General features: G+C 40.9%; 3 protein-coding genes across 3 annotated transcripts; all 3 read right to left on the bottom strand.

Annotated features, from left to right (window-relative positions):
* Positions 1 to 13,049: 13,049 nt before the first annotated feature.
* On the bottom strand, positions 13,050 to 79,049 carry mysm1 (Myb-like, SWIRM and MPN domains 1). The gene is made up of 20 exons (XM_055641863.1): positions 77,826 to 79,049; positions 74,646 to 74,724; positions 72,556 to 72,626; positions 70,009 to 70,086; positions 67,005 to 67,034; positions 61,946 to 62,021; positions 55,354 to 55,452; positions 53,531 to 54,366; positions 52,810 to 52,940; positions 45,834 to 45,940; positions 44,358 to 44,435; positions 41,059 to 41,147; positions 39,209 to 39,263; positions 39,053 to 39,103; positions 37,900 to 37,974; positions 34,540 to 34,728; positions 32,928 to 33,060; positions 32,122 to 32,227; positions 19,478 to 19,535; positions 13,050 to 17,161 (listed from the first exon to the last, which is right to left on the bottom strand). Exons 1-20 carry the CDS (start codon positions 77,924 to 77,926, stop codon positions 16,997 to 16,999), a joined length of 2,607 nt encoding a protein of 868 aa, XP_055497838.1. The 5' UTR covers positions 77,927 to 79,049; the 3' UTR covers positions 13,050 to 16,996.
* Positions 79,050 to 83,208: 4,159 nt separating this feature from the next.
* si:dkey-86e18.1 (uncharacterized protein LOC557342 homolog) lies at positions 83,209 to 99,446 on the bottom strand. The gene is made up of 9 exons (XM_055641861.1): positions 99,253 to 99,446; positions 96,170 to 96,210; positions 93,879 to 93,953; positions 93,118 to 93,301; positions 85,536 to 85,717; positions 85,228 to 85,428; positions 84,937 to 85,122; positions 84,740 to 84,823; positions 83,209 to 84,619 (listed from the first exon to the last, which is right to left on the bottom strand). The coding sequence occupies exons 1-9, from the start codon at positions 99,317 to 99,319 to the stop codon at positions 84,332 to 84,334; spliced, it is 1,308 nt and encodes a 435-aa protein (XP_055497836.1). The 5' UTR covers positions 99,320 to 99,446; the 3' UTR covers positions 83,209 to 84,331.
* Positions 99,447 to 109,845: 10,399 nt separating this feature from the next.
* caiap (CARD- and ANK-containing Inflammasome Adaptor Protein) lies at positions 109,846 to 118,026 on the bottom strand. The gene has a single exon (XM_055641860.1). The coding sequence runs from the start codon at positions 116,277 to 116,279 to the stop codon at positions 114,030 to 114,032; it is 2,250 nt and encodes a 749-aa protein (XP_055497835.1). The 5' UTR covers positions 116,280 to 118,026; the 3' UTR covers positions 109,846 to 114,029.
* Positions 118,027 to 121,319: the final 3,293 nt, after the last annotated feature.

The raw sequence follows: 121,319 nt of genomic DNA, 5'->3' as shown, positions 1-121,319 counted from the left end.
CCTGCATTTATACCCAACAGTTGAACCTTCTTAACCAACCTTCCATGTCAAAGGCCTTACTAAAGTCCATATAGACAACATCCACTGCTTTACCCTCGTCAATTTCCCTGGTAACCTCTTCAAAAAATTCAAGAAGATTAGTCAAACATGACCTTCCAGGCACAAATCCATGTTGACTGTTCCTAATCAGACCCTGTTTATCCAGATGCTTATATATATTATCTCTAAGTATCTTTTCCATTAATTTGCCCACCACTGAAGTCAAACTAACAGGTCTATAATTACTAGGTTTACTCTTAGAACCCTTTTTAAACAATGGAACAACATGCGCAGTACGCCAATCCTCGGGGACTATTCCCGTTTCTAATGACATTTGAAATATTTCTGTCATGGCCCCGGCTATTTCTACACTAACTTTCCTCAATGTCCTAGGGAATATCCTGTCAGGACCTGGAGACTTATCCACTTTTATATTTTTCAAAAGTGTCAGTACTTCTTTTACTTTGAAACTCATAGTATCCATAGCTACTCTACTAGTTTCCCTTACCTCACATAATTCAATATCCTTCTCCTTGGTGAATACCGAAGAAAATAAATTGTTCAATATCTCCCCCATCTCTTTTGGCTCTGCAGATAGCTGTCCACTCTGTCTCTCCAATGGACCAATTTTATCCCTCGTTATCCTTTTGCTATTAATATAGCTGTAGAAACCCTTTGGATTTACTTGCACCTTACTTGCCAAAGCAACCTCATGTCTTCTTTTAGCTTTTCTAATTTCTTTCTTAAGATTCTTTTTACATTCCTTATACTCCTCAAGCACCTCATTTACTTCATGCTGCCTATAATTATTGTAGTTCTCCCTCTTTTTCCGAACAAGATGTCCAATTTCCCTTGAAAACCAGGGCTCTTTCCAAATTTTACTGTTTCTTTTCAACCGAACAGGAACATAAAGATTCTGTACTCTTAAAATTTCCCCTTTAAATGTCCTCCATTTCTCTTCTACATCCTTCCCATAAAACAAAATGTCCCAGTTCACTCCTTTTAAATCATTTCGCATCTCATCAAAGTTAGCCTTTCGCCAATCAAAAATCTCAACCCTAGGTCCAGTTCTGACCCTCTAAATAATTATATTGAAACTAATGGTATTGTGATCACTGGACCCGAAGTGCTCCCCAACGCATACCTCCGCCACCTGTCCCGTCTCATTTCCTAACAGGAGGTCCAGCACTACCCCTCCTCTAGTAGGTACCTCTATGTATTGCTGCATAAAACTATCCTGCACACATTTTACAAACTCCAAACCATCCAGCCCATTTACAGAATGTGTTTCCCAGTCTATGTGTGGAAAGTTGAAATCTCCCACAATCACTACCTTGTGCTTACTACTAATATCTGCTATCTCCTTACACATTTGCTCTTCCAATTCTCGCTCCCCATTTGGCGGTCTATAATACACCCCTATAAGTGTTGCTACACCTTTCCCACTTCTCATTCCACCCAAATATCCTCCCTAGATGAGCCCTCCAATCTATCCTGCCAAAGCACTGCTGTAATATCTTCCCTGACAAGCAATGCAACACCTCCACCTCTTGCCCCTCCAATTCTATCACACCTGCAGCAACGAAATCCTGGAATATTTAGTTTCCAATCACAGCCCTCCTGCAACCATGTTTCACTGATCGCCACAACATCATACTTCCAGGTGTCTATCCAGACTCTAAGCTCACCCACCTTTCTTACAATGCTCCTAGCATTAAAATATGCACATTTAAGAAACCCCCCGCCTCTTATTGTTCTAGTTTAGTTTTCTCTGTTTATTTCCTTTTTTTTTCTTTCTCCTCTTGTGCCCGAGTGCTTCCCTTTTCTGCTTCCTGCCTCCCATTCTGTCTACTATTTGAGTCCCTCGCCCCAACCATTCTAGTTTAAAGTCTCCCCAGTGGCCTTTGCAAATTTCCCCGCCAGGATATTGGTCCCCCTCGGGTTCAAATGCAACCCATCCTTTCTGTACAGGTCCCACCTTCCCCAAAAGAAGTCCCAATGATCCAGAAACTTGAATCCCTGCCCTCTGCACCAGTCTTTCAGCCACACATTTATCCTCCACCTCGTTCCATTCCTACTCTCACTGTCGCGTGGCACAGACAGTAATCCTGAGATTGTTACCTTTTTGGTCCTTTTCCTTACCTCTCCTCCCAACTCCCTAAATCCTCCCTTCAGGACCTCTTCCCTTTTTTTACCTATGTCATTGGTACCTATATGTACCACGACCTCAGGCTCCTCTCCCTCCGATTTCAGGATATCTTGGACGCGTTGAGACACGTCCGAGACCTTGGCACCTGGGAGGCAGACCACCATCCTGGTCTCCCGACTGCGTCCACAGAATCGCCTATCCGACACCCTAACAATAGAGTCCCCAATTACTATTGCCCTCTTCTTTTTGTCCCTACCTTTCGGAGTAACAGGGCCGGTAAGGCTGTTTTTTGGACCCTTGCAGATATACATACAATCATTATGATGTCCCATGACTTCAATGTCCATTTTAAACAATTCATAGAGTAGTTGCACTAAAAACAACCCGCATGTTCGCCAACACCAACTCTGACGAAGAGATTCAACCTGAAACGTCACCCATTCCTTCTCTCCAGAGATGCTGCCTGTCCCGCTGAGTTATTCCAGCTTTTTGTGTCTATCTTCGGTTTAAACTAGCATCTGCAGTTCCTTCCTGCACTAAATCCTGATGCGGGACAAGCTGTACCTCACCTCAGACAAATATAAATCCAGTAACATCACAGACCCCTTCAGGTCATCTCCTAAATCTTCATCTGAAGTTCTATGCTATATATTATCAGATATCCGAAGATAATTTTAGACCTTTTAGCCCCACAGTCCTTTTTGTATGGAGCACCAGTCCTATGGTGCAAAGGGTCAAGAACTTCAAATTCCTGGGCATGCATATTTACGAAGATCTTTCCTGGTCCCAGAACACTGATGCAATCATGAAGAAACCACATCAGCGCCTCTACTTCCTGAGAAGATTATGGAGAGTCGGTATGTCAAGGAGGACTCTCTCGAACTTCTACAGGTGCACAGTAGAGAGCATGCTGACTGGTTGCATCGTGGTTTGGTACAGCAAACTGAGCATCCAGGAGCAGAAAATGCTGCAAAAAGTCGTAACCACTGCCCAGTCCATCATCGGTTCTGACCTCCCTACCATCAAGGGGATCCATCGCAGTCGCTGCCTCAAAAAGACTGCCAGCATCATCAAGGACCCACACTATCCTGGCCATACATTCATCTATTGGGTAGAAGGTACAGGAGCCTGAAATTTGCAACATCCAGATTCAGGAACTGCTTCTTCCCCACAGCCATAAGACTGTTAAACACAACTTCAAACAAACTATGAACTTGTTATGCTGCAGCAATGCAAGAATATAATTGTCCTATCTGGGGCACATGACAATAAACTCTCTTGACTCTTGAAGAATTCCCCAAGTATCTTGGAATCACCCAGGATCGCACCCTCACGTATCGTGAACATCTGAAGAGGGTGGCTGATAAACTGAAAGCAAGGGTCAACATCATCAGGAAACTTGTAGGCAACAACTGGGGATCCAATGCACACACCCTCCGTACCACAAGCTTAGCCCTAGTCTACTTAACAGCTGAGTTTTTCTCAACAGCTTGGGTTAATAGCTGCCACACCAAACGAGTTCACACTGTCCTTTACTCTGCAATGCGGGTCATCACAGGGATGCTTCAGTCAACACCTTTGCAGTGGCTCCCTGTCCTCTCTCATATTGGCCCTGCCAGCATACACAGAAGGGAGAGGATGTTGAAAGATTGGTGCACCATCGAGGCTAACCCTACCCTTCCCACCCATGTTGACTTGAACAATCTGCCCAACATGCGCCTGAAGTCCCACAAACCCTTCTGGTCTTCTGTTAAATCCCTGGAAGACTTTGACTTCAAGACTGAGTGGCGCAGAGCCTGGAAAGATGCCAACACCAACCACGGAGAGGTCATCACAGGCCCCAAAGTGAAACCACTGGGATTTGACCTCCATCGCAAGCAATGGCTAACCCTGAACAGAATCCGCACCCTCCATGCAAGAACAGCTCATCACCTACATAAGTGGGGAATAATAGACAGCCCTGCTTGCAACTGCATACATCCAGACCAGACTATCCCAAACATCGTGAATGACTGCTCACTGAGGCTTTTCCCTGGGGGCATCAAAGCCATCCGCCCAATAACTGATGCTGTCCTGGCCTGGATGTCTATCCTTGGTCTACAACTTCAGGCTGTGCACACCATATGCAGGAAGGTGACCTTTTAGACAGTCAAGACACAGCAAGACACTTCAAACGCTTTCTGAACAGGGGAAAGAATAGAAAAGAAAATAGCAGCCTAACTTTTACCTCATGATTATTCAGTGATTGCTTCAGGAAAATGATAGTTGATAACTGAACATGGACAAATTCGAATTTTACATGATGTTCCTCACCGTCATGCCTAACAACACTGGCTTTCGCGCTTGGATTCTGTCATCTGGAACAAACAACAAACTGCTGGAGGAACTCAGCGGGTCAGGCAGCATGTGTGGATGTAAAAGGAGAGTCAATGTTCTGGTTGAGACCCTTCATCTGGACTGGCTGTCAATGTCCACTTAACTCACACTGAGAAAACAGTGCACATTGAACAATCTCTGCAGATGTTACCCACAAATGTACAAGGATGGTCAAACAGTTGTTTGAAGAACGCAAGTGTATGAAACTACAGATCTTCTTGGACTTGGAGCTTTCAATGTGCTAGAGTCATTGAGCCATGCAGCATGAAAACAGACCCTTCAGCCCAACTTGCACATGTTGGCCATTATTCTATGTTCGCTCTTCTGGGGAGATGCTAACTGCATTTTGTTGTCTATGTACTGTACACTGCACAATGACAATAAAGATTGAATCTGAATCTGAAGATGTCCCATCTACACTAGTCTCATCTGCACATGCTTGTTCCATATCCCTCTAACCTTTCCTATCCATTTACCTGTCCAAATGTTTTTAAATGTTGTTCTAGTACCTGCCTCAACTATCTCCTCAGGCAGCTCATTCCATATACCCACCACTCTCTGTGTGAAAAAAAATGCCCCTCAGTTTCCTATTAAATCTTTTCCCTCTCACCTTAAATCTATGACATCTGGTTCTTGATTTCCCTAGTCTGGGTGAAAGACTGTGCATTCACCCTATATATTTCCCTCATGATCTTTTGAACCTCTATAATATCATTCCTCAGCCTACTATGTTCCAAGGACTAAAGTCTTAGCCTGCCCAACTACTCCCTATAGCTCAGGCCCTCAATTCCTGGCAACATCCTCGTAACTCTTCTCTACACTCTTTCCATCTTAACAATATCCTTCCTATAGCAGGGGGATCAAAATTGAAGAAATACTACAAATGTGGCCACCCCAACGTCTTGTACAACTGTAATATAACATCCCAACAACTATACTCAATACCCTGTACTGAAAGCCTTCTTGACCACCTGACCTACCTTACACAGAACTATGTACCTACATTCCTAGATCTCCCTGCTCTACAGCACTCACTTGCCATTCACTGTGAAGGTCTTGCCCTAGTTTGACTTTCCAAAATACAACACCTCCAACTTATCTGCATTAAACTCCTTTAACTATTCCTCAGCATACTTACCCAATTAATCAAGTTCCTGCTGTCATTTTTGATAACCATCTTCGCTATCTATGGTTACTGCCACTTTAATCATCTGCAAACTTAATATCTTATGCCTCATCCAATTTGTTGATATAAATCACAAACAGTAATGGGCTCAGCACCGATCCTTGAGGCACACCACTAGTCACAAGCCGCCAGTTTGAAAAGCAACCCTCCACCATCACCCTCTGCTTCCTTCCATGAAACCTATTCTCTATGCAGTTGGCTAGGCCCCCCTGGATCCCACGCAATCCAACCTCCCAGAACATCCCATCCTGCGGAACCTAATCAAACACCTTCATGAAGTCGAATTTGACAATGTCTACACCTTTGTCCTCATCAATCTTTTTGATTACTTCTTCAAAAAAATCTTCAAAAAAACTAAGAACCAGATGACATAGGTTTAAGGTGAGGGAAAAGATTTGTAAAATAGTATTCCCATGTTAAAAACATGCTTTCTATCTCTATCAGGCTGTCTATCCAAATGTCTCTCCAGTACTTACCTACCACAGATGTTAGGCTCACTTGTCTATAGTTCGACACCCTCTTTCCCTTAATGACATAAAATCTGTTTGGATTTCCCTTAATATTATCTACCAGAGCAATCTCCTGCTCCTTTTGTGTCCTCTGGATTTCCGTCTTAAGTATGCTCCTTAAAACTCCTCCAGGGGTACACTTGATCCCAGTTAACCTGCCCAGGCCTCCTTCTTTTTCCTAGCCAGAGCCTCAATTTCTCTCGTCATCCAAGCTTCCTTACTCAACCTTCTCTCTAACAAGAACATGCACACCCTAAACTGTCATTTTACACTTTGAAAATAATCCAACTTTTCAGATGTTCCTTTTCCCGCAAACAACCTACTGCTATCATTCCTGTGGACTACCCATCACTAGTTGACCCGTGTATGCAAATGGTCATCTGTAATGACGCAAAGAGAACATTTTGATGAATATCTCACCTGACCTCCGACTATAACTTTGATAGTCCTATCATTGAATATTTTTAAAGCGTTGCTAATCAACGACAGTACCTTATCTTCCTCCCCAATATCTTCATAAGCACCATCAGAGCAGAACATTTAACTTTTGATCCTCTGACCACCCGCATACCCCAACCTATCCACCACCATTAATAGAAACAGGAATGCCATTGTCGAACAGATCACTATTTTTAAGAGCTGGTTGAGCTTAATCCTTGTATAGGAAGGAACTGTGGATGTTGGTTTATATCAAAGATTGTCACAAAGTGCTGGAGAAACTCAGCAGGTCAGGCAGCATCACTGGAGAAAAGGAATAGGTGACGTTCATGGTTTCCACCCAAAAAGTCACCTATTCCTGGTGTCCAGAGAAGCTGTCTGTCCCACTGGGTTACTCCAGCATTATATGTCAATCTTCAGAGTTTAACCCTTGTATTGAATTGAATTGAATACTTCATTGCCACATGTGACAAGTCACAGTGAACTTCTTTGCTTGCCACCCAAGGTATGCAATAGTCGCCATATAAAGAGCGCTGACAACGTTGCAAAATAAATGGGGCAGATAAGGGATTTTGTGTCCTCTCCTTGGCTCCATGATAAAACTCCAATAATCTGGTATCTTGGGACCGGTCTTGCTGAACTGGAGTCTCTTTTCATCTCTTGCCTTTGTCCACCCATCAGCTTTCTCCCCCCACCACAATCAGTTTGAAGAAGGGTGCCGACCCAAAACGTCAGCTATTCATGTCCTCCAGAGATTCTGCCTGACCTGCTGAATTACTCCAGCACGTTGTGTCTGCTGTCGGAGTGTCAGATATTGTTCTTATCAAAACACCAAAATATGCTTTCAATTGATCTTTTTTAATGTTACAAAGTATGATAAATTTACAAGTGAACCAGATAAGTTTAAAGGGAGAATGGGAATGTGCGAAAAACTCAAACAGATTCATAATATAGTATATCCCACATTAAAACCATGCTTTCTGTCCAAAATTTAAAGGGAGCACAAGGATCATAATCCAGTGAACCTGACGCCAAGCCATCGGGACATCCAAACACTAAAATAGATGATCTGCGTGACAATAGGGTGATTTCACGAAAGGTCATTGGGTCATAGGTCTTCACGCACGGAGCCGCAAAATCCAACTGGGGTACATACGTCACTTCCGGTACATGTTATTGATGCTAGAAACGCGTACTTTCAAACCTGTTAAAAACCGCGAAAACGGTTCGTTTTTGCTTTGTAAATAACTGTGCAAGTCGAGGTGACCGTGAGACACAGCTATCCTGCTTTAGAGTTCCAAAGATTAAGAAAAATGATGGTAAAGAGAAGAGGGAGCTGAAGGGAAAATAACAGCGGAAGTTGTTGTTGACCGTGCAGATATAAAGATAGAAAATATCGGGAATTATTGCGTTTGCTCACTGAATTTCATCAAAACTAAGGCATTATTGATGTTTTAATGAAATGCAGTGAGCAAATGCGATAATTCCCGATATTTTCGATCTTTATATCTGCACGGCCAACAACTTCCGCTCTAGATGTCAGCTGATTTACATTGGGGAGACTAAGCGAAGGTTGGGCGATCGTTTCGCCGAACACCTCCGCTCAGTCCGCAATAACCTACCTGAACTCCCGGTGGCTCAGCACTTCAACTCCCCCTCCCATTCCCAATCCGACCTCTCTGTCCTGGGTCTCCTCCATTGCCAGAGTAAGCAACACCGGAAATTGGAAGAACAGCACCTCATATTCCGCCTGGGTTGCTTGCGTCCGGATGGCATGAACGTTGAATTCTCCCAGTTTTGCTAGCCCTTGCTGTCTCCTCCCCTTCCTTAACCCTCGAGCTGTCACCCCCCATCAGTCTGAAGAAGGGTTTCGGCCCGAAACGTCGCCTATTTCCTTCGCTCCATAGATGCTGCTGCACCCGCTGAGTTTCTCCAGCATTTTTGTGTACCTTCGATCTTCCAGCATCTGCAGTTCCTTCTTGGACCCTTTACACAGTATCCTTGCGAACCCCCAATGTCCTCCATCCCGTGTATTCTCGTACGTTAATTTCCCACTTTGCTAATAAGCATTTGTCAGCAACTACCGCATCCACTATTGATTTATTTTTATTGTGTGTGTTCAGCAGGCTTTAGGAGCTTTCTAACTTTTATTTCTGAAGAACAACTACCCTATTTCAAAAGCACTTTTAGATGTGAAGCGCTCTGATGCATCCCACGGCCCTGCCAAACTGCACCAAAGTTACTATAGCGGAACACAAGAATCAGCTCGTTCTCGGGCGAGGGGAAATGCTGCTGAAAGGTTAACACGTCCTTCATCTTCCGAAATACGTCGTGCATGAGACTTCCTGTAGCTAGCTGTGAGCTTTTTGTTTTACAGCCTAGGGTCCCATTTCTGTTCACAAAATCAATAACAACTACGGTTGCCTGACTGTGTGAGGAATCAAATGATTAATGCAATGAAACAGCAGCAGGAAGCAGCTGCTGGGCCCACGCAATGCATTTTACCTTGGTCAGTACCCGGGTTCTCCGACAGCTGAGCGGTGAATATCAGAGTAGGGCCGCCGCATGAGTGACAGCCGGAGACTCAGCCCCCGGGCCACGGCGGCTCCTCTCCTCTCCTCCCCCGGGTCCACACGCCGGCCGCGCTCACGTTAACTCGCCTGTCGACCAGGAAATGATCGCCCCGCAATTCAGTGTCTCGCCAAAAACCGGCCCCGGATGCCCTCGTTTCCTGAACATATACTGAACATCACTCCAAGACAGCATCTGCATTAGACAGAGCAACAAGCAACTTCTTAATTGCTGCTGACTAATTTATTGCTTCGCATTGTTTCCCCCAGATCCCTAAATTGCAATTTCTGGATCATCGAGGAAGGGGCAGGGATTAATTAAATCGTTCTTTTAAAGAGACAGAATGGTCTTTAGTTGACCATTTAACGAGGAATTACTTTACGTCAATGTACGATGAGTTTGCAATTTGAAGCACAATAATGATCAGCTGTAAAGTCATGCCATGTATATCTACGGAGTTGTTTGTGAGCAGCACTCATAATAACACGTCTGAAACCGAAATGAATGCGTGCCACCCCTAATGAACGCTATTAGCAGATATTCTACCATTGTTAGAATTGTCCCTGTAATGTTCACAATCTTGTTTATCGCTTTTTAAAGCAAGACAAATATTTTTCAAAATGACATTGCAAAAATCTTATTTTAACTATGTAAAGACATAATTCCTGCAGGAATAAGGTTTAATTGTTTTAATATCAGTGTGGTTGTATTATTTTTGAAATTACTGCAGCATGTCCACGTAGCGGTTGGAAACAAAGATTATCAAGATAGGGAACCTTGGTTAACAAAGGAAAATAAAGGTTTGATCATGAAAAAGAAGTGTAATTTATGAGGCAAATTGAGGCAAGGATGATGTTTACTTCCTCAGGGGACAGGGAATATGGCATACTGCAGGTGACACATACATACTTCTACAGATAATCCTGAAAACCACAGGAAGGTTGAAAGAGCGACACAATGGTAAGTTAAGCAGCATCTTCCAATCCACCTTGTTGCATCACGCACTTTTAAAATCCAAATTTTATTTGTGGCCGTAACAGGCTTATGAACAGTCCTTCCATAAACTAGGGTACTCTACTGTTTGGTTCATTTCTATCCCATTGAGGACATTGGACTTTGCTTTAGGAACTGATGTGCCACACTGCTGAGAACTCTATTCTGCACTCTGTAACTTCGACTTTGCTCTATCTATTGCATACGAGTTTGAATGGGTTGGTTCTATTTATGGTATGCTGATCTGTTTGGATAGCAGGCAAAACAAAATTTGGAGCATGTGACAATTATAAAACCAATCGAGTTTGATTGCCTTCATAGGCATGGACATTGAGTGAGCTGGGTGATCCGAGCATGTTGCAGCAGTACAAGACATTGGTTAGGCAAGACATGGAATATTGTGTGCAATTCTGTCACTACACTTTAGAAGGATGTAGTGGTGCTAGAAGCTGTACAGAAGAGATTCACCGGGAAGATACCTGTAGACCATAGTTACAAGCAGGGATTAGATAGACTGGGAATGAACACAGGAGGATGATCTTATAGACATTTATAATTAGGCACATTGATAGAGTAGATAGCCACAGTCTTTTTCTGGGTAGTGTTTAAGGCGAGAGGAAAATCTGTGAAGCAAGATTTTCTGCGAGGCAAGGTCTGAAGAATGGTCTCGACCCAAAACGTCACCCAATACTTCTCTCCAGAGATGCTGTGTGCCCCGCTGAGTTACTCCAGCATTTTGTGTCTACCTTTGATTTAAACCAGCAGTTCTTTCCTACGCAGGCAAGATTTTCACATAGTTGTACATTGGTGGCAGCGGGTGAGGCAGCATCTATGGAGCGAAGGAATAGGTGACGTTTTGGGTTGAGACCCTTCTTCAGACTGATGTCGGGGGGGATGGCTGGAAAAAGAAAGAAAGAGGCAGAGACAGTAGGTTGTGGGAGAGCTAGGGAGGGAAAGGAGAAAACAAGGACTACCTGAAATTGGAGAAGTCAATGTTCATACCGCTGGGGTGTAAACTATCCCAGTAAAATATGAGGTGCTGTTCCTCCAATTTGCGGTGGGCCTCACTGGCAATGGGGGAGGCCCAGAACAGAATGGTCGGATTTGGAATGGGAGGGGGAGTTGAAGTGCTGAGCCACCGGGAGATCAGGTTGGTTAATGCGAACTGAGTGGAGGTATTAGGCGAAGCAATCGCAAAGCCTGTGCTTGGTATCACCAATGTAGAGCAGTTGACACCTGGAACAGCGGATGCAGTAGATAACGTTGGAGGAGGTGCCGGTGAACTTCTGCCGCACCTGGAAAGACTAATTGGGTCCTTGGATGGAGTCGAGGGGGGAGGTAAAGCGACAAGTGTAGCATTTCCTGCGGTTGCAAGGGAAAGTACCGGGGAAGGGGGTGGTTTGGGTGGGAAGGAGCAAATTGACCAGGGAGTTACGGAGGGAACGGTCTCTGCGGAAAGCAGAAAGGGGAGATGAGAAGATGTGGCCAGGGGTGGGGTCCCATTGGAGGTGGCGAAAATGTCGGAGGATTATATGTTGTAAGCGATGGCTGGTCGGGTGGAAGGTGAGGACGGGGGACTCTGTCCTTGCTACGAGTAGGGGGATAGGGAGTGAGAGCGGAGCTGCAGGATATAGAGACCCAGGTGAGAGCCTCATCTATAGTAGAAGATGGAAACCTGCGTTCCCTAAAGAATGAGGACATCTCCGATGCCCTGGTTTGGAACACCTCATCCTGGGTGTGGTGTAGACAGAAGAATTGGGAGTAGGGCACAGAGTCCTTACAGGAAGCAGGTTGGGAAGAAGTGTAGTCCAGATATTCATGGGAGTCAGTGGGTTTGTAGTAGATGTTGGTCAGTAGTCTGTTACCTGCAATTGAGATGGTGAAGTCTAGAAACGGTAGGGAGATGTCGGAACTTAAACACCTCTTATCAACAGGATCAGTTTCTTATATAACCATAAAGCTTCTTTGGGAGTTATAAACATAAGCAGGAGTGTAAATTTCAGGAATGTCCTTCTGGATGGAGGCAGTTTGCACAAAATATAAATTTACCAGAAACCCATTTCAGGCTCATAACTTTTAAGAATCTGCATATTCCCATTTCTTTCCTCTAATTTTTCTGTAGCTTTGATATGGTCCAATATGTTTCATTACTTAAATATATGAAAGTGAAAGAATTGAATACTCGTCTGAGTTAGTTGAAAAATTCATTGCGCCTGACTGACACACACAATTATTAACAACCCCGTGAGCATCTTGTCACAAAGGTGCTCTATGTCCTGCTGCTCCATTCTTGGCTCATGGAGACCACATCCCGCATTTAAATATTCCTGTGTTTTGTCTAATTTTTGGAATTGCACATTAACCGCCTATCAAATTAATCATAGAAGAGTGTTCGGTAATTAATAAATAAGTACTGTCCCATTTATAACAATTGTCAATAACTGCCAATTAATCTCATCTGGCCATAATTCAAGTATGGAGTCATGTTTTCTTTCAGACATTGAAAAGTTGGTTGTTACTTATTCTTCCATACCTGATTTAACGTGGAATTCATCCACTCTAATTCATCCTCTGACCAGCCCATGCTATTTCTCAATTTCGATCTCTTACCAGCTACAGACTGTCCATTACGCATTAGTGTTCCGGTTATCATTATGAGCTTATGTTTCTCCAAATTTGCACCTCAAAAAGTGTCTAGGCTAAGAATTGAATGACACTCCAATGCCGTGAGATGTCCTCCTGCAGGAAATTTCCAGCCCATTATGGGAATTAATTACCTTAACAAAAGTTAGCTTAAACAGTTTAATAATGATCAAACATTTAAAAAGAATCCCACGTCTTATTTTTATAGACACAATTATTCATAGCACAGAGAAGACAATATATACAGACAATAAACATTGCTTATTGGTAGTAAATGTAGCTTCATACAAAATATTAACTAAACAGGTAGAATACAATAATACTGTACAAAACTGATTTATTAATCCTGTATTTTAAATTGTAACTCATTAAATTGTCATTTTTACTTACACCATAAAACTGCAACAAGCTATATTAAAGAACCTTTTCTAAATTAGAGCTGTGCACATGTATGATCACATATCCTGCATATACTTTTGACTTCAACCTCACAAATGGTCAAATATATTTTAACTATGAAAATTATGGACATGCTCTGGAAAAGTGTTTATAGTATGTTACCATGCATTAACATTGTCAATATAATTCTTTCTACTTTGATTTTAACTAAAAACAATGCATAGCAACTTGAGCAATAAGTGAAAAAATTATATGAAACAAATGTATGCAGAATATCCATGAACCATATATCATAATTTGAAAACAGAACATTAGATGGTAGCTCAGCTCCAACTTGATTTGCTACCATCTATTTCCCCGATTCATAAGAACTCTTGTAAATTGCTGCCTTGGATCAAAAATGAAAATCAATTCAATATTCCCCACTGCTTTGTGATCGTTGGATTTGCTTTGGCTCAAGCTGTGACTAAATACTTCGGCAAGTAGCTCACTTAATGTTATCTGCATAGATTTTCGAAATACTAATTTCTTGTGTCTTGTTTGTTTTTAGAATCTCTACACTTTTCCTTTGTGAGCTTTGGTATATCTTGTGAGTTTCCTCTTGGAGACTAGTCATATATATTTCCAATAAAGGAGACTAGAACCTGTGATAGTGTCTGAGTGACTGAGTGATTTGTTAAACAGCAGTAGCCACTTGTTGAATTAACCCATTGTTGTTGAATTAACCCATGACACTGTTCTCGGTCAACTTGGTGTGTCCACATTTTGAAACTGCGGCATTTATCAAAAGAGAAATATGGACTGTCAAATACTATAAAAAGAGATCTAGAAAAAAAACGGAGGTATTTTAAGAATTTAACACAAACAAATATAAAAAGTCAAACCACAAGAGCAAATTTTAAATTGCTTACATGGCTTTTGAACTATGAGATTATGCAAAACAATATTATGCAAAACAATGCACCAAGATATGAAAGCTTTTTGTACTGATTGTTTCATCGAGTGGAATAAATTTAGTCTGTCATTATTTTACTTCCAAGTCATTGTGAATCAAAGGAAGTATAACTACTTCTTTGAAGTCTGCAGAAGCCATTCTGATTTTTTTTTAAACATTTTGCAAATTGCATTTTACATGAAGTAATTCAATTTTGTATTTTCCATGCTGTTTTGATTAGGACTATCTGGATTGTGTAATGAATAGGAAGATAAACAAGATATTTAAATTGGTAAAAGTTTTTCCATTTACATACCATAACAAATTATGCTAAACCTCATGAGCATAAAGTTAAATGGCCATTCTTTGATTTCTTTGAACAGTCCTAATCCATTAACTAACATTAAAGCAGATATATTGGAGATGCACTGAACCTTCTGGCACAAACACAGAAAAACTGTGATAAAAAAAGTACTATAAATGTTGGTTGCTACATATATATTGGAGTAACTATAATTCTTATAAAAATATATAGCTTGTTTCCTGTTACAATTAAGGTAGTGAAGTACAGGTGGACCCAAATTGAGGGAAATGCAAGAATGGGATAACATAAAACTAGTGTGACTGGGTAATCAATGGTTGGCATGGACTCGGTGGACCGAAGGGCTTGTTTTCATGCTAAATCTTTTAATCAATTTAGCAATTTTGAACTCTCAGGTTAGCACATTTTTAAAGGCCAGTAAACTCATTGTGAAAAGGTAAAAATACATTTGGAGTTATGTTATGTTCATAACAGAACATTTATCAGTGGTTATCTTTCTGCATCTAAAAACTACTGCCAACTACCAGCAATTAAAACTATTTAGCAGCAAGAATCCAAAGGGATTTCATAATAAAGCAGTATTAAATTCCAGAACCCCCCACACTGCAGACTCTAAGTCAATTGCTTTTAAGTTACATTATCTTTAATTTTCAGTGAGTTTTTTTTGCGAAGGCAGCAGATGTCTATGTTAACAACTGGCATGCATAACAACCGCTGCCGTTGGGTAGCTTGATTAATAACTGTGACAGAATTACTGTGGTTATACCAAGAAATTACGCAGCTAGTTTATGTGGTATCTATTGATGATTAATTTCCCTGCCTCGTAAAGCAATAATTTCCACCAGGACTTTTAAAGAGGTATCCATCTGTGCAACCATGGGACAGCAGTTCAGAATCCAAAATTATTTCAAAGATATCAAGGAAAGCTCATTCAGTCACAGCAAATACTAATACAATGTAATTCATGATGTTGAATATTTTACATGGTGACAGTTGTTTTGATTATTTTGCAATAAATGGTATATTTCTTTTAGCTGGGATCATTTGGGATCATATTGTCAGTCAGCACATCTGACATTGGTATTGTCAGTATGCAACCTGTCATCTTTATTATTTTACCTTTTGCATCTATCTTAATTCTGAAATGAAATCTGATTAGCACAGTTGTCAGAGGTTATGGAGAGAAGGCAGGAAAATGAGGTTAGGAGGGAGAGATAGATCAGCCATGATTGAATGGTGGAGTAGACTTGATGGGCTGAATGGCCTAATGCTACTAATTCCTATGAACTCATATAACTAAGAATTATCTGTAACATTATTGTAAATTGTATTACCTATTCTTTCTGATGCATAGAAAAAGGATAAAGTAACATCTTGACTATTATTCGGAGAAGCAGATATGACAGACGGTCAATTCTGGATAAGCATACAACTGCCATGTCAGATTGCAGTACAAACAACAAATTAAAACGTATTCTTCTGCGAACAGGCCAGATTTCAGTAGCAAGATTCCACATGCCATTGTATGAGCTGAAGCCAGAGGCTCATCGTTCCAAATGTTATACACTTTGTCTCAAAACCCTATCTTGTTTTTGAAAGAGAAATGATGCCATTTCAAGACACTAGAGAAACTCTCGGTGCAACATTACGGCACTAAACATCTGTGGAAATCCTCCTTAAATTATTTGTTCCTTTAAAAAGAATTGCAGTCATTTAAAATATTTTTTAACTGGATAAAACTGACTTGTGCCATTGAGATCTTTGTAGAAAGCCTTGCTAGCTTTGATATTCCAGTTAAAATGACAGAAATGTCTCAGAGGGACACGTTCAAATTCAAAATATGACAGTTGGCCACATTTGGATGTAGATTTTCAAATAACTTGGATTTAGATTTTCTTGTCTAGATCGCAGGGTCCAGCTATTTCCCAGAACCCAGTTTGTTGTTCCCAAATAAGCCACTCTATAAACGGCCCAGTAGATAGATTTCTTGAATAGTACAGGTGTCAGAGGTTATGGGGAGAAGGCAGGAGAATGGGGTTAGGAGGGAAAGATTGATCAGCCGTGATTGAATGGTGGAGTAGACTTGATGGGCCAAATGGCCTAATTCTGATTCTATTCCTTATGATCTTATGAGTGATCACACTCTATTTCATAGGGAAAATTGCATGCCTTTAAATTTTTTTATAGTAAAATCCAAGTAAAGATCAATCTATTAATCTTTTTTAAAATGTAGATTGAGTCCCAGGGAAATATGATGGACTTTCCCTGATATCTAATTTCCTTCAACAAACAAACCAAATTGTACTGAAAATTCTTCTGCTCTTTCACAGGTATTTCTAATTACCTTTCTTAAAATGCTGCTAGATTTTTCAATGTTGTTTCTTTTTTGAAAGTGAAGCGTCAGGTACTGATACCTGACAAATACACGCAGAATTAATTAATTAGTTGATTCCACTGGACGCTCCATAATAGTTTCAAATTTATTGTTCTTGTCTTCGACAGTAAAACCTGACAGGAACAAATCCTCAATCTGGGCCAGAAACTCTTCTGTGACTGCAGTATTCCACTGATTTTCCAATGTTTTCCTCATGGATTCAAGCAGCTACAGTGCAAGAGGATAAAAGTATTTTTATACTTTTTCATGTAATAATTTCATACTTTACAATATAATTAATCCAATATTTTAGTGCATGTTCAATATTACGATAACAACTTTTAGCTTTACATCATCTTTAACAGTCATGAGCATCTCAAGACATAATTAAATAATATCCAACATTAATCCACTTAGTTGGATGTTGGGGAAGATGATCAAAACCTGGTGAAAGAAATTTTGAAGGAGCATGGTAGAGAACAAAACACAGGCAAAGAAGTTAAGGGAGAGAACTTGGTGCTTAAGTTAAAGTATGAAGCAGTTGAAGGCACAGTCATCACTACAGGAATGATTAAATTCAAGAGGGCTATAGGAGGACAAAAGGTAGCTCTGAAATAATGGATCTTGAGGAAATTACAGAGACTGGGAAAGCTGATGTCAAGGATGAATTTAAAAATAGAATTTCTAACATCAAACATAGCTTCAGGAAAGATGGGCAGGTTTGGAGAATAAAGGTATGTTGAAGATGGGGCTGTTGTTAGCAAAGATGGAAGGGTCAAGGGATATGTTTTTGGGGAGAGATGTGACAACAACGTGAAGTGTGGGAAAAGTGAGTGAAGAAAAATAATCGTTTACATGAGTGGGGCTGAAAGGGAATGCATATTCAGCAATTTTGATGAATAGATTCAAATGAGATAGAAGTGGGTTTTCCAAATGAATTCAGCCAAGATACACCATGAGAGAAAAATACAAATTTGGGAAAAGGATTTGGGAGGAGGGATGAACATAGGAAGAAACCAATTCTGATTAGGTACTAGGAGGCACATGGGGACCATGATGGTCCAGGCAGGGAAAGAAAAGGGAGGCAGAACCTAGTGGCAATGCTTAGGGGTAACATTATCATCCATTGACCAGGTTTCTAGTAAAGCCGTGCTGTCAATGAATATCATACACATATGAATGACAAAGTAACAAATAATGCTGAATATAGATGGGAGGGTGGTATGAATGTGGGAGGGGTAGTTGATAGTTGAATCGCCAGCAGAAAATAAAGTCTCCTGGCAGACTCATTTCCTCAGAACCCCAACTGAACAATTGATTATTGGATGTCTTCACATTTTCCACAACTGCATGGCAGTTGATCCAATTTCTCATGGGCGTGAAGTTAGTATAGTTTTATGTCTGTATTCATCATGGGGAACCTCTCCAGCCTTCTGGAATTAGCTAATACTCCATTCATCTCTTCTCATCATGTCAGCTAAACAGGCAGATACACATCTGTAGAGAGCAATTGTCGATTCTTTGGCCTTTATCATGAAATAAAATTGTGCAAAACTGCTCAATCTACTCGTTTTACTACTTTCAGGGAGCTATGGACTTGAAACTCCAAGATCCTTCTGTACATTAATACTGTTAAAGAACCTACCATTAACTGTATACTTGACCCTTTCATTTGACCTCCCAAAGTGCCACAACTCACACTTGTATGGAATAAGCTCTATCTGCCATTTCTCCACCCATATCAGTAACTGATCATTATCCTGCTACAGCCTTTGACAGCCTTGTGCTTATAAAGGAGATGCTGGTCAAGCTTGGATTGTTCTCTCTGGAGTATTGGAGACAGAGTGGAGACCTGCCAGAAGTACCTATATAAAATTATGAAGCATAAATAGGATAGACAGAATCTTTCTCCTAGGGTGGAATTGTCAATTACTAAGTGGCATAGCTTTAAGGTGAGATGGAAAAATTTAAAGGAGATATGCAGGGCAAGTAAATTGGATAGTTAAATGGACGGGAAAGGAATGGAGGGTTATGGTCTGAGCGCAGGTATATGGGACTAGGGGAGAATACGTGTTCGGCACGGACTAGAAGGGTCGAGATGGCCTGTTTCCGTGCTGTAATTGTTATATGGTTATAAGTATTTTTGCATAGAAAATGGAGAGTGCCTGCAACACATTGCTAATGGTAGTGTTGGATCAGATGTGATAGTGAAGGGGCTTTTAGATAGGCAGGGAATGGAGGGATATGAATGTCAGGGCAGAAGCGATTAGTTTAATTTTGCATCCTGTTCGGCATTGACATCATGGGGTGAACATGCCTGTGCTGTACTGTTCTATGTTTCATAGTAAATGTTTCTGACTATAGCAATGGTTAGTAAAGGAACATGTAAAACAGTTAAATTAAAATAGAATGAAATTTTTTAAAATGCCTTATTAAAGACATGCAGCACAAGGTTGGTATACTTAAATTTCAGACCGTTTTATCCCCATTTACACGATGGTATTATACATAAAAGGTTTTTATCATGTTTTTTTATTAATATACCTTTTGCAGACATGTCAAATTGGAATCTCTGTGAAACATTCTGAGCATTGGAACACTGCTGTTAAAAAGAGAAAAGTAAATATTCAGTCATAGATCATACTTAATCATTTCTAAAATGTTTTATTGCTTATTTGGTATACACTGATGTTAACATTGGGGAATTTCAAAAAATAATTGAAATGATTAAACAGATATTTCTGAAAGAGTAGCCAAAACATTATTGTTACTTTCATTTTTCACATTAATCAAGCAGCGGTGCATTTCCTGCACTGCCCCTCCCTGAGTAAAATGGCGTTGTACAGTCATCAACTTGTATAGCACAGAAACATACTCTTCAGCCCACCATGCCCATGCCACACATTGTACCTACACAATTCCCATTTACCTGATGTAGATCCATAGCCTTCGGAGCTTGACCATTCGAGTATTAGAGCAAGTGCTTTTTAAATGTTGCAGGACCATGTATCTGCACCATTTCTTCAGGCCACATCTTCCTGACTCCAACCACCCTCTGGGTGGATAAAATACTTTCAGATTCCCTCTAAATCTCCAATTTTTTACTTTAAACCTTTGCCCTCATCTTAGACATCACCAGCTTGAGAAAACAGATTTTTACTAACTACCTTATCACCTCAATGGTCTATACCTCAATCCTTAGCCTCCACCACTGCAGGGAAAATAAATCCAAATTCTTTATATAACTGAAATGTTCCTTCTCTACTGAAATGTTAATCTTCTCTACACCCTTTCCTAGGCAGTTAGTACATCAACAATTTAGCTTTATGATGATACCTCTCTCACCAATGTTCATCCACCTTCCTACGTATCATCTTCATGCTTAAATACAGATCTATAATTGCCCACATCCAAAATGTTGTGCTATCTGTGATCATTGGCCAAAGGTGTTAACGTACCCTGCTGTTTAGTCAACTAGATATCAATCAGGAGAGGGTCCATGGATGATTACACTCCATGTATGAGGAATATGAAGTCTGATTGTTAGAAAAAACATAGAGACTTTTTTTCTGATGAAGTATATACTAAGTATATCACTAAATATATACACTATGTATAGCATTTTGTTTTACTATCAGTGGTAGTTTTTTGGGGTAGCTTTGCTGAAAAGAAATGGAAGATAAAAGGTCAAGATTAATGGCTGCCACAAGGACCCAAACCAAATGTTATACTTCCTCGGTGAGGCAAGCTGTCAGTATGATACATAATCTCAACAGGCAGCTTGTTAGTTATGAGGTTCTTTCAGCAGCTTAAAGGGAAGGTTCATTGTGCTACGGAAGCAAAAGAGTGGAGCTGCAGAAACATGTCTGCAGGAATGTGTTTTGGCAGACCTTTACACATTTTGTTTATAGATTCTCAAGACAATACACGCACTCTTCCTGCAAGAGAAGCTAACCGATAACAGATACAACCAACATTTGTGACATTAAGACTTCCTCTTTGCAAAAAAGTCATTTTTTGATGGTGACTCTCAGTGTTGTTCTTGTAGCACAGCAATGTACAATATAGAACAATTAAAGAAGGTCTCGACAAGAAACGTCACCCATTCCTTCTCCCCAGCAATGCCACCTGTCCCACTAGACATAGGCATTTTGTGTCTATCTTCGGTTTAAACCAGCTTCTGCAGTTCCTTCCTACACATAAAATATATAGGACATGCTTTTTGGTCTTTACTGCAAGCAATCAGCTATTCCCAGGTAATTGAAACACGATTTAAGGACTCCAATCGTGTACTACTACAAGGTATCTAGTTGAGCCAATAATACCGCAACAGTAGAGCCTGCATTCTTGAATAAAAACAAATAATAAAATTATTAAGGGATTGGACACGCTAGAGGCAGGAAACACGTTCCCGATGTTGGGGTTGTCCAGAACCAGGGCCCACAGTTTAAGAATAAGGGGTAGGCCATTTAGAAAGGAGATGAGGAAAAACGTTTTCACCCTGAGAGTTGTGAATCTGTGGAATTCTCTGCCTTGGAGGCCAATTATCTGGATGCTTTCAAGAGAGAGTTAGATAGAGTTCTTAAAGATAGTGGAGACAAGGGATATGGGGAGAAGGCAGGAACGGGGTACTGATCGTGGTGATCAGCCATGATCACAGTGAATGGTGGTGCTGGCTTGAAGGGACGAATGGCCAACTCCTGCACCTATTGTCTAATAGTCCATGGGTAAGGTGAATCATTCTGGTTCGCAGCGAATTAAATATTTAATAAGTAGGAGTTAACTTATTAAAATATTTAATTCACTGCAAACCATTATGGAGCATTTTGTGGTACAAAGGTAAGGTATTTTGTAAAGCACTACAAATCTGTTTGGTTCCAAATTATATTAACATATTTCCCATCACCAGGCTCATCACTTTGCAGCTGTTTTCAACCTTGTGGAAAACATATGGCACACAACTTACAATATCTCAGTCACTCAGATTGTAAAATGTCCAGGTTCATTACTGTGCCTCAGGTTTACCCAACAACTACTATTACTTTAATAAGGTACTGAGCACAGTAGATAACCATGTTCATTATGAACGTGATCATCATTATTGTGGGTGAGATGCTAAACATATATTTTCTATCTATCTTCACTGTAAAATATATAATAAATGAAACAGAATGGAGGGGATGTAAAGTTCTAATGATGTTGTACAATCTGGTAATGACAAGGGGGACTAAAACCAAAAAACTCCAAATGTTGGGAATTTACTAACTCAATTTTCACTTCCACAGATGCTGTCTGACTTGCTGAGTACCTCCAGCATTTTCCGTTTCTTATCCATGGATCTGTAATCTGCATCTCAAAGTTGCAAGAGAGGTTGATGCAGATAATAGATACATAGAAACATAGAAATTAGGTGCAGGAGTAGGCCATTCGGCCCTTCGAGCCTACACCGCCATTCAATATGATCATGGCTGATCATCCAACTCAGTATTCCGTACCTGCCTTCTCTCCATACCCTCTGATCCTCTTAGCCACAAGGGCCACATCTAACTCCCTCTTAAATATAGCCAATGAACTGGCCTCGACTACCCTCTGTGGCAGAGAGTTCCAGAGATTCACCACTCTCTGTGTGAAAAAAGTTCTTCTCATCTCAGTTTTAAAGGATTTCCCCCTTATCCTTAAGCTGTGACCCCTTGTCCTGCACTTCCCCAACATCGGGAGCAATCTTCCTGCATCTAGCCTGTCCAACCCCTTAAGAATTTTGTAAGTTTCTATAAGATCCCCTCTCACTCCTAAATTCTAGAGAGTATAAACCAAGTCTATCCAGTCTTTCTTCGTAAGACAGTCCTGACATCCCAGGAATCAGTCTGGTGAATCTTCTCTGCACTCCCTCTATGGCAAGAATGTCCTTCCTCAGATTTGGAGACCAAAACTGTACGCAATACTCCAGGTGTGGTCTCACCAAGACCCTGTACAACTGCAGTAGAACCTCCCTGCTCCTATACTCAAATCCTAGACATTACTAGACATTATCTCCCAACATTTTCTAGATTCTGGAATAGTCACAACAAACTGGAATGTAGCAATTAACATCACCATTTAAAAGAGGAAGAATATAAATATTCTCTATTTTCAAAATTCATTTTCTGAGGTACGTCATACAAGGAATAAAAGGCATGGATTATCAAGGTTGGACATAATGTAATAAAACGGATTGAAGAACAGAAAACAACAAACAAATCTATTCGCAGGTCAGCAGAAAGTTGCTGGTCTGTGCCTCACTCATCAGTACTGGGACCTGAACTAATCATAACTCAAGTTAGATGAAATGACACAGTGCAACGTATCCATATTTGCTGGTGATACAAAGTTTGGTATGATATTGAGCTGTTCAGGAAGTGGAAAATGATACACAGATTTAAGATAATGGGTATGTAGGAAGGAACTGCAGATGCTGGATTAAATTGAAGATAGACACAAAATGCTGGAGTAACTCAGCGGGTCTCAAGTCGCCTAACTGGGACAGGCCCATTAGGGAATCACTAAAAAAGGGGAACCAATCAAAATAGCTTGAGGTACTGGATTAGCCATGGTCTTCATGAATAGAAGAATGAGTTCAAGGAGATTGAACTCTTGGTATTCAACATGAATATTATCCATGCTGCTGTTCACTGGCATAGTAACCCTGTACAGATCATTCATTTAGTGAACTGGTTTGCTGATGTAATCATTTTGTACACTGCTCTCTCCAGAGAAAATTACTCAGCTGTTATTGGTGGCAAGATTTACATTACATTAAGTGGCTTTCAGTCCAACCGAGGTTGAGTGGTGCCATCTGCATTTTGCAGTTTTGCTCAAGGGTTAGCTGGGCGGATGAGCAATCCTCTCCCAGCAAGAAATAAAGAACACAATACACAACAGAAATTAAACATAAAACATCCACCACAGTGGTACCAGCACTTCCCTCTATGATGGAAGGCACAAAAATTCAGTCGGTCTTCCTCATTTTGTGGACACATGGTCGGGGCACTGAACCCTCTGCAGCCGCCGCTATGGATGGCAAAATGTACAGGCCCTCTCGTCGGGATGATGGAAACCCCAAAGTCAGGAAGGATCGGAACACCCCGTGGACTTGGAATTCCCGAATCGGCCGCTTCCTACAGTCGACCGAGGCTTCATGATGCCAAGTCCACAGGCTCAACAGTCGGGACACCTCTTCAGGCGATCCTCGGCGAAGGTCGCACGTTGGTAAAGTCATGCCGCGCCCACGGCTAGAAGCTCCACAGACCGAGCTCCATGATGTTAGAGCAGTCCAACATTGGAGCTCCGCGGTGTTGAAGTCCACGCTGTGCCTGCTGCTGAAGCTCTGGTCTCCGGTCGGAAAGGCCGCACCAATCCCATTGATAGGCCACGAGGGGAGTGAAAATGCGACACGGAGAAAAGTCGCATCTCCGCCGAGGTAGGTGACTGGTAACGGCTTCCCCCATTCCCCCGCCAGCACCTCTGGCATAAGACACACCGAGAGACACTAATACATACGTTAGGACACAATAAAAATAACAAAAAGTGGAAAGAAACACTCGAGCTGCTGGCAGGGCTGCTGCGCGTGGCGCCATCTTGAAAGGACAAGATTTAACCTTAGGAAAATGTTGCTTTATGTCATTGCTTGTCTATGACAGATGAGAACAAAAATTAGCTCTCTAATTTTATCTCTCAGATGCTGTCTTTAGTTACAAACTTTGCACTTTGTAATCTATGACAGCAAACCTCATGATGGCTCCAGCAATGCTTCAAATAAACCATATGAAGCCTACTGCTCTTTCCAAATATGTTTTCCTTTACTGTTACCCGAGGAGAGTATTGGATCAATGCACAGTTAGTTTTAAAAACAGATTTGTAATGCATAAAGCATGCATAGTTTGTGATTTGCATGACCACAATCAAATAAACAATAATCTGACAATTAAATGTTTTAGATTTTGTTGATAATAAATCTATATTGTTAAAAGTCTGGTCTTGACCATATCCTGTTCTGTATATTGAATGTTTTTTAAAACGCTGCCACTTACTACTGTGATTTTTTGCCATCTTACTCAGATTGCGCAGGACAAGAGGATTTTTCCCATTGATGAAAAATAAGAGTTATTAATGTTTAAAAAATGTTGAGATTTTCTCTCCTGAAGGCCACGCCCCTTCCGGAGGGACTATAAAACTCGGAAGTGTTGAGTGCCTCAGTCAGTCTCTGCAAGATGGGGGAAGCGAGAGGGTCACGTCTCTCAGTCTGAGCTGTGAATACCACTGAACACATGTCTACTAAACTGTGAGTGATTTTACTGACTTGTCAGTGCCCTTAATGTGATTTGAAAATATAGTTTGGAAATGCTAAAGCTGTGTTGCCTTTGGTTTGGAAATACTAAAGCAATGTTGCCTTTGGTTTGGAAATGCTAAAGCTGTGTTGTCTTTGGTTTGGAAATGCTAAAGCTGTGTTGCCTAATTAAAGTTGCCTTGCATAATTAAAGTTGCCTTGTCTTCTATATAATTAAAGGTTTAATCTTGACCACTTCCTGTTTGCGCTTTATATTGATTTTAGAAAGAAACGCTACCATGTACGGCTGTGATTTTTGGCCATCTTACTCAGAGTCCCCCTCCGCTCATCAGGTGCCGAGGATTTTTCCCCATCGATGAAAAATAAAAAAGTTATTAGTGTTTAAAAAATGTTGAGATTCTCTCTCCTGTCAATCATGCCATGAAGGCCACACCCCTTCTGATGGGAGGGGGAGGGACTATAAAACCCAGAAGTGTGGGCGTGGCTCAGTCTCTGCAAGATGGAGTACGGAGAAGTCACGACTCACTGTCTTTAGTGGCTTTGCACCCTGCTTGAAGTGGTAAGAAACTGCACTTGAATTTGGTGGCCTTGCATCCTGGTTGAAATGGAATTTCAAGGAATAGCCGTGAGTCAACTGCCAGCCCACCAGCCGTGAGTGAGTGGGCTGCCAGCACAACAGGCTTGTGACTGAGCCGTCAGCCCAAGAATCCATTCGGCCCACAATGTCCATACTAGCCCTCTGGAAACCAGTATTGGAATTGGTGGAGAGGTGGAATATTGCATTGGAGGACCAGCCCTCCCGTGTGATGATGGGACTAAACTTAGTCTAGTTCATTATAAAATATCTGAGAAATGTTTTCTGTCAAACTGTAACTTTGGATCCGAGCTGCATCCGTGAAAGAGGAAAGTGGAAACTGCTTAATTCCAGGATGGGACTGCCAACAAGTTTCTGTTGCTGGTCAGTTTTGAATATTACGTGGGAAAAACTGATTAAATATCCTAAGAGTGTAATCTCAGAATTTATGTACAACAATGGGCTTTGTGCCAACCATTTTTATAACCTTGAAGGTAGCTGCATTTATGTTGGCAGATAGCTCGATGGCAGAGATAATTTCAATCAGAGCATCTATCTGATTAAAATGATAGATGCATTCCAAAGATTTCCTTAAACATGCTTTTAACCGAGAAGTTTATTGTTGTAAGAAAGCAGCGGAAATGTAATTTGCCACAAGTTATCAAATATCTAAAATTAATGATAAGACGCAATTTTGTTTACATTTTGGAGTCTCTTGATTAATTCCTAAGCATGCACTGATTTAAGTTTCATGGTGTAATTAGAAACTGAAATGTTTTCACTGCTGTTACGTTTATTGCTATAGTCTAATCAATCCAAGAAAACATTAAGCAACTTGCAATTTGGACGATTAAATGGCAAATAAACTTTAGCATAGATAAATATAAAGTGATGCATGAAGATAAAAGTTGTTTGTGGAAATAAGAAATAGTAACTAAATATGCAATTTAAAAAAGGCATTGTACGTCTGAAAAGCAATTAAAATGATGAAAATAATCAGTGAATTTTATTCCTACGGGTACAGAATCAATGATAACATGCAGATGATACTAGTCAGTCTGCATTTAGACTACTGTGTAATATTCTGGCTTCCACAGTATTACAGAATCAATTAATTGGAGCCAAAAAAAGATGTTTTTTTAAATACACTCCCAGAATTGAGAGACCATAGCTATTAGGAAACATTGAACAAGATGGAGTTGCTACAAGTGAATATGTAGAATGTTTATATGTGAATCTGTAGTCTGTCGAACATTTAACTTTTTAAATACACTATATGGGCGGCTGATCAATTGCTTAAATCGATCGTTGCCACAGCATCTACCTGCCTACGTGACTTGTAAATTCGATGGGATCATTTATTTAAAAGTGCTCCCGACGTTAAAACAAACTACTCAGTAGACTGCGTGTGATCTATAAATACTGCATTCTCAGTAGGGAATTATGAAACATAGATTTTGATATAGTGTGAACTAACAATTTATGACTGGCAGAATCTACGGGCGAGTTATTGAGATTTTCTTCTCAATTCTAAATGATAGTATTCCCAATTGCAAAACTTCTTTCAATCTTCATTACAAGGGTGAGAACATTCCTACTGCAATACAGCACTTATTTATCCAGCTGATATTCATCACTCAGAATTTTAATTTAAAAAGTACATTCATTCATGGTCTACAATCCAGCTAAGGTTTATTGTACATTCCTTAATGCCCCAAGAAGATGATCGGCCACTCTCTGGGACCAGTACATCTTGCTCTGTTATTTCTGATGACAGCTACTCGTGCACTTTGACAACACTGCATCCATTGTCAGAGGATTTTGGTAAATGGGAGATTTCTGTACACTGGGGGGGAACAGGAGCTCTTCGGCTTAGTGAGCTAATTTAATAAAGTTTGACATGGCAGAGTACTACAGCCCAGTGAATGCAGATCATGTGTCCTCTGAGAACACCAGGACAATCAAAGATGCAGGAAATGTCACCAACTAGAAGAGCTCAAGTTCTGGGGATTAGAGCGTGGACATGAGCTGATGGCCTGGAAATCCATCTATGCGGCTGAATGTTTGATAGGGAGCACTTTCTATCTGATGATCACCCCACATTTAAAAAGAGTGCAGGCAAAGAGGACAAAGAAGGCTGCTATGGAGCCAAAAAGGATTAGGTAGACTTGAAATCACGTTGGTCTCTAATATAACCATTTTCTGAAGAGTGGTGGAAAGCTAACTGCAGCACCTGTCGTGGAGCTGCCTGCGACCTTCGCAGCACCTGTCCAGGGATGGTGGAGAAAGATCCGGAAATAAATAGTTAGTAGACTAAGTGGGACCCATTGGGTCCCTGTCACACGGGAGCTGGTACGCCGGTTTGCTCCCACAATCGAAAGGCGTACATGTTTGTAGGTTAATTGGCTTCGGTAAGTTGGAAAATTGTCACTAGTATGTCGGATAATACAAGTGTACGGGGGTGATTGCTGGTCGGCGTAGAATCAGTATACTGAAGGGCCTGTTTCTGTGCTGTATCGCTAAAATCTAAAAGAGTATAAATGCATAGATATAGAAGTGGCGCTGGAGGGAATGTTTTGGAATCCGACCATATTGGGATCAGGCCTGGAGGAAGCAAGACCTGTATTAGCCAGACCAGATGTTCGGCAACACGGTCAGGTTCAACATCCATTTGGGCAGGTTTGTTAGTGCTGTAGAGTAAATAGAAGTGCAGACCTGGAGACAGAAATGCAGAAGTGGAAACAGAAGGTGGAAAATTATGAGAGAATGAAAGAAAATTATGAAAGGCAGATAGAATGGTTAGAGAATAGGCAGACAAAAAAAGCCTTGCCATACTTAATGGCATATGACTAAACGCAATGTGTGTGTACTGAATGAGGCTGATGAGTTGGGGGCAGTGGAAGCATTGTAGCTATCACAAAAAGGTGGCAGTGGGCAAATGTGAGTTCCAACCACAGTTCTATTAGTTTTCAAATAATTATTAAAAAGAACAGGGCTGCTCCCCGAGTTGAAGTTCTAAATTGGGCAAGGCCAACTTGATTGGTATTAGACAAGAAATTGCAAAAGTGGGAGGCTTTTAAAAGTGTTTAGTGAGAGTTCAAGGTATCAATGTTTATGTTAGAGTGAAGACTACGCACGCAAGAATAAGGAACATTGGATGATGAGAGAAATTGAGGCTGGTGGATAAAGTATACAAGAGGAATATAGGAGGTTGAGCAGCACAATTAATAAGGAAATCAAAAGGGGAAAAAATGAGTTAGTTCTGGCAGATAAGACCAAGAAGAATCCAAAATGATTTAGAAGCATATTTAGAGAAAAGTGGTAACTGGAGAGAAAAGAACCCCTCAGAAACAAAAGTGGTCACCTATGTGTGGAGCCGCAGGAGATGGACCAAAAGGCGTGTTTCTGTGCTGTTTGACTATAAGTAAGGTACCTGAAAATACCTATGTGAAGGTAAATTAATCCTGAAGCCATGGGATTCATTCAAAAATTATTAAGGGATTCAATGCATTCCCAGAAAGAGAAAGGATGAAACTGTTAAATCCAGATTCCCATGGAATGCAAAGTGCATAGACAGTAGGATAAGACAAAAATAGGAAACCTATGGGTGGCATAGTGGAATTGCTATAGAGCAGACTTTACCTTGCACTAAACGTTATTTCCTTTATCCTGTATCTGTACACTGCGGACGGGCTGATTGTAATCATGTCTAGTCTTTCAGCTAACTGGATATCACGCAGCAAAAAGCCAATCACGGTACCTCGGTACATGAGACAATAAACTAAATTAAACTAATGACACCCTGGAATTAGTAGATACATTTTTGAAATAACGCTGTACAATCAAGTTAAATACATTCTTCAAACCACTTATTCAGATCAAGTGAATTATCAAAGTAAAAAATAAGTGGAAAGGATCTATGGGTAAGGGGCCACTGAAAAGACTAAAAGTAAAGATTGAAACTTGTTAAAATAGAAATGAGATGAACAAGGACAAACATATGAATAAACTAAAGCAGTGGACTATAATAATCCACATTATTTTTGTACACAAAGAGGGTACTCAAAGAAAATATGACAACCTTAAAAATTGTGACTTGGCTTCCAACTAAGGACTCTTTCAAAACGGTAAATGTTCCGAGTAGTTGTTTATTCCAAGTAATCACAAAAGAAGGCATAAGTAACATTCTTATCACAATGAAGTTAACAGAAGTAAACGGACAGATTTCAATATTAATTAATAAAAAATCCTTCTGAGCTAAAGGTGCTCACAAAAAATCTGTATTCAGAGAATATTGATTAGAGGAGACAAAGAAAAAAATTGTGCATTGGTCAAATTGGCACAAGTTTCCATATTTATCCAATGACAAAATTAAAGACAAATTCAGGAGTTTAGGAGTGCCAGTTGTTACATAGGTCTTGGAGTGTAATTCTACCCCTCCCTGAAAGTGGCAGTATAGGTGGATAACGCTGTAAAAACAATATCTGATATGCTTGCATTCATTTGCCATAGTATTGAGATGTGATATCACGTTGCAAAACATTGATTACATTGCAATTGCAATATTGCATACAGTTCTGCCCACCACCCCAAATGAAGGATGTGGTCGCAATAGCGAAAGCACATTAGAGATTTACCAAGATGTTACCAGGAAATGACAGTTATAGATGCAAGAAGAGATTGGACAGGCTGGGTTTACTCCGACAGGAATGCAAGAGGCTGCCACGTGATCTAATAGAGGTTTATATAGAGGTACAGATAGGACGAAAAGTCAGAATATTTTACCCAGTGCAGGGGAGTCTAGAACTAGAAGGTACATTTTGTAGGCTAGGGAGAATATAAATCAAGGGAGATCTTAGGGGTACATTTTCACAAAAGGGATAAGTTTAATGTAGATAGGCATTACGGTCGGCATGGATAAGGTTGGGCGAAACAGACTGTTTCTGTGCTGTACGATTCTATGATTCAAAAGTAACATTAAAACTCCAGTCCTTGTGCAAAGACAACCTCTGTGACCAAATGGCTCAGCAGTGAAGAAAACCTTCCACTTTATGACCTGGAAAGGCCAAGTCCAGCAGAAGTGTCTGCCAAAATACATTAAAGATAATGAAAAATTAACATTGACCATGGGAATATATGCATTATATCCAAGTACATTCATAAATAATCACGATCATCATGTAAAAGATTTGAATTTAAGAATCTACTAGACCAAGCCGGCTGATCGTGGCTTCCGCGAGAGTAAGCCCACCCACCAGCGTGAGACAATCGGGTGGGGGTGATGGAGAAGTCATCCCCTATGACGGGCGCCACTGCCACTTTTTCACTGTGCTTGTCCACGGCTTCAATCCAGAACACAGGGGGTGGGGGAGGGCGGCTGGGTCACATAACTCGCAACGCTTGTCGCGAGGAGCAGAGGCATTGTGACGTCATCCAGCTCGCTTCAGCATGTTAGATTTTTAAAAATATGTCAGATTGGTGGACAATTTTAGTAAAAATCTCAGGAAACAATAAATTAAATTTTCAGATGAGGGGATTTTTCTAATCATGAAGTACATCTCTAATAAGTAAAAATGTCACCGTTACCGCGTCAGGTTTTCGACGAGAGGTGAATCAAAGAAAAAGTTCAAGCAAGCAACCCCACAACTAAACATCCAAGATCAGCGTTTTATATATCTGTATAACTAAAAGTCTCATCTTGACCACTTCCTGTCTGCGTTGTATATTGATTTTAGAAAAACCGCTATCATATATCGCTATGATTTTTGGCCATCTTACTCACAGTCCTCTGCTGAGGCAGCCACGAGCATTTTTCCGATCGATGAAAAATAAAAAAGTTACGAGTGTTTAAAAAATCTTGAGATCAGCTAATTGGTCCTCTCGCCTATTGCGTTGGGGGACCAGCCCTCCCATGTGAACATGGGAATACTTAGTCTAGTAATAGATAGATGTGTCATCAGCATCAATTTGAAGCATTGAACAGATAAACCAGTGGTGTGAACCACAAACAATTAATTGTCTGTAGATAAATGTAAATGAATGAGAACTGACGTTCAGAATTATAGAGATAGTTTATATTGAGCATGGTGCTGAAATTGTGTGACACAGTAAAAGGTGATGGAAGACCCCAGTTTTAGATAATTCTGAAGCACTATGTATGTGTGCATTTGTTCATTAGGTTACCAACAATGAGCACCCAAACTGGAATCAAGACCCAAAGGAAAGAATGCACAGCAATATAAATAGATTTGATTCCTTCCACCAATCAACAATCTGTATCTTATTACTTGCCTGAGGGATAGTTTGTACTTCTCCATTATCCATCGTGCTTTATCTATCAACTGCACCCAGAGAGGTTCTTCATTCAACTGATTCAACTCGCACTTATATGGAAGGCCTACGTTAAAAAAAACATAGGTTCAAAAGCTTCCCTACATTCTTGCACATAACCAAACTTTTTTGGATACAGGCAGTCCCCATGTTAGGACAGGCAGTCCTCATACTATGACATTTGCTGAGAAATGGTTGTAACTTGAATTGGTCCCAAGTCGAAAATAAACAAATCTAGTATATGGGAGAGGATTACAGACACAGCTGTGATGGGAGTGTGAGCAAGTATGGGAAGAATGGCCACCAGGTGGCCTCAATAACTCTCTGTGAGTGAATGAATCTGCTCTCCCAGCTGTGTTCAACTCGACCAAGCCCCCGATCAGCCTTGCAGCAGATGGCAATGCCTCCTTCATGTATTCCACTCCCAAACACTTGCTTGTGTACAGGGTCTCCACAAGTTTGGCATACCTTTACACTTAGTAAAGAATCTTGCTTTAATTAAACTGGTGAGAATGCAAGTCTTTATTGCTAGAGTAACTGAAATATAGATTTTGTGCCCCGATCTGAGAAATGTATGCGTCAATTATATAGTAATTACTAAGTAAATGTCAGACTTTAGATTTGTCAAAATAGATGTTCATGAAACACTGCAATTGCCATCCACAAGTGTGAAGATGCAGTAGGAGAGGTAGATAGCAGAGGAGTTGGAAAGTATTGCCTTGCCCCTGAAAAATGTCATGAAATGTTTTTCAACTGTCCATACTTACGGAAACTGCCATCTGCACTGAGTTCTTCACTAACTATAAGGCATGTGACTTGGGAATAAGGCAAAGAATTGCTACTATTATATGGACTGATTATCATTCCAACGAATTGAGCTCCTCCACGGGAAAAATAATTCTGAAATAAATGGGAACCAGGAATTAGACTCGGGATATTAAGAAAATGGAAAAATACTTCATACATTCCATGATACACCACATAGGACATCGGGAAAAAGCTCTTTGCAAAACAATTTTGAATGAAACCTTCACTACAAAGTGTTTTGTCTAGGACATGGCACAATGTAGCATGAAGAAAAACCATGGGTTTGATTCTTAGCCTTGCCATGCATTTACATCTCAACCCATCTCAAATTCACAAATAATTTAACACAGACGGACCAGGAATACCATAAGGAATTAGACAATTTGCCGGACTGTTTGTTATGTTGACAGGGTACAATTGGACATGTCCCAAATGCCAGGATCCTCCCCAGATTGTGTCAAGTTTCTGAAGCCTGAATTATTTTTGGAGCCATTATGTCCTGTGCCTGCGGATGTACTTGAAGTGCAGAAAATAGCCACGATGACCTTCAGGGTCTTCTGCCTCATTAAGAATTAAAACATTTGAGACAAACTGACAACTCTTCTGACAGTGCTATTTATCACCCAATGACCATTACAGACTATAAAATTTTAATAGGTCTGGCTGCCCAAAGCGATACTGGACACTAAAGATGAATTGGCATGTGGAATTAGCCAGAAAATACTATAATTGTCAAGACTGATGATCATTTCAACAAAGTGAGCTCCTTCAAGTGAAAAATAATTCTGATTAACTTTTTGGCTCCATTAACTGGAGCACAGCCCTAAGCAAACTGTGTGCATATCTAACGCTTCCATTACTGTACTTAGCTGATAGTGGGTATTCTAAGTACATATGTAATGGCTTTTAACCAACCCGTCATATTTGAGAGTATGCTGCCATCAATGCTGCTTCTCTGGTCCAGTGCTGCCAAAGTGCAGGACTATCAAGTACTTCATCTTTTGCATAAAATAATGTATCTGTCAAAATCTGGAAACAAATGCCAAACAGTGGAGTGATAACTGGAACTGAGCTATCTCCTCAAGCTTCATTTCAGCTGAAAATCTCACTCAATTTGTCTGTGCAGTGAAACAGGAAAAGGATAATGCAGCAGTACTTCCAATCTTGGAATATTGCAGAACATAGCTTTGTAATATTGGTGGATGCCATATTTTCTTGTAACATAATTCCAAGAAAGTGTAACCAGTAGTTCGTAACTATACTATATCATTAAATTATAGAATGGAAACATTTGTGCTCAGTGTTTTCTGAAACATGCTAAATATTCAATACATCCTAAATATTCAATAAATCCTAATTATTGCTTCTCCTCAGTTTTCAATACAGATTGTAGTTACTGAATTGCTAAATGCCTTGAATATAGGTTCATATTATGATGTAATTATAGATAAATGAGAACTCCACTTATAATTACACTTTCAAAACTCTTAATTGGAAAATATATTAATCTCTCCCATTAAATCTTAAACCGTGAGAAGTGTTTTTCATTCTGAACCTTGGTTGATTTTGTACCTGATACTTAGCTTGGGTGTCAATATCCCTTAAAGATGGATTAGGATCAAATGCAGGATGTGAATGGTACCATCCAACAATGCTGTATCCTCTTCCAGCTAGAGCCTCTGATGCTTGAGTTTGTGATACCGGATCCATTTCACACTGAAGTCCTGTGCTCAGGCTGTTGCATGGCTCTGCCACACAGATCTGTTAAGAAATAATCTATTACTTTATATTGATCTTTTTCACAAGGTGGGTGGCCAAAATAATTTTCCATAGTGCTTTCTTATAACTATTATTCTCTTAAATGAGCAATTTTGTTTCCATTAATAATGCTTTCAGCATCACGTAATATTTGGCATCCCCTTTCTTGTGCTAATTTTAATGATCTTTTGCAAGACTGTTAATACTGCTGCTGCAAGATGATGCACTAAATTTAAACAGACCATAAGAATGTGCAGACACAAACAACTGCGAGTACTGGAATCTTGTGTAAACACTGTGCTGAAGTAATTCAACAGATCAGACAGCATCTCTGGAGGACATGGATAGGTGACATTTCTGGTCGGGACCCTTCTTCACACTCAGAATATGCATGAAACATTCCTGCCATAAAATACCATAGGTTGGTGGACAACGAAAATCTTCTTAGTTTGAACACTGTAGAACATGTAGATGTTTATAGCAACACTCAGATCAACAATACTTTGGGAATATTCAGAAGGCTGCAATCAAACTAATATATTTATACACAATGCATGGAAATGAAATTATTGACACAAGAATTTGTAGTTGAAATAAATTTTATCTGATCGGTTTGATGGGGATTAGACAATAGACAATAAACAATAGGTGCAGGAGTACACCATTCGGCCCCACGAGCCAGCACCACCATTCAATGTGATCATGGCTGATCATCCCCAATCTGTACCCCATTCCTGCCTTCTCCCCATATCCCCTGACTCCACTATCTTTAAGAGCCCTACCTAGCTCTCTCTTGAAAGTATCCAGAGAACCTGCCTCCACCGCCCTCTGAGACAGAGAATTCCACAGACTCACCAGTCTCTGTGAGAAATAGTGTTTCCTCGACTCCGTTATAAATGGCTTCCTCCTTATTCTTAAACTGTGGCCCCTGGTTCTGGACTCCCCCAACATCAGGAACATGTTTCCTGAGTCTAGCGTGTTCAAGCCCTTAACAATCTTATATTTTTCAATGAGATGCCCTCTCATCCTTCTAAACTCCAGAGCGTACAAGCCCAGCTGCTCCATTCTCTCAGCATATGACAATCCCGCCATCCCGGGAATTAACCTTGTAAACCTATGCTGCACTCCCTCAATAGTAAAAATGTCCTTCCTCAAATTAGGGGACCAAAACTGCACACAAAACTCCAGGTGTGGTCTCACTAGGGCTCTGTACAACTGCAGAAGGACCTCTTTGCTCCTATATTCGATTCCTCTTGTTATAAAGGCCAACATGCCATTCGCTTTCTTCACTGCCTGCTGTACCTGCATGCTTACTTTCATAGACTGATGTACGAGGACCCCCAGATCCCGTTGTACTTCCCCTTTTCCAAACTTGACGCCATTTAGATAGTAATCTGCCTTCCTGTTTTTGCTACCAAAGTGGATAACCTCACATTTATCCGCATTAAACTTAATCTGCCATGCATCTGCCCACTCCCCCAACCTGTCCAAGTCACCCTGCACTCTCATAGCATCCTCCTCACAGTTCACACTGCCACCCAGCTTTGTGTCATCTGTAAATTTGCTAATGTTATTTTGAATCCCTTCATCCAAATCATTGATGTATATTGTAAATAGCTGCAGTCTCAGCACCAAGCCTTGCGATACCCCACTAGTCACTACCTGCCATCCTGAAATGAACCCGTTAATCCCTATTCTTTGTTTCCTGTCTGCCAACCACTTCTCTATCCATGTCAGCACTCTACCCCCAATACCATGTGCCCTAATTTTGCCCACTAATCTCCTAAGTGGGACCTTATCAAATGCTTTCTGAAAGTCCAGGTACACTACATCCACTGGCTCTACCTTGTCCATTTTCCTAGTTACATCTTCAAAAAATTCCAGAAGATTAGTCAAGCATGATTTCCCCTTCATAAATCCATGCTGACTCGGACCAATCCTGTTATTGCTATCCAAATGAGTGGCTATTTCATCTTTTATAATTGACTCCAGCATCTTCCCCACCACCGATGTCAGGCTAATTGGTCTATAACAGGCTAATTGAACTATTCTCTTCAATATTACTAAAATCATCAATAGAAATGTTATTTTTGCAAAACAGTATTAAAAAAATGGAGGTGCTCAAGAAGGATCTAAACTGGCTGCAGCATAATTTCTCAACCTCAGGATAGAGAACAATCAATACTGACTGGAACCTAAATTCTCTCTTTCAGGCTTCATGGGTAAGACAGGACCATTGCCCAGAATCTGCCAGAATACATTTGAAGAAATGTTCCCAATAGACATTGTTTGCATGCTCATGCTCTACCCAGCACTTGATGGATAACTTAATAACAATTGTAACAACAAGCAGTGTAGAAAGCGAATGGCATGTTGGCCTTCATAACGAGGATTTGATTATAAGAGCAAAGAGGTTCTTCTGCAATTGTACAGGGCCCTAGTGAGACCACACCTGGAGTATTGTGTGCAGTTTTGGTCTCCAAATTTGAGGAAGGACATTCTTGCTATTGAGGGAGTGCAGCGTAGGTTCACACGGTTAATTCTCGGGATGGCGGGACTGTCTTATGCTGAGAGAATGGAGCGGCTGGGCTTGGAATTTAGGATGAGAGGGGATCTTATTGAAATATATAAGATTATTAAGGATTTGGATACGCTAGAGGAAGAAAACACGTTCCCAATGTTGGGGGAGTCCAGAACCAGGGGCCACAGTTTAAGAATAAGTGTTAAGCCATTTAGAACGGAGATGAGGAAACACTTTTTCACACAGAGAGTTGCAAGTCTGTAGAATTCTCTGCCTCAGAGGCTGGTTCTCTGGATAATTTAAAGAGTGCATGATAGGGCTCTTGAAGATAGCGGAGTCAGGAGATATGGGAGAAGGCAGGAACGGGATACTGATTGTGCATGATCAGCCATGATCACATTGAATGGTGGTGCTGGCTTGAAGGGCCGAATGGCCTACTCCTGCACATATTGTCTATTGTTCAGGGATGCAATCATTATTTTATTGTAAGTGTGTATTAGCATACTAAGGATTAAAAAAAAAAAAAAATTACCAATAAAGGACCCAGTCCTATCGGTGGCACTCACATAAAACCTTACATCCTGACTTGGTCTTGGCACTGGGAGAGGGTGATGGAAAATAGAGAATTACAAACTAATGAAAATACATCTTACCTCTAATACTCCCTTCCCTGAAGAATATCGGCCACCTAATAGGCCGATTACTTCTGCCATGGACACATGGGCATGCTATATTGGAGTAAATAACATAATTTCTATCAGACAAAAAATTGCAGCTCAACAAATAAACATGCACCCAGACTATTTGGACTGTGGAACACTGCAGAAATATTTTGCCATGAATGTAACATGAAGTGTAACAGAAACACTTACATACTAATGCAAGTAGATTTTTTTTTAATTATTATTTACTATGCACTCTCATTTCCAGGATTACCAAATTATTTTTTAACAAACCTATGGATAATTCAGTAAAAAAAAACCAATGCACAATGCATATTTGAAGGTTGGTATAATACATTTTGCACAGACTAGTCAATCTGGATTGGATTTTGATTTATGCTTTCAGTGAGGTTGGCTGTTTGTATCATTTTCTGCATAACTTTGACAATGCTTGTGTTCTTTCTCGAAGACATCAAACTAAAAAGCCCACCACAAAGAAAATGGCCATTCAGCAATACAACAACAAGCACATTTCAACATTCACCTGTAAAATGATAAAATATCCTAAAAATCCATTTCAGGAATTTTGTCAAATAATGTGTGACACCTTGACGCTCAAGAAGCTATAAGGTCAGATGCAGACATCTTAAAGAAGAGTTGACAGGCAGAGTGTTCTCGGAAAGAAATTAGGTATCATGGCATTGAAGGAGATAATTAGCACTACAGCAATACAGTAAGTCCCATTCCTAGCAAGCTCCAGGTTTTTACTACGGGTCAAAACCCTTCTTCAGACTGATTACAGGGGCAGGACGGCAGGGGAGGAGGGGTGGAGTGGAGATGGGAGTATAGCCGAAATTAGGTGAGCAGAGACATGGGGATTTATTGATGGGTAAATTGCTGGACAATGGCCCAAGATGAAACAACAGATGTGAGCCCAAAGGTGAGAGTTGCTAATTGTGAAACAAGGATAGAAATATTGCAAATTGTGAGGCCGGTGGAAGGGATGCAGGGATGTTGTATGTATTAGGCAAAAATAATATTATGTCTGTTATTATATAAAAAAACACTTATATAATATTACTTAATTTACAAATTAGTAGCAACATAAACTGCCCATTTAAAAATAGATGTCCTTTTTGCTTACCATATCCATCACGAGCAATGCCTCCGCAGCTACCTTCACCTGAAATGGCTCCTGGAAAAGAAAGTTTATATGCCAACAAATATACCAGAATTATATAAATAAAATGTAATCAATTATTTGTCATTGTTAGCTGACAAAAACAGTTCAAACTCATACCAGTTTGTCTTCACTGAAGCAGAGACATGGAATCAGCTGGAAAGGATCTAAAGAGCTAAGGAGAAAATGAGACAAACATTTGAAGACTTGCATTGCACCAGGATGGAAAACCATAATTGAATATAAATCAGGATTTAAATAGAACTTTGTATCTGCATATTTATAAAGGGTTCTGGCTTTCTCCAGATGACTCAATGCGAAAACTTAACAAATGGTAGTGATTTTACTAACAAAGTGATCAAATCGTGAAATGGGTCATCAGTGGAAGTTTGCTTAACATACGTGGAGACTGGCTCAACAATTGTCATCCCATTGTAGTTTGCTAACTTTTGGCTGCAAATAGGATAGTCTATGGAGAGGAGTTATCATCATGGGAGGAGAGGAAGCCTTGGGTAATAGCCCATATTATTCTCCTGAATCTAGAGAAGCAGTCATACTTCTCCAGAACCACGAGTAAAGTAAACTCTCAGGTTTTCAAATGTTCAGTGCACTATGAAGGTTGAGTTAATTGGGCTTTGTGGATACTCTTTCCTTTTTGTGGAAGGTTTTATAGGTAAGTCATTGATGCACAGCATTTGGTAGTGATATATTGGAATTCTGCATTAAGGTCTGTGATCAGTGGTGTTCAGTGCTGGGACCTCTGTTGCTTGTGGTACATAATGCCCTCCATAATGTTTGAAACAAAGACCCATCATTTATTTATTTGCCTCTGAACAACACAATTTGAGATATGTAATAGCAAAAATAAAGTGCACATTGTCAGATTTTAATAAAGGCCATTTATATACATTTTGGTTTCACCATGTAGAAATTACAGCAGTGTTTATACATAGTCCCTCCATTTCAGGGCACCATAATGTTTGGGACACAGCAATGAAAATGAAGTAGTCATGTTTTGTATTTTGTTGCATATCCTTTGCATGCAATGACTGCTTTAAGTCTGCGATTCATAGACATCACCAGTTGCTGGTGTCTCCTCTGGTGTTGCTCTGCCAGGCCTGTCTTGCAGCCATCTTTAGCTTATATTTGCTTTGGGCGCTAGTCCCCTTCAGTTTTCTCTTGGCATATAAAAGGCATACTCAATTGGTTTCAGATCGGGTGATTGACTTGGCCACTCATGAATTGATTATTTTTCAGCTTTGAAAAACTCCTTTGTTGCTTTAGAAGTATGTTTGGGATCATTGTCTTGCTGTAGAATTAACTGCCGGCCAATGAGTTTTGAGGCATTTGTTTGAACTTGAGCAGATAGGATGTGTCTATACACTTCAGAGTTCATTATGCTACTACCATCAGCAGTTGTATCATCAATGAAGATAAGTGAGCCAGTTCCTACAGCAGCCATACATGCCCAGGCCATTACACCCCACCACCGTGTTTCCAAACAGTTGATTTTGGTAAGCCTAAGGTTTGGCTGATGTCTTGAACAGTTTTATTCTTGTTTCTCACTCATAACGGCTTCTTTGGCTTTCATTGGCACAACTTTGGTCCTCATATTGATAAACAGCAATAACGGTTCCGAAAGGTGATGGAAAAACTGAAGGAAAGACTAGGTGCTGAGAGCTCTCTTATACCTGCATTAAGGAGGCAATTAAACACACCTGAGCAATTACAAACACCTGTGAAGACGTGTCCCAAACATTATGGTGCCTTGAAATGGGGAGACTATGTATTAACACAGCTGTAATTTCTTCATGGTGAAACAAAATTGTATAAAAGTACCTTTAAAAAAATCTGACAATGTGCATTTTAACCACACACAATTGTTTCTGTAACAAATCTCAAATTGGGGAGAACAGAGGCATAGCTTTGAGAGGGGCAGTCTAAAGAAGATGTGTAGGGCAGGCTTGTACCTCCTCAATTGACGTGGTCCTCTTGGTGGTTTGGGAGATTTGTTCAACTCTTCTTTATGCCTTTTGGCCAGTTCTTCTGCCGTGAGATGCTAAAAACAACAGAACAAATATTCAATGTTATCCATCGATCTGCTGAAATTCTAAGTTAACAGTCTGACAGTAATAACTCTAAGTATTATTGGGTAATACATGGGTTATTGAGTTGCGACTTTGGTTTGTTTCCAGTAAAAATGGTGAGTAGTTTACTGGGCATTCTTCCAAGGGAAAAAAAGTTCAATCGCCAGGGACATTCAGGTGCTTTAAAGGTTACAAGGTGCGTTACCGATACTCAGCAGGCATTCTTTGACATACACCATCATCTAAGTCACATTCCACCCGGACTTGGAAATAAATTGGTCTTTCTTCAACAAAACACAATTATTCAACTCATTCAAACTCTCTGTCCAACAGCATGATGGGAGTAGCTTTGTCATGGGGACTGCCGCAGTACAGGCAGCTATTGAATACTGCCTATCTGGATGGAGTTTATATGTTTTCCTGTGACTGCATGTGTTTTCAACGGTTACTTCGGTTTCCTCCCACACTCCAAAGAGATACAGTTTTGTAGGTTAATTAGCTTCAGTAAGTTGTAAAATTGCCCCTAGTGCGGATGTTAGTGCAAGCAGTGATCACTGGTTGCCATGAACATCATGGGCCAAAGGGTCGGTTTCTGTGCTATATCACTAAAGTAATCAATGGAATTGCAAATTGAGCTCAGTTATTTCAAGTTTTGATTTGCAAACTTTGATTTGATTTGCAAATTCCATTGATTTGTAACATTTGGAATGTTCCTTGGGAATTATCATCTTTGAAGCCAACTTTTCTAGTGCTATCTTTTTGACAAATATTTATTTCCTTTAATTCCTCTTTCTTATTAAGCCCTTGATTCTCTATATCTGCCATATTTTGTATTTCTCCCAGGAAGACAGAAGCAAAGGGTTCATTTTTCTGCCTTTTCCTTATTTTCCATTGGAAATGTTCCTGTTCCAATTTGTGATGAGCGTACATATACTTTAACATATTTTCTTTTTCACGTACCATACATTTACAATCCATTTCTATGCTTCTTGCAGAGATATTCTAAGTTAATTTTCTTTTCAATTTCTTAAGTCTTCCTTTTTCTGTGTTCTACAATGCTCCCATTCCTCAAACAAGGCTGCCATTTCTGGCAACTTTATATGCCTTTTCTTTTGATATAATACTATGTTTAATTTCTCTTGTCAGCCATGGAAGATTTTTCTTTTTGAGATTTTATCTCATAACTGATTTTGTCTTTTCAACTTATGTACATTTTTCTTTGATTACTAATTGCTGTGTTCCAATATCATACCTTTCAATGTATTCAAGTAACCACAGCCAGGTCTCCTCACATAGCTTCACAAGTTGTTTTTTTCAATTTAAGATCCTTGGTTCATACTGAACGACAACACTTTCAAACTCAATACAAAATTCAATTATTTTCCCGGTTGAGTTAAATTCAACTCTTTTTTAAAAAGATATATCTAATTTTCCAAAATGTCAAGTATCAACTAATTTCATAACTGAGGTAGCTCCTTAAGTATTGACAATTATGTCATGTGTACTGAGATACAATGAAAACCTTTGTTTCCTTTGTATTGTAAAGTCGTAAAGTAAATTTTATTTATATAGCACATTTAAATCAACTCTCGTTGAAACCAAAGTGCTTTACATAAAATAAATAATTACGTTTCCGTACATCCATAGAAAAATTAAAAAAAAGAAAAATGACACAACACATTATAGAATTCAACATCAACGTCCCCACAACAAAATCAAAATTTTCCACTGTGGGGAAAGGCCTCAAAAAGTTAAGTCCTCTTCCTCTGTGATCACCCGAGGTCGGGGCCTATTTGTGGCCTCCGCAGCCAGTCCGATGTTTTCAGGCCCTCTTGCTGGGAAGCTGGAACTCCGGCGTCGGGTGAACACTCCTCAGCGGCTTGGAAATGTCTGGAGCGGCCGCACCCTCCCCGGAGACCGCTGCACCCGAAGTCCTCAGGCCGCGCTGGTTGGAGCTCAGACTCTGGCGATCTCGGATCCTAGGCTCCGCGGTGCTTTAAATCCAGCGCCTCCCGCGGCTGGACGCCCGCAAGCCACAGCTCCTGGGATGTTGGAGTCGGCGGTCACAGCAGTCCGGAGCTCACTGCACGGCGACCAGGTAAGGCCCAGCGCTGTGCTGCCACCACCAAAGCTGTAGTCTCGGCCGGTCCCGACAGGAAAAGCCGCTCCAGCCTCGATGGTAGGCCGCGAGGAAGTGGCGAAGAAGCATCTCAGAGGGAAGCCGCCTCTTCGACCAGTTAGGGACTAGGAAATAAAGTTTCCCCCTTCCCCTCCCCCACCCACCACACAAAAGACCTCCAACTGACACTTGTTTTTTAACAGGACTAAAATTTTTTTAAAAAGAGTGAAAGGGAGGACTGCAGGCAGAGCAGCCATACACAACGGCGCCCCACTCCTGAAGTCCGCCATCTATATTCTAGTGTATGGTTTGGTTGCATTCATGTGTGGATGATTTTTCTTGGATAGCATGCAAAACGGAATACAGAATGGCAAATTATAATCAAAACCTAAGTAATTAAGATGTGACATTTTCACTTTTGGTTTTATTACTGCATAATACTAAATTGCACAGATTGATCTAAGTGAATATGATACAATTGCTTTCGCTATCCTCAGACTTTGCGATTCAAATCAAGCCTATCATTACCAAGTGTTTGCTTGGTCTAGAGCGACACAAATATTTGGTCTAATTGTAAGCGACTATTTTGTTTCCTTTCTCCAGAATAAACTATAAGCAGGATACGTGTTTTTCAAAATCTGCATTGAAACAAGAGCATCTCCTAGTCACTGCCTACTTTAACAACCATTTTCTATTTTCAATGCAGTGCTCTCCACAATGTTTGGGACAAAGATGTATAAAAATGGCCTTTATTAAAACCTGACGATGTGCACTTTAACCACATGTGATTTTTTTCTATTACAAATCTCAATTTGTGGAGTACAAATTAATGAGTCTTAGTTCCAAACATTATGGAGGGCACTGTACATGATTTATAAATTTGGAAACTTACTCTGAACTATGATGTATTTCTTACAAATTGAGGCAAATACATTATTTCAATTATCTGTAGTTAGTATAGTACACAGCGAATACCCAGCAAATATAAACATGCACACCCAACACCCAAGATGTTTTAATAAAACAGGAGGTCCGATCATTCATTGCAAGCCCCTTTAAGTACCTCAAAGGTTTGTCCCTCCAAATCCTTTGCTTCACGCCAATTCCCCCAAGGGTCTCGCACACGTCGTCTTCTGGTACGCTGCAATAAATAAGGAATGACAACATGTAAAATGATATCCAATGCATTTATAAAAATCTGTAAAGTCAAGTGCATACTTCCCTTCAAGCAATATATTAATCTCCACAGCAGCCTGCCCTTTTTGCTGAGACAACAAGTCAGTCTAAATAACACGCCATCAAAACAATTACCAAAAGTATGGTGTTCTCAGCCAATCAGATATATTGTGCACAACTTGGAATTCAGAAAAAATAATAATTTAGAGGAAGTATATCCTGAAGGATCTAGGCTAACAGTGTAAGTGAATAGACATTAATCATTAGTCTGAAGAAGGGTTTCAGCCCGAAACTTTGCCTATTTCCTTCGCTCCATAGATGCTGCTGCACCCGCTGAGTTTCTTCAGCATTTTTGTGTACCTTTAATCATTATAATATAGGGTGAAAGAACCATAAAACAAGAGGTTATAGTTTTAATCAATTGAGGCACAAAGTATGAAAGAAATGGGTTATGTCTAATTCATAAGTTTATGTTCTTAAGTTATGAGAAGATTTAGGTCATTCGGCCCATCATGTCCACTCTGCCAAACAATCACAGCTGATCTACCTTTCTCTCTAAATTCCATTCTCCTGCCATCTCCCCATATTTCCCCGACACCTGTATTAATCAAGAATTTGAAATTTGAATTTGAACAAGACATTTGCCAGCAGTTGTAATAGAATAGAGGGGGAAAAAAAGTTTTGTTTATTTATAATGATTTCTTTTCAGTGGAATAAAAGTAATGAATTCTCAAATTTATGAATAGTTTTGAAACAGTAGTGAACTTTTATTCCCCCACCAGTTGACAAATATGTGACAGATCAGTGCTGTACATGCAGTAGAAAGGGAAATGATAAAAAGAGGTACGTTTCGAGAAGAAACACTTCAGAATACAAAGCTTATTTTTGAAGTGATTACTTAATTTTAAAATTACCGAAAGAGAAGAAAATAAATAAAATATAAATTATATATATATATGTATTATGGGAAATAAGGAGAGCATACTGTTGAGAGTAGAGACCTTAAAAAGCATTTGCCATTTTTCAACATCAACTTCTGCAATTCAAAACTTTATACGGGCTAAGCCAGTAAAGTTACAGACAGGATACAACGGAGCACAAGTTCAGACTAATAAAGCATCACTCATTCATAGCCAGTCTAACCAATGATGAATTACATTTAATACTTTTCCTAAGTTAATTGGTTGGTGATTCTGGTTTAACATGAATTATGAAATATTATGAGGGAATGCGGGCAATGACATGAATGGCTGTAAAATTCTATGATTCATCAAGATATGTTAAAACTAATTTTATTTGAATAGTTTTGGTATAAAAGGCTGCTGCAGTGTGGTGCTTCAATTACCATCTACATTCAACTCACCATTGACTGCAATCTCTGAGCAAGCATGTAGGTCTGTACACTGTCCTTCCCTTCTTCTCTATTGCGGGTTCGATCTGCAGGCCGTGGTCGATTATATACTGCTTGTTCTGTTGAAATGAACAGGACTAAGTAATTTCACTAAAAACAACATTAAAACCTGTATTTTGTGCCTCTAAAATGTATTCAGATTTAGATTTCTATGGAATTTCAATGAGAGCTTCAACAAAAAGTAAAAATCAATTTGTAAAGCTATCACTGTGTATCAGTGGTAATTTTTTTAATGAATTTTCCATCACTACTAAAATTAGAACAACTTATAACGCTGCATTTATGCTGTCAAGAAATAAGATCACAATAATACTCTCACATCGCAATGTTGAGCACATACATGCACACAAACACAGGCATTTGAAGGAGAGCAATTGTAAATCCTGACCAGATTCTTATACCCGATTACTACCACTTACTGTTGGAAACATAATTCTGGTTATTAAAAAATATTATCCAAATGGCATATCTATTGAGGTCATGGCAACACACATTAATCAATATCATAAATAGATAAGTTATTTGGCATCATATTAATATATCATGGTACAAGTATTTCTGCAATAACACAATAGACGCATGCCTAAGAATCGTTATGTCATAGAAAAATGTGTAATAAAAAACAATTATGTCATTGTGAAAAGGGGGTTAGGAAGCTAGAGTGTTTCAGACTTGCAATTTACAAAAGTAAAGGTCTTCTTAATACAATATGTCTATTTTTGTTATTACTAGCTAAAAATACTAAAACTTTAATAGGAGCGATTGCTTATGAGGTTCAATGATCATCCGAGGTGAAACCGACAATGTTCTTAAGAGACAATGGCATCTAGTTACCAAAGGGAAATGACACCAACAATTTTTTTTTCTCTCAACTGATCTTTCCCTGGCAGCTTTATTCTTACTTGTCAATTTCCTAATTCACCTTTAAGTGATTCTCAAGTTCCCAATCAAAATTAGGTTGTATCCAATTCGGACCACATAAGTATTGTTCCCTGATTCATTAATCATGCTTTATTACAGCCAACATTGTGAAAACACACATTGTGGCAGAATTATCTGGACCGTGCTTTCAGATGGGAAGAGTGAGGAGAAAAATTGATTTGTAAAAATCATCGTCAATAGTTTTAAAGAGGTAATTACTATGCTCTGTAGTAAATTTCCAACTTGATGGCGCAAAATGGCAGATTTTCAGAACTAATGCATGTTATTCCAAATAATATCCCAAATGCAAATGGGGTCTCCGTGAATTTAAACGGAATGTGAGAATGAAGCCCAGGTGAATTTATAATTAGTGTGGAAGCAGATTCCGGTGAGAATATAAGGGATGCAAGGTGGCGCAGCAGTGCAGCTCGCTTGCCAGAGACCTTGGTTTGATCCTGACTACGGGTGCTGTTTGTGCAGAGTCTGTACGTTCTCTGTCTGACCACTTAGGTTTTCTCCAGGTGATCCGTTTTCCTCCCACATTCAAAAGGTGTGCAGGTATGTAGGTTAATTGGCTTCTGCAAATTGGCCCTAATGTGTAAGATGCAAAAATGGGATAACATGGACATTGTGTGTGGGTGATTAATAATCGGCATGGACTTGGGTGGGGTGAAGCGCCTGTTTCCACGCTGTATCTCTAAACTCTAAAAGCACTGGAAAAAGGGCCACAGTTTAAAGTGAGACCAGGATGTTTCCCTTTAAATTTAGACACAAAGTGTCGGGGTACCTCAGCAGGTCAGGCAGCATCTCTGAAGAACATTTACAGGTGGCAGTTTGGGTCGGGACCCATCTTCAGACTGATTGTAGTCTGAAGAGAAATGTGTTTTTTTTGTGAGAGTTTGAAATAAGTGCTTGAAACGGGACCCAGGTGACTTCATAAAGAGCACTGGAAACAATCTCCAGTAAGTTTAGAGGGAGCACAGGAATAAGGTCCTCATGGGTTCAAAGACAGCATGGTAAACATCACCTGGTCAGTCCCGTGCCCAATCATCAGGTATCGGAAAAACTCAATAGTGGATGATCTGAGTTTTACTGAATGTGGGTGGGGCATTACTCAGCCACCAAGAGTCGCATTTCTGGTGAATCTTCTGTAATTTAGGATTTAGTGATTATATTGTACAGATTCTTGATTTAGCACATAGAACAGTGTAGCACAAGATCAGGCCCTTCGACTCACAATGTTTGTTCCGAACATGATGCCAAGACCATCACTTGTCTACCTGCACATAACCCACTCCTCTCTGTTCCCTGCATATCCATATTAAGTATTTTACATGCCACTAATGTATCTGCTTCAACCACTACTGCCAGTAGCACATTCAAGACACTCTGTGCAAAGAAAATTGCCCCACACATCTCATTTAAGCTGTATTAATAATTTAAAAGTTAATGTATTCTAATAAAATAATGCTTCAACATATATCAGTGGAAACAACAGCTGTTAGAATGTCAGATGCAAGTTTCAAACCTAATATTTTGGTGCGGAATAAAAGTAGTAACATTTATGGAACACTTAGAAGATTTGAATTAAAAATGACTATAGAGATACAGCACGGAAACGGTCCCTTCAGCCCACTGAGTCCGCACCAACCAGCGATCCCCGCACATTAACACTATCCTACCTACACTAGGGGCAACTTTACATTTTTCCCAAGCCAATTACCCTACAAGCCTTTACGTCTTTGGAGTGTGGGAGAAAACTGAAGATTCCTGAAAAAACCCAGGCGGTCACGGAGCGAACGTACAAATTCCGTACAGACTGCACCCATAATAGGGACCGAACCCGTGTATCTAGCACTGTAAGCGCAGTAAGGCAGCAACTCTACCGCTGTGCCACCCGGTAAACTTCCAGTTTTAAATATCTCCTCTATCCACAGAATAACAATTTGATTAAATAAATGTTCAGAAACATTTTTAATGCCAAATAATATGTTTTAAATCAGTTTAATTGATATTAAAATAGTTGCAGGATTTGGGGTTATGAGAATCATGCTGATGGAAGTGTTTAAACAGCATGAAGAACAGCGTGATTCCAGAGCTGATAGAATAAAAAAAGAGACAGCTGGTAATCACTGATAATACAGCAAGAAGAGATATTAGAAGACTCACAACGATTTTAATTTATACTAGAAATTCCTGATTAATACAACAAACAAAATTAATTGGGCACCTTATGGGCCTGTCCCACTTAGGTGATTTTTTGGCTGTCATGTTGCCGGCAGTCGCTTGAAAAAGCAGCAACTGGAACAGCAACAGTCAGAGTGGGAAAAACACACACACACACACACACACACACACACACACACACACACACACACACACACACACACACACACACACACAAACACACACACACACACACACACACACACAGTCACTTGACACACACACACACACACACACACACACACACACACACACACACACACACACACACACACACACACACACACACACACACACACACACACACACACACACACACACACACACACACACACGGGCAGGCGGGGGACAGGGCAAGCGGGGGGGATGGTGATACAGACACACACCGCGATGAACAGGAAGGGGGGAGGGGGGAGGAGAAGGAGTGGAGACAACTTTTAAGAAGCCAAAGATACACGGCTCTGAAGTTCGACGGACATTTAACATCGGTTATGCTTGGTTCTGAAAATTATTGCTTACGTTTTTATCCCCCAATGAGCCAATGAAATTCACCGGCCAGCACTGGCTACAACCTATGAGAACCTACGAGAACCTTCACCTTCCTGGCAACCCACTAGGACCTCCTGAAAACCCACCTACGGCACGAGAATTCTCGCTACTCTCCATGGCAGCTTCATTCTAGTCACTAATTTTTCAACATGTTGAAAAATTTGCGGCGATTCCCAGAATGCGGGAACTCCTCACGACCATGAAGGCGACTCCCCGACAACCACCCACGAACAAGTGGCGACTGCATAGACTCCTGCAGTTGCCTAAAAAGTCGCCTAAGTGGGACAGGCCCATTAGTTTCTCCTTAAAATGGAATGCGGAGAGTACTCCCAAATCCCAAGTCAGATTTGTTACAACACAGGGCTTTGTAATTCTGTGAAAAAACAATTCCCTTGGCTGGGTGCTGCTAACATTGGCTTTGTGTTTGCCAACTCAAGCATAGACAGTGGGCAGACTGAGGGCAACAAAGACAAAGAGCTGACAAATCGCACAGCTACATCATTTCATCGTGTAAAATCTGAACAACATATTTTACATTTATTTCACACAGAGGGTGCTGTGTAAATGGAATGAGGAAAGGGTAAAGGTTCTTGCCATTCCAACATTTAAAAGGCATTTGAACAGCCACATAGATAGACGGATATGGACGAGGCACAAGCAACTTGGTCGGCATGGATGAGTTAGGCTGAAGGGCCTGCTTTCACACTGTATAGCTCTAACTCTGTGAGACTTAATACACGTTAGGTATTATTCCCCAGCATCAAGAAATAAAGGCGGAGGGTTTGGAAGTCCATATCTTAGCCCACAGATATTTCTAATATTTTCTATTTTCATCTGCCATTTCTAATTTTCATCAGCCCACTTTTTAATCTCTAATATACCCCAATTTCAGGGTATATTACGTGCCATGCAGAACTGCAGCACACTTCAACCCTCTGCAGGAACATGCCAAAAATGGAGTCACAGCACCACCCAAAGGAAATATCAGACGCAGTTGCAATGCCACCGAGTCTAAAGGATTTTCTGGGATTAATTTTATCTTGCTAATGTATTGGGACAGAGGGCTAAGGGAAGAGAACGAGGGACTCCAATACATTTCTAGAAACTCACATGTTTGTGCAGTTTAGCTGGACCGGCTTGTAAGTGTTATTTCCGGCAACCATGTTGTCTGGGTTGAACAATAACTTGAACGTATCAATTTAATTCTAACATTTAAATTGACAGCAGAACATGGGGAAAAAGAGATTACAGAGTGTCGTTGAACAAATGATCTTTTCTTGCTCGGTTTATGCTTTTGGATGCCATAATGCAGATACTTGGAATTGCAGAGATAATTGTATTTGTTGAGTAGAGGAAGAGGATTCAAGAGGGTATGGCTGGGGAATGTCACAGAAGTGAATGGCAAGGAAATGGGTACCACTTTCCCAGATTCTGGACTGAACACAATTGCCTGTTTAAGAAAGGGGCGCACATTGGAATATTTATCTCTAGTCCATTCATACATTCAATGGGAGTGACATTATAAGTAACTGAAACATCAGACAAATGACCACTGGGTCATTCAAGAAAAGAAAATAGAAAATAGGTGCAGGAATAGGTCATTCAGCCCTTCGAGCCAGCACTGCCATTCAATATGATTAGGGCTGATTATCCCAAATCAGTATCCCATTCCTGCTTTCTCCCCATATCCCTCGATTCCATTAGCCCTAAGAGCTATATCTAACTCTTTCCCTTGAGGAACATGATGGTAAGCATAAACATGTTGTGCTGCTGCTGCGCTTTATGACTGTATGGTTTAAATTAGTTGCTGCAAGATCACTTCAGCTACCAAGCTTATTTAATGATGTATATTACAATGTCAAAGCGCACTTGCACATATCCGTGGATACTTGAGCCATGTATATGAAGGCATTTCCTTGTTTCCAAGTAGTCAGCTAAGAGGTAGAAAGAGATCAGGTATGATGGACTGCCAGAGGACATGGCATGCCTGAGAATCTTTTGCAGACCTACATGAAATTCTTTGTGTGGTTTACAGCAGCTGCCTGTGGATATACATTAACTGTCACCTGCAAGCAGCTAATTACATACAGCATCTGTGAAAAGACCAGTGCAACAAAACCATTAAATCATTCTGACTGGTCCCAATGCAGTCAAAGATGTTATAATTACCAATCCCAGTAAACACACTTTAGTTACCCATCTTATTTATTTGTGTGCTGCCTATTATAGGAAGTGCAAATATTTCCACCAGAGACTTGGAATGCTCCTGAGGACAGGTAGTCGGGGCGAGTGGTGACTTTGTCAACTATGGTGAAGTATTGTTTCAAGATCTAATTGGAAGCAGGTCTTATTCCAGTGGCTGGAAATGGCTGCATCATCACTTGAGATAATGGTGTTGACATGCTGAGGTATGTGCTCTACCAACTGCATTTCTCAGTGGATCCCTCCCCTTGTGGAGATGGAGGTCTGTGGTGGAGGCAATTGCTGCTCCTGCTGCTCTCATCATGATCCTCATCTGAAGGACGTCAGCATAGCTGGTGCTATGTTGATGTGTCCAGTCAGAGCTTTGAAGTACAGAACACACGGTAATTTCAAATTTATAAATACCAAAGGTATACTAAGTCAGCCTTCACAGGTTCTGTGAACAAAATCACTCTCCGGTAATAGAAGTAATTGTGAGCTTGCAGGAATTTCTAAATGGACGCACTTCAGTGAGCTCCAATGTTGTTATGTTATCATCCGGCATACACTAATGAGTCCCATAAATTCAAAAAAACCCAGGCACATTGATAAATGTACAAACTAAGATAAATATTGCTGCCATTGTGTATCAACTTGTTTGCATACAGGTTGATACACTTGAGATAGGAGGAATCTAGCTGGATGGTAAGGCTTTGCGGTACGCTTTCAATGTCAGTACACTTTACCCTCACCTGTTTCCAAACCCACATGATCATACATTTAAAAAAATACTGAAAAGAAACAAAAATAAAAAAATATAAAAAAGAATAGGGAAACAAACCATTTTTCAGAAAATAGATATTTTTTGAAATGGGGTCAAACGTTAATACCATAAAAAGAGTATGGAAACTATTTCCCACAAAGTTTGTTTTAAGTGGGATTCTTCTCCTCAGCTTCATACCAACAGCTTTAGGAAAGTAGACTGTTAAATATATTCAAATTGAGTATTTACAACTAAATTTCTCCAAAATGAAATGTGGAACAAGCTTACCACAGCCAAAATTTATAGCTCCAATTAGCTCCAGGTACGTGTGTATCCGTCCAATACAATTCACATCTCCACAGTTTTTCAGCCCAGGACGCACTGATGTTTTATTCAGGTATTTGGGTTTACATTTGTCCCTGAAAGTCCAAAACACATCATCATCCATCTAAACATTCTGACTGTAGTGCAGCATTCCATGACTACTTGTGCTACTTGCCAAGTTGTTCCAGTACTTGTTAGCAGTGATGGAGAAGGTGAATATATCTGTCACTAATCCAAATGATTCAGAACAGGACTGGTAAATGTTTGCATTGCATTACTTGTTAGGGCATGACAAAGGATATCCCAAATGAGACAGAAATAAGAGGATTCAAGGGAAAATTCTCTGATGTACTTACTGCTCTGCACAGTAAAATTCACATTGATAACTTCCTGATATAATTGTGGAAGCCTTAAGAAATACTATCCTTCATTTCAATCTTTAAATTGATATGAAGCATGACGAATTCTAATCAAAAAGTTATACCATTAAAAAAAATTCTAAATATGCAAATAAATGTTTTTCTGACCAAGTTATAAAGTAATATTATTTATACAAATTCATAAAATCACCTTTTTTTGGTTTGATTTCAGGGTTTTTCCAAAAGTAACAAAACAATCACATTAAAATGTTACTACATTTTATTGTCAATATTTTGAAAATGGGTTTAAACCCAATTTCTCTTACCACTGATCCAGGATGTAGTTGCGTATTTTCAGAAAGCGTTCTGGTGTTTTTGATGATCGGCCTTCAAAAAACTCAGGAATAGCCTGTTTCTCATATTTTGTAATCAAATTTTTGTCCAATATTACTTCTTGTGCAGGGGGTTTCAATATCTCCCCTTCTTCACTATCACAGATCTCTTCATCCACTTCCATTTCACAAACCGATTCTGCCACATTATATTCACAATTATCATTTTGAAATTCCTTTTCTTCGAATTGCTTAAATTCTAGAAATTCTGGTACTTGCTTTACTAATTCTTCACTCATCGTATCCAGAGCATGGTCACAATTGGTGCAGCCCAAAAAGTCTTCCTTGGCTGCTATTAGTGTTGTTTCATTTTCTTTACTGTCATCAATCGTAGACAGTATATTGTCAGTGTTACTACTATATGTCTTAATATCATTGGATATTTCCTGTTCATCTAAAATCTGAAGACACGATTGCAAGGTCACAGCAGGAGTGGAGGAAATAAGCAAAGATTCATCTGGTCCAGAAACACTGTAACCTTGACTATTCCCCTCGGGTTCATTCATCTTTGAATCAAATTGAGTTTTTGCTTCTTTGTGCTCCGGAAGGCCTTCACAGTCACTATCTGTTTCATCCAAGACATCCACATCTTCATCATCAGACATATGCTCAATTTTAACAGCATTGATAGTGGGAAAAACCTGACCTTGTAATGCCGTAGAGCCACCGTACTCTGGTCCTATCTTCAAATGTCTGGCTTCATTATCAGAAGCAAACATTGTTTTAGGAGTCCAGATAGTTGCCTCTGTCACAGATGTTTCAGTTTTTGCCTACAAAATTTAAAACAAAACAAATGTCATAGGAAAGATTTAAAGTTCCAATCTTTTATCTAATACTACTCATTCATGTTTACTCTTCAATATAGTTTCCCAATTTTAGAGCTCCACCTTCCTTCGTCGTTTGTTGCTGGCCTTGTTTTGTTTTGCCCTTTTCTTACCTCAGGTTCCCTCCACACTACTTTCAGTCTGAAGAAGGGACCCCCACCCCCCACCCCCCAAACCTCAGCCATCCTTTTTTCCCCAGATTTGCTGCCTGACCTACTCTAGCACTCTGTGTCTATCTTCGGCATAAACCAGCATCTGCAGTTCCTTTCTACACAATTTCCCTATTTTACAGACCAGTTGTCCTAGAGTCCAGCCCAAATTGTTTCAAGCTGCAATGATTTTCTATAGGCTACAATTGACTACAGTGGATCCAAGCTAGGGCACAGAAGTTAAATGAGATTCTTTCAGAAATTCCTATATGCCATCATTAGATGAGTAAGCTGCCACCTTAAATCCTTTGGAATATTCAGAGATACAGCGCGGAAATAGCGCGCCCACCAAGTCTGCACCGACCAGCAATCCCTGCACACTATTGCTATCCTACACACACTAGGTCCAATTTACAATTATACCAAGCCAATTAACCTGCAAACCTGTATGACTTGAGTGTGAGAGAAAATCCAGACATCCCGCAGAAAACCCACGCTGCTGACGTGGAAAATGTACAAACTATGTACAGACAGCACCCGTAGTCAGAATCGATCCTGTGTCCTGGCCGTGTAAGGCAGCAAATCTACCCCTGCGCCACCATGCCACCCAATTACTTTTCTATAATTCTCATCATAAACAGAGCCAACACTTGGACCATAGTCCTGTGGGCAAAGTACCTGATGATTGAACTTCTTCCATGATATCCAAGCAAAATTCAGCATCTTTTTAAGAGGACACCAAAAACAAGGTTAATTCATAAAAATTATCTTTGGCCAAGCTTACCTTACTCCTAAAATACTGCCGGGCATAACTTTTCACCTGCAGAACTGTCCGTGATTCAATCAGCTTTGCAATTTTTGTCCAACGTCGACCAAACTGGGCCTGAAATGAAAACAAATTATGTTCATAACTCATACTTAATGTACCAGTGAAAAAAACATCTATCAAAGTAATGCAAGACAGAGGTTAAGTTGCTGTAAGATAGTTCATCATTTTCAATGAGAGCACATTGTCTTCTTGTTCTACATTATCATTTGCATGCAGGACTAATCAAGACAAAATTTTGAGCAAAACACAAAGTGCTGGAGTAACTCAGCAGGTCAGGCAGCATCTCCATCATAGTTGCTACCTGACCTGCTGAGCTACTCCAGCACTTTGTGTTTTGCTCAAGACTCGAGTTCCTGTATCTCCAAAAATAAAGCTTTTATTTTTGTCTAAATCACAAAGTGCTGAAGTTATTCAATGTGTTAGGCAGCATCTGTGCAGGAGGATATGGATAGGTGATGTTTCAGGTCGGACCCTCGTCAGACTGCTTTGTCTGAAAAACAGTCCGGATAATTTTTGCCATCTGAAAATATTTCTGAAAATCATCTGAAAACAGTTATTCTGGCCATGCTGAAGTGAATTCTCTGTACAAAGGTGCCTATAAATTTGAAATGACTAGGGCAACTTGACAACCTAATTTACTGCCAGTCATGTCAAATTATATGAAAGGCAGACACTTAGGAAATGGAGGAAAAACATACACAAAACAGCTGTCAAAGGAGACTAGGGATAGGGTTAAACTATTGTCATAATAGGCTTGACGCTGCTCTGGAAAATGATTTGGTGTTGAGCAGTCTAAACGATTCAGACTGCTAAGAATCCACGTCCCTTCAGAACAGGTTAGTCTCCATTTCATGTGGGGTGACCTCCAGCAAATCACCAGGACTCGGCACGTTGTGTTCTTAAAGCTTGTAATTCAATTCATATTAGCAGAGTATGCGGCAGATAAATACCATTCCAAATTGCATTTATGAAAAGCATTCTCCCAAATTTAAGTGGTTTCTTCACTGTGTCCAGTAAAAAGGAGATAAATGAAATGACGGGGTGCTGATTTATATAAAAAGGCAAAGTGCTGGAATAACTCAGTGGATCATGTTGCCTGAACCTTACTCCAGCACTTTGTCTTTTCATTTTCTGGAGAAGATGGATAGGTGAATTTTCTGGTTGTGACCTTTCTTCAGACAGATTGTGGTCTGGGAGAAGAAAGCTGGAAAAGAGGAGGAGCGGAACAAAGCTAGGTATGTGGGTGGGGAGTTGAAATGCAGATGTTTTGGACAACATCCAGAGATGAAAAGGATAAGGGGCGAGAAAGTCAGAAGAGGTGTGAATTGTGAAGCATGTGGAAGGGATATCGGTGGAGGTGGAGAAGGATGGGATGAAATGGGTATGAGTCTAAGTGCGCCACTAGCACGAGGGGAGGAGGGGTAGGGAGGGAATTTTTTTTTTTTGGTTAGTTACCTATAATTGGAGAATTCAATGTTTATACCGTTTGGTTGTAAGCTACCCAAGCAGAATATGAGGTGTTATTCCTCCAGTTTGTGTATGGCCTGAAAGGTCGCTGTGGAAATGGGAAGAGGAGTTAAAATGGCAGCTTAGAAATTGAAAGTTGTTGCAAGGCATGCAAGGTGTCTTGGATGTAGCTCTGAAAAGGCAGGACAAGGGGGGGGGGGGGTGGGGGGGGGGGGAGGGGAGATAGGATGGAACTAACGTATTGAGATGAGAAACAATGGGTCTGCCAGGGCAGTCTTGTTTGTGGATTCTGTACATTTCCAGTGATGTGGATAATTGAAAGACAACTGATTTCCTGAATAATACAGGAGCAACAGTACATGTCTGTCTAAATAGATTTTTGAAGAGAAATATGCTTTTACTCATCTTGAGTGATTCATTATAAATGCAGTAATGCAAACCAGTCTCCATTTCATGTTACATGAAATGGAACAATTTAATGAAGACCAAAATTATGTCCTATTTCTAATTTATCAATAATAAGTCTCATCCAGTGTTCCCAAGCAAACGCTATTAGGAAGGTATATCAAATTATAGTCAGCTAGACATGACACCACCCAAAAAATTATTAATGCAATAGTCTCACAATAGCTCTCCATTATAAGTAAATTGACAATTTCCCTGGTGTATTTGATTCTATTGTCCTTTCATTACTTTGACTTTGAATGCTCCAAAATAACATTAGGAACCTTTTCCAGAACCATCATTGCTTATTATTTTCATTGAATATTATGTATATTAACATTATTGACATAATTAGCCCACATTAACACTTGAATGATAAAGGCCACAATTAATCAGAATATTTTGTTTTTACAAAAAGTTGGTTGTTAATACAAGAACGAAGTCTTGAACTTGAATCTCCAGTTGATTTAGGTACCTACAATTAATGTGTCAACGTGAACATCTCAGTAATGTACAGACTATTCTGATGATCTATTATATTGTGCAGTCATCCCATTATATTTACAAAACCACAATAGAGTGTTAAATTGATATTTTGGATGACAACACAAAACTGACAATTAAAATAGTTTCTGATGTTATTTTTAAATGGATGCAGCTGTACTGAAATAGAGTGAGTCAACAGTACAAGTGCCTCGGGCGGGTAAAATGATGCACCTAAAATGATTTGCATCAAAATATCTATCTATCTCAACCTCAATTCCAAAAATATAATTAAAATGATATGCAAACTTCTATGTTGTGCCTTTGACGTTATAAAGCAAGTAGCGATACAAGAATAGATTACTAAAAGTTATAATTTGCCATACGACAAAGTCACCAAGAGCTAAGTAAAAGTGGCAATAAAGTACCTTGAATTCAATAAATTAATTTTTGGCATTGCTTTTGAAAGCCACGGTCATGTCAAAACAAGTGATTCCTCTGACCTCAGAGACCTCTGCACAAAGGACTAGCGACCTCAGTGAGGACAATTTCCTCTTTTCCAATACTTGCAGCTGACAGGCATTTTTTGTTTAAAGGGTTATTAGCTCCAAGGAGAGGTTCGACAAATCTGGATTATTTTCTCTAGAATGCCAGAGGTTGAGGGGAGACCCGATAGCAGTATCTAAAATTGTGAGTCAAATAGGATAGACATTCAGAACCTTTTTCTCCACAACGGAAATATGAAAGACTTTCATAGCTTTCAGGTAAGAGGGGCAATAGCTTTCAGGTAAGAGGGGCAAATTTTAAAGAGACCATTTTTTCCCAGAATTGTTTTTTCAAATTGTGCAGAGACCATTTTGTTGTCAGGGGTGGTGTGCAGGCAGATGAGGTTAGTTTATCTTGGCATCATATTCGGCACAGCCATTGTGGGCTGAAGGGCCTGATCCTGTGCTATATTTATGTTCCAGGCATCCAACAGCTATGATGTGATCAATCAGGCTGAGCACTTCATTACATCAAAGACTTCCCATAACGGGAACCAATTTGCAATTAATGTTTTAAGCATTTGTGCTAAACAATTATTTAAACATATATGATTAACTTATACAATGTATTTTTATTTTTTAATGCATGGAAATTAAAACAGATTTCAAATGATGTTTTTTTAAAGAGCCAAAAGATTTTCTAAGCAACACTTCTGGCTTGGAATGCTGTACACAATTGTCCAATCTTCATATAACTAGGCTTAATATATTTAGAGAACTTTATAGCAGGCCTGACTCATAAATACCTGGAATTTGATTGTTTAAATTACTGCCCTGAACTGGAGAACAGGAGATGGGCATTTAGCCCATCTGGTCCATGTCTGCATTCAGGGAAGCAATCCCATTCCCCTCTCCTTATTTCCATGTACCCCTGCAAATTATTCTCTCTCACACATGCCCAATAATTCCACTCTGATTTTGTTCTCATTAACCTATATTAAGAGATGTCACAGTGGTAAACTAACTAATTGTATATCTTTGGTATGTGGAAAGAAATCAGAGTATCTGAATGAAACCCACAAAGCCACTGAAGAAGTTCCCCTCCTCTCTCCAAAGAGAGTTCTGTGCCTCTTCCTTTATTCTTCCCGCCCCCACCACCTCCACATCAGTCTGAAGAAAGGTCTTGACGCAAAGCGTCGCCTATTCCTTCGCTCCTTAGATGATGCCTCACCCGCTGTGTTTCTCAAGCATTTTTTGCTACCTTCGATTTATCCAGCATCTGCAGTTCCTTCTTAAACATTTTGTCTACTGCACTGCGAAATCTCAAGGTATGCCAACCATGAAGAAGTTCTCCTCACTCTGAAGGCAGTTTACCGCCTCTTCCTCCCGTCCCCACCATCCCCACATCAGTCTGAAGAAGGGTCTCAACCCGAAACGTCACCTATTCCTTCGCTCCATACATGCTGCCTCACCCGATGAGTTTCTCCAGCATTTTTATCTACCTAGTCACTGAGGATGCTCAGATATTGAAGGTAGACAAAAATGCTGGTGGAACTCAGCGGGTGAGGCAGCATCTATGGAGCGAAGGAATAGGTGACGTTTCGGGTCAAGACCCTTCTTGATGTGGGGGGGGGGGGGGGGGGGGGGGCGGGAAGAAGAAAGGAAGAGGCGGAGACAGTGGGCTGTGGGGGAGCTGGGAAGGGGAGGGGAAGGAGGGAGAAAGCAAGGACTACCTGAAATTGGAGAAGTCAATGTTCATACCGCTGGGGTGTAAACTACCCAAGCAAAATATGATATGCTGCTGCTCCAATTGCACTTGGTGGGACTCACTCTAGCCATGGAGGATGCCCAGGACAGAAGGGTCGGATTCGGAATGGGCGGGGAAGTTGAAGGGCTGAGCCACCGGGAGATCAGGTTGGTTAATGCGAAATGAGCGGAGGTTTTGGGCGAAGCGATCGCCAAGCCTGCGCTTGGTCTCACCGATGTAGAGCAGTTGACACCTAGAACAGCGGTTGCAATAGATGAGGTTGGAGGAGGTGCAGGTGAACCTCTGCCTCACCTAGAAAGACTGCTTGGGTCCTTGGATGGAGTCGAGGTGGGATACTGTGCATGTTGAGAACCAAACCCAGCAACCTGGAGCTGTGATTCATCATCATTAATTGTTGCAACCCCTTGCTGCCATGCTCCATCACATTGCCACCAAAGGCTAAGTGGGCAGCAGCATTTAAGCTATCTTTAATACAGGACAATGGTATTGCCATTATTTTTACAGATTTCAACTCAAGGTCATAATTATCACAATAAATCAAGGCATAATTTACATGCAGACACTCTCTGACTTGCATAATAGGCGACACGTAAATTTGCACTTAACGTGAACAATTCTGTACTCAAGCCGTAGTGCGATCAAATAGTTTGTAATTACAAGTTTTCATTGGAAACAGGCCAGCAATGTTTAACCAGTAGGTCACGCATGGCAAAAATGCCCTAAAGGCGAGAAGGGACACAAGTCGGCAAAGGCAGCAGTGCCTACCGAAAAGGCTGCATGTCACAGAAAGTGCCCTGGACACAGCCGAGGCAGTTAATACTCTCAGTGAGTCATTTTGGGCAGGGAAATGGTGATTCCGATTTGCGTAAAATTAGACTAGTGTCACCAAGTTCACAGAACGTGACCTTTATGTAGGTTAGAGAGTACCTATACTTCTGTGTAATGATAAACATCATGTTGCTTTGGGATTACAATAGGCTAGAATTTTCTGGAGAACGTCAAATATATATATAAACAAATAATTACTATTATTTTTTGTTTCAAATCAGTGGACTGATCCAAATTAACACAAGATCTGCTAGTTCAATTTTGAATGACAATGAAAAAACTCAGTCCTCTCGGTTCTTTTGATTTATTTAAAATTTTTGAAGTTTATCTTTGGAAACGTGTACTTATTCTCACTAAACAAAAATTTAAAAAAACTTAAATTTATAATCACCTTTCTTGCCTCATTTTCATTGTAGTTAATTTCTCTATCTCTGCCTTTGACGTTTTATGTAGTCAGAAATTATGATTACAACTTTATTTTATTTCAAAGTTCAAGATCATAATATGGGATTATGAATGCCTAAATTAAACAGAACATTAGTTAAATGGACATCACTCTAATCCATAGCATAACATCACTCTCCAACACATATCCTACTGCACCTTTTCCCAAACAACCCATAAGTCTGTAGCACTGTCAATTTGAGAATGGTTTTGGCTCCTGTACTCGGAACCTGTTTGGACTGTCTCACCCAAGTTTCACAGAGCAATTTGGAATTTAATGAAGAGGGGATTTTTTATTCCATCAAGCTTGGTGAATTGAACTCTGTTGACACAATGTTTCAAAGATGTATTCCTGTATCCCAACTACTCCAACAAAGAAGAGAACCAAGCTTCATTAAATGTATGTATTGGAAGAAACTACAGATGCTGGTTTAAACCGAAGTTGTCACAAAAAGCTGGAGTAACTCAACAGGTCAGATATCATCTCTGGAGAAAAGGAATAGGTGACGTTTCGAGACCCTTCTTCAGACTATTCCTTTTCTCCAGAGATGGACCGGCTAAGTTATTCTGGCTTTTTGTGTCTATCTTCATTAAATGTATCATGGATGGATTATTCCATTAATCTTACCAGCCCTTGTTCAAAAAGATCTTTTTCCTTTGGTGTCCATCGGGTCGGCCAGGAATAGCTTGCTGTTGCAGGACTCCTAGGGCAAAAATACAAGTTAAGGCATGGACCAAATTCACATTATGTATTGCGGCATTTTAATGCTAATATTAAAGAAAGTGTAATATTGTACAAAGAGTAAAAATAAGTTATTTTCATTTTAAATTTGAATTGCAGCAATCTGAAAAAATAATTTAACATTTAATTCCTTAAGAAGCTTTAAATTTATAAAATTTACAATTTTTTTGAGGGAACATAGAAATAAAAGGCAAACCTTGCTTTGTAGCAAAATTAATTGAAAACATTTCAATCTACTACTCTTACATATTATTATCTGTTCCACAATTCTATTCACAATTATGTTCCATGATGTAGGTCAAAATGTACAAGTTGGATCAAATACCTGTGCCATCAAGTCTACGCCAATCCGACCGTTATTGTTGCACGATTTCATTCTTATTTACATAAATATTTCCTGTGCATTGTTTGAATCTTTTTCTCCCTCATTATTGGTTTTGAAGCCTTCCAAGAAACTATCCTTGGTCACTCCTTCTTTTGATCTAAAATCTTGGCCTTGCAGGCAATATCTACAACATTGCTTTTGATTACACTTTTCCCAACCATTCCGAACTCGTGACTCCTTCATTCTGACTGACTGTCCACAACGTTCGCATATTGGAAATGCAATTGTGAACTGTGTGCCCATACAGGAGAAGATGCCCAAAGCAGCCAGTAAATCTATACCATCAGTCTCTCATATGCTCGTTCATATATGCAGGCTGTACATAAATCAGCAATTTGTAAGCTGGGGTGAACCTGTATTAGATTTTGATACAATTGTGCAAGAGATCAGGGGAATTATTTTATATTCACCAATAACACTAAAAATCTTTGTGTATATATATATAAAACAGTTTCTGCTGAAACAAGAAGTTGGAGTTTGGGGAACATATGAACTATTTTCAATTGTATTCCTGGACTTCCTCACTTTTATGGGAATAATGTATTTCTGACAACAGCCTTTCCTGCTCTGTCTTTCTATTTAGAATTCTATCCAGAATTAAATAAATCAGATTAAATAGATTTATCCCTCTTTCCTTCAAATGACCGTTAGCTAGTTAAGCCCATTTAACACTAGTAGGCAGATTAAGCATGCTGAATCCTCTGATTTGGCCTTCTTTATGCCACTTAATGTATGCACTGCACTGTGTTGCTGCTTCCGACCCAAGCTGGTTGGCACCCAATATTACAGACTTATTGCTTCTGTTTCTGTATTTATGATATTTCATCATTCTGAAATCATTACCATTTACAGTGCACTCAGAAAATATTCAGACCCCTTCACTTTTTCCACATTTTGTTACATTACAGCCTTATAGGCCTGTCCCACTTAGGCGATTTGTTCGACGACTACTGGCAACTGTCATAGTTGTAGCAGGTCATCGAAAAACCGGCGAATGGACCCCACCTACGACAATGTCTACAACAACCTACCACCTAGTCGATGTCAAGCTGCGGCAAGCTGCCGACAACCGGTGGCCCATTAGGACATCCACCTACGACCACACCTATGCAACCTACGTCCACCCTGTCGGCGACAACTTAAGACAATTCAGTCGCCGGTACCTGTCGCCAGTTGATGTAGGTAGTCGCCAATGGAATTCACCAAAATCAGCACCAACGACAACCTACGTCAACCTGGCGACAACCTACGACAGCACCTACGTCCAGAGAAGTCGAGCTACGCTCATTGGCGTCAAGCCAACTGTCGGCGAAAAGTTTAGAACATTTCAAAATCCAGCGGCGACCAGAAAAACCCTTCGATTCTTTGGGCGACTGAGGTGAGAAAGTTTACAGATTTTAAGTTACAAAATGGATTCAGCTGGAGTTTTAGAAGCAAAAGAAAAAGAAAGGCGTTCACCTTTCTTCTATTACATAGGAAGGCTAACAAAGATGTGTTCGCCATTCTTCCATAACACTAGCGAGATAACAGCTAATGTTTCCAAATATGATATTAACATCAGGAAAATGTTCAGACACTTAGCGTACTCTATAAGATTATAATGTGCCTCAACTAGTAAAAAAAACAATTGCTTGATCTGCAGAAACATAGCCTCTTCAGCATTACCATATATGGACTAACCTTTCCTCTCTCGGAAGAATCTGTCAATCTTAACAAGCAAGAGGCTGTACAATGCTCAGTAAGATAAAGTATTGCTGAATTGCTGATTATTGGGGTATAAATATATCTGATTGAACATTAGCCCTTTGTGTGGGGATAGAGTGACTCTGTATAGTCTGTATTTACATACTGTAAGAGTGACAGCCACACCCGCCTGGGCGAAATAAAGATTTTACTACTTGATTACTAATTTTATTGCGTTTTGTCTGTTTGAAGTGAAACTATTAACGATTCTGTCGCCGGTACCTGTCGCTGGTTGACGTAGGTAGATGCCAATGGAATTCACCAAAGTCACCCACGCCAAGCTACGACAAGGTACGACCCTGTCAGCGACAACTGAAGACAACTTAAGACAATTCAGTCGCCGGTACCCGTCGCCAGTTGACGTAGGTAGTCTCCAATGGAATTCACCGGTCGACACCGGCGACAACCTATGTCAGCACCTACGTCAGGAGAAGTCAAGCTACGCTCATTGGCGTCAAGCCAACTGTCGGCAAAAAGTTTTGAACATTTCAAAATTCAGCGGTGACCAGAAAAACCCTTCAATTCGTAGGGCGACTGACGAGGCGACACACGACGATACAGGCGACAACCCGGCGACCATGTGGCCACAGCCCAGTCGCCAAAATAAATCGCCTAAGTGGGACAGGGGCATTATTTTAAAATGGATTACATTTTTTTTTAAATCATTAATCTTCACACAAAACCTCAGAATGAGGAAGCGAAAACAGGTGTTTAGAAATTTTTGCAAAGTAATTAAAAAGAAATAACTGAAATATCACATTTACATAAGTATTCAGACCCTTTTCCTTGACATTCAAAATTGAGCGTAGGTTCATCCCGTTTCCATTGATTATTCATTGAGATTTTTCTACAACTTGATTGGTGTCCACCAGTGGTAAATTAAATTGATTGGACATGATTTGGGAAGGCACACACCTGTCTATATAAGGTCCCACAGTTCACAGTGCATGTCAGAGCAAAGGCGAATGAATGAATACGTTTAATGGCCAAGTATTCATATACAAATAATTTGCCTTGGTGCTCCGCCTGCACGTGACAACATGACATACAGTGACAACCAAAAAACTAAGCCATGAAGATGAAGGAATTGTCCGCAGATCTCCAAGACAGGATTGTGTCGAGACACAGATCTGGGGAACGGTATAAAACAATTTCTGCAGCATTGGCCGCCCGGCCAAACTGAGCAATCGGGGGAGAAGGGCCTTAGTTGGGGATGTGACCAAGAACCCGATGGTCACTCTGATAGAGCTCCAGAGTTCCTCTGTGGAGATGGGAGAACCTTATAGAAGGACAACTATATCTGCAGCACTCCACCAATCAGGCCTTATGGTAGAGTGGTCAGAAGGAAGCCACTCCTCAGTAGAAGGCACATGACAGCCTGCTTGGCGTTTGCCAAAAGGTTTGGGAAATAAAATTTGCTGATCTGATGAAACCAAGATTGAACTCTTTGGCCTGAATGCGATGCATCATGTCTAGTGGAAACCAGACACCGCTCATCATCTGGCCAATACCGTACCTATGGCGAAGCATGGTGGTGGCATGCTGTGGGGATGTTTTTCAGGGGAAAGAAGTGGGAGTCTAGTCAGGATCATGGGAAAGATGGACGGAGCAAAGTACAGAGAGATCCTTGATGAAAACCTGCTCCAGAGCTTTCTTGGGCTCAGACTGGGGCGGAGGTTCACCTTCCAACAGGCCAACGACCCTAAGCACTCAGCCAAGACAACGTGACTAGTCTGTGAATGTCCTTGAGTGGCCCAGTGGCTTTGTGACAAGTCTGTGCATGTCCTTGTGGCCTAGCCAGAGCCCGGACTTGAACCCAATCGAACATCTCTGGAAGGACTTGAAAATAGCTGTGCATCGACACTCCCCATCCAACCTGTCAGAGCTTGAGAGGATCTGGAGAGAAGAATGGGAGAAATTACCCAAATACAGGTGTGCCAAGCTTGTAGCTTTATACCCACGAAGACTTGACGCTGTAATCCTGCCAAAGGTGCTTCAACAAAGTACTGAGTAAAGGATCTGAATACTTATGTAAAATTTCAGTTATTTATTTTTAATTACTTTGCAAAAAATTATAAATACCTGTTTTCGCTTTTTTATTATGTATTGTGTGTAGATTGATGATAAAAACAATGAAATGTGGAAAAATTGAAGGGGTCCGAGTACTTTCTGAATGCACTGTATTTATGTTTCTGCGCCAGACCTGCAGACCATATGAACATCTTTGATTTCTATTAAAATTATGATATCCTTCTATAACGAAGGATATGCTTATAATCCAGGTAATTGAGAAAAAAACAGAATCACACTCTTTGGCCCAACTAGTCCATGCGACCAAGATGTCCATCTCAGCTCGTCCCATTTTCCTGTATTTGGCCAATATCCCTCTGAACCTTTCCTGTCCATGTACCTCCCCAAATGTCAGTAAACATTGTTATTATACCCCACAACTACTGTACTTCTTCAGGCAGTTTGCTCACCAGGTAGATTTCTGGTATAGAGGCTTACCTCATGAGGAAGATCTGAACAGGTTAGGGCCAACACTAGTGGAGATTTGAAAAATGAGAGGTGATCTTATCGAAACACATCTGAGTGGCCTTGACTTGCAGGTACTGAGAAGAAAGTGGAGCCAAGTATAATAAAAGCCACAATTGTTTTGATTGGCAGATGATGAACTCAGAATTGGACAAAATAAAAGAATACATCCAACTTGAAAGAATACGTAACTAACATATATTTGCAAGGAAGTAGAAGCTGAAAAGATTGTTAATGTATTGTTTTTGTATACAGTACATTAAATAGGAAAACTATACATACCGGTTTTTCACAGTTTTTCTTTGACGAATGCTATGGTTAAAAACATAAAGAATAAAAGTGTTCAGCAAGAAAAAACAATAAATAAGCTTCACATTTAAGTACTGCTAACACTCTGATTGCATTTTCCTGATTAAAAAGATAAAATGTTTTAAAATCAGAGTTCATAATTTAACCGCTTTAACTTATTCGTTCTTCCTGTGAAGCCAGACATCATCCGCTGGGTAAGATTAGCTTTAGCTGGTTCACACCCATTCAGCAAAATGTTTCACAGCTATGAGCCGTGAGAGTATCAATACCACCCCTCTTAACAAAAATGCAGATGAGTCGTTGTGCTACCAAGATAAATGCTTCTCCTCATATGTAACTTCACTCCACAAGCATAGTTCATACAATAGCAATTATGCCATCCTTTATAATTTAGCTCTTTCTGAATCTTACAATTACTGTAATAATCTATAATGAATAAATTCTTAGTAAAGCTATTTTGTATATTTGAGTCTATTGGTCCAATATAGAATGAGCCAAATATTCTGCATTTTCACATATATAGCAGAACAATTTTAACTTAGAAAATGTGCAATTACCGAGAAATAGATGGTACTAATTAAATGATTTATCATTATAGAAGAAAACCTAATCCTTTCTGCATCTGCACTAGAAATGTGTTCTTAGCAATTGATAACAAAGTCAACATAATTTTTGTTTGAAACCTTACACATTAGGAATTTATTTTCTTCCATTCAATATAAAAATTTCAGCAAAGGAAATTATTTTGATTAGATATTTAATGCAATAAATTACCAGCCATTTCATAAAGATTGAAACAGATTGTGTTGTGGAAAGCAGTCTCAGATTCAGTAGAATACCTTCTATGCAACAAACACATTCAAACCTACAAAATATATGTGGATGAACAAAATTTGTCTATCCTTGTTGATGTATTGACCTTAAATTTGTGCAGCCAATGGGTCAAAGTTGGGGAAAAAGTTGCATGGCTTTAGAAAACTAAAAATGATTCAACGAACTTGAATCATAAAACTAACCTATATCAGAATGGGGATATGTATAATTAAATGTATCTCCACAGTGTGTTGTCATGTCATAATGCACTTGAGAATATATGCAGAGTAATGTAACATGTACTTTTAGTTACTTTACATTAAAGATAGAGCATGGAAAAAGGTAATTCAGCCGAACAAGTCCACACTGACTAGTGATCACCTCGTACACTGGCACTGTCCAGCGAAGGCAGCGCCGGAGACCCGGGTTCGATCCTGACTACGGCTGCTGTCTGGACGGAGTTTTTACGTTCTCCCCGTGATCTACGTGGGTTTTCTCCGAGATCTTTGGTTTCCTCCCACAATTCAAAGACGTACAGGTTTGTAGGTTAATTGACTTGGTAAATGTAAAATTTGTCCCTAGTGGGTGTAGGATAGTGTTAATGCGAGGGGATCGCTGGTCAAACTAAACAAGGGACAATTTACAGAATCAATTAATCTACAAACCTGTACGTCTTTGGAGTGTGGGAGGAACCCAAAGAAAACCCACTCAATCACAGGGATTGCGTACAAACCCTGTACAGACAGCAGCCATAGTCAGGATCGAACCTAGGTCTCTGGCACTGTAAGGCAGCAACTCTACTGCAATGCCACTCTGCCGCCCTGTGTATTCATGTTCACAATTTCTGTCCAGATATATTTCTAATGATAGTTATTTATTTGTCAGAAAATATTGGTGGACAATTGCAGATAGGGATTTGTTACTTTAGGGCAGCTAATTCACAGCGGACAATAGCAACAAAGTAAAAGTTTATTTTTAAATGAATCTTTCCATAAAGTTTAGGGCAGCAAAACAATATAGCTAGTAAAACTACTGCCTCAAAGCTGCAGCAATCCAGGTTTACAATCTGTGACTATGGATTTCTTCGCTGTGCACTGGTTTCTTCCCACTGCCAAAATGAACAGGTTGGTAAGTTAAATCAGCACAGAAATTTGCGTAAACGAGTAGTAGAATCCAGGGGGAGCCGATAGGAATGTAGGGAGAGTAAAATTGGTTAGGATTGGATTTGCGTACAAATGGTGCTTGGTGGTCAGCCTGGACTCGGTGGGCCTGTTTATTGTACCAATATTAGCAACCTGATGCAAAACAACATTGGTGAAAACTGAATGTTCCATGAGAAAAATAATGTAAATTATGGCAATTTGTATTATGGCAAAGTATTTTAACACAAAAATGTGCATCCATTAATATGCAAATAAACCAAATATGCAGGTGTATTGTTGTATTAGTAGTGTTTATTTGGTTAGTCCATATGAATCTTTGGTCAACAATACTAGGATAATGATTGGGGTGGGTGATGATGATGGTGCCATTAAACATCAAAGGGAAGTGGTCATAGTCTCTCTTGTTGTAGATAGTCATTGCCTGCTACTTCTATGAGGCAGATGTTACTTACCATTTATCAGCCTATGCCTGAACATTCAGTAGTTATTGCTACATGTCAGCATGGGATATCTCATGGGCTGAGAGTAATGGATGGAATTGAACATCATGCAATCATCAGCAAACATTCAGACTCTAACCTTAATGATGGAAATGAGGTAATTGGTGAAGCAGTTGAAAATGGTTGGGCCGAGGACACTGTGCTGAGGAACTCCTGCAGTGATAATAGAGGATGGGTAGGACGACGGATCATTTTCTTCTGTATGAGGCACGAGTTCATTGATTGTAGTGTTTCTACCTTGATACCCACTGACTTCATTTTTACCAAGGATCCTTGTTGCTTCACTCAGACAAATGCTGCCTGAATGTCAAGATCAATCACTCATTCCTCACATCTGTAATTCAGCTCCTTAGACCACGATGGTAATAAGAATCTGGAACTGAAATACCCTCACAAAACCATGAGTATCAGTGAGCTGGTTATTAGTAAGTGGAACTTCCATCATAACCAATATTAAAAATGTTTTTGTTTTTTTTTAACTTTATGCATATGTCAATTCACCTTTTGACAGATATTTTCTCTTTCTCTGGGTGATCAGACCAGTTGCTTAGTGGATGTTTTTTCCCAGTTAGGTAATACCTATTCTATAGTTAAGGAATATACATTGGAAAAAGTAACAAGTTACATTTGTAGATAAATCTAGCTGTGTTCCCTTATAAATTCAAGTGTTCCCTTATAATCCGAGTGCTGGCGCCATCGAGTGTGGCAGCCTCGCCTGCAGCTGTTTGAATTTCAATCCTTTTTTTATTTTTAGTCCGTCAAAAAGTTTTGTTGTGGAGGTCTTTTAGTCTTTTTATGTGGGGGGAGGGGGGGGGGACTGTTTTTCACAGTAGCTATCTGGGTCGAGGATGCGTCTTTCCTCCGAGCCGCATCTTCGTCCCCTCCTCGCAACCTACCATCTGGATTGGCGCAGCCTTTCCTGCCAGAGACCGGCCAGAGCTTCAACGGCGGCGCAGCACTGAGATACCATCGCAGAGCAGCCGATGCCTTACTAGGGTCGCCGTGTTGGAAGCTCCAGTGCTAGGACTGCCGACTTTGACACCGTGGAGCTGTGGTCTGCGGAGCCTCCAGCCACGGGCGCCGCTGACTTTAACATCGCGGAGGCCTGGGATCTTTCGCCGAGGTCGCCAGTGTTGGAGCTCCGCCCAGCTCGGCCTGTGGACTTCAGGAGCCGCGGTCTCCAGTAGGAAGCGGCCGATTTGGAACCTCCAAGCCGCTGAGAGTGTTCTTTCAACGCCGGAGTACCATCAGCCGGCGAGAGGGCCTGAAACATCGGGCCGTCCGTAGCGGCGACTGCGGAGGCCTCAAATAGGCCCCGACCACGGGTGAACAAGAGGAAGAGGACTGAACTTTTATTGCCTTCCCTCACAGTGGGAAACATTGATTCCGCTGTGGGACATGTTTTATGTTAAATTCTATAATGTTGTGTTTATCTTATTTGTGGGCTGCATGGTAACTCAAATTTCACTGCACCAATGTATGTGACAATAAATGTCCTTTGTCCTTTAATGCAACCTTCTTCTTCTTGCGAATGGCGTGCACAACTTAAAGTTGTCGGGCAACTTGTTCTATTTGATCTTATTTGAATGTGCACGCCAGGTTGATTGCATTAGTCGAAACAGGGTGGGCCATGTGAAGAATGCAATCTCCCACCCCAATTGCAACCTAAACAAACATGAACAGTACTGGAAAGAAAATCTTGCATTTATGCACTTCTAGCACACATTTGGTATTGGAGTTTCAAGACTTCAACTAAACAAACTTGAAGGACCAACAATATATTTCAAACTCAGGATGAACAAGGATACCGTGTAGTGGTGTGTTCCCATGCATGTGGCACCTTTGACTTTAGTGGTAGAGGTCACAATTTTTAGAAATGCTCTGGGAGGCAGCCTAGATAATCAATAGCAGTGTATTTTGCAGGTGGTACATAATGCACCCATTGTGTGCTGGAGAGCAGGGAATGAATGTTTATAGTGATTAATAAGAGTTCCAATCAAGGTGTTTTGTCCTTTTTGAGAGTTGTTGATGAACTCATCTAGATCAATGGACAGTATTCCATCATACTCACAAATGTGCCTTTCAGATAATAGAAAAACCTCGGCGTTTCAGATGAATTACACAGTGAAGAATACCACCGTTGTCCTGCTCTTGTAGCCGTAGATGGTTCAGTTGAGTTTCTGGCCACTGGCAACCCCAACAAGATACAAGAGATTCACCAGGATGTTGCCTGGATTGGAGGGCTGGAGTTACAAGAAGTGATTGTTTCGGCTGGGCAACTTCTCACTGGTTCATGATAGGTTTATAAAACTTGGAGGGGCATAGATAGGATTGTTAGAATCTTTTAGCCCCAGGGTGGTAGAGTCTAGAACTAGAGGGCACAGGTTTTAGGTGAGGGGCGAAAAAAATATATCTAAGGGGCAAATCAGTTCCCAAGATTTTGACATACGGAACAAAATTTACTCACAGAATTTAGGTGAAGAAATGTAAATAAATAAACGTTTTTTTCAACTCCTGTTTGTGCACACTCAGATGACGTGATTTTGGTTTTACATCATGAAAGATTGTAATACAAACTGATGTCGAACAAGGCAACCCACTGCCCCCACCCCCCCCTCTCCTCCCCTCCAGCAACACAAGGGAAACTTACAAAATTCTTAAGGGGTTGGACAGGCTAGATGCAGGAAGATTGTTCCCGATGTTGGGGAAGTCCAGGACAAGAGGTCACAGCTTAAGGATAAGGGGGAAATCCTTTAAAACCGAGATGAGAAGAACTTTTTTCACACAGAGAGTGGTGAATCTCTGGAACTCTCTGCCCCAGAGGGTAGTTGAGGCCAGTTCATTGGCTATATTTAAGAGGGAGTTAGATGTGGCCCTTGTGGCTAAGGGGATCAGAGGGTATGGAGAGAAGGCAGGTACAGGATACTGAGTTAGATGATCAGCCATGATCATATTGAATGGCGGTGCAGGCTCGAAGGGCCGAATGGCCTACACCTGCACCTAATTTCTATGTTTCTATGTCATACGTATCATCAATGATAAGGATACTCTTCTTCTTGTAACATCTTCTCAATAGTTGCTCTATTCTCTTCACTAAGAGAACTATCCAAAGTCCAGGACTGCAAAAAGAAAACAAAAGGACAAATTACTATAAATTCACATTTATTCTTCAAACAATGGCAAGCAATCCAGATAGTCCTTTCACTGCTGTTTGTAACATAGTGTGCACCTCATAACCTGGTGCCAAGACAACAGGCTCTCCCTCAACGTCAGCAAGCCAAAGGAGATTGTGATGACTTCTGGTAGCGAAGCAGTACACCCATGCATTGATGTTGCCGAAGTAGAGATGGTCTAAAGCTTCAAGTTCATAGGAATAAATATCATCAGCAATTTATCCTGGACTAGCTATATCGAAGTTATGGCCAAGTAAGCACACCAATGCCTCTTACTTCCTCAGAAGTCTTAGCAAGTTGCCATGTTCCCCAAAACACTCACCAATTTCAACAAATGCGCCATAGAAACCATTTTGTCGGGATGTATCATAGCATAGTTTGGGAACAGCTCCAACCGAGAACATTAGAAATTGCGGGGTTGTGAATGTAGTCCAGGCTATCACACAAACCAAACTCCTTTCCATTGACCATCTACACCACGCTGCATTAGCAAAGCCACCAGTATAAACAAGGACCAGTCTCACCCTAGTCACTCCATCTTCTCCCCTCTCCCATCAGACAAGAGGTACAGAAGTTTGAAAACATTTATCTTCAGATTCAGGAACAGTTTCTTCACAACTGTTATCAGGCAACTGAAACATCCGCTCACCAGCTATGTGATCTGGATCTCCCAACTACCTCATTGGAAACCTTTGAACTATCTGTAATCAGACTTTATCTGGCACTAAATGCTGTGCCCTTTATCCTTTATCTGAAATCTGTGGACAGCTTAATTGTAATCATGTAGTTTTTTCTTTGACTGGATAGTAAGCAACAAAAATTGTTTCACTGTACCTCAGTACATGTGATGATATTACATGTAATTAAACTAAACCCCTACAATGACTATTCTTCAAAACTTCCTAATTGGGTATAAAACAATTAGATCATGCAATGTACTAATGTAAATGCAAGTTATTTTTTATTCTTCATTGTTCAAACGTCTAATTCACTACTTTTTAAGTTCCTAAAAAGGTAAACGACAAGTCATGTTGCATGAACTTTTGAAATACCCGACATGTAAGGCAAAAGGATCTTCTTCTCTTCTTGCATATGGCGTGCACAGCCTAAAGCTGTAGGACAACTTGTTCCATTTGATCTCACTTGATTGTGCACGCCAGGTTGATTGCATTCATCAAAACAGGGCGGACCACGGACCCCAAGGAGAAAGGATAATTCAGCTGAAGTATTTAAAATTGGCTGGATATCAACTCACTGCTCACCAAGTTGTACAGTATGTGCTTCCAGTGGTTGTGTTCACTGATCACTTCCCCTTTAAGATGTTTAGGAATGACGTGAATTAACGAAAAGCCGTTTCAGCAGGAGTACACGACTCACAAAATTGCACGTGTGAATGCACTCTAATGGGGAACAGTATAATCGACATCTCCATTGTGCACTTTTTGGTGCATGAAGTACATATATCAAAAACTAAAGACACAAAAACAAACCAGCGTACATTCACTTCAGTAATAACCTTTCAGCAGAATTTTAATGGTCTATTTCTGGTCTCTACCTTTTGCTGTTTTATCTGAGTGGAATTACCTTTTAAATTATTTTTCGAAATCTTTTGACATTTTTCCCCATCGTGTTTTAATTAATTTCATTAGGCCGAGAGAGCAATACGAGTTAGATGTTCATGTACACATTAGAAAATGGGCATCTGTAGTCCTTTCTCACAAAAGTAAAACCCTTTACACTGCCACTAAAACAATTGGTGCCTGAAAGGGTATCTATAGCAAATAATTATAATGACCTAAGCCCTAGGAGCTCTTAGTTTATTGACCAGCACATGCACACAGTTCGTTATTGTGAGTTAATTGCAGCAATTAACAAATAAAAAGGTAAAAATTCATTAGAAATGTATTTTTGCCTTTCCAAAAAAAATCTAAATCACATACCACAACACTGAAGTTTTATTCTTACCAGAATGCCATTGTTGCTTCTCCAGGAGGAATCCAAATAATGGTCCTGCAGGAACCCAGGTACTGCACCACTGTCCGTACTTGAAACACAAACATTTTTTTTGTTTTTTAAATTGGTTTCACTGCTATGACAACATTTAAACTGAATCCCACAGATGATCAGAATTATAACTTAACCTCCTACAGAGCTTTAACCGGCAGAACTCTGTCTGATTGAGACTTAACTCTCCCTTTTCAGGTGGGGAATTCTGTTGCAGTAGCTGACGAAAAAATGTTGGTAGTTGGCTTGGAAATGATGGGCCAACAAGGCTGCGTTTGAAGGAGAAAATAGAGACACAGGTGATAATTGGAGAACTGGAATCATGGCAGAAGCATTGATGCTGGAAGCAATCAGATCCCCCGCCCGACATCAGTCTGAAGAAGGGGCTTGACCCGAAATGTCGCCTACTCCTTTTCTCCATAGATGCTGCATCACCAGCTGAGTTTCTCCAGCATCTTCTACTTCAGAAGATTTCCTTGATAGTTGGGACCCATCGTAGTCATCATGAGGATAGACACAAAATGCTGGAGTAACTCAGCGGGATAGGCAGCATCTCTGGAGAGAAGGAATGGGTGATCTTTTGGGTCGAGACCCTTCTTCAGACCGAGTAATCACCACAAATACAGGCAGTGATCACTGTCACATCTGAGTGGTCAGTAATTATAGCATTGGTCTGTCGGTGTGTGGCCTTAATCACTGATTGTGTCCTGGAGTCATACAGCAGACACATCCTTGTTGGCCCACCACGTTGACACCAACTATCAAGTATCCATCTGTACGAATGTATTTACCCACAATACGATTCATAGTTTTTCATGCCTCTGGGATTCAAATGGTCATCTGGATACCTAGATATTGTGAGAATACCACCTCAACCACTCCCTCAGCGAATGCACTCAAAACTCCAACCAATGTGGGTGAAAATGTTTGTCCTCAAATCCCCTCTAAACCCAAGCCTCCCCATTAATTTTAGATACCTCTTCAATCTATCCTATTAATGTTCTTCCATATTTTGTACACCTCCATCAGGTTCCCTCTCACTCCACTCAAACAAAAACACGCCCAGTCCCAAAACTTCCCAAAACTGAAATCCTCATTCCCAGGCAATTACATCTTTTCTACAGTGTGGTGACAGGAACTGTACATTTAAAGGCCCGATTATTGTTAAATAACCATAACTTCACTGCTCATAATATATCCCAGGTAATGACAGGAAATACCTCAGTTGCCTTCACCACCTTATCTGTGCTGTCAGTTTAGAAATCCTTGTATATTGACGTCCCCCAGTTTCATGGTTTCTGATCACAGGGGAAAGTCAGTGATCGAAGATTAGTAGGTCACTAATGGAATAGACTTGTTGATCACATGAAAGTAGTTAATAATAATGTTGGATCTTACAATGACAACAAATGCGAAGCTGCATAGTGATTTTTTTCCTGCTCAGCTCTATTGAACTATTTGGATTTCTTGGTGTTTAGAAATTCAAATGAGCTAACGCCAAGGCTAGAAAATTGATAAAATGTGAAGCTTAACTGCAAGCTGAAGTTTGCAGATAGTTTGCAGTGGGTGCCAGATACATTGGGTTTTTTTACTTTTAATTTTGCCAACCCTAAACTTCTAATTTTACTTAAATGGGTTTTTTTATTTAATTGCCATTGTACAATCAATTGCCACAGGTAGTTAAAGCTATGATACACCTTCCAAATTGTTTCAATTAAATCTGAAGTATGATTCACTTATGGAGTCAAGTGTGATTTTACAATTAACAGCTTGAAAAATAAACATGCAGTAATTTACTTATAAGAATTTAAGAATACTTATTTACATTTTACCACTGGGTTTTAATAATAACACACATTGGAACCATCCTGCCTTCCTTTGGATAATTTACATTGTTTATTGGGTTATATGTTTTGTTAACATTTTTGCAATTTTGAGGATATCAGCTGGGAAAGGACCAGATCACAAAAACACACAATTCTACTTGTAATCGCCTTTAATTTTTTGGGAAGAGATAAAAATTGTCTTATTTAAAATTGAATCCAAATATATGAACTGCTGGTTCTTATTTTTGGTGGGAAATCCCAGGCAACAGCCTGGAATTGTAGACAAATATAATTAATGCTTCAAGTTAATAATTTATGTTCTCAATCTTCATATGTTGAAACATCATGGGTGAAGTGTTCAACTCTCACTCTCTTTTCAAAAATGCCGTCTGACCCACTGAGTTTACCCAGCACTTTGTTTTACATTAGATGTCCAACATCAATATTTTTGTTTTGCTTTTGGAACCCATATGGTAATTTATCCGATTATAGAATACAACTGAATTCTGAAAGAAACAACCCTTGGCACTTCCAGCAATGCAAACTCAGCAAATGAACTAGCCAAGACTCAACAAATAATCTGCTGGAGGAATTCAACAGGCCAATAAGTATCTGTCGGAAGGGGGAAGTGTAGGGGGGAAGACGAGAGATTGTCAACCCACTAAATTATTCTAGCAGATTATGCGTTGTTCCAGATTTCAGCATTGTAGTTTCTCGCGTGGCCAAGAGTCAAAGTTTACTTCAGTTACGTATTCAATGATATGCACAGAACGTACATAACACCATTCTTTATTTTGTTTGAAAAAAATTCCGCCGCATTTAATTTACCCACAGATGGGCAAGTGTGAGCAACCAGGAATTTAGTAACCACAAGCTATCACTCTAGCCCAGTGTGGCGTTATCCCTTTCATGTGCAAACAGGTAAATTAACGCACAGTACCGTTTGAAAAAGAAGGGTACAATTCATAGGAGCACATTATCCCTCACTGACATCAGTCGTTCCAACCATGTTTTGGGAAACTCGCAGTGTGCAAAGTGGCCGGTGTGTTTCGGCTACGACAGTTAAATATTTAGGGAAATATCTAACTCCAAACCTCTGCCTCACGGGGCTTGGCTGCTGAGAGCATTAAGTCCACATTTAATAGTTAATGCACGGTTTTGCAGCCACCGGGACCGCAGCCTCGCCGGTTCCTGCACCAGCACTGGGAGTGACAGCAGCACAGGGGTGGCGAACCCCGCTACACCTCACTGTTGCACTTCCTCGGCCTGCCAGACCTGTGGGTGCCACCTGTCCCTTCCCCGTACCCCCTCTTACCCGAGACCGAGCTCAGCTCCGTCTCCTTCAATATCCACATCCACCTCCTCCGCCATGTTGCCCAGCGGAACCGCCACTTCCGCTCTCCTCGTCACTTCCATGCGACGGTTGTGCAGAGTTCACCCTTTGCTTCTGGCCAAAGATACTGCTATCATCTTTGCTTCTGTCAGTGATTATACGGTTCGTATTCCAGACACCGCCCAAACATTCCCACAACCTGCATCTTTACACTATTTTAATTAGTACAGCACCGGAATGCAAAACCACGCATCAGATTTAAGCACTCAGCAGCTCAAAGAACTGAACGAGAGTTGCTCGGCATCATTTTTTTACATCTCTCTTTATATTTTATATCTGCACCAAGCAAGAAACAAATATAACAACCACAATTTAGTAAGCTCAATTATGAGCTGTCACCGATACAGATGAAGAGAAACAGTGGAAATTACTCAAAACTGTACTTTATCTCTGGGTTTGACTGCCAATTACATAACATCGTGCATCATTAGATATTTATAAAATATTAATTCATACAGAAGGAATCAGTATAATCTTTAACATTGTCTTTAACAATGGGGAGCGAGAATTGGAAGAGCAAATGTGTAAGGAGATTGCCGATATTAGTAAGCACAAGGTAGTGATTGTGGGAGATTTCAATTTTCCACACATAGACTGGGAAGCACATTCTGTAAATGGGCTGGATGGGTTGGAGTTTGCAAAATGTGTGCAGGATAGTTTTTTGCAGCAATACATAGAAGTACCTACTAGAGAAGGGGTGGTGCTGGACCTCCTGTTAGGAAATGAGACGGGTCAGGTGGCAGAGGTATGCGTTGGGGAACAGTTCGGGACCAGTGATCACAATACCATTAGTTTCAATATAATTATGGAGAGGGTCAGAACTGGGCCTAGGGTTGAGATTTTTGATTGGAGAAAGGCTAACTTTGAGGAGATGCGAAAGGATTTAAAAGGAGTAAATTGGGACAGTTTGTTTTATGGGAAAGATGTGGAAGAGAAATGGAGGACATTTAAAGGTGAAATTTTAAGAGTACAGAATCTTTGTGTCCCTGTTCGGTTGAAAGGAAATAGTAAAAATTGGAAAGAGCCATGGTTTTCAAGGGAAATTGGACACTTGGTTTGGAAAAAGAGAGAGATCTACAATAATTATAGGCAGCATGGAGTAAATGAGGTGCTTGAGGAATATAAAGAATGTAAAAATAATCTTAAGAAAGAAATTAGAAAAGCTAAAAAAGATATGAGGTTGCTTTGGCAAGTAAGGTGAAAGAAAATCCAAAGGGTTTCTACAGCTATATTAATAGCAAAAGGATAATGAGGGATAAAATTGGTCCATTAGAGAGTCAGAGTGGACAGCTATCTGCAGAGCCAAAAGAGATGGGGGAGATATTGAACAATTTCTTTTCTTCGGTATTCACCAAGGAGAAGGATATTGAATTATGTGAGGTAAGGGAAACAAGTAGGGTAGCTATGGAAACTATGAGATTCAAAGAAGAGGAAGTACTGACACTTTTGAGAAATATAAAAGTGGTTAAGTCTCCAGGTCCGGACAGGATATTCCCCAGGACATTGAGGGAAGTTAGTGTAGAAATAGCAGGGGCTATGACAGAAATATTTCAAATGTCATTATAAACGGGAATAGTACCGGAGGATTGGCGTACTGCGCATGTTATTCCATTGTTTAAAAAGGGGTCTAAGAGTAAACCTAGCAATTATAGACCTGTTAGTTTGACGTCAGTGGTGGGCAAATCAATGGAAAGGATACTTAGAGATAATATATATAAACATCTGGATAAACAGGGTCTGATTAGGAACAGTCAACATGGATTTGTGCCTGGAAGGTCATGTTTGACTAATTTTCTTGAATTTTTTGAAGAGGTTACTCGGGAAATTGATGAAGGTAAAGCAGTGGATGTTGTATATATGGACTTCAGTAAGGTCTTTGACAAGGTTCCTCACGGAAGGTTGGTTAAGAAGGTTCAATGGTTGGGTATTAATGGTGGAGTAGCAAGATGGATTCAACAGTGGCTGAATGGGAGATGCCAGAGAGTAATGGTGGATGGTTGTTTGTCAGGTTGGAGGCCAGTAACTAGTGGGGTGCCACAGGGATCGGTGTTGGGTCCACTGTTGTTTGTCATGTACATCAATGATCTGGATGATGGGTGTGGTAAATTGGATTAGTAAGTATGCAGATGATACTAAGATAGGTGGGGTTGTGGATAATGAAGTAGATTTTCAAAGTCTACAGAGAGATTTATGCCAGTTGGAAGAGTGGGCTGAAAGATGGCGGATGGAGTTTAATGCTGATAAGTGTGAGGTGCTGCATCTTGGCAGGACAAATCAAAATAGGACGTACATGGTAAACGGTAGGGAATTGAAGAATGCAGTTGAACAGAGGGATCTGGGAATAACTGTGCACAGTTCCCTGAAAGTGGAATCTCATGTAGATAGGGTGGTAAAGATAGCTTTTGGTGTGCTGGCCTTTATAAATCAGAGCATTGAGTATAGAAGTTGGGATGTAATGTTAAAATTGTACAAGGCATTGGTGAGGCCAATTCTGGAGTATGGTGTACAATTTTGGTCGCCTAATTATAGGAAGGATGTCAACAAAATAGAGAGAGTACAGAGGAGGTTTATTAGAATGCTGCCTGGGTTTCAGCAACTAAGTTACAGAGAAAGGTTGAACCAGTTAGGGCTTTATTCTTTGGAGCGCAGAAGGTTAAGGGGGGGACTTGATAGAGGTCTTTAAAATGATGAGAGGGATAGACAGAGTTGACGTGGATTTTCCCACTGAGAGTAGGGAAGATTCAAACAAGGGGACATGACTTGAGAATTAAGGGACGGAAGTTTAGGGGTAACATGGGGGGGGGGAGAAACTTCTTTACTCAGAGAGTGGTGGCTGTGTGGAATGAGCTTCCAGTGAAGATGGTGGAGGCAGGTTCATTTTTATCATTTAAAAATAAATTAGATAGTTATATGGACGGGAAAGGAATGGAGGGTTATGGTCTGAGCGCAGGTATATGGGACTAGGGGAGAATACGTGTTCGGCACGGACAGAAGAAGGGTCGAGATGGCCTGTTTCCGTGTTGTAATTGTTATATGGTTATTGTCAATCAGAATGAAAGTGCAAGATAATCAGAATAATGTACAATAACTCTGTATTCACAAAGCAGATACATTTTGCAGATAAATTATTCATATACATACATCCAACAACGATAGTACTTTATGCCAAGGTACACAAAAATGCTGGAGAAACTCAGCGGGTGCAGCAGCATCTATGGAGCGAAGGAAATAGGCAACGTTTCGGGCCGAAACACTTCTTCAGACTGATGGGGGGTGGGGGGTACCTTCGATTTTCCAGCATCTGCAGTTCCTTCTTAAACATCTTAAGTACTTTATGCAAAAATACTTAAAGGGCACTTAGGCAATTTTTTAGGCGACTGTCATAGTCGTTGCAGGTCGCAGAAAAACCGGTGACTGGACACCCCTACGACAATGTCTTCTACAAGTTACAACAACCTCCCACCTAGTCGATGTCAATCTACAGCGAGCTATCGACAACCGGCGACCCAATCGTCGCGATTTAGGACGTCCACCTACCACATCCATCTACGACCACATCTACGACAACTGGACATCTACGTCCAACCACGACAACCCTGTCGGCGACAACTGAAGACAATTCACGTCATTTTGGCTTCCAAAACAATGGAATCGCACGGTTTTCCTATAAAAGAAGTTGTAGGGTGCGGTTTCCAATCATTCTGCATTATGACTACCATGGAGCAACATCAGAGGGCATTACTCTCACAAGAAGAAGCCCCGCTGCTTGCAGCAGCCCTCATGCTTAAAGATCAGCAAGACAGAAGAATAAGAAGAATGGGGAAGAAGAAGCCCAGGTCTGTGTGGTTGAAGTCATTGTCCCTGAACAGACGCAGGTTGGGCCAGTATGACAACCCGATGACAGCTCCAGCAAGAAGATGGGGCTGCCTTCAGAAACTCCCCCCCGAGCTGTTTCAAAGAGCTGAAGACACGGGTGGGCCCTCTCCTGGAGAAAAGAGAGACCTTCATGATGAAGCCACAGAGGAAAATACTCAAAACTGTACTTTATCTCTGGGGTTGGCTGCCAATGACATAAAATCGAGCATTATAATTAAATATTTATAATCTAGCCATCACCCTCCGCTACCAGGCATCAGGAGACCCTCCTACAGCTGTCTTGTGGCCCACAACACAATCAGCAAGGTTATCCGAGAGACCAGTGAGGCCATCATCAATGTAGGTATGTTACAAAACTTACCTTCAGCGGCAGCTGTTCTGCCACTGGCCGTGTGCGCGACTTTGGCGCCTTTGAGGGGGAAGTTAATATGCGTTTTTCTCCTGCCTGCCGGAGTTTTATTTTCTCAGGCTGCTAGCTAATGCTGAAGAATTGTTCCGATTGCCGTTCTGTGAGGTTTTTTTTTAAAAAAAAACGCGGGACAATTTCAGTGCTGGAGTAAAATAAAAATCCGCTTCTAATGCCTTCAACGCCGACAACGGGACGGATTTCCTATACGGGATAGCTAAAGGTAAGCCATTTATTTTACATATAAACGTGCTTCTTAGGATGACCATAATCCAAATTTTACGTCGCGAAAATGTGATTTAGGCCCCATACGAACAGGCAGTGTTTTTCCTGCCGATATGGGGTTTAAATTCACCGCAACGACAATGTTCCAATCGATTGCGTTCCACAAAATCCCACTCGCAAGATGATTAAAATGGCCATTAATTTACGGGAATTAAACACTAAATTCCTTCCATTTGGCCTATAAATTCATGACAATGAGATTTGAAAATCATGTTATATTCAGTCTGAAGAAGGGTTTCGGCCCAAAACGTTGCCTATTTACTTCGCTCCATAGATGCTGCTGCACCCGCTGAGTTTCTCCAGCATTTTGACTGGCGGCTCAGTCTCTGCAAGATGGAGGAGGGAGACGTCACGACTCACTGTCTTTAGTGGCCTTGCACCCTGCTTGAAATGGAATTTCAAGGAATAGGCGCGAGTCAATTGCCAGCCCACCAGCCATGAGTGAGCTGCCAGCACAACAGGTTTGAGTGACTGAGCTGCCAGCCCAAGAATCCATTCGACCCACAATGTCCATACTAGCCCTCTGAAAGCCAGTCCCTTCAGCCCACAACACCCATACTAGCACTCCAGAAACACCCCCCACTGGCCACCAATATTGGAATTGGTGGAGAGGTGGAATATTGCATTGGGGGACCAGCCCTCCCGTGTGATGCTGGGACCCAATGGGTCCCACTTAGTCTAGTAATCATATAAAATTTGAAATTATCTATTATAAATCTATAAAGAATCATCACTTTAACAATGAAAAAGTTTGATTTATTATTAGATTGTAAAGAACATACAACAGTGCTTAAAAATATTATTATCACATAACATTTAAAATTATCTATAATAAATCTATAAAGAATCATCACTTTAACAACAAAAAAAGTTTGATTATTAAGACTAGAGCAACTGGGCCTGTCACATGGGAGGTCTGGCCCCCAGCGCAACCCGTTCCCCAACGTAAGATTCCACCACTCCCCTGCCTCCCCCAGCACTGGACCAAAAATAAAAATCCAATAGGACTTTCCCTGCCTGCCGCAGGACTTCCAATTGTAATACCAATTCACCCTCACCCTCCTGTTGAAGCACTTGCTGCCAGGAGCTGGAGTGTTGTATGATGGCAACATGGTTGCAAATCTCGGGTGCAGAACTGTGATGGTGGAAGCAGTGTTCCTGTATGCAACTTTGTATCAAAGTTTGTTGGAAGCTGGCAGGAAGGATCTTGACCATAAAAATCTTGTTAAAGTTAGCTTTTTCAAACCTTGAAATATCAATAACGTGATATACAACATCAAATCTGAAGGAAACTTATTAGATGGACGACGGGAAAAAGCAGAGTAAGATTCTGCAAATTATCCGTAAGAATCATCAGTCTGATCAATAGCATCAATCCATAAAAAAGGGAATAAATATCAAATAATGGCACATGTGTAATTGTATTTACATTAATTCAGTTCCCTGTATTTCTCTCCATAAAACTTGCAACTTCAACAGGTCTGGCAGGCATGTTACAGATACCTTTAACTAATATTTTACAAAAAGACTGCTTATAGAAAACTCAAACATTACATTGCAGGGATGTGATACAAATAAAAATACAAACATTCAAAACAAGAATACACTTCAATAGTCAGGTTATCTGTTAACGAGATATTGTATGACTTTTGTATATATGTATTGTTTTTCAATTATATATGTACTCTCATACCCCAAGGAGGGTCGTTGAGTTTCAATAATCTTCAAAGATAATACAAGACTTAACATCATTTATGGACACATTACACTGATGGGTGATCTGTGTCGATTAATCCTGGAAAAGTCAAACTCAAGTCCCCACTAGCAGCCTGGGTCTCTGTTCTGGGGGTACCCCCTGGTGTCACTGGTGCAGGTCTGGATGTGTCAAGGCTGGGGTAGTTAGTGAATGCAGCTGAGAGTGCAGAGAAGCTACTAGATCTTGCAGGCTGCAAGGCAGTGTATGTGGCTGCTGTGATGGTGTTGATGAAGGCTGCGGTGATGGTGTTGATGGAGGCTGCCGCTGCTGTTTCTGTGAGTACTGCTGCTGCTGTCCTGTGGAACTGGGTGACCTTCCCATGGGTGAGGTGGCCATTGGTGAGCATGGCATTACTGGTGGTGGCATCTGTGATGGTGCCATCAGTGATGGTGGCTGCAACACAGAAACATGTCTATATTAAGCAGAAGGCAAATACGCTAAAACTTTTCACAAGCTGTGTGTGACAAAGAATTTCAAGTCCAATTCACAAAAACGTATTATAAAATTAGATACCTGGTGAGCCTGCTGATGTGGTGGTCCCATCAGTGGCATCTGTTGTGGTGGTCCCATCTGTGGCCTTCCCATCTGTTGCTGAGTCTGTAACACACATGAAATCATTGTGAATATTTCATACAAAAACATACATTTAAGGTCAAATATTAAAGTCAAATGTTCCCAAAATTCCACAAAAATTACTTTAAAATATTTACCGACTGGGAGAATTTATGGGCCATCGTCATGGCAGACACAGAATAGTTGAACCACAGGTTCTCTGGTATCTTGAGCAGCTCAGTCTTTAAGAACCCCAGGAAGGTGTCAACAGCCTTCTCGTGTGGTGTCTGGGGCTGTGTCATGGCCTGTCTGGCCTCTCTGGCCTCTGTTGCCTGTTGCATGAGCTGCAACATAAATTAGTATGAAACAGGTAAGTAAATTTGGAAAAAAAAAGATGGATGGATGGATGCGAAGAGAAATCTGCCAAAAATTTCCCCAAAAGTGCTTACCGTCTTGATCAGCTCCTGCTGACTTCCCTCTTCCTCCTCTACCTCAGTTGCTGTTGGGGTGGAGCCTACAGTGGAGCTGGCAGTGGTCTTGCTCCTCTTGCTGTGCTGCTGACTGTTGGAGGGGGTGGATCCAGAGCTTCCCTCAAGTGGGTCAAACTCCTCTTCACTGGACAGACAGGGCAGTGGCTTCTTCTTGTCAAACTGGAAGAAAATACATTTGTTACACAAACATTCGAGACCACCAGGACATGGCAAGCAAGATGACAATCAAATTATCAATTTCACAATAACTATGTTATAATAATTACCTTCTTGGTGCTCTGTCTCCTCTCCTCTAGTATTATATGCGAATTGATAAAGCCCCATTTGTCAATGATCCACTGTTGCGTCGGGGTAAAGTTTTTGCTACCAGACCCTGACTTGTTCCCACTCGGAGACAGCTTCCCACATTCTGATCCCTGGCTTTTGAACCACAGACAGAGTGGGGCATCTGTAAAAAAACAAAAAAACAAAAATAAAGACCAGTGTGAATTGCCTGCCTACAAGAGAATGGAAGACCTAATGCTAGAAACTTGCAAGTTTTACCACACTGAACATGTTACCACATATGAAATAAAAAATACACAGAACAAAAAATAACTCCAAAATATACAAAATGCAACGGGGAGGCAAAATGTACAGGCAAACTTGCTGGTGGCTTATGGCATTATTATCTGTCCACAATTTCATGTCATGGCAAGCAAGATGACAAACACATTTTTATTTTCATTATATTTATTCTGGTTCATGAGACAGCAGCAGCAGTAATAGTATTAGTAGTTTTCATTTTATTTTTATGACTGCTACACAACATGAAGTTGCAAATTTCAGGAACAAAAATACAGACAAACAACCCAGTCATGGGCCTGACCCACAGGCAATTTTTTTAGGCAACTGTCACAGTCGTAGTAGGTCGCCGAAAAATCGGCAACTAGACCCCACCTACGACAATGTCTACGACAAGCCACAATAACCTACCACCTAGTCAACATCAAGCTACGGCAAGCTACCGACAACCGGCGACCCAATTGTCGCGACTTAGGATGTCCACCTACAACCACACCTGCGACAACACAGACAACGTACGCTAACCGAAGTTAACCTACGTCCACCCGCAACAAGCTATGACAAGCGAACACCCTGTCGGTGACATCGGAGGACAAGTGACGTCATTTTGGCCTCTAAAACAAAGGAATCGCAGTTTTCCTATAAAAGAGGTTGTTTCCAATCATTCTGCATCATGACTGCCATGCAGCAACATCAGAAGGGTGTTGCTCTTATTACAAGAAGATGCCCTTCTGCTTGCAGCAGCTCTCATGCTTAAAGATCAGCAAGACAGAAGAACAAGAAGAATGGGGAAGAAGAAGTCTGTGTGGTTGAAGTCCTTGTCCCTGAACAGACGCAAGTTGGGCCAGTATGACAACCTGATGAATGAGCTAGTGCAAGATGAGGCTGCCTTCAGAAACTTCACTAGGCTCCCCCCCTGAGCCGTTTCCGAAGCTGAAGACACGGGTGGGCCCTCTCCTGGGGAAAAAGGAGACCTTCATGGGGAAGCCACTGGAACCAGGCCTGCTCCGCTACCTGGCATCAGGAGACTCCTACGAGAGCCCCCCCTACAGCTCTCCTGTGGCCCACAACACCATCAGCAAGGTTGTCCAAGAGACCTGCAAGGCCATTATCAATGCTTATGAAGATGAAGTCATGGACTGCCCTAATACGCCAGATGAGTGGAAGAGAGTGGCTCAGGGCTTTGATACCCGATGGAACTTCCTGCACAAATGTGGGGCAATTGCCGGTAAACATGTAGCCATCAAGGGTCCACCCAAGGGAGGTTTAATGCACTTCAACTACAAGATGTTCCACGCCATCGTACTCATAGTTGTGGTGGATGCAAACTACAACTTCCTGTTTGTGGATGTGGGCACACCTGGCAGTGTCGCAGATGGTGGGATCTGGAGAGACCTCCCTTAGGAAAGCACTGGGAAGGAGGAAGAGCAGGCTTTCCTGATCCAGAACCCCGACATCCCCAACACACTGGTTGGTGATGACACCTTCACAGGTAGATGTCAAGGGAGCAGAGGATCTTTAACTACAGGCTGTCCAGGGCTAGGAAGGTCGTGGAAAATGCCATTGTCATCCTCGCCAGCAGATTCAGATGTTTGCTGACCACGATGGAGCAGAATCTCAACAATGCGGAGACCATTGTCTACGCAGCATGTGTCCTCCACAACCTGATCCGTACCAGAAGTGCAGCAGCAGTAGCCATGGTGGAGGGTGACCAAGTGGACAACCAGACAGGCAACATCACACCAGGCTCATGGATGGTGCACTGGAGACATTGCCAGGAAACACCTGCAACAAGAGAGCCAAGGACCAGAGAGACCATTTCTGCACTTACTACAACTCCGAACTAGGCAGTGTACCATGGCAGAACGATATGATCTGAAGACCAGCATCAAACAGTGCACACCACAAACAGAAGTCCACCAGGAAGAGAGCCCATAACAGACCACAAAAAAAGGCAATTTTCAGGGCCACCCACATCCTCCCAAAAGATTTTAATTTTCAATGCTTGTGTTTGTTTTATTGATGAAAAATATATGAAAATAGTTTGCTTTTCAATGCAGTGCAATGCTTGTTTGTGTGTTTTATTGATCAAAATATATACGAAATAAATATTTGAAAGTAATGCCATGAGACACTAATCTGAAATATAATTTCATAAATCAATTAGCCATCAAAATGTCAAGCATTTCCTTTATTGATATTGAAACAAACAAGTTTTAACAACAAAAAGGTTGCTAAGAGCATATAACAGTCCATACACAAATATTATAATCACATGAAAGTTGAAATTATCTATAATAAATCTATGAAGAATCATAACCTTAACAACAAAGAAAGTTTGATTTATTATTAGATTATAAAAAACATACAACTGTGCTTACAAAAATAAAGATATTATATATTCACATGAAATTGTACTCCCATACCCCAAGAGGGGTCGGTGAGTTTCAATAAACTTCAAACATAATACAAAAACCTACAGGACTTAACATCATTTATGGACACATTACACTGATGGGTGATGTGTCTATTAATCCTGGAAAACCCAGACTTAAGTGCCCACTTGCATCCTGGGTTTCTCTTGTGGGAGTACCCCCTGATATCACTGGTGCAGGTCTGGGTGTGTCAAGGCTGGGGTAGTATGTGAATGCAGCTGTGAGTGCAGAGCAGTCTCTGGATCTTGCAGGCTGCCAGCCAGTGTATGTGGATGTAGTGGCTACCTGCTATGTTGTGGAATAGGGTGACCTTGCCATGGGTAAGGTGGCCATCGGTGAGCATGACATCACTGGAGGTGACCCCATCAGTGACTGTGGCTGTAACACAGAAACATATCAATATTAATTGGAAGGCAAATAAATTAAAACCTTTCACAAGCTGTGTGTGGCAAAGAATTTCAAGTCTAATTCACAAAAAGTATTATGAAATTAAATACCTGGTATGCCTGCTGATATAGTGGTCCCATCAGTCCTATCTGTGGCTGTCCCATCAGCTGCTGAGTCTGCAACACACATGAATTCATTATGAATATTTCATACTAAACATTAATTTAAAGGTCAAATATTAAAGTCAAATGTTCCCAAAATTGCTTAAAATATTTACCGGCTGGTAGAAGTTATGGACCATCATCATGGCAGCCATGGTGAAGTTGGACCATTCAAGAATGCCTAGAAGTTGGCAACAGCCCTTTTGTGGTGTCTGGGGCTGTGTCATGGCCAATCTGGCCTCCCTGACCTGTTATTTGTTCCACGAGCTGCAACATAAATGAGTATGTTACAGGTAAGTAAATTTGGAAAGAGAAAGGAGAAGATGAATGGATGAATAGGAAGAAAAATCTGCCAAAAATCTCCCAAAAGTACTTACCTCCTTGATCAGCTGTTGAGTTGCCTCTCTCCTCTACCGCAGTTGCATTTGGGGTGTAGCCTGCAGTGGAGCTGGCAATGGTCCTGCTCCACTTGCTGTGCTGCTGACTAGTGGAGGTGGTGGATCCAGAGGTTCCCTCAAGTGGATCAAACTCCTCTTCACTTGACATACTGGGCAGTGGCTTCTTCTTGTCAAACTGGAAGAAAATAAATGTGTTTTACCAACTTTCAAGATCATCAGGACATGGCAAGCAAGATGACAATCAAATTATCAATTTCACAATAACTTTATAATAATTACCTTCTTGGTGCTCTGTCTACTCTCCACTCGTACAATATGTGATTTGATAAAGGCCCATTTGTCGATGATCCACTGTTGCCTTGGGGTAAAGTTTCTGCCACCAGACCCTGACTTATTCCCACTGTGAGAGTTTGCCATATCTTGTTCTTTGGCTCTTGAACCACTGACAGTTGAGCATCTGTAAAAAAAGACCAGTGTGAACCAAATTTTTATTTTTATTATATTAATTAATAGAAATACAAACAACAACTGAGTAAGTAGGTACTTACAGGTGCAGTCAGGGAATTCCTTCGCTTTCGTCAAATAGCGAGTTCTTCCTGTCCTTGTTACGATATTGTTGGCAGTTCTTATCGTACAACTCAGGGTTTGCCTGATACCACTCGACCAGCTCTCCTTCTTGTTCCCTGCTGAACTCATACGGAAGTACCTCGAGTTTCCTGCCCTTCTTCACCTCACTTGAGGCATTAGTGTCCTGACCATCCTCTGATGTTGAGCCTGGGTCAGCAGCAGCAGCAGCAGTACCTGTAGTCTTGACAGGGCGGGGTGCCCGTGGGGTCGTGGTGGAGACACGGGCAACTGCCCTGGTCTCCTCCCTGGCCGCCTCCTCCTCCTGGGTCTCCTCAGTCTGGGACCACCTACATGGTGGGTGAGGATGGGGGTTGGACCTTGCCCTTGGGCTGCCCCTTCTCCTTGAAGCCATTTTTCAAAGTACAATGTCCCCAACAAAAAAAATTTAGAATGTCCACGCACTATATTCACCTGATTATGTGATGCTGAGGGCTTGTATTATCCCAATGTCGCTACTGGACTTCTCTTTTGATGCCGGTACCTGTCGCCAGGATGACATTGGTTGGTGTAGGTAGTCGCCAATGTATCTCACCGAGGTTATCACCGGCAACAACCTACGTTATCCTGGCAACAGCACCATATATCAGGCTATGATCATTGGCGACAAGCCCATGGGCGCCGACTGTCGCCGAAAAGCTTTGAACATTTCAAAATCCAACGGTGACCAGAAAAAAGGTACAACTCTCTGGGCGACTGAGGAGGCCATACAGGCGACACCCCGGCGACAGCCTAGTCCCCTAAAAAATCGCTTGTGGGACAGACCCATAAGTAGGCACTTACAGATACAGTCAGGGAATTCCTTGTCCTTGGTGTCAAGTAGCGAGTTCTTCCTGTCCTTGTTTCTATAATGTTGGTGGTTCTTGTCATACAATTATGGGTTTGACTGATACCACTCGACCAGCTCTCCTTCTTGTTCCCTGCTGAACTCATAAGGAACTACCTTTGGTCTCCTGCCCTTCTTCACCTCCTCCTGGACAGTGGACACATTAGAGACACTTGAGGCATTAGTGTCCTGAGCATCATCTGATGGCGAGTCTGGGTCAGCAGCAGTAGTACCTGTAGTCTTGGTAGGGCGGCCAGTCCGGGCTGGGGTGGTGGTGGGGACCTGGTCTCCTGCTGGGCCTCCTCCTCCTGGGACTCCTCAGTCTCCATCTGCCTGGTGGATGTGGGTAAGGACGGGGCTTGGGCCTTGCCCTTGTGCTGCCTCTTCCTTCTCCTTGGAGCCATGTTGCACTATCCAATGTCCAATGTCCCCAACACAAAATGCACAATGTCCATACACTATAGTCGCGTGACCATGTAGAGCGTTTCCCACGGGGGCGCCGATGGTTGCCAGCTGTCGTAGGTCGTTGCCGGTATGGTTGTAGCTTGTCGTCGATATGGTCGTACATTGTCGTAGATTGTCCCCGATATAGGCATAGATGGACTTCATTCATCAGCATCCAGACTGGCTGTTGTAGCTTGATTTCTGTGGACTTGGGTTTTTCCAATGCCTGTCCCTCTTGACGCCGGTACCTGTCGCCAGTTGACCTAGGTGGACGTAGGTGGTCGCCAATGGAATTCACCAAAGTCAGCACTACGACAAACTACGTAACCTGGCGACAACCTACAGCAGCACCTAGGTCAGGAGAAGTCAATCTACGCTCATTGGCGTCAAACCCACTATCGGCAATTTTTTTTGAACATTTTGAAAATCCAGCGGCAACCTGAAAGACACTACGACTCTTTGGGCGAGTGAGGAGACGACTCACGACCATACAAGCAACACCCTGGCGACAGCCTAATCGCCTGTAGTTGCCTAAAATTTTTTTTAATAATAATAAAAAATAAATCGCCTAAGTGGAACAGGTTCTTAAACATTTCAAAAACTCCAAACATAATGTTTATCACTTATATATCTTCATCCGACGAATAGCAAGACAATCCCAGAATTCCAGAAGTTTCTGTCTGTAAAATAGACTCCCGGGAATTATTCACGATCTTCCCAGCCTGTATTTGTTCTTCGTCTATGTGCAACTCCGTTGTGGTGCCACAGGAAGAGGAGGTTTGCAGATTTGGTAGCTGAGACAGAAGAATTTTGGTCATATGGTGTGCAGGCTCTCCCATTGTGTTTTGTGAAGTTAAGTGCATGGAAAATCTTGGTGGATTGCGAGCAGAATTAAAAGTCAGTGGTTTGTCCTGAAAGTCAGGGTTAACTGCAGAACAGTCATAGATAACACCATCTGTAATACACGGGCTGAGGTGGAGCTTTTCACTCCCTTCGTCAGATTCCTCAATATAATTTTCATGAGTCACAACTTCTGCTTCATTTGATTGAGGCATGCATGGTTGTTTGAAACTCTGCAACGAAGCTGCAAATAACAAACCTTAAATTTACAAAACAGAATACTGAAGCAATTATTCCAAAATGCTGGAAACAGTAAAATTGCCAACTTAAAGGTTAAAATCTTCAGGATGCAAGAACAATTGCTTGTTAAAATAAGATGTCGACATTTCCTATTACAGTAAATTTTAATTTCAATAACAATTATTTGTTCTGATATTTACACCAACATTATGTAAAATCATGCAATCATTAAAATTTAGATAAATGCACAAAAAAAGTAATTTTATTGTCAGTAAATCGAATTGAAAAGCCATAGTTGAGTGAAGTTAGTTAATAAATATCCACAAATACCAATTATTTAAAAAATCTATATGAAATTATGTTTGTCTAAGGATTCTGGGCACAAGTGTTTAGAAGATAAATTAGCATGTGGCTAGAAAGCTTCATAATGGATAATGAAATCACCCAGATTTACACTGCATAGCAGAACTACTACCTGCAATGGTAAGCCATCAGATAATTATTGCAGATGGGATAATCCTCCATCAAATAACAAGAATTGGATTTTCAAAGATTGTACAACTCTTTCAGAGGACAGAGAAGCCAAAGACCTATAGATATAGTAAAAAAATCTGACAATCCATCATCAACTGTTGAAATCCCAAAGGTTCTTCATTTGGTTCACCAGGTAATGTTTCATGCACTTTCAACCAATGCCCTTGGGTTTGAAAAAAAAATTGTTTGAGGAAGTAAAAGATGAATTAATAATAAGCCAGCGTGGAAGATTAGAGGGCAGGAAAGTGATATTAAGCTGGAGAAAGGTGGATGTGAACAAATGAGTATTAAAAATGTGCCAAGATTCTAAAATTAAGTTGCAAAATATAAGGTACTGCACATACACAGTTGCTGTTTTTCTATGTCAAATTTGTTTGAGGTGTAACTTTAGATACCTTGTTGGTTGATGGTTGCTGGTCTTTTGCGGGTGTATGCGCGGGGTTTCCATGGATGCTCCTTGTGGGAAGGATCTAAATGACGCAGTTTCCACAAGTAACATCGATACTCCTTCTGAAGCTCTCCTATGTGGTTATCGAATTCCTGGATCTTCCGTTCGGAGTAATGGGATAGTTGCGATTGCTGAATAGCAGAGAAAGCATTTCTTCTTTATTACATATTTTGTTAACAATTCAGTTTCTTATTAAAAAACACAATCCCAGACCAAAAAAAATGCCCGAAGCAATAAACTGAAATATATTTTTTCACAATGAAAGCAAAAAGAGCGCGTAAATTAGTTAACAAAAAATTGTGGGGAAAAGCATACTTTACTAACTAAAAATAAACCACTACAGAATCTAGAAATGTAATATAAAAGTAGAAAATACTGGAAGTACATAGCAGGTCAGGCAGCATCTGTCATCCTCAAGACAGATGCTGACTATTTCACACGTACTTTAAAAAAAAAACCCTAATGAGACTTTTTAGACAACAGCTTTGCTTTCATGCATTTTCATTCTTTTAACTTTGTTCATTTGAGCTATTAAACATTGCAAGGTACGAGCAGAAGAATACGGAAGATAACACATGGAAATGTGATTTTAAATGGTTCATACTAAAAAAGATAAAAGGTAATTTAGTTGAGGATGGGACATTTGTTCCCTGTAGTGAAATAATTCTACTGGTTCATAGTTTTTACCGCAGACAAGTAACATTTTACCTGCAGGTAGTACTCAATCTCAGACTTGATACTTGGAATCCATTTCTTCACGTCAATGGCTGAATTCAAAGCAGACTACAAAAACACAGAAAACATTCAAATTATTAGACATAAATGATTACTGAATTGAAGCCATCATTTAATAATAATAATTTTATGATCAAACAGGCAGCACTGTGACGCAGTGGTGGAGTTGGTGCCTTACAGCGCCAGAGACCCGGGTTCGATCCTGACTACAAGTGCTGTCTGCATGGAGTTTGTACTTTCCCCCCCGTGAACTGCGTGGGTTTTCTCCGGTAGCTCGTTTCCTCCCACACACCAAAAACAAATGTTTGTAGGCTAGTTGGCTCGGTAAAAATTGTAAATTGTCCCTAGTGTGTGTTGGATAGTATTAGTGTGCGGGGATCGCTGGTCGGCACGGACTTGGTGGACCAAAGGACCTGTTTCTCTAAAACTACGAAGTGTTTTATTGCTATATAGTGCCCTCCATAATGTTTGGTACAAAGACTCATCATTTATTTGCTCTGTACTCCACAATTTGAGATTTGTAATAGGGGAAAAATTTTTTTTTTTTAAATCACATGTGGTTAAAGAGCACATTGTCAGAGTTTGTAGCCTCCTTTTGCTCTGGCATTTTGCATCAATAACATGTTTAAACTATGGTGATTTATTCTTAATGTTTTAAAGATTTATTTTTTATTCTTAATAGTTTACTGTTTGTCGTGTTGTTGCTTGCGAGCGGAGCACCTAGGCCAATTACTTGTATGCGTACATACTTGGCCAATAAACGTATTTATTCATTTAATAAAGGCCATTTTTTTATACATTTTGTTTTCACCATGTAGAAATTACAGAAATTACATAGTCCCCCCCATTTTAGGGCACCATAATGTTTGGGACACATGGCTTCACAGGCGTTTCTAATTGCTCAGGTGTGTTAAATACCGCCTTAATGCAGGTATAAGAGAGCTCTCAGCACCTAGTCTTTCCTCCAGTCTTTCCACCTTTGTAACTTTTATTGCTGTTCATCAACATGATGAACAGCATTATCAAAGTTGTGCCAATGAAAGTTAAATAAGCCATTGTGAGACTGAGAAACAAGAATAAAACTGTTTGAGACATCAGCCAAACCTTAGGCTTACCAAAATCAACTGTTTAGAACATCATTAAGAAGAAAGAGAGCACTGGTGAGCTTACTAATCGCAAAGGGACTGGCAGGCCCAGAAAGACCTCGACAACTAATGACAGAATTCACTCTAAGAAAGACCTCGACAACTAATGACAGAAGAATTCACTCTATAATAAAGAAAAATCCCCAAACACCTGTCCAAATGATCAGAAACACTGTTCAGGTGTGGATTTGTCAATGACCACTATCCGCAGAAGACTTCATTAACATACATAGAGGCTACACTGCAAGATGCAAACTACTGGTTGGCCACAAAAATAGGATGGCTAGGTTACAGTTTGCCAAGAAGTACTTAAAGGCGCAACCACAGTTCTGGAAAAAGGTCATGTGGACAGATGAGACGAAGATTAACATATCAGAGTGATGGCAAGAGCAAACTATGGAGGAGAGAAGGAACTGCCCAAGATCCAAAGCATACCGCCTCATCCGTGAAACAGTGGTGGGGGTGTTATGGCCTGGGCATGTATGGCTGCTGAAGGTACTGGCTCACTTATCTTCATTGATAATACAACTGCTGATGGCAGTAGCATAATGAATTCTGAAGTGTATAGACACATCCTATCTTCTCGTTCAAACAAATGCCTCAAAACTCATTGGCCGGCAGTTCATTCTACAGCAAGACAATGATCCCAAACATATTGCAAAAGCAGCAAAGGAGTTTTTCAAAGCTAAAAAAGTCAATTCTTGAATGGCCAAGTCAATCATGCCTTTTATATGCTGAAGAGCCAACTGAAGGGGACTAGTATTGCAGTACTAGCTAAAGATGGCTGCAATACAGGCCTTCAAGCAGTCATTGCATGCAAAGGATATCACAAAGTGCCAGTATTGACAAAGTCAAGGTTTTTGTCCAACTTGGGGTGATGACAACAATAAAATGTATATACGACAGCAAAATGTTTCAGGGATTCAAAATCTTCACTGGAATACAAACCAAATTTGGTTGGTAACATGATGACCAATGATAAAGGAAAATTAAATAGAGAATTAAAAATAACACTCAACAATCAGCACTTTTAGGAATTTTTTGTACAATAATGTTGTGTCAATTCTGCAACCAAATATGTTGTGGTTCAATTACGCATTGCAAACTGTGCATACCCACCAGTTTGGGACGATTTTGATGGATCTCTCTTATGCGACCCTCTATTAAACAGAAATAAAATGATTAACAATCGTCAGCCAAGACTAAATTCTTTAATTCATATCCAGATGACAATTTGCATTTATGTAACATTTATAATGTACATTTTTTCTTAAGTTCTTCATAGCGAAAAATTTGACCTAGAATCGTACTGAAATACAAGAAGTAACTAAATGTCTGTTCAAAGTGATAAATATTAGTGTTCTTAAAGGAGGAGAGAAAAGTTGAGGTTTGGGGATAGAGTTCCAGAAGCTGGTTCCCAATTACTGTCGCCAATGGTGAAAGCATGTATTTAGAATGCAGGACAGGTCAAAATGGTAGGACCAGATATCTCAAATAATTGCAAGGCTTGTAGTGGTGAATAGGTTAAAAATTACCACACTAGAACCTTTAGAGGTTCCACATACAAGTTTGTTTAGTGGTCTATGGAGTTCTCAAAGAATGCCTAAAAAAAACAAGATTGACAACTTAAGAGTAAATCTCCAGTTTTTGATTGTTTGATCACAGAGTTATGAATCAGGATATCTTTTAGAGAAGCCATCAGTGACAATAAAACTGCGAAATAGGTTTAACTACTGAAATTAGATCAGCATGAAATAAAATGAACAATACAGCAAATTAATAATCTATTATTCCCATTGGAGAGTCTCTGGATTTGCTGGGACTCAAGTTACAGAGACTGCAAAAGTTGAAAACAACAAGACAGGGCCATTTGGTTGCAATGGGAAACCGCGCTTGGGCAGAAATAGCCAGAAGCCCAAGTTAAGACAATTCACAGGAAAGTCTTCAGAAACAATCAATCCCATATTCCTCTACATCAGATTAGCTTGGTATCAATAACTACAATGCAACATAAATGGTGAACTGGAAATAGAATTACTAAACCCTGGAACAGATGATCACCTGGTATTGAGGCGAGAACCTAGAATCAATATGATAAAAGGAGGGAATAAGTTTGGGATTCAGAGAACTAGAAGCCAGAAGCCTGACTGAAGGATCACCATGTGTCTAGATGGGCGGAATATTGTGCAAGCTGACTGCTGTACTTCATCTTTGCAGTTGAGGGTTTGAATATGGAGAACTCCATAAAGCATTGCATGTACAACCTCCAAATAGTTTTCAAAGTGAAAAGCTAATCTATCCATCTGCTCTAGGGTGTTATTTTTAAATCGGGTGTCAGAAATGTTTCTCTAATTAGTGTGAAACAGGCTCAAGAGGATTAGATCACATGAATTAAGAGTGGGCTGTTCTGTTCCTTGTGCCTGCTCTGACTTTCTAGGATATCGTGTTTGACTTTCCCTACCAACACCACTCCCTGTATTAACCCAAATTTTTTTTTTAACAGTTTAAAATCCAACAGGTTCACAATTCACCTCAGAGGAGGATCTTGAGAATCTGTAGCCCTCACCTTGGTCTATGTGGAACTCCACACCCACCAATGTGATGGGCTATTAATTGTTTGCATAGTTAGGAGTATTAACAAAATGGACATTAAATGCCATCTTTGGCAACTTGAAGAAAAATGTGGGTATTTTGTTTTACATGGATGGCTAGAAATCCAATAGATACATATTTGTTTAGAATCCCAAAAGCCTGGGAGGCACATTACCTCCTCGTATAGTCACTGAACCATCATCCAGTTGGCACCATCCCTGATCACCCAAAGCAATGCATTAGTTCTTGCCCCATTATCCCATCACCAACTTCTAAAATCTGATGCAAAAACTCATTTTATCCTTATCTTCATGTACATCTGAATTGTTTACAACTTGGAAATGAAGACAAAAGCTTTTGTTCATTAGTTGTGCAATGTTTTGAGAACAGCATCATATGACACAAAACATATTCCTAACCAGGCTGCTAGTACCCCATAACAACACATAGTAGGAAGATTTCTTACAAAAGTAGTGATGGGACCTGCATTGAACCATGAGGTGTAGAGAGAGGGAAAAATAACACTGGGTTGGGTGGAAATAAGAATTTGGGAATGGGAGCAGGGAATTAAGTTCCTTCAGCCTGTTCTAAGATCATAAGACACACGAGCAGAATTAGGCCATCAAGCCCATCGAGTCTACTCGGCCATTCACTCGTGGCTGAACAATTTTTTCCACTCAACCCTATTTTCCTGCCTTCTTCCCGTAAGCTTTGACAATTAACCTCGGCACACGTGACAAACTAAACTAATAAGATTTGTTCATGGCAGCAAAAGTACTGAGAACCTAACACAAGCCCTGCCTTCCGAAACATGCGTTGCCATGCTTGGAATCCAATTGAGGATTCTACCCTCTGTACGCACTCCCACGAATGAAAATATTAAAACAATCATATTATTACATGGCTCAGTGGGGAATGAAATACTGAGACAATGTACAGCAACTGCCTGCGATTGCTGCTATGAAAGATGCTATCGCTCTGCACCAAGATGTCCAGGGATGTACCCCGGCCTGCAAGGCTAATGCTAAGCAACACTAAGCACTTGTAGTCTTTATCCAACCTAACGGGTGATGGAATTGCAGTCTCCCCCTCCTCGCGTGGCTGCACAGCTCACCCTAGTCTGGAGATTTCTGCTTTGTAATAAATTCTATGGCTAGACCTTGCCGTTTCTCATTTTAACCCTAAATGGCATAACCCATATTCTGAGATTACCCCTTAATTTATAGAATCCTCAACAGGGGGACACATCCTCCCGCATTTACACTGTTAAAAGTCAAGAACCAGACCAACCGTATGAGTAGAACCATGTTTTAACAGTGCTAAAGTTGTCCTGTTGGAGAAGCTACTCTGTGCAATCAATCCTAAGCGGTGGGACACTGAAAGTACCCACAAGCATTAGAAAACCCTGCGGCTTTCCCCACGCCCACACTCCATGGCGCCATCACTCACTCACAGCTTGATTCTGCACGGTAAAATCAAGCAAGTCCAAAAAAAGAAATGCTGGAGTAAGTCAGCAGTGGTGCTTCTGACCCGCTGAGTTCCTCCAGCAGTTTGTTGTTTTTAATGCTTAAGATCCCAGTATCTGAAGATTCTCCTCCAATTTTCATTACCGTCCTTCTCTTTCTGCAACCACAGTCGGTTCAGTTTCCCCAGCTGCTTCTCTTCGTTGCGGGCCATCGTTGCCTCCGCTCGGTGATCTTTGATCGTTGCCTTTCCACCGGCTGCTCCTGGTTCCTGGTCAAAGACACTAGAGTGAGCGACATTGACCACTCCTTCCACAGCAGGAGTACGCAACCGAACGTCACTTCCGCCATTTTAGGAATAAGACCCCGACCTCCGTGATGCCTCCCCCAGTTTAATCCACGTGAGTCCATCGGATTTTGCAGTTTATCTTGTTCTATCATAGCCTTCTATGATACACCATTATGAACTTTGTTTATTAATAAATAAGGTGCTTCTTTAAAAAAATCAAAATTAAAACGGGAAACTGCGTATAAAATGAGCGACAATGCGCAATGGAAGGTCTCTGGACCATATGCATAATACGATCTTTGGTTTAATCAGTGTTGTGGGGGAACGGTATGTGTGTGTGAGAGGCAATATAGAGATAATAGATTTCAAAGTTCCTCGTGGATCAGAAGAAACTTTGATTTAAACCAACTCATGATGCACATGAGCTATTCTGGACCCACTGTCGACATCTGAAACTACAGTAAAATATCATAAATTTAACATAAGAACAAATTTGATTATAACTGCATACCTGCAGAATGGATAATATGTCACTTAAATGCAATATATTTGCCTATATTTATATATTATAGACACGTATATATATAATATATATATGATTGTGTATATATATTATATATGATAATAATAATAATATATTTTATTATCATTGCACATAAGCGCAACGAGATTTGGTATGCAGCTTCCAACCGATGTCATAACATAAATAACTAATAAAATTTGGATTGCAGCACAACAGTGTATTGTAAACAAAAATACAGAACAGTTCAGTTCAATATACACATAAATAAGCAGATAAAGTGCAATATGCTGTTACAGTTCAGAGTCTGTTTGTTGGCGAGTTTAATAGTCTGATGGCTGTGGGGAAGAAGCTGTTCCTAAACCTGGATGTAAGATTTCAGGCTCCTGTACCTTCTGCCAGATGGTAGCGGAGAGATGAGGGCGTGGCCTGGATGGTGTGGGTCCTTGATGATGTTGGCTGCCTTTTTGAGGCAGTGACTGCAATAGATCCCTTCGATGGTGGGGAGGTCAGAGCCGATGATGGACTGGGCAGTGGTTACAACTTTCTGCATCCTTTTCCACTCCTGGACCCTCAGGTTGCCGAACCAAGCCACGAATACACACATACATATTTCTCTAGTTTCTTATATATATATATATATACACACATATATTCATTATATGTATAAGATGCGTATATATGTGTGATATGTATGTATATATAACACACACATATATATATTTCTCTAGTTTCCTGTGATCTCTATTTATTTGTTGAACCTTTTTTTCTTTCATTCAACCTCACTCTAAAATCCTAATATTGTGAATAAAATATCAATGAACACATGCCAAGATATTTTTTCATTCTATATTAGTGTAATGAAATATAGTGTATACATACCTACATTGATGCAGAAGTGCGAGCTTTAGACATGAATACTGTGCATTGCTACCATAGTTTAGTTTTTAATTTAACATATATTTGAAGAAAATCTAACGTATATTTGAGGGAAATGAGTCACCGCATTTCCCGGCAATGAAGACGCACCACCAATTGAGTCGCTAAATTTTGAAAAAAGGATGACGGGACAGGATCGAGGGTTTGGTCGGCAGCCTTTTTTGCATAGGGGCCAGGACATAGAAACATAGAAACATAGAAATTAGGTGCAGGAGTAGGCCATTCGGCCCTTCGAGCCTGCACCGCCATTTAATATGATCATGGCTGATCATCCAACTCAGTATCCCGTACCTGCCTTCTCTCCATACCCTCTGATCCCCTTGGCCACAAGGGCCACATCTAACTCCCTCTTAAATATAGCCAATGAACTGGCCTCAACTACCCTCTGTGGCAGAGAGTTCCAGAGATTCACCACTCTCTGTGTGAAAAAAGTTCTCCTCATCTCGGTTTTAAAGGATTTCCCCCTTATCCTTAAGCTGTGACCCCTTGTCCTGGACTTCCCCAACATCGGGAACAATCTTCCTGCATCTAGCCTGTCCAACCCCTTAAGAATTTTGTAAGTTTCTATAAGATCCCCTCTCAATCTCCTAAATTCTAGAGAGTATAAACCAAGTCTATCCAGTCTTTCTTCATAAGACAGTCCTGACATCCCAGGAATCAGTCTGGTGAACCTTCTCTGCACTCCCTCTATGGCAATAATGTCCTTCCTCAGATTTGGAGACCAAAACTGCACGCAATACTCCAGGTGTGGTCTCACCAAGACCCTATACAACTGCAGTAGAACCTCCCTGCTCCTATACTCAAATCCTCTTGCTATGAAAGCCAACATGCCATTCGCTTTCTTTACTGCCTGCTGCACCTGCATGCCTACCTTCAATGACTGGTGTACCATGACACCCAGGTCTCGCTGCATCTCCCCCTTTCCCAATCGGCCACCGTTTAGATAATAATCTGCTTTCCCGTTTTTGCCACCAAAATGGATAACCTCACATTTATCCACATTAAACTGCATCTGCCAAACATTTGCCCACTCACCCAGCCTATCCAAGTCACCTTGCAGTCTCCTAGCATCCTCCTCACACCTAACACTGCCCCCCAGCTTAGTGTCATCCGCAAACTTGGAGATATTGCCTTCAATTCCCTCATCCAGATCATTAATATATATTGTAAATAGCTGGGGTCCCAGTACTGAGCCTTGCGGTACCCCACTAGTCACTGCCCGCCATTGTGAAAAGGACCCGTTTACTCCTACTCTTTGCTTCCTGTTTGCCAGCCAGTTCTCTATCCACATCAATACTGAACCCCCAATGCCATGTGCTTTAAGTATGTATACTAATCTCTTATGTGGGACCTTGTCGAAAGCCTTCTGGAAGTCCAGATACACCACATCCACTGGTTCTCCCCTATCCACGCTACTAGTTACATCCTCGAAAAATTCTATAAGATTCGTCAGATATGATTTACCTTTCGTAAATCCATGCTGACTTTGTCCAATGATTTCACCACTTTCCAAATGTGCTGCTATCCCATCTTTAATAACTGACTCTAGCAGTTTCCCCACTACCGATGTTAGGCTAACTGGTCTGTAATTCCCCGTTTTCTCTCTCCCTCCCTTCTTAAAAAGTGGGGTTACGTTTGCTACCCGCCAATCCTCTGGAACTACTCCAGAATCTAAAGAGTTTTGAAAGATTATTACTAATGCATCCACAATTTCTGGAGCTACTTCCTTAAGTACTCTGAGATGCAGCCTATCTGGCCCTGGGGATTTATCGGCCTTTAATCCATTCAATTTACCCAACACCACTTCCCGACTAACCTGGATTTCACTCAATTCCTCCACCTCCTTTGACCCGCGGGCCCCTGCTATTTCCGGCAGATCATTTATGTCTTCCTTAATGAAGACGGAACCAAAGTAGTTATTCAATTGGTCCGCCATATCCTGGTTCCCCATGATCAACTCACTTGTTTCTGACTGCAAGGGACCTACATTTGTTTTAACTAATCTCTTTCTTTTCACATATCTATAAAAACTTTTGCAGTCAGTTTTTATGTTCACTGCCAGTTTTCTTTCATAATCCATTTTTCCTTTTCTAATTAAGCCCTTCGTCCTCCTCTGCTGGTCTCTGAATTTCTCCCAGTCCTCCGGTATGCTGCTTTTTCTGGCTAGTTTGTACGCATCATCCTTTGCTTTGATACTATCCCTGATTTCCCTTGTTATCCATGGATGCACTACCTTCCCTGATTTATTCTTTTGCCAAACTGGGATGAACAATTTTTGTAGTTCATCCATGCAGTCTTTAAATGCCTTCCATTGCATATCCACCGTCAACCCTTTTAGAATTAATTGCCAGTCAATCTTGGCCAATTCACGTCTCATACCCTCAAAGTTACCTTTCTTTAAGTTCAAAACCATTGTTTCTGAATTAACAATGTCACTCTCCATCCTAATGAAGAACTCAATCATATTATGGTCACTCTTGCCCAAGGGGCCACGCACAACAAGACTACTAACTAACCCTTCCTCATTACTCAATACCCAGTCTAAAATAGCCAGCTCTCTCGTTGGTTCCTCTACATGTTGGTTTAGATAACTATCCCGCATACATTCCAAGAAATCCTCTTCCTCAGCACCCCTGCCAGTTTGATTCACCCAATCTATATGTAGATTGAAGTCACCCATTATAACTGCTTTGCCTTTGTCGCAAGCATTTCTAATTTCCTGTTTGATGCCATCCCCAACTTCACTACTACTGTTAGGTGGCCTGTACACAACACCCACCAGCGTTTTCTGCCCCTTATTGTTTCGCAGCTCTACCCATACCGATTCCACATCCTCCAAACTAATGTCCTTCCTTTCCATTGTGTTAATCTCCTCTCTAACCAGCAACACTACCCCACCTCCTTTTCCTTTCTCTCTATCCCTCCTGAATATTGAATATCCCGGGATGTTCAGCTCCCAGCCTTGGTCACCCTGGAGCCATGTCTCCGTGATCCCAACTATATCATAATCATTAATGGCTATCTGCACGTTCAACTCATCCACCTTATTACGAATACTCCTTGCATTGAGACACAAAGCCTTCAGGCTTGTTTTTACAACGCTCTTACCCCTTATACAATTATGTTGAAAAGTGGCCCTTTTTGATTTTTGCCCTGGTTTTGTCTGCCTGCCACTTTTACTTTTCACCTTGCTACCTATTGCTTCTACCTTCATTTTACACCCCCCTGCCCCTCTGCTCTTGTACCCATCCCCCTGCCACATTAGTTTAAATCCTCCCTGACAGCACTCCGGGACCCTCCGGGACTAGCTGCAGTTCCCAGGTCGCCTGCAGGCCCCGAGTCTAGCTGCGGTTCCACTGTCTGGTCCCAGCGGCAGCTCGCAGCCACCCGAGCTACTGAGTGAGTTTTTAAATGTGAATATCATAACTACACATTTATGGGTTAGCAGTATATTGCATCAATCCACTCAATTTTAAATAATTCTACATCAAAATTCATAAACAAGGATAACACTTTATTTCTGTCATTTATGGTAAGATTTAGATAATTTACATTGTTTTAAGTGTGAGATATACAAGGTGTAGAGAACAAAGACGGCAGTTCTTTGACAAGTACTCTGTAGTTCGGTGTAGGAGATCTTGTCAACGAGTATTCTGGACCCACTGTCGACATCTGAAATTACAGTAAAATATCATATAGAATTAACTTATAAGAACAAATTTGATTATAACTACATACCTGCAGAATGGATGATATGTCACTTAAATGCAATTGTTTTCAAGGGTGGGGAGAGACATGTATATTGAAGATGCATTTATCCTCTAATAGGTCAATTTATCTTAAATGTAGAAGAACTTACACTACCATGCATGCCTTACAACAAGAACAAACCCAAAAATGTACAGCAGTGTAAAAATTGATACCTTTATTATTGTTTAAGAAGGAACTGCAGATGCTGGAAAATCGAAGGTAGACAAAAATGCTGGAGAAATTCTCCAGCATTTTTATCTATCTTTATTATTGTGGTATGTCTAGATCTATAAAAGAAGACTTTCTAATAACTTGCTCATGTACCAAAAAATGATAATACATTGTCGGGATCATAAGAATAGAATTGTATATGTTACAGTCATCATACATTGGGAAGAAAATTAAGGCTTTAATGTGTGCTCCTCGTGGCATGTCGTTGTTCCCTATAACACCATTTATCATGTATGTTAAACACCATTGACCTGTGTATATTGTGTATATTTAACACTATCCTGCATTTTAAACCATTTCAAAGCTGCTTAAACACACGCCGAGTCAGGACCTCCACGGCTTGGTGGTCCTGAATCAACCGTTTCCTACCGGAGACTGGGGCTTCATGATATATAGAAGCATAGAAACATAGAAAACAGGTGCAGGAGTAGGTCATTCGGCAATTCGAGCCTGAACCACCATTCAATATGATCATGGCTGATCATCCAACTCAGTATCCTGTACCTGCCTTCTTTCCATACCCCCTGATCCCTTTAGCCACAAGGGCCACATCTAACCCTCTTAAACGTAGCCAATGAACTGGCCTCAACTACCTTCTGTGGCAGAGAATTCCACAGATTCACCACTCTCTGTGTGAAAATAGTTTTTCTCATCTCGGTCCTAAAAGATTTCCCCCTTATCGTTAAACTGTGACCCCTTGTTCTGGACTTCCCCAACATCGGGAACAATCTTCCTGCATCTAGCCTGTCCTGCACCACCCCTTAAGAATTTTGTAAGTTTCTATAAGATCCCCCCTCAATCTTCTAAATTCTAGCGAGTACAAGCCGAGTCTATCCAGTCTTTCTTCATATGAAAGTCCTGACATCCCAGGAATCAGTCTGGTGAACCTTCTCTGTACTCCCTCTATATGCCCCGGGCCGGCGGTCGGAGCTCTTCTCCGGCGAGGAATCCTAGACTAAAGTTAAACGTTAAAACAAATAGTAAATACCCAACAAAAAAATCATATTCATCAGTGTCATCAAATCAATTACATTCAAAATTCAATTACTAGATCTAAAGATCAATATTTTCATACATCTGACTAAAACTATGTACTGTGGAAGTTTTCAGTCAGATGTTTAGTATGAAAATATTGATCATGGATAGACAATAACACAAAATATAGATGATTTAGATGTTCTTATGACATGATTGTGCAAAAAACAAAAAAGAATTTGATGATCTTGAGAGTAGATGTTTCTGGATTTTGATAGATCAAAATGTGGCCGCTGCCATGATTTAAGGCCCGATATCATCAGATTTAAATTAAACCACACCAAAAAGCAAGATAAGATGTTAAATAAACGACACACCTTTTGTTTTGTCCTGCACTTGCGATCTGTGATGTTGAAGGCGTTAGATGTCGCGTTTTAACTTCAATCCAGCGATGCAATCGACCAGCAACTTAAAAAAAAAATGGGAACGGGACCGCAGAACAAATTTTTTTCATCAGCTTATAGTCCGAGCAAATCCGTCTCCGACAACCAATACAAACCTGGAATTTTGGAACAATGCTATTACAAGCGAGTTTGATATTCCGACTGCGCATGCCCAGGTCATAGGTCACAAGCGAAAAACAGTCTTGGCAACCATGGTGCTGCATTGTGTGCTGGCTTACATTTCGTCCATGATCAGGCTCGGCTCTCCGTCGCTGCGGGCGCTGTTGAATTGCTGCTGGGCCATTCCACGTCCCCTCCCCAGTGTCCAGTCCCCGGTGGTGTCCCGGGTGGCCCTGGGCTGGCGGGGCGGCCCCTGACTTATAGCCGGCGCTGCAGCTGCTGGCTCCAGCTCGGCTCTGCCTGTCCCGCTGGGTTGGCTGTCAGCCCTCCACCTCCACCCACTTCCCTTCAATCTGACACCAAGATCCTGCTGAAGATGGGCAGCCGCTGGTCCTGTTCGAAGACGGGTGACTCGGAGCCGCTGCTGCTGCAGTCGTTCTGGTCGGAGAGAGTGTCTGTGGACGGACTCCTGCCAACCATGGGCAGGCCATGCGCCTGGTGAAGCCGTTGGTGGTGCTAGCGGCAGCAGCAACCTCCTCCCCCTCATTTGCCCAGCCCCAAGCCCAGAGTCCGGGCCAGCTCCAACTCCAGGTCGGGGCTGAAGGCTGCCCGCAGCCCAGCCCAGTCAATCGCCGGGCCGGAGGAGGTGGAGCCCAGGCTGGCGCAGGCAAGGCTGGGTCCTTGCACCTCCTCAGGGTTGTGGATGAAGTGGCAGTGGGTACCCTAGGGGCAGAAGTTGGTGGTGTGCAAGGTACGGCTTGTACTTGGGGTGGCGGCTGAGGGAGCACAGCTCCCTCAGCCATGGGCGAACTGGCACTTGTCGCCATAGCGGTCCATCGGGGACAGGTTCCCCGGGGTTGGGCTGGAATTGATGCTTCTCCGTACTGGCTGTGGGCCTGGGGCCGCTGGTGTCGTTGGTCCGGGCTGTCGGTTGGCCCCGCGGGGGAGGCGGATGTGAGCTGGGGTTGGCGCATCTCCGCGCTGGCTGTGGGCCTGGAGGCCAGTGTCCGGACGTCTCCCCCCCCCCCCCCCCCCCCCCCCCCCCCCCCCGGGCGGGGATGGGACGCTCGAGTGAGGGGGAGGGGGGGGGGGAACGGTCCAGTGCGGTTCGTCAGCGCTTGTGGCGCCGGGGACTCGGGTTCGATCCTGGCTGTGGATGAGGCGCAGTTCTGTGTCTGTGCAGCTGCCGAGGGACGGTCCAGTCTCCCACTCCCCCCCCGTCTCCCACTCGTATCTGCCCCCTGACAAATACAATCTTGAAAAAAGACAAAAAATCGGACCCAAACTATACTCACTGAATCTACAGCGCTTCGTTCCATTTTTATTTATAACATTTGACCTTTGACAAATCCCATGATTCCTTGCATTTTTCGGAATACCGAACTCGCTTAATGCAAAGATTCGCCACATATAAGGCGCCAACAAAGTTGCAAAGTCTTCCATTTAGTCCGCAATGGTCCCCCCCCTCCGGCCTTGACTCGCTCCCTCCGCAACTCCTTCATTCACTCATCCCTTCACACCCAAACCACCCCCTCCCCAGGTACTTCCCCCGTCAGCGTCAGTGATACAGTGTGGAAACAGGCTCTTCGGCCCAACTTGCCCACACTGGCCAACAATATCCCAACTATCCTAGTCTCACTTGCCTGTGCTTGGATCATCCCTCCAAACCTGTCCTATCCATGGACCTGTCTAACTGTCTTCTTAAACAATGGGATAGTCCCAGCCTCAACTACCTCCTCTGGCAGCTTGTTCCATACACCCACCACCTTTGTGTGAAAAAGTTAACCCTCGGATTCCTATTCAATCTTTCCCTCTATGTCCTCTGGTCCTCGATTTCCCTACTCTGGTCAAGAAACTCTGTTCATCTACCTGATCTATTCCTCTCATGATTTTGTACACCTCTATAAGATTCCCCCCCCTCATCCTTCTGCGCTCCATGGAATAGAGACCCAGCCTACCCAACCTCTCCCTATAGCTCACACCCTCAAATCTTGGCAACATCCTCGATAATCTTTTCTGAACCCTTTCAAGCTTGGCAATGTTTTTCCTCCTAACACCTGTCCCTATACCTCCCTCACTTGACTCCATCCAGGGATCCCAGAGGTTCTTCCAGGTGAGACAAAGGTTTACATGCACCTAATAACATCATCTACTGCATTCAGTATTACCGATGTAACCTCCTGACCATCTGCGAGACCAAGAGTAGACTCGGTAACTGAGCCGTTGAACACTTGCGCTCAGTACGCCAGGACCTGCTGGGACCTCCTGGCTGCTAACTATGTTAACTCCTCTTCTCATTCCCAAACCAACCTTTTTGTCTTGGGTCTCCTCCATTGCCAGAATGAAACCACAAGTAAACTGGAGGAACCACATCATATTCCATTTGGGTAGCTACATCCCAATGGTATGAACATTGAATTCTCCAATTTTAGTTAACGTTCCCTCTCCCCCTCTTGGTTCTGCACACAAACCAGGAATAAATAACACCTTAGAGTACCTGAATTCCCCTCAAGAATTTATAGAATGATGAGGTCAGTTCATCTAACTCAAGAAACATTAGTCTCTTAACAAGTCCACCGTCCCAGGAAAAATTTTGGTGAAAATGTCATTACACTTTATCACGTACATTCTTCATTAGTTAGTGAGACTTGATCTATACCTGTCGATTATTCAGGATACAGTTTTACTAGTGTATTCTAAAATTGGAATAATACATTTCTAATTTTGCACTGAAATTCTCTTACAAGAAAGACTGTTAACTATGTGATTCCCATTTAAGGCTGCTCAGGTCCCTGTGAATCTCAACATTTTTCATTTACGGAGGTTCCATAAAAGGTACTTTTCCATAAAGAGTACTTTATCTTTATATTTTAATGAATGATCCCATATTTCTCCACATTATTATCATACGTCATAACCCCTGCCACTTCACTTGGCTGATCTATATCTCACTGTTCTCTTCACAGCCCATGCCATTACTATGCTTTGTATTGTGAGCCGGCGGGTATTTTACATTTGGTCCACTTCCAGATGATTGATATAGATTATGAGCAGCTGGGCACCGTGCCATTGCTGTAGCAGCATTCTTGTTACAACCTTCTGAACAGAAAATAATACGTTTATTCTCACTATCTGCTTTCTATCTGCGAATCAGCCTTTAATCCACCCAGTTCATTCCCTCTAACCCCATGTTCTTTACTGTTTACTCTTTTGCATCACATGCTAATCTGCAAATCTACTGGCTTGCCCTTTTGTATTCTACCAACTCCATCCACAAAACACTCGCAGGTTTGTCAGTTTGAGTTCCTTTTCAGAAATCCACTTGGCAGCCTAATCCTATTATTTTTAAGTGCTCTGTAACCACATCCTTTACAATACATTTCAGCAGTTTTCCTACTTCTGATGCCAGGCTTATTGGTGTATAGGTATTTACTTTTTTTCTCCATTCTTTCTTAAAGAGTGGGGTTACACTAACTCATTTCCAAGGAATCTTAGAAGATAACAACTAGCATTATTTTCATTGACCTGTTTTGAAACAATAGGATGCAGGTGATCCTGGGGATTTATTGTCTTTCAGTTCCATTAATTTCTGCAATATTTTTACAAATTTCACTCATTCTAATTTCTTAGAACTCATTTATTCTTAACGTGTAGTTCTTCACTTTATCTAAGAAGATTGTTTTTGTCCATGAAGACCGATCCAAATAACTTCAGATTTCACCTTTTTCAGAGCTGTAATGCAACACCACAGTATGCGTTCTATGCTGCAATAGTTTGTAAATCATTTGAGTCATGCCATATTTCTTCAGTCTCTTCCGTAAAGAGAGGCGTTGGTGTGCCTTCTTGGCTGTCACATCAGTGTGGTTTGTCCACGACAGATTATTGGTAATATTAACACCAAGGAACTTGAAGCTCTCAACCATTTCTACTTTGATACCATTGATACTGATTGAGGCATGCACTCCACCAAGTCTTCTTCCACCCCTCTGACCCAGTCCTCACCCCTGTCCTGTTTTTGCCATCTCCCCTGACCTTCATATTTCTGATACAGAATGGTCTGTCCACAACAGAGGCCCTAACTTTGTACCACTCCACCCCAACCTCAACTAGTTCCGGGCTCACTTCTGGGCCATTTTTCTATCAGAAGGAGTCTTCACCGCCTAGAGGTGACCCTTTCTCCCATCGACAACATTCCTCCTCCTCATAGATTCCGCCTACTGGCTTTCTACCCTCTCTGATCATCAAGTGTCTTGACTTTTCTACTCCTCTTAGCTTCTCCAATCTCTACACGCACATGGTGATGATGGATGGCTGTTTTTCAGACTAGGCACCGGTGACTAGTGGTGTGCCTCAGGGATCGGTGCTGGGCCCTTCGCTGTTTGTCATGTATATCAATGGTTTGGATGAGAATCTTCAAGGCATTATTAGTTAATTTATAAATAACACTAAAATAGATGGTATCATAATCAGCGAAGATGGTTATCAAGATTTACAGTGGCATCTCAATCAGTTGGGGATGTGAGCCGAGGAATGACTAATGGAGTTTAATTCAGATACGTGCGTGATATTTTAGGAAGTCAGACCAGGGCCGGACCTTCACATTGAACAGTAGGACCCTGGGAAGTGTTATGGAGTAGAGATATATAGGAGTCCCTGATAATGGTGTTAAAGGTAGATAGGATGGTGAAGAAAGCTTTTGGCATTCTGGCCTTCGTTGGTTACAAAATAGAGTATAGAGGTTCGGACATTATGTTACAGTTGTATGAGATGTTGGTGAGGCTGCACTTGAAGTATTGTGTTCAGTTTTTGTCAATAGCAGGATGCTATTAAGATGGGTGCAAAGATTATTTACAAGGATGTTGTCAGGATCTGAAGGCCTGGGCTATAGGAAAGGTTGGGTAAGCTAGGATTTTATTCCTTGCAGCACAGTTGTGGTCACAAAACTGTATAAAATCACGAATGGAACAGATAGAGTGAATGCATAATGTATTTTTCCCTGGGTAGGGGAATCAAGAACTAGAGGCCACAGATTTAAGGTGAGAGGGGAAAGGTTTAATAGAAATATAGGTTTTCATAAACATTTGACTTTCTGACTAATTATTATATCTCAATGAAAACATGATATTCCACACCACACTATCCAATTGCTAATGAAGTTTCATTAGAAACCAAAAAGAGACGCTGCAAAATTAACATAAATGTTGTATTATTTGAATTATAGCTTCATAGCCAAAACATCAATTTTCGTCCTACTTGCGTAATGTATAATTCAATGCATTATCATACATAATCAGTGACTAATTGGGCACGTTATGAACAAGGACCAAGAACACAAATGAAACTAGAAAAAATTGCCAATTTTTAAATGTTTTACTTCTTCTGAAACATAAACACCATGATGTTATTGAAAAGGACGGACCAGGATTACAAGAGACATTTATTTGAAAGTCACTGCTGTACAGAAACTCCGCAAATATCATTTGAAGAATGAAACTGCAGTCTGTGTTGCAGTAACACAAGAACACAAGGAAATGGGAGCAGGAGTAGGAATAGACAAGTATGCCCTGCCATTCAATATGATCAGCGATGATCTATGTGGCCTCAACCTCTCTTCTGTGCCAGTTCACCATAACCTACCATTACTCAATGTTTTCAAATATTTATCTACGTCTATTTTAAATAGATCTAATGATCTGCCCTTCACCAACCACCCTTGGGGATAATGAATTCCAGAGACACAGCATCTTCTGAGATAATTTTTTTTAAAGTACCTGAGTTGTCAATGACCAGCCCCTAGCTTTTTCAGCTTTCGATAACCAAACATTTCATTTGAAATCCTTCAGGAACTCAGTAATCTTTTACAGGATCCTTGGAATTAATATTTCACTTTGGGATTTAAATATATTGTATTTGTTGTTCTGTGAAAAACGACATGATTTGCTAGAAAGGTTTTCCATATTCTGTATTTTATTCTTGTCCTTTAATAGTTGTTTTGATTGTTTCTGTGGCACAAAGGTGCTCTGAGGATAAGCTGAGTATTACATTCAAAGGGAGAAGGGTTAGTGGTTGAGGGAGCAAATCCTAACACTACTTGACAACTTTGCAGAGTAGACATAATTATTTACAGTATATGGCTTTTTGGTAAATCTGAGATGAAATTAGTACATTTTATGTCCTTAAGAACAACGGTATAAAATTAAGGTTTACTAAAAGGAAATAAAGATATATATATATATATATCCACTCAGAAACCGTAAATGTCAGTCAATAATATTTTAAATATTACACATCAATTAATATTGTTTATCATATCATTTGTATGTATTTAAATATTTGTAGTTGTTCCATTAAATTATATTGGCTTTTACTCAAAAAGGAAACTCCAACTGTAGACAGTAGACATGTTTATGTAAAACACAAACATTAATAAGATTAATAACATCCTTCATGCCAGAGTAAAAATAAAAACTGCAATTCATATATAGTAATCCCACAATAATGTGAACAAAATCACAAGAACATTTATTGCAGAACCAAAATTAACTTGTAATTAGTCTCTACATAGCAGAATTGATCAACATAATGATATGAACTAAATGGGCCACATTAGCATATATCAACCAAATCGATGTAACCTTTATGGACAACAGTTCTTCTGAAGTATATTTATTTGTAAATAAAACACATAACAATCTATTGAACCACCAAGTTAGCCACAATGAACAGTGCAGCTTGAGGAAAAACTGCCTTTTTTGCCCATTTTCTCCCCGTCTTTGTCTGAAAATGCTATTGTGACTGCCAAATAAATGGAGTGCCCATTGTAATTTATCCAAGTGATGAATATTGATATAAAATTGTGGACATCTTCAGCATCACATCTAAGCCGAATCTTGTTCTCAACCAATGCTCAATTACCTCAACAAAGTAATCAGAAATCTTGTTCTCGACCCATGCTCAGTTGCTCAACAAGGTAATCAGAAACAGGAGTAATTGAATATTTCTCCTGTATATTCTCCTCCCTTTCTCCCATCAGGCTCAGGGTAGCGTAACTTCTCAACGCAATTCAGCTGAGGTTGGTTATCTCAGCATTAAACAGAGAGGGAACTCGAACCAAATAATAATAATAATAATAATAATCTTTATTTATATAGCACTTTTCAACAAAACCAGTATTTGAACCAAAGTGCTTTACAGAGATTGATTAAATTAATTGAACAGATCAAATGTCAATAAATCCATAAAAATAAAAAAAGAGAAAAAATAAAAAGACACAGAACAGTACACTATAGAAATCAACATGAAACGTCCCCCCACAGCAGAATTCACTGTGAGGGAAGGCACTAAAAATATCCAGTTCTCCCCCTCATAGTCCACCCGAGGTCGGGGTCTATATGTGGCCTCCTCAGCCAACTCGATGTTCTCAGGCCCTCTGCCGCGAAGCTGGATCATCGGCGTCGGGTGAACGTTCTTCAGTGGCCTGGACTGAAGCGGCCGCTTCCTCCCTGAAGACTGCAATGTCCAAAGTTCTCAGGCCGTGCTGGCTGGACCTCTGACACTGGCGAACTCGGACACCATGTACACAAATGGGTGTGTACATCGCAGGCCAGATCAAGCACTGCCTTGATCAATTAAGCCATCAGTGAAATTGAAGTTGTTCTTATCTAGTTAACATCATTTTCTTTCTCAGTAATATTGCTATTTGTTGGTGGTTATCTGTGTCTCCACTTTCTGAAACTTGAAGAGGGGTCTTTTTTAAACTATTTGTAGAGTGAAACTTTGGTTTTTCACCATCAGACCAGTTGATTAATTTCCGGGCAGTATTGATGTTGCCTGATTTGCAGGCACAATGCAATGGTGTATCTTTCACATTGTCTAAGACATTAATTGAAGCTCCATTGATCAACAACAATTCTACCAGACCCTCATCACTGTGCTCCGATGCAAGATGTAAAGGTGTTTTGCGCCAAATATTCTTATCATCAATGTTTTTACTTTTCCCAGCCAATAACAGTGCTTTGACAACAATGCTATGACTTTTGCTGGCTGCATAGTGCATTGGAGTATTCCCATCCATATCCTTTGCAGCACATTTGGCTCTTCTGCTTAACATGGTTGATACAAAGTCCAAATGACCTTCATTGGCAGCCAAATGGAGTGGGGTCTTTTTCTCTTTATTTACTGCATTAGGATCAGCTTGGCTTGACAGTAGTAGCTCTGCAACGAAGGCATCTCCAATCACAGCAGCCATGTGCAAGGGCGTTCTCATCAATCTGTCTTTAGCATTCACATCTGCTTTATTCTGAAGGAGACATTCTACTGTTTCTCGGTTACCTCTTTGCGAGGCAATGTGCAAGGGTGTAATTGCTTCTTTAGTGATGGCATTGACCTTTGAACCTGCTCTTATCAAAGCTTCTATAATTGATGGCTGATTATGAAATGATGCAATGTGCAGAGGTGTTTGACCACCACATCCAATAATATTTACATCCATTCCCTTGTCAATTAGCAGCTTTGCAACAGACAGAGATCCAGTCTGAGCTGCAAGGTGTAGTGCGCTGTTCATATTTGGTGTCCTTTCATCTAAATGGGCTCCTTTAGTTATCAGGACCTTGACAGTTTCTGCATGCCCAAGTTCTGCTGCCAACAGCAAAGGGGTGTATTGCATTTCATTTCTGGTGTTGGTATCGATGCCCTGCTCAATTAATATATCCACAGTTCTGTGGTGATTTTTCTGAACTGCTTTAAAGAGTGCATTGACGAGGATAGTAGGGCTAATCCCACTGGCATGCTGCAAGATCAGTGAAATCAGAGATTGATTATTCCCATTTAATGCTGCGTCAAACATATCAAGACCAACCTTAGCTCCTGCCTCCAGCAGTACCTTCACAGTTCTGAGATGTCCCATGGAGATTGCATGAATTAGTGGGGTCCTGTTCTTCATATCCTTTGTGTCTACAGCAGCTCCATATTTGAGAAGAATTTCTGCTATTTTACTTTCATCTTTGAGAGCAGCTAGATGCAAAAAAGATTTATTCCTCTTATCGATTTTAGCTTCTTCTTTCAACAATAGCTTCACTATGGAGAAGCAATTGTTCTGAGAAGCTAAGTGCAGTGGAGTTCTGGATTCTGTATCCAATGCATAGATGTGTGCTCCGGCTTGGAGAAGGGCTTGAACTGCTGCTGTGTGCCCTTTCTCCGCAGCCCGGTGAAGAGGAGATTGTCCTTTGTTATCCCTTACCTCTAGCTTTGCTCCTTTATTCAATAAATATTCAATGATCCTAACATGTCCATGGGAAGATGCAATGTGCAACAGAGTTTCATTAGAAGTATTTATACCATTAATATCACTATGTCCAATGGCTTTATCAAGACCAGGCAGATCTCCCGATGCTACAATCTGATATAGCTGAGCCAGCTCATTGTGTACTTGTTCAGTTCGAGCAGCTGGCCGGAGCTTTTGATTTGACTCCTTTTTAAATGCGACACTTTGCACAGGCTGATCAACTTTTTTTGCCGTACTCTTAGGGATTTCATCCTTATCTCTCTCCAGAAGATATCCAACAAGTTGTCTCTTGGCATCCCCAAAGCTGGTTGAAACATTACTGACATAGCTTCTGATGTAGTTGTAGAGAGCTGGTTCAACCTGCTTGAGGCAAGGATAGAAGAAAAGTCTGCAGGCTCTCTCACCACAAGAAACCAACATGTCCAGTACTCTGGTGTTCATTTCCTCCCGTGTCCTGTAATTCAACACAGCAATTCTTTTATCCTGTGAAAAGACACGATTCTTAATCAACCAATCTAGAAGGTCGTCAGTGTTGATAATCCCCGCTACTAATTCCTTTTTCTTGCTCTGGAGAACTTCAATTGCATATGGATTTGTAAAAATACCTGTGCTGTGTATGGGCATTGTTGCAGGTCGACATGAATCTTAAAGGGTTGAATAACACCAGAAGAGTTTATCTTTCTGGCAATTGTCAAATCTTGAAGTAATGAAACTCAACGCATTTTGTTCACGGTGTGGTCCGTGGCTGAAAGCCAGACGTTATTAAGCAAAATTGTATCCTCAGAGGCTCGCGCTCACAGCAGTCTGCAGCTTGCATTAGATGAGTTCTTGAAGGAGTCCTTAGTTATTTCACAGTGCCATGGTAACCAGGTTAATAACTTTGTCCCGACACAAAAATAACAAAAAATGTTGGCAAACACGTTAAATTTGATCTGCAGAAGAAATATTTGATGAAGTCCTTGATATTTTGAGGATAAAACCGAAATAAAGTATCTTTGTTCTACTGTGAGCCATTGTATTTGCCATGTAGTAATCCTTATGTTAGTGGGCTGATAGAAGTGACGTGGAAATCGGCAGCCTAGTTACTGTTGCTTGGAATCCTTTGTGTTGAGAAGCAATGCAAAACAACAGCATACAACCATTGCCAGGAGAAGAGTTTCTCAAACTGTTTGTGGAGTATACACCCAAATAATTCTACAATTATATTGTTTGGGACCAACTGGTGGTTCATTTTCTTCTGTGTTCTTAAAATGGACTTCAAAAGTATATCCTTTCAGCAAGTGCTCCAAATCTGATTATACATTGTGTAAGTTAGCTAAGCAAACTACACGTTAGCAGCTTTGAATTGTTGTGCCATTCTGAGAAATATGATGCGATGTTTTTAAAGTACAAAGATATATGTTGAACCAAAAGCTGAAGAGTTATTTGTGTGGAACCTGAAAACATCATTATGCTGTTGAGAAAACCAACCATGAATGGAAGCCTGATTCTGTTGCCTGACCAAGGAAGCCTCAATATGCTGCATGTGCTCAGCAAGCAAAGTCGGACATGTTGATTGTGAAAACCAGAGTCAACCTTTTAATACATTACTTTTCAGAACGAAATGTTATAGCTTTAACTGCTCAGTTGAAAATGTCAATATGCAATTGTGTCCTGTATGCTGGGGAATTTACAGGATTAAGATGAGTGATTGATGGTGGGGGAGGGAAAGAACATTTTAACCTAATTAATGAGCGAGAAAGGCTATGGGATTGAGTGGAATGTTGTTCAGAAAGACTGAGTAAGGAGTTAAAATGTAATCTTGGTATAGTTATCAATGTCCCAAATACGTTGCGGTCGGCTCTGTGAAATATCAGCAAGTTTAGTAGTAAGGTTGTTAAACCAGCAAAACCTTACTGATTTTAGAAGGTGGTGATATGGTAAACCAACTAGATCTCTGGCTCTAAACCTGTGCAAAGGTTGAAATACAGCATGTGGAGGTCAGGTGCGAATAGATTCAATCCTGGTTACTTGCTCAGTTTCATTAACTAACAGTGATCTAGTCTTTCCTGTGCACACTCAGCACAAGGCAGTAACTTTGAGGGGGAAAAAAGAGAAGGGGGTTGAGCTTGGGTCAGGGAGTGAATGTTTAGGATATTGTTGAAATGGGAAATTAAGAAGTTTATAATGAGGGTGAAAGCACAAATCAAAAGGAGAAGATGAAATCATATATTTGTTTACTTTGGAATTAAGCAATATTCAACATCAGTGTGCACTTTGCATCCGATGAGATGAATTTTAAAATGGCCTATCATTTCTCCCATTAATATTCACTGGTAATTTTGTCCAATAATGTGCATGTCATTGTTGGGGACGGTAACCCATCATGTGTTAATGGGAGGGATTGGCGGCTAGATTTGCTGGTTTTGGTGGTAGGGTTATATATACTGTTGGCAGCAGAGATTTGATGAGGTCAAGTTACAACGTGTAGGGCAAGCCCAGTGGATGCAAAGTGCACGCTGATGTGCAAAAGTACTAATTGCCATGCAGCAAGACAACATAGCAGTTATTATGGACATGAACCATTGCTGGAGTTAGCTGGAGTATAAGGTATCACATTTTAAAGATGTTCAGAGAAAGCTTGCAAACTGCAATAAGATTCTTCTTCAGTAAATTCAGCATTCAGAAGTCAAGCTTGAATGTGAAGAAAGCTAATGGCATGTTGGCCTTCATAACAAGAGGGGTTGAGTATAGGAGCAAAGAGGTGCTTCTGCAGTTGTGCAGGGCCCTAATGAGACCACACCTGGAGTATTGTGTGTGGTTTTAGTTTCCAAATTTGAGGAAGGACATTCTTGCTATTGAGGGAGTGCAGCGTAGGTTCACGAGGTTAATTCCCGGGAAGGCGGGACTGTTATATGTTGATAGAATGGAGCGGCTGAGCTTGTATACTCTGGAATTTAGAAGGATGAGAGGGAATCTTAGTGAAACATGTAATGTTATTAAGGGATTGGACACGCTAGAGGCAGGAAACATGTTCCCGATGTTGAAAGAGTCCAGAACCAGGGACCACAGTGTAAGAATAAGGGGTAGGCCATCTAGAACGTAGATGAGGAAAAACGTTTTCACCCACAGAGTTGTGAATCTGTGGAATTATCTACCTCATAAGGCAGCGGAAGCCAATTCTCTGGATGCTTTCAAGAGAGAGTTAGATGGAGCTCTTAAAGATAGCGGAATGAGGGGATATGGTGAGAAGGCAGGAACGGGGTACTGAATGTGGATGATCAGCCATGATCACAGTGAATGGTGGTACTTGCTCGAGGGGCCGAATGGCCTACTTCTGCACCTATTGTTTATCGTCTATTGAATCTATTCACATCAGATATTGAAAGTGTGCATTTTAGCCATTGGACTGGTTCACATGCTAGAACCAGAAACCTGGCTGGTTTTCCAAAAGTGTGCAGAGGACTGTGTACCAAAGAAGACAATGTGTGTGTTTCCCCAAGTCGAAACCATGGAAGAACTGCAAGGTTCTCTCCCAAGTGAAGTCCATGTTTGCAGCGTACAAGTGGTATATGACCTTTGCAGAGCCATTAGTGATGCCAAGAGGAAATTCCAGGCCAGGCTGAAGTGCCAAGGCAAGGACGGGGGCACGTTAGATTAAGGCATGGCTTACATGTCATAACGGGCTACAAAGTTGGATGGGCAGTATCTCTGGCAACACTAATGAGCTCAATGCATTCTATGCTCGCTTTGTAAAGAAGGTCAGTGGAAGAATGTCACCTGTGCCATCAGTCTTTGGTGCACCTACACCAATGGTTACTGTGGCAGATTGGCCATCCTGAGAGTGAATCTGGAGAGTGCAACTGTTCCAGATTGAATCCCCAGTCCCGGTATGCATTCTTAGGACCTATGCAGACCAGCTAGGTATTCACTGACATCTTTAACCTCTCACTATATTCTGAGATCCCCACCTGCTTTAAAAAGACCACTTTCATACCACAGCAAAAGAAAGGTCCGTTTGTGTGCCTTAATGGCTACCATTCAGTTGCTCTGATGCCCACTGTCATGAAGTGTTTCAAGTCTCCAGCCTCCCAGACAGCCTTGATTAACCACAGTTTGCTTACCATCACAACATGTCCAACACAGAGGCCATCTCCCTGGCCCTAAACTCCCTGGCCATCTCCCTGGCTCTGAAACACCTAAACAAGAGGAACACCCATGACAAACACCTATTCATCTTCTGTAACTCCGCCCTCAACACCATACTCCATTCCATACTCCTGGACATAGAGACAGCAGCCCCCTCTGCCACAAGATTCTTGACTTTCTGATCCATTGTCCACAATCAGTGAGGATAGGTGACAACACATCCTCCACCATATTTCTCAACACCCATGCCCTGCAACAATGCTTTCTGAGCCCCCTACTATACTCACTATACACCCGCAAAGGCGCAGTCAAATTTGGCTCTAACACCATCTATAAGTTTGCAGATGACACAACTGTGGTTGGACGGATCATGAACAAAGACGAGACAGAGTACAGGAAGGAAATGCAGAATTTAGAATTATGGGGACAGGCCAACAACGTCTCTCCCAATATGAGCAAGACGAAGGGGCCAGTTATCAACTTTAGGAAGTGCGGTGGAATGCATGCCGGAATCAGCATCAATTAGCAAAGTTACAACAATTTTGAGATTTTAAAAATCAAGTCTGCAATTTATAGGTATTCAAATCCTATGACCCTCACTAACGTCTGTAGAAATACCATAGAAAGCATACTATCGGGTTACATTACTGCTTGATTGGAAACAGCTTTGCCCAAGACCACAAAAATTGCAGACAATGGTAGGTGTAGCCCATTCTATCAAACTGACCAGACTCCCCACCATTGACTCCATCAGCACCTCATGTTGCCTTGGGAAACAGCAATATTATCAAAGGCCTTTCTCACCCCAGTCATTCCTTCTCCCTACTGCTGTCAGGCTGAAGATATACAGAAGCTTGAAATTACACACCACCAGTCAGGAATAACTGCTTCCCTTCTGTTATCAGGCTTCTGAATGCTCCTTCCATAAGCTAGGGTACTACGCTGCCTTCGATGATACTCCTCAACCTTATTGCGGACATTGGACATTGTCTCTGAAATGGTTACATTATAATGCTGGTAACTATATTGTGGTCACTGTATTTTTCCCTTCATTCAACCTATTTTTTTATATTTGGCTTGATTGTATTTACTGTCTGTATCGTATTATCTGATTTGATTGGATACATGCAAAACAAAGCTTTTCACTGTGCCCTGGTACATATGACAATCATAAACCCAAATGTCCACATATAATGCCCATCTTCCAAAACCACAAAGGCATGTTACAGTATCTTTACTGCTGAATTAGGACAATCTCAATTAGGATATTGTTGACAAAACAGGAATTACATCTTATTTAGTCTTTTGGTGCAATATTCCACTCAGTCCCAGTCATTTATAGCCCGTTAACAAGGTTTTCCCTTTGCTGCAGCATGCACCTCTCTAAAAAGTGACATTTTACTTTACAGCACCTGTTACAGCAGGACTATCAGAATATTGTCACTGCTGGTTGCCTTTTAACCCTATCTTCAGTGCATGATCTGCACCATGTGTCTAGGAGGAATGATGTTCATTCCAGTATATCCATATTGTAGC

Source organism: Leucoraja erinacea, chromosome 10, assembly GCF_028641065.1.
Source record: "Leucoraja erinacea ecotype New England chromosome 10, Leri_hhj_1, whole genome shotgun sequence".
In the NCBI taxonomy this organism is placed as follows: Eukaryota; Metazoa; Chordata; class Chondrichthyes; order Rajiformes; family Rajidae; genus Leucoraja; species Leucoraja erinaceus.
Note: the sequence above shows the minus strand (reverse complement) of the source record. Positions and strands in the feature narration are given on the sequence as shown.

Coding starts and splice junctions, on each gene's coding strand:
- si:dkey-86e18.1 (XM_055641861.1), bottom strand. CDS start 99,319: ATGGCCCGCAACGAAGAGAAGCAGCTGGGGAAACTGAACCGACTGTGG. Junction 93,954..96,169: donor ATCAAAATCGTCCCAAACTG/GTGGGTATGCAC, acceptor GTGTTTTTGTAG/TCTGCTTTGAATTCAGCCAT. Junction 85,718..93,117: donor AGCAACCATCAACCAACAAG/GTATCTAAAGTT, acceptor GTTTTTTTACAG/ATGCCCCACTCTGTCTGTGG.
- mysm1 (XM_055641863.1), bottom strand. CDS start 77,926: ATGGAAGTGACGAGGAGAGCGGAAGTGGCGGTTCCGCTGGGCAACATG. Junction 55,453..61,945: donor ATCTTTTTGAACAAGGGCTG/GTAAGATTAATG, acceptor TTTTCATTTCAG/GCCCAGTTTGGTCGACGTTG. Junction 34,729..37,899: donor CAGGGAAGGGAGTATTAGAG/GTAAGATGTATT, acceptor ATTTCTTAACAG/ATCTGTGTGGCAGAGCCATG.
- caiap (XM_055641860.1), bottom strand. CDS start 116,279: ATGCCCATACACAGCACAGGTATTTTTACAAATCCATATGCAATTGAA.